The 128,875-nt window shown below is 42.0% G+C and overlaps 2 protein-coding genes across 3 annotated transcripts; one reads left to right on the top strand and one right to left on the bottom strand.

Moving 5' to 3' along the window:
• The first annotated feature begins 19,239 nt into the window (after positions 1-19,239).
• Positions 19,240-55,684, top strand: CNOT10 (CCR4-NOT transcription complex subunit 10). 2 transcript variants are annotated; one of them, XM_055707564.1, is made up of 19 exons: positions 19,240-19,437; positions 25,493-25,584; positions 28,268-28,429; positions 28,947-29,097; positions 30,101-30,246; positions 31,140-31,226; positions 32,526-32,609; positions 33,336-33,453; positions 35,235-35,384; positions 36,679-36,881; positions 40,934-41,055; positions 41,712-41,888; positions 44,517-44,597; positions 49,623-49,736; positions 51,581-51,711; positions 52,380-52,415; positions 52,526-52,653; positions 53,974-54,049; positions 55,386-55,684. In XM_055707564.1, exons 1-19 carry the CDS (start codon positions 19,416-19,418, stop codon positions 55,538-55,540), a joined length of 2,235 nt encoding a protein of 744 aa, XP_055563539.1. In that variant the 5' UTR covers positions 19,240-19,415; the 3' UTR covers positions 55,541-55,684. The 2 variants fall into 2 exon arrangements, with proteins under 2 accessions (XP_055563539.1, XP_027670606.1); XM_027814805.2 differs by lacking the exon at positions 19,240-19,437 and adding an exon at positions 20,204-20,581.
• Positions 55,685-58,040: 2,356 nt separating this feature from the next.
• TRIM71 (tripartite motif containing 71) lies at positions 58,041-119,200 on the bottom strand. The gene is given in 5 exon segments (XM_055709401.1): positions 58,041-65,946; positions 68,218-68,352; positions 78,686-78,853; positions 118,226-118,681; positions 118,683-119,200. Coding segments are annotated over 5 exon segments (2,646 nt in total). The 5' UTR covers positions 119,118-119,200; the 3' UTR covers positions 58,041-64,494.
• Between the last annotated feature and the right edge of the window lie 9,675 nt (positions 119,201-128,875).

Below are 128,875 nucleotides of genomic sequence, written 5' to 3'. Positions count from 1 at the left end.
GATTTATATTGATCTTTGTGTTGGTCTTCCCTTCATGCTTGTGTCAGGATGGAGTCCACTGTCCAAGCAGTTGCTCTCATTCCCATTCCTAAAGCCCTGCCCTTCCTCAGTTCAAAAGAAGTGCTAACTAATATGACAGTGAAGAATTTAGTCGGATAAGTGGTAGATTTCCTGGAACCACATTCTCTGTGCAGTGTCTGTTAGTAAGAGTGACTTGCAGTAACAAATCTGCAGTATGGAACAGAGCCAGAAAAACCACAAAGAATTAAAGATGTCCAGGCTAGCTAGGCAAATTTGGTTGTACAGGGGAAACACTGGAATGTGTGAGAAGTTAAGACAGACTGTTCTTAAAAAGGCAAAAAAGTGCAGAATCATTGTCAAGTGCTCTATCAGTCTTCATGTCCTACTCTTTAAACTGCATTTCTTCCCTTCCAGGTGTCTCTTAGGATCTCTGATGATGATACCAGTTTTCTGCCATTACTATATTAAGGAGATGTTTCTTCCAAAAAGCGATGTCATTCTCATAATAGAGTTGTCACTAAACTTCAGAGTCATTGTGATAACTTTTAGGGCTAGGTACTCCAGCCAAGCTGTCATTGCAAACTCTGGAAATCTTTTCAGTTTGCATGTCAAAGATTATCACAGACTTTGATGTGTATGAAAAAATGGGAGTCTTTTCTATGGAAATTCTGCATTCCACAAAGGCAAACGAGTACAGAGTCTGTTAGGAGAAAAGGTATGGTGATCAATGGGATTAGAATTGTACAGTGTGAGATTAGGAGCATAATTACACTGCACGGTGAAGTATGGTATAGAAATAAATGATCTAATCACCACTAAACTATTTCCAGAAGTGAATTAGTACAGCCATATTAGTTCGGCATCGAATACATATTGAGGAAAGCTGGCCATCTTGGTGACGGGGCACATCGGCTTGAAAGGAATGTGCTAGCATATCTATACAGGTCTTAGAACCAGGGGCATGTGGGTATAGAGTGTTGCAGTGTGCTGCAGTGACTGGCATGGTGTCCCAGTCGGCTTGAACCTCTTCACGTTGCATGCCGTGTTGTGAGATAGACGTGCTGTCAGAGAGCTTGACTTTGTTAGCCAGGCAAAACATGTATTAACAGAAGATAGGATTTCTTTCTCTGAGTGTACCACCAGAGAAGTAAAACTCTGCTTAAACTAATGGACAGTGTTAGTAGGAGAGCATGTGTCATTGACTGGCTAGGGATATATTGAATCTAAAAATCAAAAAGAGTTTCCTGCCAGGGCAGAGAAGCTTTGAGACTGCCATCTACCTGATCAAGTAGTTATAAAAGGGGATTTGATCAGTTTCTGAAAGGGATTAAGTGATACGACTGCGAATGTAAGAGTGGATCATTTGCAGTGATTCATGAGTTCCCTTCTAGTCCTATACTCCTACTCTCACAATTCTGTTGAAGTGACAGAGCCACGAATAAATTCCGCTATTGAATGATCTGGGAAGAGCAAGATCCTAATTACAACCTTGTGGAGTGATAATCTGCTCTTATCTTTGTGCATATATTTCAACTATTGTGTATATATTTCAGTTAGCAGAGTTGAGGGGTGAAAGGAATGGGTTCTCTGGTAGCCAGAGTATATATCCTGAAAAATGTCTAGGGAATTTGGCTTCTCCAGTTGTACAGTTAATGAAACAGTTTTGTTTAATCTTGATTCTTTTTAAATAACGGTGATGGAACCAGGGAGGTCCTGGTCTAATTTCTCATACATTGTTTGGTGTATTTTTGCATCATGATTTCAGTCATTCTTGTCATGAGTATTGAGAACTGTTGAATTCAGCCAGATGAAAAGTCCACCTAACCTCATATCCTGTCTTAATAAGTAGAAACTTTTGGAAAAGCTGTACGGAGGCAGTCGTGCTTACAGGGGTTTTTCCGTCATGCTCTTCTAGCCTTCAGTGGCTAGGAGACTCTTTTGTTTAATAGTTGCTGCTGACCTACTGAACAGAACTGCTTAATTCATTAAGTCATGATTTTTTGGATCCATGTACAGTTTGGGCCTTGCAATATCTAATGAAAATTAGTTTAGTTTATTATTACCAAAAAATGTGCATGCCTTCCAGTATTTATGTTATGAAAACTAGTGAGTAACTGTTTCCAACTCACCTTTTTCATAAAATTCATGACGTAATGCATCTCTATCCTATCCTTCTTCAGATATTTCTCTAATTCTACCACAACCTTTTTGATAATGGAATGACCAAAACTGCATACAGTATTTATAACGTGTCTGTGGCCTGAAGGTATACAGGGCAGACCTTTCACATTTGTTCTTTGTTAATTTTTAAATAATTCCTAAGTTTCTGTTATGTTTTTAAAGCAGCAAGTGTTTTCAGATTGCTTTCCTGGTGATTCTGACTAACACTCTGTGTATGTATGTATATATGTGTGTTTTCCCTTCCTCTCTTGATGTGCATTACACTTACTGACACCGAATAGCCTCTGGCATTTTATCACCCATTCAGTATTGAACTGTCCTCTGAAGCTTTTCATGGCCAGTTTTAATTTCCTCAGCTTTTGTGTCATCTGATTATTTTTTTTTCTTTGTCCTACTACATGTATACTTTTCCACATTGTTTATGAATATATTGAAGGGCCCAGATCTCTCAGTTGAGCCTATGTCAGTGAATCCTGATACTTCCTTAGTGTGAATATTTTTGTTATGAAGCAAAGAATACAAGCAATATAAACTCTGATCTATAAAAATCACTTATCCTTTTTTTCTTCTTCCTAAAATGAATTTTTACCATTTTTGTTTCATTGTTTATTTATTGCATAAGTAGATGCAGTTTTAATCCATTTTCATTATGTAGTTCAGCTTTTCAAAAAGGGTTCATAGGATAATGGGAAAAGGAGACAACAGAAATTCACTACTACTTGATTATTTCATTATTACATGTTGAAGTTTAATGGCTCTAATTAACATTTTTATTTAATTGAAGTATGGGATTCTGACAGGTATCAACAATTGAGAGTGATTGTCAGGAAAAAGAAACTACTCTGTTTATTTTTTGAATGTTAGCACGTAAAGGTTGTCTTTGACTGTCTACAATCTTCTGTTGGCTTAATCCACTATGCTTACTTATTAAGCTATGAATACCTGCAAATCCTTTAAAGGATTAACTGTATCTGCCTGCTGAGCTTTCCAAGGCAGTTAAAAATAACTGCAGACTGATTCTACTGACACACTAAAAATTGGACCTACTCTACATTTCATGTTGGTTTTGCTGCTTTTGACAGATGTGATACAGTCTGGAGGTACTTAAACGTTCTATGAAGATTGGTTGACCAAGTGCTCTTGAAACCCTTGTTATCACTAGCAGCTGTTTTCCCTTACAGCCCATAAAGTGTCAGCATTTGCTTTGTTTTGTGAAAAATGCCAGTGACCAAGGGCACAAGGTGGAAACCCAAGTTCAGCTTAATACCAATGCATGAAATACAGGTATCCTCCTCTGTAGAAAAGGCTGTGACTTACATAAGGTGATCTGACCACTTCCTGCAGTGCAGTTCTTTATGATACGACTTTTGCTAGCTGCAGTTGGAAAATGTGGATCTTTTCCATATTTACAGATTACTGTTATATTCTGTTATATATATAACAGATACTGTTATATTCTAATACAGTATGAGCATGTATGCTTGATGCTGCTGGGTATTATTAGGAAGGAGCCAAACAGATGACATTCATTGTAGTGGAAGCCTTACAAGGAATGTGCAGTTTCTCTTGGTGCTCCAGAGGGTGCATGAGACAGCAGTACATTACAATGTGCATGGACTACCTCTATGCCCTATTATTCCTGCTGCCTATCAGGGAAGAAGGGTTGGCCTTCACCTGCTTCCTTGGTCAAAGAAGTTAAATTGTGGAATATATAAGATGGAAATGTTGAGACAAGGCTTTTCACTTTTCATTGTCTTTTTCCATTCATGGGATCTGATGAGATGTATCTGTGGGTGAAGTGGCTAAGTCACTACCCATCATATTTGAGAAGTCCTGGCAGTCTGGTGAAGTTCCCACAGACTGGAAAAGGAGAAACATAACCCCCATTTTTAAAGGTGTGTGTGTGCAGAAAGACCGGGGTAACTACAGGATGGTCTGTCTAAGCTCTATGTCCAGCAGCTCCACTCTCGTGAGACGCCCACCTGGAGTACTGCGTTCAGCTCTTGGGGCCCCCAACATAAGAAGAACATGGACCTGTTGCAATGAGTCCAGAGGAGGGCCCTGAAGATGATCAGAGGGCTGGAGCATGCCTCCTGTGGAGAGGCTGACAGAGTTGGGGGTTGTTCAGCCTGCAGAAGCAAAGGCTCTGGGGAGACCTTATAGCAGCCCTCCAGCACCTAGAGGGGGCTTACAGGAAAGCTGGAGAAGGACTTTTTACAAAGGTGTGTAGTAAAGGACAACGGGTAATGACTTTAAACTGAAAGGGTAGTTTTAGGTTAGGTATGAGGGAGAAATTCTTCACTGTGAAGTGAGGTGGCGAGACACTGGAACAGGTTGCCCAGAGAAGCTGTGGATGCCTCATCGCTGGAAATGTTCCAGGCCAGGCTGGATGGGGCTTTGAGCAACCTGGTCTAGTGGAAGGTGTCCCTGCCCATGGCAGGGGGGTTGGAACTGGGTGATCTTTCAAGGTCCCTTCCAACCCAAACCGTTCTATGATTCTGTGGTATTTTCTCTCTGAAGTCTTGTACTGATACAACAGAAATTCCAAGTTGCAAAAGGGTGTCGTACATGCTGGTATTTTCTTGTTGGTAAATGACGGAATACTTGATGTGGATCCTTCTTTGTTACAGTGATTCCTACCTTCCTTAACAGATTCTATAGGTTTCTGCAGAAAACCAGAAGTTAGAGTGTACGTAAAAGCTGAAAGTGTTCTAGCAGTTTTAAGAGCTGAAGGAACATGGCATAAAGCTACTTCGCTGCCAAGTGATAGGCCTCAGGCTGAGTAATACTTAGGCAGGTGCATGAATCCTTCGTTTATTCTGAAATGATGAAGGAGGAACATTGAAAACTAAATGCAGTGAGGTGTAGGTACTTACAGGGGGCAACTGTCATCATTGCTTGTAATAAACCCCTGACCGTAAAGCAGTACATACGTGGTACTTGGGTCTTGACTTGCCAGCCACCTCATCCGAGTGTAAAGCATTGACACAAATACAGAAGGAAAATTGGATTCATCAGTGTGGATTCAATCTTCAGTCCCCAAATAGTGTTTTACACAGAAAGGCTGCTAAACTTCTTCAGAGTTTAGCTACTCCAAGAGCTAAGTGGTTGTTACTTAGTTACTTAATTATTATGCTGTTTGGCTGTGGAAGGCCTGTAGATTTTCCTGCTCTTCCAAGTATGTAAGCAAACTCTGCACAATCCAAGCTGAAAGTTCTAGCTGGGATACAATAAGCAATATAACTCCATTAACATTAATATGTACTACTTTGTCTAAAACATTTTTGAACACTAATTAAAGTTGCTGAGGCAACTTCATGCTGAGCTAAATCGGGAGATCACACTATCCTTTTTATTAGATCCAGCTAAGGGAAGTCAACAAAAACTTAGGAGAGTGATAACATTTTAAACTATTTTTATAGTCAATGACTGCCCTATCATGTCCTTAGCCTACTTGAGGAATTGCCACAGTTAAGCAGAGACATTGCTTGTGATATTTCAGCGATGTCTCTTAGAACTAGTTGCGGAATTTTTGCAATGCACTATACAGGCGCTAGATGACACAGACTTACCAGGTAGATTATATGGTTCTACCTATTTCAATGCTAATTTTTCTGATTAGGCATATATTGCTTAATGTGTGTTTTTACCTCAACTTCATGAAAAACTGTCAGGTTAAATTTTACTCAGTGTGTATTTTGGAGGGAGAAAATGAACTTTTACAGGTGCATTTCCTAATAGAAACTATTTAGTACTGTGGTTTGAATAGAAGCTATCATTCTTATGTTTTAAATGAGAAATGTTGTGGAACCCAAGCTTATCAGATTTTTTCCGGAAACTTGCTGGTTTGCTGCCAGCTCATCTACCCATCCACCTGGCAGGCTGCCCAGCCTTCCAAAAGCTGCAGCTGCCTCTGCGTCAAGGATGGCAGCACTTCCAGGCCCGTAGGCTCCAGAGCGGGCAGCCAGATGGACTTCCTCTCAGGTACCACCCAAAGGGTCACCATCATCGTGGGGTGATGTGCTGTGCAGATGGCCTCCCAGCAGGGTGGTAGGCTGAGGAACTTTCAGGTCTGGAGTTGTTTTATCTTGTGCCAGCTTTTAATAGTTTTCTAAGAAACTGTTTTATAAGTGGACATCCTATTTCTGTCACTAAGGAAGACCTTTTGTCTGCAAAAGGAGATGTATGCATTTAACACATCGTAGTAGTGCTGCTTCCAAGGTTCATGTAGAAATGACACAAAATGCAAAAGCATGTCTAGAGGAATGTTGCTTTTTGAGTTGGAATTTGGCTTCTAACAGAGCATTAGGTTTTGTTGGGTTTTGGGGTTTTCTTTTTATCTTGACAGATGTTACTGTTTCTCCTACAAATATCTTATTTTAGATTCAGTCAGACCGCAGCCATATCTTGAGGACTAATGTGCAATTTTTGAATCAGTTAAACATTCATGTTAGTTAATACACCCTCGGTATTAATAATGTATTGTGGAAGGACTGCAATAATAAGTAAAAGCTGATAAATTTTACGTCAATGTGTACATGGGTGTTGACCTTAATGTTTTTTCTCCCATCTTTTTTGTGCTGAGAACAGTACAATTGAATACCATAGAGCAACACCAGTGAAATTTTGGGGATAGTAACTCTTCACATTTGTATAAAAGTAAGTGCTAACCATTACTCAAATGGTTTAATAAATAATAAAAGCACTCAAAGGAATTTCACTTTCTTTTTCTGATAAATCTTGAATAGTTCATGCGTTTTAAATAGCTTGTTAGAAAACTTGTCTTTCCTAATGGAGTTCTACTCCCAACAGTAAATCAATTCTACAGTAGTAGGTATGATTGGAGAAGAACTACTTTTTCTGCTCCAGCTATTGCTTGTAGATTGCTGCTAGATGCCATATAAATAAATAAATGAATCTCTTTTACTGGACTTAAATAATGCTATTGAAAGAGACATGTTAATGTAACAAAGCAACTCTGATACACCAAATATTTTACAAACTGTTGCCTGATGATACTTTTTATATATATATAATTACCTCAAGGAAATGTAATGAAGAATTTTTAATTAACATAATACACTAGAGCATAAGTTAGTTAATATTTCTTATCATTAATTTGTCAAATAGAAACAATGATGCTATAAAGGATGACATTCTGATAGATTTTTCTCCAGCTTAGTAACTTTTTCAGCAACTTTTCTTAGTACCTTTACTTCATATCTTGTCCCACTAAAGTTAGTAAGTCCATTCCTGCAGTTCCTACTCAGGTAGAATAATGGTTTCAGAATCTAGGTGGATAATCTTTTAGTTATGCAGTGTTATCTAGCAGTGCAAGAACTGAAGAAACAAACATTGCTGCCTTTGATTAGACCAATGGCTCATCAAAATCAGTACAAAGGATGGCAGCGCTATTTAAAATTAAAAAATATCCAGAAGGTTGGCCTTGTTGTACATTTAGCAGGTGCTTCCAATGAGCTGTCTGAAATGAAACCAAGCTCAATTGGTTTGTCTCTGTGCTGCTGCAGCTCTATGTGTATTGGAAGCATTGGAGCTATGCTAATAATAAAATCGGAATGAAACAAAGATAAATTATACAGTTTCTTGCTGAAATGGTGACAAGTAGTTTCTCTTTGATTTTATTCTTCTTTTGCACCAGTAATATAAAAATTTTGTTAACATGTTTTTCACAACATTTACAGGTTAAAAGTATTTGCCTAATTCCATTTTTGCTTACAAAGTTAGTAGTAACATGCTTATATAAAATAGCCTATGATGGTTATATCTTCAGCTACATACTGGCATAGTTCCAACTGCATAGCTGTTGACTTCCTGAGGATTAGATACAAACTTAAAGTTAAGCCCATGCTCAACTAACTGCTTTGTCAATCTGTCTATCTTGTTGCTACTAATATAATATAAAATCTATGAAATTTGGTTCATGCCAATATATGAATGATTCTTTAATTGTTTCTATATGTTCCTTGTACCCAAAAAGGTGGTTGATTTACTTTTGTTCCAAGCCCGAAGACTGTATCCTCTGTGACTTCCATAGTGTTACGGGGTGTGAGCATGTGTGTGTATCTGTTCTCAAAAACAATGTATGGGCCTTTTGCCTAACCAAAACTTCTGTAGTCAGATAGCCTGCATTTCAGAATAAATCCTTTGTAGTGAATTTGCTCCCAAATTTATGCTTTTTGCAGTAGATATAAATGAAGTAATCTTCTTTTGTGGCTTTTGATTTAAATCACTTGATGTTTATCACAGTTATTGATACCGATTTTCATTGTTTTTAAAAAGGTTTACAGCAAAATACTGCATTCGTAATATAGTAATACTGTAATAGTAATAGTACCAAAGATTTAGAAAGTGAATTACATAAAAGCTATTTTATAGCCTGAGACTGTCACCTCATATACAAAACATAACAGTTATTACACAAAGGAATTCGTAATAAAATTACGGCTGTAGGCAGTGGCTTTAACAAACAATATAGGTTTTCTAATATTTAAAAAGCTAAGAGATTTTACCAGAAGTGTAACCTCATATTTCTGTGATTTATGTATATTCTTCCACAGAATAGCATTCATCTACAATAAGATTTTAGTTGGGCATTTATGCCTGACCAAACTAATGAGAGTGCTATTAGACTGTCTAGAGAGCTATGGATATATTTAAGTAAAAAGATTTGTAAGTGCTCTAATTATCTTGATAAATCAGGAGCTAAGTGACAATATTGGGATAGAATAGAATAGAATTAAAAAAATAAGTATTAAGCATACATTTCCTTAAGTTAAGTTTTCATTGCTAAAAATTTTGACCAGCATGTCCATGTATCTCTTCATATTTTTAGTATTTGCTAGATGTACTGTAGTTTGCCCTGGCATATGTGTCCTGTAAGGCAGGGGACAACAGAATCAAGAAATAAACATCTGACCATGTCACAAATCCAATTAACTCTGACAAGTCTAGTAAAGTCAAGTGAATAACAAAGCAATGCTGTCTGGAAGCGGCTTTGTATTTTAGATTGTACTGGAGATGGTAGGACACCAGCTGGACAATGCAAAAATACTGTGGGCAGCTGAATTTTCTGCATCCACTGAGACCATCTTATACCCTGACAAGGTCACAGCACTATAGTATTTTCAAGTGTCAGATCTCATCTCTTCACTGTTTCTAAGCAGCAGAGAGGAGGGAAGCATTCCTCTTACAGAATGTAAGAGATGTGCTAATGTCATTAGAAGGTAATGCAGTGAAGCAGAAACCGCAGTTAACATTACGCAGCCTCTCCTCAACCACCACCACAGTTGGTTATGATAATAACCTTCAGTAGATTTCAGGGCAATAATCCTCAGGCAGAAATGCTGGTGATTGCCTAGTCCCAGGACCTATGCGTGTTAAAAGTGGTTTTCCTTTTTCTAGCTCCTGACACATGTAGTTATTCTGGTTCCCATTTAATGAAACCAAACAATTAAATGGTTGCTTCACTGGTCTGCTGCATTCGTTTGTACTTCAGACTCAAAAATATGAGTGAATTTCCCATCTCTAGTATAGCAGTGTAAATCTAATGAAACTCTTCGCAAAATTATTTTGGATTTATCTTGAGCATAGAATCCATTCCCTGACCTTCTGACTAGAAATCTAAGTTCTTCACTGCATGTTTCTGCATAGAAAGGAAATACATACTGCATTTCCTTTACCTATGTAACTCAGACAATGCTATATTACACCTGGAAGTTCTACAGCTTTGTCTCTCTTGTCACTCAAACCTATTTCCCAGTTATGCAGTAACTTCAATTAGAATGCTCGCTTTCCATTTACACTTGAGTAATGCAAGAAATTTTAGACCATCAAGTTTTACACAATATTCAGTATTATCACTGTTAATTGTCAATGTTATTTGCAGCTCATAATAACCTACTTTTCTAGTTGTCAGAATAGTCAAACATACAGTTTATCAGTTCTAGTATGGGCTCTAAAACTGGAACAAACAGCTGTCCTCAATTTTGGAATGGGGGAAGGAATGTTTTCTTGGGAAACAACATGAGAGTTGGGGTTAGCTCATATCTTGCAGCTAGTTTGCAGCTGACTAGCATTGGAAATTTCCCAGCACTTTTCTAATATTTCTATTTCATTGAAACTAAAATTGTATTAACTTCAGTAAAGTTTTCCAAAGGGTGATTTCTCAGGTTTAGAGTGGGATTTCTGTTCTAGAAATAAATACACACAATGACTCAGTGCTTAGGTTATTACATTATTAGATTTGGAGTAGGGAGCTGAAACTGTTTCCTCTCTCCTAATTCCACGTGTTTGCATGCACTGCATCTTTTGAATCTTTTCCCCCTGCAGCTTGAAGAGATTGGAGTTTTGCTCTCACACAGAGGCCAAAAAAAAGTAAAAACTTCCAGAAGTCTGTAGTGCCTGTTTTCTAGTTAATCTTAGTGTTGGTCCCATCTTTCCTGACACTAAAATTTAACATGGGCTAAGGTGAGCAAATTAATTTTAAGTGTCAGAACGGTCTCTGAGGTCAAAGAAAAGATAAGGAAAGAATAAATAATGTGCAAGATGGCTTCTACAGAAAATGAGAAAGTAAACATATTATGCTTCTACATTTTTCTAGCTGCGTTTAAACCTGATCTTGCTACAGCTTTGGACACAAATAGAATTTAGCAAATGGATATATACTGTAGATGCAGCACAGGCATATGCTGACATACGATTACCATATGTCAGTCCACAGTGATTCTCTAGCTCCTGAGACATGTTTAGTTCTTTAAATAGCTTTCCATCTTTTTAACATTTTGGAACATCTGACTATTGTCATTATGCTTTTTTCCTCCTTCCTATGAAGCCACATGTATTTACAACTGAGATTAGGCAGAAAGGACTAATTAAAAGAAGCTTTCATAATAATAATAATAAAATAGCTTTCAGAGATTACTACTATAGTCAAATATATTTGGAACTTGAAGAGCCAACATGAACTATTGAAACAAAATTAAATCTACATTGATCTTTATAAGTAAAGAAAACATTACATGGGTTGGGATTTTTGTCCTGGATTCATCTGGGATCATATACTATATTTTATTCCTGGTATATAACACAGCAAGTTAAACTGTAATCTGAAGAAAGAGAAAACCTTTGTCTTTAATCACGTATCATTAAATTTTGAGATTTTGACTTGAACTGGAGACCACTTGAGTCAAAACCTTTGTCTCTCACACAGAGAACAATGGTAGCTGCCAACAGTGTTTCCTGTTGGTTTTCACAACAAACCAACAAAAAAATGTGAAGTCTTCATATGATCTGCAGATGTGCAGTATGAAAGCATTTAGATGTGAGGTTTACAGAAGCCTACTATTTTAGGCAAATATTAGATAAACAAACCTCCTATCTCAAAAAAACAACTCCATCAGAATGGTCTTAACATCTTTCAGCATTTTGTATGACAGTATATTGATCAGTATTTTGTGTGTCACACAAAATACATTCAATCCTATGTTCTTAAGTTCCTAAAAGTTTTGGAGGAAAAAAGACTTTAAATTTACTTAAATGCCTCTAAGAACTTTTTTTAAAAAGGAAACATAATGAGAACATACGTAAAGATTCTACTGCACTGTGAAGCTAAAAAAACCCTGTACTGAACACATTCTTTGGCTTTAGCACCATCTCATATAGGCTTTATCAGCAAAACACTTAATTTGTATCTTTAGTGAAAAAATAATTGCTTTATACTTCTCAGGAGAGAAACCACCTCTTTCTGAATGCCTGGAGAAATAGTGGAAATAACTACCATAAATAATTAGTAAGAATTTACTTTTTATTTTCTTTTCAGATTTGTAATTCCCACCTGGAGACGTAACAATTTCTCAATAAACTCCAGCTTCCTAACTGTTGCAATACCAAGGACATCAAGCATTAGACTTCCTTACAGTGTATGTATCAGCTTAGGCCAGCACAGGAAGAATTCTTAAGATTGGGTTGAAAGAACCAATGTTTACTCAATGCCTCTGATTTGACACAGGTACATTCGCTTTCAATTTCTGCATCTCAGAAAGGGTCAAAGCACTCTGCAATATAGAAGGGCATAAGGCGGTGCTTGACACGTTAGGCATAAACACATATGTCATGCAGACATCCTACTGTTATGAATAAATCAGTTTCTGCTTGTGCTAAAAGGCACTGATGTAATCACAAAATATTTTAGATACCTGATCCTTTTGCTCTTAACTGTAACACTGGAAATTTTGCCCCTCTGCAAATTAATCATTGGACTTTAGTATATTTCTGTTGAAATAAAGGCCATTCTGTTGAGTGTTTAAATGGAAACCAAAGTTGCATAAACTTTAGGCTAGCCTCTACAGGAAGGTAAACAAACCAAAATGTATGGTGATATGTGTATGTTTTTTCTTCCACAACCACCTTGATTTCCACAGTAATTGTAATTGGGTGCGCAAATTTCTTCTGGATGACACTGGAAATGAAAAATGACAAAGATTATGTAAACCCATTTTTTGTTTCTTATCCTAGGAAAGCCTTACATGGCACAATTTGGGTGATCCCTGAAATTGAACCCATTAACAGAAAAGATAATGGTGCTATTATGAGAGCCAAATGGAGAGAAAATCATAACGGTACCATATACCAGCAAAATCAGTGCAGATCTAGAATGTGGGAAGGGGGAAGTAAGTGATGCCATGAAGGAGTTATTTATCAGGTACTATAATATAAGGAAAAGATGAGCACCTCTTTTCAGGAGGGGAATTGTAGAAATTTATTGAGGATATTGTGGCATCATTCCTCTAAATCCCTTATGCTCCATTGCTCTCTCTCTTTCTCGGTGGTACCATCCTGCACTCAGAAGCTTTGCACCCACTTACTCTCTTTCCACATCCCAATGTTGATGAGGTCTTTTTTTGCCAGTCAAAGCGAATAGACTTGTTTATTATGATAGGCATGTGTTTACAGCATTACTGTATTTTGTGGGATAATTTATATGAAATACTGGAAATTGTGATTTCTCTGTGAATCACACAATTATAGCTGTCGTAAAAGCTGAACTGCATCCTTAGAGCAACTTGCTTAGAATTTAAGTAATTTCAGTCTTTGAACAGGAGGGAGAAAACTGGTGGAAGGCAATGGGTAAAATCCTTTCTTCAGTGAAGTTAATAGCAAAAAAACCCCAAACCCACCAAACTTTCCCCTCAGTTTTAAATTCAGTAAATTCAGTCTGTGATAGGTAGTTTGATTGGGGTTTTTTGATTTATTTTAAGTGAGTGGATTCATTACCAGATTTGGGTTTTTATATCAACACCTCTAAGCTGCTTTATGAAGCATGATATAATGATCTTTGTAGAATGATTTATATAGAAGTTGTAGGCACAATGTCAACAAAACTTACGAGGAGTGGCTGAGGGAACCAGGGTTGTTTAGCCTGGAGAAGAGGAGGCTGAGGGGAGACCTTATCGCTCTATAACTACCTGACAGGAGGCTGTAGCGAGGTGGGGGTTGATCTCTTCTCCCAAGTAACAAGTGTTAGGAAGAGAGGAAATAGCCTCAAGGTGCGCCAGGAGAGGTTGACTTTGCATATTAGGGAAAATTTCTTCACTGAAAGGGTGGTCAAGCATTGGAACAGGCTGCCCCAGGAAGAGTGATAGAGTTACTGGAGGTATTTAACAGACGTGTAGATGTGGTGCTTGTGGCACTTAGGGATTTGGTTTAGTGGTGAGCTTGGCAGTCCTGGGTTACTGGTTGGACTTGATGATCTTAAGGGTCTTTCCCAACTTAAATGCTTCTGTGATTCCAAAGGTCCTGTCTGTCTAGGCATTTCTCCCAGGCTCAGCATCTGTATTTGACTGTGAGCAAAGCTGTCACAGTGGTAAGTGCTGTCAGAAAGATATTCTGCCTCTCTGGTTTTTTTCTGTGAAAGCAAGGTGGAAGAAGGCCTTACTCAAGGTATTTTCCTGGCACTGCTACTGTGGCTGCAGGGTGAAGGCTAATACCTCTCCCCTGCGCCACCAAGCAATGCGCATTCCAGCATCAGAGCGAAGAGCATGATCTGAAACAAGTAAAACAGTGTCATTTGGGAACTGCAAGAGTAAGAAAAATCAGAGGACTTCCTTCCACAGTGGAGGCTGGTGTGAAACGTATTTGTGTGGGACAGGTGAAAGGGGAACTTGCTGCTTTCTAGATGTGGTTAGGTAAGTTTTGTGAGGTAGCTTTACTTCAGGGAGTTTCAGAATGTGTAACAGGGATGTGTGGTACTGGACCAATTCCCACCTGATGCAAAATAACCTCTGTGTGAGAATGTACTGGAGATGTGAGGGACCTCAGCACCAGCCATTTAGAGCTGTCAGTCTGCTGCTGCTCCAAGTGAATTGCCAGAGCAAACAGCCTGTGCTGGTTTATTCACTGCTCACAGAGAGAAAGAAAAATAAAGTAGTTTGTGATGCACCGTAATTTTCCAGGAAAATATATTCCATAGCACTCAGAAAGCAAAAATACTGTATGTAAATGAGATTCACAGCAGTATATTTTATTGACTTTGAGAGACAGATTCAGAAAAAGAGGATTACCAAGCTGAGACTAATAGCTGCATTCAACATACTCCAATTTACACTAGTTTACATTTCAAATAAGAACTCCATCTGTAGGGGGAAAACAGTACTTACACACGCCTCAGTTTGTTGTGTAGTGCCACCTAGGGGTACTTTAAAGTACAAGCTTTTAAACTGTACAGTGGCAAAGAACAGGAAGCCCTATTAATAGCAGAGAAAGTATTTCTTACATTAAATCATTAGTATTTTGAATTTACTAGGCTAACAAAGTGCTACTGAGATTTCCATACTGTTGTGTCTGGAAAAAGAACTATAAATTTCACAGTTCCTTCTGGAGCTGGCCATACTCTTCTCTCTCTTCTGTAGTCTGGCAGTGGTTGGGGATGTCACAAATCCTGATTTTCTCCTCTACCAGCCAGGTCTGCTCATATGACCAGTGGAGAGGTTATCTACGTCTGCTGCTGCAAGACTGGGTATGAGATTGCTGTCTTGCTGGGTTTGTGTCTGCAAGAACATAAAACAGCCTTGAAAAGTTTGCTTTGTGAGGACAAAATCAGAGAGGAAACCCTAGCCTACTTCTGCTTACTCAAGTCTACTAAAGGAAGGTGCTGTATGGGGGAGGAATGAGATGCTGGGAGTACTCTCTGTCTGTGAACAGATACGCTTCATTCCTCCTGAAACTTTCCACCCCCTGCATAGCACAAATCACGGTCGCTCCTTTTGGCTTTTTATTTGGCCTAGGAATGGGCAAAAAGAAACCTAGAAAAATCTGCCCATCTCTGTACCATGTTTGTTTTTTCAAAATGAGTTTTGGGCTAAAAACCTGACTTGTGGTAATTTCTTTCCTGAAAAACTAAAACTCCAGGAGAGGTAATATTTTAGAAGTGTTTTTTTCACACACTTACTCTCTCAAAGGGCATCTGATTTTATTCTGTCTTCCACAGCAGATGGCGTACCTGCCTCACTGTGACCAGAGGCTCTTTCTGTGATCTGCTCACTTGGCAAGATCTACTATGCCTCAGGCAGAAATGTAAATTGTACGTACACTTAGTCCAGAAACTCTCTCCCCTGTCCTTAGAGGAAGGTAGCAATATTATCACAAAATTTTTGAGGGAAAAAGTCAACATTTTTGATTGCATGACTGAATGCTTGAACTGTAATAAAGGGCAGGTGTCTTTTCCCTTTCCTCAGTAAGCAAGATTTTATTATTAACAAGAAGGGGGGCAAGACCTGATTTTGTGTTAAGTTCCTTTTCGAAATCATCCATACTGAAAAAAATTAAAAGGCCAGCTGAGAAAAAAATGCTTTGTTTTTCTCTTAGAAATAGAAAAAAAAATATTTTGGAACCACAAGCCACAAACATGGCAAAATGATGCTGGAAGATATACCAAAGATTGCTGTAAGTACCCCTCAGGTAAACAAGCCCTGAAGTACAATCACAGCACGACATGTGAAGCAGACTCTTATGACTGTCCTCTAGATGTTTTGATGAAGAAGAGTTGAGGAGCTGGATCCAGGGCTGCCATACTTGAAGCTGAATGAGCTTTGACAAGATTGTTAAAGAAAAGATGCAGTAGGGAATAGTAAATTCATTGTGGTGCTCATCTTGATGCCGAATGTGCCAGAACAAGCAGACTCCTGCTTAGGTACTGGCAATAAACACTGTACCAAGCCTGAGAGAGAGGGAGATGTACATTCACATCAGAACTGCATTAGACATTCTTGCTCCATCACTCAGGGTGGATTTTTGGTGACTTTCTTGTTTTGATAAAAGTCAGAGACAATGTGCAGTTACACTAGTAGTACAGTGCTTTTGCCTTTATAGGGTTCAATGGTTTACCAAAGAAGCATGGTTTATATATATGTGTGTGTGTGTGTGTATAAATACACGTGTAAATAAATGAAATGCCAGCATAAATAAAGACACTAGTAAATATATACATATTAGGAGGACTTGATATTACAACTTTATTGGCAAATATTCTTGTCCTGGTTTTGGCTGGGATACAGTTAGTGGTTTTCTCAGTAGCTGGTGCAGTGCTGTGTTTTGGATTTGGTGTGACAATAATGTTGATAGCACACTGATGCTTTCAGTTGTTGCTGGGTGATGTTTATACTAAGTCAAGGACTTTTCAGTTTCTTGGGCCCCTCCAGCAAGCGAGCTGGAGGGAACACAGCCAAGATGTCTGACCTGAACTAGCCAAGGGGATATTCCATACCACGATCAGTATATAAAGCTAGGGGAAGAAGGAGGGGGGAGATACTCCGAGTGATGGCGCTTGTCTTCTCAAGTAACCTTTTTGTGTGACAGAGCCCTGCCTTCTTGGTGATGGCTGAACACCTGCCTGCCCATGGGGAGTGGTGAATGAATTCCTTGTTTTGTTTTGCTTGTGCGTGGCTTTTTCTTTACTTATTAAACTGTCTTTATCTCAGCCCGTGAGTCTTCTCACTTGTACTCTTCTGATTCTCTCCCCCATCCCACTGGGGCAGGGAGTGAGTGAGTGGCTGCGTGGTGCTTAGTTGGTGACTGGGGTTAAACCACAACAATTCTCTGATGCAGATATGGCCTAATGGTCTGGGCCAGCAGCTATTTCTTACAAAAGAAAATACAACAAATTCAGAGACTTGGAATAAGATACTTATTCATAAGGATTGCAGGATTCTCTTATATATGTGTGTGTGTAAAAGGAAGTCTGAAGATCAGAGTTTAGTGAATGGGAATTAGAGAAGTTACGATTAATAGAAGTCATTACACATAATTTGGAATATTCAGAATTTCAATTACAAAATAAAAAAGAATGATCCTGATCTTGAAATTCCTGCAGCAGCGTTTTCAGAATCTTTCATTTTACAGGGCCTGGCTCGTTAAAAGCGGTGGTGGTTTAAAGGTGTTCAGAGCTGGTGTGGCAACAATGTGTTTCTTTCTTTCCAACTGTATCTCTCCATTAAACAAAGTATCAGCTTTCCTCACAAGCCTTACCTCTCCCAGGTGCTGACAGTAGAGTTAGGGAAAACATTGTAGCTGGATTGCACTAGCAGCTGGATCCTACTGCCAGAGGACTAGTAGGAAATCCTGCTTCCACACAATCACTTCTGCCATCGACTTCCCCAAGGACAAATTTTCATCCTCAAATTGTTACCTAATGCACAAGAGGCATGCAACAGCTGCAGTATGCTTGAGATACTCTGGACTTTCTCGACAAACATTGTCCACTGGCAACAAGGTCAAAATCATGTAATGTAAAACCTGTTAATCGGAATTGGGTATATTCACAGTTACTGTCCCAAGCAGAAAAACAAGTCAATGTTTAGCAGAAATAAATGAAGAAGGGGGGAAGTCTTAAGAGAACCACATCTGGAGAAACAATACAAGAAAGTGTTCTCCTATTAACAGATGGCACAACTGTGGAAGCAGTGTCTTACAGGAACCCCGCTGTGACACAGGGGAAGCAGACAGAGAGCACCGATGATGAAAGCTCACATTCACAGAGTGGCAATTAAGGGTAGCTGTCCCTGCGCCTCAGGAGCTTGACTCCGAGGGACAGAAACACAGGGAGCCTGCTGGTGCCCCAGTCGGAACGCCCCAGGGGCCCCTTCTCCTCACCTCATCCCGCCTCCCACTGTATATAACACCGGGGGTTCCAAGGAGAAGGTGGCTCCCCCAGATTCACCCGCAGAATCCCTACCCAACAGTCAGAACAATATATGGCTGCCGAGCCTACAAAGATACGTCTTAGCAAAGGTGAACACTCAAATACTATATATAGGGTATCCAAGTCATTATAAACATTTAAGAATGTTTAATAGGTATGATGCTGCCAATGTCAGTTATCCCATGTCTGGTATTTTAATGACAAAGACGACAACACAACAAGTGCCAGTTGGACTCCTCAGCCTGAGGAGGGTGCCTTTGGCCCCAGCGCACCGGGTCGCCAGGACGGTGCAGACCTCGCGGTGTGAGACCGGGCTGCCCCACCGGCGCTCCAGGGACCCTTAGCGAGGAGCGCGGCCACCAGGCCCCCCGCCGGCGGCTGCTGCTGGGGCGCCGAGCACCGCCCCGCCGCTCCCGCTGGGCTGACAGGCCGTATTCTGCCGGCTGCCGCGGCACCGGCTGGGGAGAGCTGCAGGGAGCCGGCGGGTCACGGCCTCCAGCACGGGCTGCCCCTGGGGTGAAGGCAAAACACACTAGAGACAGCGGCCGACGCCTGCCAGTCCGCTCAGTGCGGCGGAAAACCGGGAAGCATCCACACGGGAACGGCCCGCGCCCTCCCGCAAGCCGCCGCCGCGACCCCAGCCCCTCGACGGGCGGCCGGCGGCAAGATGGCGCCCCCGCCCCGCCGGCCCCGGACAGGTCCCGCCGCGCATGCGCCCCGCCGGGGAGCTCGGCGGCGTCCTGACGTCAGATGCGCGGTCCCCCGGCAACGGCCGGCGGTCGCGAGGCCGCCGGGAACCCGGAAGCGGCGGGCCAATAGGAGCGAGCGGCGCAGTCAGAGGGGCGGGCTCGGCCCGCGGAGGGCGGTGGCGGCGGCGGCAAAGTAGTCCCGGGAGGCAGCGGCCGGTCTGCGGTGGCGCGGCCCGCACTCGGCATAGCGAGGGGAGGCTCGGCCCTAGCGGCGCGCTCGGACTGCGCGGCGGTACCGCGCGGCGGGGGAGATGGCGGCGGACAAGGCAGCGGGTGAGTGCGAGCTAAACCGCCGCGCGCCGCCGTCTACGCCTCAGGCCTGGGCCGCCTGGCGCGGAGGAATACGCTCCCGCGGGGGGCGATGAGTGCCGGCACGTCCCGGGCGGAAGGGGGGAGGCATGGCAGCCTGCTCGGTGCTCTTCCCTTCCGCCAAGGAAGTAGTGCCCCCGCGGCGACAGGGCAGAGCTGCGGGCCGGGGCGGCCGGGGCCGAGGCGCTGGCGGGGCCCGCCGCCCGTGAGCCTGCGTGCTGGCGGGTCACCGGGTGGGCCGTGCGGGGCCGGGGCCTGCTGCGGCCGGGGGCGCTGAGCGGTTACAGCCGCCTGGCCTGCGCGGGCGCTGTTGCGGGGGGGGGTGTCTCCCACCGCCGACGCACCACACCGCAAGTTGAACTTCTGGGTTGATCCGTTAAACCGGGGCTCTCGGAAGGCGCTGGGGAGATCCGAGCGCTTCGCCCGGCTGCTTGCGCGCCAGAGTTCGGTCTGATTCCCGCTGAGCTGCCGCTTTGGTTTCGGGGGATGAGTGGGCCGTCCCTAACCTCGGGCCTGAAAAGACACTGTAGAGAGAAACCGACGAGATTACAAAATAAATCATTTTCTGGTAAACACCCGAAATAAATCTCAAGTGCAGTTGCAGCGTAACTCATTAGCGTTTGTAAGCTGCTGCTGGCCCCTCCCGCAGCCTGCCCGGGGGGCAGAAGCCCTGCGTGCAGGGGTCCCCTCCTCGGGGATGGGGAGCAGGGTGGCCTGAGGGGAAGCCAAGGGGATCTGCCTGTGCTGGTCTCCCTCAGCCCACCTTGTTTTTACATGGTGGGAGCATTATTTAAAACTGCCGTAAGCATTTTTCTCCAGATGCTAAATATGAAACTCATCCGCATCTGGAAAAGATTGTGGGAAAAATTGCTGTAGTGCACTGAATGGCGTGTAGTAAACTATCCTGGGTTTGTTTATAAGCCCTGTGAGCGTCTCCTAAACGATGTGAAAAAAAACGGCATTAAGTTTTTTATAGTTTTTGCTATTGTTCCTGGAAGTGCTGAAGGAACTTTTCAGTTGTACTTTGTTAAAAGAAAAGTATGTGCCCAGATGAAACAAAGATGGGAGCTATGGGAAGATATTCTACATACTGTACTTGTTTGTAGCGGTGAGTTATAAATAACTTTCCCCTGAGAAGTGTTTGCTTTTTATTGTACGGTGTTAAAGAAGTCTAGTGTATTTATACTAGTAGTGGAGTGCTTCATAGAAAAATGTAGTCTTGGTGCCACAAACTGTCATTGTCTTATAAAGGGTGAATACTGACTGGTCTTCATACCCTTCAAGATGCTTTTGGAGCAAGAGTCATGTGATGTGTTCTTCCCCTTCCAAGGAATAGATTATCCCCCTGCCTGCAGAGTTTGGAAATAAAAAATAATTCCAGAGATGCTGTGGTATTCAACAGCACAGTTCATGCATAATGTAATATGGGGCCTAGAAGCAAAAGAGCTCGGGAACAGCAGTCCTTGGAGATACAGAGAACAGGTATGAGAAGGCTAATGATTGCAGTCACTCTCTAGGTATCTTCAGGTATGTGTATGTGAGAGATTTGGCTTCTTGTTGCTTACATGGTATTGTGGCAGCAACCCGATGAGGAGAGCAATCTCCCTTTTCAGGTGGCAGACCCATGCTTTTACTTGTTCTCCTCTCATAGAGCCCGTTTTCCCAAAGTTCTGCTCGTCACCGTGATGTAACTTCTCCAGCAGGAACAACTGCCTGCTTGTGCAAACCAAACAAGCTTCCATGACATTGTGTTTCTGCTGCTCAGCCTCAGGATTGCTAACTAGGAAGATAATTTCCTGCCTTGCTGCTTTAGCTTCAAACTCAGTGCAACAGCTTCCTCCAGATCAAAATCTGAGCAGCTGATTTTTACATCCTTTTCCAGGTTGCCCCTTTTGCCCTTCATCGCTAGCCTGACAAATATTAGTTTTAGAGTTGTTCTGTACTTGTGAAAGTTGGACAAAATGAGAAGTTAAATAAACAGATCCATGTGTAAGTGCAGTTTACAGAGAGAAGTTGAGTCCTGTCATTTGTAAAGCAGAGAATCTGCACCGTTTCAGATATTTCAGCTGATGATGGTAGCTACTGTACGGATAGGAGCACATCGGTAGTGACTGGTGTGCCATGTGTTATCCATACCACATGCTTCTGCCAAGAATGCTGAAGATCACTAGATTTGAGTGAACAAGTGGCACGCTGTATTTTTTGCCAGGAAACAATGCACCTACCTGTTTAATTTTCAAATGCCTCAGGAAATATGGAAATAATACTTTACTTGCAAGCACCTGATGTCTATTTGCAGCCAAGAGAGCAAGAGCACTTTTTTCCTCCCCCCCATTTAAGTGGAATTGGAGGGTCGTTTCAATACCTTGTGCCAGCCAGCTTTTAGATGACTCCTGTCTGTGAAATCTCTTGATAATAAAGATCAGCTGAAGCAGTAGATCCTAGTCGAAACAAGAGTGGCAGAATTGCAGTAGATTAGAAAGACCTTTAGCTCTTCGACAGGTTTCAAGTGTGTTTGAGCAAAAAGGACAGAGTAGCCAAAGCATTTTTTTTTCCCCAAAGGAAAGGGCTATGCTGTGAACTGTCAGCTGAACTTTAGTTTTATTCTTTCTTGATAAACTTCCAGCTCAGGTTTTGCAAATCTGCTTTGTTTGTTGAGTCATAGTAGTTGCAGTTAATCAGGTTGCAGCCCTAAAACTGGCTTTATAGGAGAAGGAACAGCTCTGTTTTCGCCTATCATCCCCAGTTTAATTTTGGGTTTTTTTAATGTACCAGCAGACTTAGAGACAGTGAAATCTGTGGACTTGTCCTGATGTTTCCCTAGAAGTATATCAAACAGCTATGTAAGTAGTGCTTTTATTACACAACTTAGGTAAACCAAAGAGACTGTTGTCCTTCAACTGAAGATGTTTTACTTCAGGAGTCAGGCTTCCATAAGCCCCAGATTCATTGGAGATGCTTGTTTTACAAACTTGCGTACAATGGCAGTCCTCAGTAATGCACTCGGTAGCTGCTGGCACTGAGCTAGGCAAGCCTGTACATGAGGGACTTCTTGACCAGGTTGAGTGTTATCAACTTCAAAAGTTCTAGAGTCTCAAGTCTCTCCACTATGGTTACTTTTACTAACATAATCTGAAAGGCACGCTGAGCAAGTAAGGCAGGTAACGTAACAGTGTCAAAGTTTGAGGGAAGGCGTGTTTGCTTATTTGCTGCTGTTCTAGAGGTGCTTGGAGGGTGATAGCTTGCTGTTCAGCTGTACAACCACAAGATTTAGAGCAGGAATCAGATCTAGTCTATATTTAGCTTGAAGGAGAGATGATGCTTGCTCCTTTCCTCTTGCTGTGGAAAACCTTGGCACATCAAAAATTTTCTGAGCTTTTTTGTGTTTTTATTTTCTCTCCTGGCTTTCCCTTTCGAGGAAAAGGCAGTGCAGGTGGTGTTGATCAATGCCTCATGCGCAGCCAGAGTTTATAGCAGGTGCGTGCTGTTCTGTAGCCCCTGAGTATCCACCCCTCCTGAGTACTAAAATTGCTGAATCCTGAATTTTATCTAAATCACAGTGGGTTACTTTGACTTGTAGGTGTAAGGTGTAAGATTGTTGAGATTGTAAAATCTCGATTTTGTCGGCATCTTGATGCAGGATGATAGTCTTTACAGCTCTTGCTCAAATGTGTTATTGCATAGGGCAATGGAAGGGATCTCGCTGTCTTCCCAGAAACAATCTGTGGTAAAAGCTTATTAGATTGATTACTGCTTATGAAGAAGTCTTTAATTAGGAATTGTTTTAACTTGGACAGGGAGCTCAAGGACAACTGTAGCGAACAGGTGGTGTTTATCCTGAGCCCCCTGAATATGCAAGGTGTGGGCAGGACCATCCAGACAATAAGTACTGTGTGCAGCTCTGTCATGACAGTAACTTCACCATGCTTGGCATCTGGCTGACATCCCTGGCGTGTGTGAAGCTTACAAGTCATGAGACAGTGCATGTCTGCACTTGGCATAAACTTAAAAGTTTGCATACACTAGGTATGTAAACTGGTTTTGTTTCTCACTGAGTATAAAGATGGGCAGGCTGCGGGACTGGGCCAGCAGCCTCACCTATGGGTGGATGCAGCGCACAGGAATCTCCCAGTTACTGAGAGACTCCTGGCACAGGCTTCCCAGCCAGAGTTTGGGCCTGGATGGTGTTATTGAAGCAGTAACTGGTGGTGTGTCCTTTTCCTAGTCTCTGTAACACTTTGCAGTAACGATTTGATGCTTCGCTGCTATTAGTCTTTTATTGTATTGTGCATAATAACTGTTTCTTTTTGTCATACTGCATGCTGTTTTCCCCTTGTTGTAATATAATCAACTGCATTTACTCTTGTATTTGATTTGGAGTCCATTTTTGCTTGGTATCCAGTCAGTCAGCAAAACACAAGCACAAACTATGAATAGATTACTAAGTCTGCTTTATTCTTACTGTGAATGTTAATTGATGAATCTTCTGAGGTTTGGTTGCCCCTTACTGTTGTTGTTTATCTTATACTTGTAAATTTTCCTAGTCATTAGCAGATGATACAGTTATATTGGTGATGATGGGGAATGGTTTTTGCAATGGGGCTCACAGATAAGTGTTTTCATTTGTTCAAAGTGAAAACAAAATTAGCAGAGTTTATGACATCTGTGAATTCTAGGGAAGAGAAAGAAGGCATTGAATTTACAACTATTAAGATAGCAAAAGGTAGGTTAGAGCAAAGTTTCCACTGTGAAATTCAAGAAATAATTTTCTGTAGGAGTGAAAAGCATTGCTAGTATAAAAAAGGCTTTGTTTCAAAAACATTAAATGATTTTTGTATGTTCTGGTACATGAGTTAATGCTTCTAGAAATAAACTCTCTGGTGTTGTGGTTGTGTGGTGTTTTGGATTTTTTTTTTTTTTCCCCTCTAGTAGTTTGTGTTCAGTACAAGGAAGCGTCTTGTGGGATTTTTGTCAGCTGCTTTGACATGCAGTGTCTGTACTGTGGTTTTTAATGCAACTTCACCGAATTCTTAATTACGTGATGACAGAAGGTTTCAGTAGGCTCCTTTCTGAAAAATATGCTCAATAGTGACTGAAAGGTAAAATGTTAGGAATTCTATGTAACAGAAATTGAAGATAATTAAAACCTTATTATACTGCTGTATAAATGCACTGTCGTAATTGCTACATGCTCTTCCTGTCTTAATCTGGAAAAGGACATAGTAGAATTGGAGAAGATTCTGGGGAAAAACATGAGGAAGATGCAGAATAAACTGTGTCTGCTTACCTCAGAAGAGAGATGATTCAAAGAAAGCTCTGTACGATCAGGAGTGAGGCTGAAAAGGTGAATAGGCAGCATTTTTTCATGTCTTGCGGTGTAATCACTAGAGAGCGTTTGATGGAGTATATTGAAGAGTATCAAAGTATAGAGAGCTTTAAAAAAATATATCAGGTCTGTCAGTGATTATTAACAATGATGGTTCGAATGCAGCCTCTTATTTAGGGAGATTTGCTCTCCCAAAGCAGGGAGCGGGGTGGAAGTTCCAGTGTTTATTGTGGGTTTTATGTTGTTCCCTAAAGCATCCCTTGCTTGTTGTTTAGGAAGCAGCATACAGGATGCATGGGTTATTATTTAACGCAGTGTGGTACTTATTTTATGATGTGTGGCCTTCACTGGTAATTTTTGTGCAAATAAAGACAATCCTAGTATGTGATTGCAGCTTCAAAGAGAATTGGCAATGCATTTTAGATTTAACTTGCAGGACTTTGGTTATTGGTTGAGCACAGTAATATACCTAGGGTTATTTGTATTTGTGTGTTATGGAGAGAAATTCACCAGGTGAAATTTAGTAGGTGAAACCTGAGGTGTTTTAGTGTAGTAGGGAGGCAGTGCTGCAGTTGTCTGGAAGGTTACTTGTACTGGCAGGAGGATCTTGAAAATGGGAAGAAACAAAATTTTAAAGCTGAATAGGTGTCATCCATCTGCAAACTTTCTTGTAATCTTCTGTCCACTTTACAGATCAAGGTACTGAGAAACATGAAGGAGCAGGTACTTCTGGGATTACTGATCAGGAAAAGGAATTGTCGAGCAGTGCGTTACAAGCTTTTCTGGTAAGACAAAGCCAAATGTTGAGGCATCTAATTTACCACATAACTGCTAAGTGTGCTAAAACAGGAAAAATAATTGTATAAGCCCAGTTGCAAATGTATTAACAGGATGATACAGCAAAAGTAGTGCTAGTTGTGTTATAAAGCCAGCATGTACATTTTCTATCTGCTCTGATCTGAGAAAACTGAAAGGGGTACTTAAATATAGCATGCAAGAGTGAGTGTGTTTAATCTTGATTCTCAAAACTTCACAGCCTTAAAAGCTGTATAATGAGTTAATTAGAAGAAGCAGGCTGCTTTTCTGTGTCAGCATTGGAAATGCGTGATCTCTCTGAAGAATTAATCTCTTGAAGGTAAAAATGTGTTAAAGGGTTTAAAAGAACAACATGTATTTAAAAAGCACCAGCCAAACAAACTTTATTTTAGCATCTTGCTGTGTTCTTTCACGAAAAGCATTGTATACTGTTCTGTCACATTGCATTAAAATATATTCTTCAATGCATAAAACCTACAGGCATTATTTATTACCTGTTTTGAGTTTCTTGGAAGATTTTTGTAAATTTTTTTTGTCTGTGTGTTAGAATTCAGGTACCAGTGTTTCTGTTTACTTCTGTCTTTGTAGTGTCTCCTAATTTTATTTAGTGCAGCAAGTGACAGGAATGATAATTGCTTTTCCTTTCAGTTGTTGTATCTCTGTCTCCACAATGCCTTACATAATTCAGTTTTGGATGTGCCTTTTGAGATACCTGCTTGTATGTTTCCCTCATTACTTTTGTTTTGTCTGGAGTGTTGTTACAAGAAGTGCATGTAGTTGGTCCTTAAGCTGACAGCAGCTGATGATGTTCACTGATGGCATCTTCAGTGCTTTCTGGCTCACTCTTTTTCAATAACTTTTTTGCTCATTGGCATTTGATCCTGAGAACTGAAGGCACATGAAAGGGTCATCTGATTTCTGCTTTGCCCGAAGATCTACATGCCAAAAATACTTTTGATCTGCTGACGACTTCATCTTTTAGTTTTATACTGGTCCAGTGTATCTTGTTTTTTCTTGCTTTAAGAGCTCCCTAAATTCACAGAGTTGTGAGGTGGTGACATATGTGAGCAGAATTAATTTGGTACCTTGTTTGCCAATTTTGCTTGCTGTTGAGCTGCTGTAAATAGCTTTGTGGACTGCCTTGCACACTGCTTTATTATACTGCACTTTCAATTTCAGTCTTGATAGAATTACTGTAAAATTGTATATTATATTCTAGATCTTGTCTAGTAGAGTGGTGTAAAGGACTTTCAGCTGAGGAAAAACATCACAAAATAAGCTGAGCATTTAAGGGGGTTGAAGGCTTTTACTCCAGCTGTGGTCAGAAGCCTTGTGGCTGTGATCTGAAAGCTACTCCTGTTAGAAGAGAAGCTCTGAGTGTGAATGCATGAAGAAAATCATTGGGAGATGAAGTGTCTCAGTTAAAGAGTATGCCAACAGTTGAGCTGCAAGACCCTGTGTTTATGATCACTAGGCGATCCATGCTGTTGTTACACGTTGATGATTTATGGAAATATGCGTGTCAATGTCCTGCTACCTCCCTCTGTAAACTGTGTAACTGTGCTTACACGGGAGACTGAAGGAACTGGGATAGTTCTGTTGAAAGTATCTGCAGAATGGTAGCTTTCTGGGGAAGAACAGAAGGACTACAGAAGCTTTCTCTGTTTTAATTCTTCCCTTAATAAAGGAAGTTAGAAATTAATATGCTTACATGACTGACCGGATAGGAAGTAACCCTGGTATGAAAGTGGTGAAGGTGATTATTTCTGTATGGGAATTGAACAGTAGAAAATGAAGGATCATTTAGGCTTAACATAGCTGAAAGAGCCTGGAGTTCTCTTTCGTTCCTTGATGCCACTAAATTCCTCCTGCACAAACACAGAAAAGACTAAAACTGAAAGCAGAAAGAGGTGAGCCATTCTGAAGTCCTTGCTTATTCCTGGGGTCAAAGAAAGGGATTTGATGATTAAATCGCATCTCAGAGGAGCATCATGTTTGGATCCTAGTTTCTATTTAGGCATGCCTAGGTGATTGAATACTTCATTCAACAGGTAAAGCTCGTAAAAGGTACTATTTAAAGCCGTGCTGGGAAAATGACACCTTCTTTTTCCAACTTGTCTTAAGCTGACTTCCACAGGCTAAATTGCAACTCATAGTCTCTCCAGATGAAGAATAAATATAAAATGATGGGCTGGGACTTATGTGAGCAACCACTCCAGATGAAGAATAAATATAAAATGATGGGCTGGGACTTACGCGAGCAACCGCAGCCACTCAGTGTACATGTGATGGGGAAAGATTACAAAAACGGAGGAAGTAAAGAATCTTGAAACTCAAAATAATATGATGAAGAGAAATCAGATTAACACTTCATGGGATTTCATCACCTACTTCATTTGTCCTTCCTCCACAAAATGCTTTTTGAAGTTTGGATATGACTGCAACTTTTAGAGTTAACATCTCATACATATTAATCGCCATAAACAGTGAAGTATGGGTGTAGACATTTAGTTTGCTTCACTTGCTGCTGGTAAAGGGAGTACTACTTTGCTCTCTAAACTTAAAGAGGATACAGGCTTTAAAACTTAGTAGCCTGCTAGTTTAAACCTTTTATCTTCTAATGCATGTTTTTGGTATGTGTGCGATTTCCAGGCTGGGAACTATGATACTTGTTTACAACACCTAAATACCCTTCAAGACATAAACAAAGATGACTACAAAATAACTTTGAATACTGCTGTTGCCGAGTTCTGTAAAAGTAACCAGACTACAACAGATAATTTGAGGCAAACCCTTAACCAGCTGAAGAACCAGGTAATGCAAACATATCAGCATGGTATTTTTGAGTACTGTGAACGGTGGCGAGATCTTCCAGTGAAACAGGTTCTGCCCCTTGTCCCCTAGATTTAATAAAGGAATAAGATAAGTAGCATTGCTTTTAAACCTCTGAGTCTGTTTAATCATTTAGGGTGCTGATTTTATAGTTACGTTTGTAGTTATTGTTGAAATTGAGCTGAAGCTGAAATGTTTCAGAGATTATAACTGTAGAAAGACCTGTTACATTTCTTCAATAGAAGGTTCCTTAACCTGAAATAGTTTGTGAAATGATAAAAAAGTGAAAATGTTACTTTACTACTCAATTTCAGAGCGATTTCATTGTCTTTTTTTCTTTTCTGGATTTATGTGGAACAACAATGAAGTTTATTAGCTTATAACTCTTACTGACCTATCTTTAGACAGATTAATACCTTTGGATTAAAAAAACCAAACTGGACACTGTTTAAAATCATAGGTATTGAAAGTTTAATGAAACAAGTGGGTTTTCTTTCAGGTTCACTCTGTTGTTGAAGAAATGGATGGTCTAGATGACGTTGAGAATAGTATGCTGTACTACAATCAAGCTGTTATTTTGTATCATCTGCGTCAGTATACTGAGGCTATATCAGTTGGGGAGAAGTTGTACCAGTTCATAGAGCCTTTTGGTATGTAGACAAAAAGAAGAGTTTTGCTCATGCAATAACTACAGAAAGATCATTCAGTCTTTCTCACTGTCAGACAAGTGATTCGTAATTTGCCTAATACGGTTCTGAAAAAGTGAGTTTTCAGTAAGTAAAATGCTTTTATTTGTATTAAGACCAATAATTGAATTTGGGGGGAAGGTATTTCAGAGACATTTAGCAGACAAGTGTAATAAAACAAATGGGTTTTTAACAACTTTAAAAGGTATTTCTGTAAATAATATGTACAAGCTAATGAAATTATTTAAAATCTAGTATTTTGAGCCATCATACAATTTCATAGGTGGGTATGTATTTGTCAGGGCACTCACATTTTTAAATACCTTCATTAGGTCATATGTAATGATATGTGCTCATATCTGAATATAAAGTCTGCAGCTTTTATGAGCTATGGCAGCCCATGTAGTGGAATTGCCATACCTGTATGAAATAAAATTCGACAAAGCTTACAAAGTTAGAAGTGGTAAGGCTGAAAGATGTATGTGTCTCAATAAATTAAATAAATGCTACTGTATTTCTCCTTCAATTCCTCTTGGTTTTCAGTATGCCTATTTGGAGCTTATTCTGTGAAGCCAGCCAAGCAGAGATGTGTTTATATGGAATCCTTTCAAGTTCTATGGGATTCTACTTATGCATATGGCTCTGTCTGTTTAGATGCTGAATCTTGGGTGCTGATCTGCTTAGACCAACTTTCGAAGTCTATAAACATAAAATACATGTTAAGCTGGTTTTAGTCTATGCTTTTATGCTGGTGCTGTTTGAATTAATTACCTTTTTTTTAAAGTATATGTACTTATCTATGTTGTGTAGATGTCTGTGTTTTTTTCTTATGAAATATATTATTTTTTCTCATAATGTTGCGTAGATGCACTTCACAGTCAATTTTTTTTTTTTTTTTCCTTCGGTCATGTTTGGAAAGACTGGTACTAGAGCTGTAAAACCACTTTTACTTCTTTGCTTTATACAGAAGAGAAGTTTGCCCAGGCTGTGTGCTTCTTGCTTGTAGACTTATACCTTCTAACTTACCAAGCTGAGAAAGCCTTGCATCTGCTTGCTGTTCTGGAAAAAATGATTTCACAGGGCAATAATAACAGCAAGAATGGAAAAAATGAGGTAAGCTTCAAATCATATGAATGCCACTAAGTCTTCACCAGAAGTATGCTTTCACTGAATCCAAATTTACTCTTTTAAAATACTCTTGAATTATAGAACTATGTTATATCACCTGTAACTTCAGACGGCAACTTATACATGTTAGTAACTGAGGTAATTGTATACAGCAGCAGTTTATTCCCGCTCTTTCACACTTTTCTCTTACTCCCAGGGAGCTAAGAAGTGTTTCTTGAGTCAGAGACTTGCATTGGAAAAACAGTTGTCTTCAGAGTCAAATATATTTTATTTTTTTTTAACTTGTTTGCCTTGGTTTATGACCATATGTGACCCTAAATTTGAAAGGGAAGTTGATGTCAGAGAGGGATTGCAATTGCATACCATAGTATAGGAAATCAAGCATCTTTTTTACATAGTATACGAAAGTATGAGGCATTCTTTCAAATTATATTTTTTTTCTACGTGTCTTCTGTAAAAATCAGTAGAACAAGTAGTGGCTTGGAAGTGGGGGAAAAAGACACTTCAGTCTTTTCCTGTTGATGGGATGTCACACTTCCGATGAAACATTTTATCTTTAAGTATATCATAATTCTACTGGAAAAAATATTAGTGTCTCTAGAAAGCACATATCATCCTTCTGGATGAGAGAATTCTTAAAATACCTCAACTGCAGAGCAACACAGCATAACACTAATGTTAATATAAAATGCTCTTCATAGGCTGGTATGGTTGTTAATGGATTTTGATTGTTACAAGTTACAGTATTTGGTGGGATGTGTATTTTTTGACTATTAAATACTTCTTTATGTGAGATTGATAAAAATAGCTTATGAAGGAATGTGTAAACTGAATTTAAGAGGTGACTACTAATAACACTTCCTTTTTTTGTTTGACAGTCAGGTAATAATACAAATAAAGATTCCTCAAATCAAAAAGCTGAAAGTGGAGCTTTGATAGAAGTTGCTAAATCTAAGATACATCAGGTAGGTGTCTGCATATTATTTATGTAAGAACAGTAGTTCAAGTTTTTCTTAAAACTGAGTACCGTCTCCTTCAAATTTAGTTTGGCATGAATTGTCATACCGTGTCTCTCCTTGAATTTCATGTTGCAAAGCAAGAGAGGGAATTTATTTAACTCTTCCTTTTTGTACAGCAAAAACTGACCTAACAGAACCCCCCCCCCCACCTGTTTCAGTCTCTGCAGTTCATCATAATTTTTTTAAACTGCAATTAGCTGCATTGACCTTTTATCTGTTAGACCTCCAACAGTCTAAATGAGCCGAGGTTTTATTTCACTGTTGTGGTTTAACCCCAGCCAGCAACTAAGCACCATGCAGCCACTCACTTGCTCCCCTGTCAGGATGGGGGAGAGAATCGGAAGAGTGAAAGTGAGAAGACTCATGAGTTAGATAAAGACAGTTTAGGAAGTAAAGCAAAAGTTATGCATGCAAGCAAAGCAAAACAAGGAATTCATTCGCTGCTTCCCATCAGCAGGCCAGTATTCAGCCGTCGCCAGGAAGGCAGGACTTCATCACGTGTAACGGTTACTTAGGAAGACAAGTGCCATCACTCTGAATGTCCCTCCCCTTCCTCCTTCTTCTCCCAGCTTATATACTCAGCGTCACGTTCCATGGTATGGAATATCCCTTTGGCTAGTTCAGGTCAGCTGTCCTGGCTGTGTCCCATCTTAATTTCTTGTGCCCCTCCAGCCCTTTCACTGGCAGGGCATAAGAAACTGAGAAGTCCTTGACTTAGTATAAACATAACCTAGCAACAGCTAAAAATGTCAGTGTGTTATCATCGTTATTCTCACACCAAATCTAAAACACAGCGCTGCACCAGCTGCTAAGAAGAAAATTAACTGTATCCCAGCTGAAACCAGGGCAACTGTACTGTTCTGTGGAAGAATATGTGAAGAAACGAAGTGCTTCTCTATCAGCATTCACTTACTGGCATTTTCAGTTTAGTAGGTAAATGTCTGGGATTAAGAGGTTAGGTTATTTTAATTGTCATTTTAATTGCTAGTATCTGTTTAAATATAGAGTAGCTGTTGACCACTGAACAAAATGTGCATCTGCTTGCTGTAAATACGAAGCCTATAGATTTGCTGTTGCAAGTCTGAATAGAATTTCTTTCTTGGGAAGGCTTTTTGAACAGCTTTTTACTACCTATTTTTAAGATGTATATAAAATATTCTGTAATAAATCTCTAGATGTATGGTTCATCTTGCAAACCTGCACAAGTTACTGTTTTTTAATTTAAGCAATTTAATTTTTTAACAGTATAAGGTGAGAGCCTATATCCAGATGAAGTCACTAAAAGCTTGCAAAAGGGAGATCAAGTCTGTTATGAATACAGCTGGGAATGTAAGTATTCTAAAGGCTGTTGTTTTTCTAGTCCAGATATGTTCTCTATTAAAATTTCTGATGTCATTGGTGGTTTAAATGGGTTCATAAAAGATTAATTCTGGGATATGCAGGTTTTTTGGGTTTTCCTTTTTGCTGAAGTTTTTTGGAGGCTTACCTCTTGCTAGAAAGCAGTTTCTTTTTTTATATATAGGAGTACTCAACTCAGAATTGTGTCTAACATCCCAGATAATTTTTACATTAACTGAGGAGCAGGGGGAATGGGAGGAGAGCACTTCCCTTTTTGTTGCCAGTCTTGACAGCCACTAGTTTGGCAGAAATCCTTCTGGATCATGAGCTGTCTTGGCAGACCGGAAGATCGCAGCCCAGGAGGCAGTTGTTGAACTCCACAGGGAGGGAAGCTTGGGGAGGAGTGTAATAGAAGACAGGTTGGAGAAAGATCCTCTTAAACGCAAAGGAGATCCTCTGCACTTAGCCATTGCCATGACAGAGTTCTCTAGAAGAACGCTGGGGGTTTGAGCGGTAACGAAGTATGTGTAGTTTTGTAGTTCAGAGGAGGTGAATGTTAATCACGTGCTCACCAAAGAAATGCTGCTTCTTGAAAGTATTAGGGCCTAGCCCATGTATTTTTAAAATGACAGCAGAGGCAAGCTGTTTGAGTGATTTAACACTAGCGGTAGAAATCGTAAAACAAGAGATTATTAACTATTATTTTCTCCTTCACAGTCAGCTCCTTCTCTCTTTCTTAAGAGCAATTTTGAATATTTGAGGGGCAATTACCGTAAAGCGGTCAAACTTTTAAACAGTGCAAACATTGCTGAACATCCAGGCTTCATGAAAACAGGTAAAATAGAAAAAAAAACCTTTATCCTGCAAGTGCTTAAATGTATAGTATAATAGGACTACTTGTTGATCTTAATTTTAAGCATTTTAATGATTACTTGATGGAGGAGACCCTGAATGTCATGGTTTATATGCTGAATACGTCGTTCTTGTTGTGCTTCTTCACATAACACTGTTGAGTTTTTCATTTAATGTTGTTCTAGACAATGCAGCACTTGTCTGAAAGCGGATTTGTGAAAGTGTAAATGTAATGTTTGCAAGGCTCATATTTGGGTCTGTAAATCGAGACATGAAACAAAAGGCAACATACTAGATCTAGGAATGAGATTTCAGGCTGTACTCAGAGGAGACTACAGCAGTTGTAACGATGTTTGTAGGAGAAATGTGAATGTTTCATGAAGTGTTAAAGTGTGACTTGTATGCCATTTTAAGTTACTTTTATGTCTTGAAGGTATATGTGTGTAGACATGCACAGAAATGTAACAGCACAAAAGTGTGTATAACTTTTTAGATACATTAATATACTATAAATATATATGCTGTGTATATATACACTGTATATGGTGTTATTTAAATATATTTGAGATTTTAGTTGACTGTTTAAAACATTAGCTGAAAAGTACAGAGAGAACCTGTACACAAGAACCCTTTGTCTTGTGTCAGTAGGGAGTTAGGATTTCAAAAAATACTTGTACTGTAAAACTACAGAATTTCTTTACTACTTTGTTCAATGTTGGGGTTTTTTTTGATAGTATTCCTAATTTCTTGTGCTGTAAGATCTTTTACCTAGTAGATATTGCAGCATAGATTGGAATTAGAAGTCATAGAGTTGGCCCTCTGAGTAAATTTTTTAAACTTCTGTGTTTACAGGTAAGTTTCATAGAAAACATTCAGAATACTTGCCATAATACCTATTCTGGCATATTCTCACACTTCTTTTAGAATTTACTGTAACTTCTATATCTGACAGCTTATATGCCTAAAGTTCTCTTTATAACTTAAATTATTCTGGGAAGTTTTACTTTCATGTAACTTTTTTGCACAGTAGAATGTTCACTTGACAGACATCCTAGGTTACAATTAAAATAATGTCTGGCTAATTTGTTAATGGTCTGTTTCTTGGTGGTTTGGACTTTTAGGGTGGGGGGTTTTTTCTTTTTTTTTTTTTTTTTTTTATCAATAGTAACCCTGTAAAGCTTCAGTTACCAGCAGATAAGTCAAAAGTTTAATTTTCTGTCCTTTATTTTTTAGAAGGAACTTCTTACAGTGTTACCTGAACATGATATGTTTAGGAAGGAGGGTGTATTTCCTGCTTGTATGATTAGGTTGACATATTTGTTTATTTTATAAAACGTAGGCAGGTAAAATCATTTGAGAATTTCCTTTTTACAAGAGCCATCTGTTAGGAAACTTGGAGTGCCTGCATGCTCAGTTCTATGAAATCCTCCAGGTGAACTTACTTCAACTCGCAGTCTGTCGAAATTGGCTTTACCACTGGCTCTTCTATAATATGGTGCACAAAACCTGGAAATCTGTGGCTGTTTATATATAGGGCATTTCAGGTCAACTGTCCAAGAGAAATAGAATGGTATGCAGAAATGTAAGTTATTAAAATGCTTGTGAGGCAGGGACATAACTGCATAATCCATGAACATCTCACTGAAGAACATGTTTAATAATAGACTACCATAGTATGCTGACCCATGAGAGAGTGGTAGGAGTATTTAATGGGTTCAGTAACATTTTTCAGTTTATGAAAATGGTCATTTGCTCTTCTCTCAGGTGAATGCTTAAGGTGTATGTTCTGGAATAATCTTGGCTGCATCCACTTTGCAATGGGAAAGCACAATTTAGGAATTTTTTACTTTAAAAAAGCCTTGCAAGAAAACGATAATGCATGCGCACAGCTAGGAACGGGCAGCACAGATCCAGGTAAGACTTTTAAGAGATCAAAATAGTTGGTGGAAGAGGGGTGAGTGAATCAAGAAAATAGAGGATAGAAACTTTCAGTAATTATCAGCAAAACTCATGTTCCGTCTCTTTGCAGAGGAGCATAAGGAGGGTGAGAATTTTGATTGTAGCTTGATTTCAAAGTATAGTTGCAGTTGCCAGAAATAATGATGATGAAATATGTTCTCTTTTTTGTGGTTTTCTTTGACGTGCTATGGGGCTTGGGCAATTACTTCTCTCTTGTTTATATAGTCTTTGGCCATCAGTCAGGGAGATATGACAAAATAAAGTCTGTGACCTATTATGCATCGTTAAAGGTATTATTTATAGTCCTGCTGACAGTGGGTGCAATCATCAGAACTTGAAGGATGTGGATGTTTTTGTTTTGGGGTTTTTTTAACTTCAAAGACATAGAAAATGTGGAGTGAAATACTGTTAAATTAACATTTGGAAGATGGTGTTTTTCTCAAACTTTCTTACTGAACAATTCCCAGACTTGTAGGAGAAATGTTCATTGTTTCATTTTATGTTTAGTTTTACTCATCTGTTTTTGTAGTAAGTATACAAAAGACAGAAAATAAACATTATAGTAAGTTTTCTTGCTTTGATTAATAATACCTAAGGGTTTTTTCTCTTCCAAGTAAATGATTTCATGATGAAGTGATAATTTTTTTCATTTCTTGTTTTCTTTAAAATCTAGTTATGATCACACGTTTTATTGTTTTCCCTATCCCTCCCCTGGCCCTGTACCTCAGTGCAGTCTTAGGTACCAGCGTGAAAACAGAAAATGTTTTACGCTTGTTAACAGCAAGGTGGTTTTCTTCTAGAATTTATATGTGTACAAAGATGTGTATTCTCACAAACTTGAGATTCGATATTATTATTTAACATTTAGCTTGAGTAACAAGGAGCTTAAGTGGTTAGCATTTAATGTACTTGAATCTTTATGAAGAATATAGAATAAAGGTAATAAGAATATTGAACAACCTGGTCTAGTAGAAGGTGTCCCTGCCCACGGGAGAGGGGTTGGAACTAGATATCTTTAAGGCCCCTTCCAACCCAACCCATTCTATGGTTCTAACACAGTTAATTTGTCTTTATCGTCAGCTTTCATGTGGAAGGAATTTATTTACATGGGGAGGCTAGTGAATTTCTGCCATGAAAGGGATTTGTGGTAGTTCTTGGGTGTGTCCCACAGCTTGCTTCCTCTTCCCAGTTATATTTTCTGCTTTCCTGAGCTGAACATCCAGTACAATGTAATCTTTTTTTTCTGCAGGTAAAAAATTTTCAGGGAGACCCATGTGTACGCTACTGACTAACAAAAGGTATGAGTTGCTCTACAATTGTGGAATTCAGCTCTTGCATATTGGGAGGCCCTTAGCTGCCTTTGAATGCCTGATTGAGGCAGTCCAGGTTTATCACTCAAACCCTCGTCTTTGGCTGAGAATAGCAGAATGCTGCATTGCTGCCAATAAAGGGGTAAGTAGATTTGCAAATTCCTTATTTTGATTGTAGTTATGAAATACATGTGATCACAGGAAGGAAGAAATATAGCCCTGAGTTAAACTATGCGTTTTTAAGGCCTAATGTTGAACACCTCTGTGTAAGTCCAAAATAATTGTTTTTCTGTATATGTGTGTTTGTGCGGTTAATCTGAAACTGCAACAGGTGGAAGAAAACCACCATAGAAACAATGTCTTGAGACCTAGTATTTAATTGGCTTTTCTAAGATCAGAAGAATTTGTGTAAACAATTCAAAAAATTGGCGTGAGATGAAGCAAAACCACGCAAGTGTCTGTTGGAGCTGCTCTTCTATGAAGTTACAAGTTTTTTGCTGGAGAGACTGGTTAAGCATGATTTTGTTTTGGCAATTCACCATCGCACACCCCTTTGGTGTTCCAGCTCATAATGGGTAATCCTGAGTTGATTTGAAGCATGTTAGTTTTCTCCAAGTCATCTGATGGTTTACCTTCCTTTGTCTTGAAATAATTGAGAAATAAACGTGAAGATATTATTTGGAAAGAAACTTGTATTACTCTTGGAGGCATCACTTTATAACAGGAAGCAGTATGTTCTTTCTGTGGTGAATGCTCTCTGCTTAAAAGGTAGATACTGACAAATAGTTTAACTTGCTATTTATGGATATCTTATGATGCCTCAGCTTTCCACACTCATTTCACATTGGTTGCAAAATCTTGGGGTGTGTGTATGTTTATGTATACATAAACCCCATATAAAATAATACATGGTATATATATTGAAAACAAAACCAAAAAAACCCCAACCCCACAGCTAATTCTGTCTCTTTTTGTGTGTGAATGGAAGAATTAAACTTGCTCAAGATCTTCTCTCTGTACCAAGTTCTGTACCTCCCAAGGATTTCTGTTCCTGGGTGGCAGAAATAACAAGGTGAGACTGGAGTCAGTGACCATTTCTGGTATCCGAGGAAGGAAAATTTTTGTAGCTGCTCTTGGAGATTTGATATTAACTTGGAGGCTTGATGCACAGAAAAAACTTTGATAACTTTTATTGCTGATACTTTGAGGTGGAAGGGTGGTTGTTCTTTTTGGAAAATTTTTGTCTGAAACATCTTGGATTTTTACGTTTAGACTCTAGGAATTGCATTACGCTTCTGAAACAGTGAGGTTCTAGCTTAAATTGTAGCTGGAGAAGTAGAAGAAAATAGAGATCCTTTGTCTCTATTTCAAGGCTACATACTGTGGTGTAAAAGGTATGACTGAAAGTATGTTACTACAGTTTTAGTAGGCTATAAGGTTGTTATTTTGATGTTTTTAATGAATATGGTTATTGGATGAGACTGGTGAATAATCTTACTTAAAACCGAAATGTAGCACTGTGTCCTAGAACTTTATTGGAAGATGCGAAGACTCTTGTAGAGGACTACTAAAGGTATTTGGTTAAAGAGAAGCTTCCTTCCTTCCTGGGATGTTATTAATTATGCCTTTGTGTAAAAGTAATATAAAGTCCTTAAACTTCTTGTTTAAATTCTGTCTACTGTAAATCCATTATGCAAATTCAGACATGGCTTCATTTTGTAGGACTAAAGTGGATGAAGGTAACAAGATGTGCTCTGATTTCCACTGAAATCTTTGCATGTGATCTTCCTTGTCATCATACAGCCAGAACTCATCTAAAGTTTCATTATTTCCTCGCTCAGATGCCGCTAGAGGCCGAGAGGGGTGAGAGTGTAGTGTGGCTAGCCCGGAGGGGGCAGAGGCTGAGGAAGCAGAGATCAGCCTTCTCCATCCTGAAGCTATGGTGATCATAGCCAAAGTCTGTGGAAGCGTACTGACAGCAGATGGTATTGAATGTCCTCTGGGGCTTCTTGGTTTCAACCTGTTGATTCATGTCTGTTTAGGATAAGCCCGTTATTGTTAAACATGAATATGTTAAAATACAGAGGGGTGGGGACAGGATTGTTTTTTCTTTGAACAGAAAACTGCACTAAAATCGTATGTTTGTGAAATTAAGAGACGCTGTACTTGTTTCCTTGTGAAACTGTAATTCACCCCTCGTGTGTGTGGGCGTGACGATGCGATCTATGATTGCATGATCCTGTGCAGTAGTTTCCACAGTGTGCCCATTTCGCTCGGTGCATGGGATGGGTGGGATCAATTGAACAAATGGCTATATTCACTTTATCCCACTGCCCCCCAAATTCTCATTGTTTTCCCTCTCGGAGTGGCCTCTGCACTTTTATTTACTACACCCTAGCCAAATCCTTCACAATACAATATTCATAAATTTTACCTTGTGAATTTCAATGGTGCTCGTTATTTTGGTATCTCTACTTCAGAACTTTTAAGAAAGATATTAATGGCTTTATAGCTTTATAGGAGAGGTTTGCTAGTATCCCCATTTCGTAGGCACAGCATAGAGGTTTCAAGAGTCTTCGGTCCAAGATGGACTGACTTATATTGTGTATGATAGCTGTTGTCAGATAGTTCTGAGTACTTACTTTTATAAAGCAGAGAAAATGCAGGAAGAACAGCTTTCTTCATACTAAGTTTGCAGTTTTCTGTGTCTATACTACTTGTTTCAAGTCACACGTAGATAAAGAAGACACAGCTGATCATCTCTAGTGGAAAGCTGGGTATGAGAGACTGGGTTAGAATAGGTTTTCTGGCAAAAACCAAAGCTAATTCTGTTTATGAGGATGGTGTTTTGCAGTCTAGAAAAGGGAAATACAGACCCTTATCGGGCAATTCCTTGTTTACTGCAGACAAGCCAAAGCAGGAGGTTATGCCAGGCTCCTGAAGCCTGGCTTTCTTCCTGCTACGGTTGTTATGTTGTGTGGTGTACCAGACAGCTTGATTTCTTGTCACAAAAACAGTCTGCTGTTTCCTAAATTTGTAATCTTACAAGAAGAAAATTAGCTTTGGATGTTGTTAATGTTAAAGGTAAGGTGGAAGTGTCTATAAATTATGCAAGGGATTTGAAACATAACAAGTGAGGCCCTAAAATCAAGTGTGTTTAATTTGACATTGTAACTCTATTTGCAATAATATTCCTTGATATCTAAGTATGGGTTCACATTTATGCTCTGAACACCATATAGAAAAGTAAAACAATTTTTAAAAAGCTATTTTCACCCATTTTAGTATTTTAATTTATAAAATATAGAAGGAAGATGATTCCCTTTCTACAGTTCTTTTCACACCTTTGCAGAAACATGTTTCGTATCCAAACTCACAGTATGTATTTTTTTATTTGACAGTAAATGCTATTATAATGTCAATATCCTTCTTCATGATAGATTCTGATACATTTTCTGAAAATTGATAGCTATTCAAAATACAGATTTAGGATAATTTTTCCTTACAAGTGCGACTCTTCATCACTAACTTCACTTACCAACAAAATTGTTAAGATGACTCATGGTAAAACAGCTAAATAAACCCCATTAAATGTTGTAGAGGTAATTCTTGGGGCTGACAATTAGGGTGCTTTGAGTTTGTTTGACCTCCTTAATGCCTGTATACTCAACAGTCTGTTAAACAAGTTAATGTAATGTAGCTTTGCATGTGTTGTGGTTCTGCTTCATGCTCCCCATGGAACAGTTTGAGAGCAGCTATTTCAGAGAGCGCTTTGAATGCTGTGTAAGCAGGGAGAGAAGATGGCAAGCGTTAAGAGTGCCAACTCTGAATATTATTTGGCAGATCATATGATTTCTTTTTAGGTATCCTAGCAGTTCTTCTAATACGACTTGGTTCATTGTTCTTTTGCTCTCAAAACAGAGGAGAAACTAGGTCAGTAGGCTATCAGACAAGCTGTCAGAACTAATCTGTGGTTACACTGCAGTAAAATCCCTCTGCAACAAAAGACAATAGAAGGTGCCTGATCCTTCATGGTACTTAAGATTTAAAATTGTACCCATATAAACTATTAATTCTGACATTTTAGCAGGGTTCAAAGTCGTCTTCCAGCTTTCACTTATTTTGTCAAGCTCTCATTTAACAGCCTTGATATTTCAGTTTTGGCTGCTTTTTTTTTTTTCTTTCTCCTTTTAGACATCAGAACAAGAGACTAAAGGTCTTCCCAGCAAAAAGGGAATTGTGCAATCTATAGTAGGTCAAGGCTATCACCGTAAGATAGTCCTAGCGTCCCAGTCAATACAGAATGTTGTTTATAAGTAAGTATGTTTTCCATGGGCTATTCATTTATTTTTTTTTATCGTAGCTTTGTTAAGGATAGTATCTTTTCATCAGGAGTCTTTAAAACTGTAGTGGGATTGCTGTTTATTTTGGCATTACTAATGCAGTGAAAAGAGAGACATGCTAAAGTGCTTGAGGAGTCCTACTTAATCATTTGGATGTCTCATCTATGGTGTCCGGCAGAGGGCTTAACTGTGTATTCATTGTAACTAAGAAGGGCATTAAAGCTCAAAACTGATTTATCTGAAATTTATATTTCCAGTTAGCTACATCTGTCCTTATTTTTCTCACTTAAAAGTATGTATTTTCAGTAATCTGCTTCAGAAAAGTGCAGGAAGAACCTAGTTGGTCTGCCATAAAACTTCAAGAAGTGAAGTCAAGAAGAACAAGAGAACTTCTTGTAATTATGTGGTTGAATCTGTCCACTCTATTTGGGCATTGTGGTGTGCTTTCCATAGATAAGAACAGCAAGCTTGATACATATATTTTCTTAAATTAAATGTGTTGTATTAAACACAATTCAACTTTTTTAGGATAATTTTTTCTCTGCATTCAGATCTTTGTAGAGCTCTGCTTTTATTTTTTTAATTTAGTGGGATTGCTACTCACTAGTTAACTTCTGTGTCTCTTTAAGTGATGGGCAGTCCTCAGCAATACCTGTAGCCAGTATGGAATTTGCAGCAATTTGTCTAAGAAATGCCTTGCTGCTACTGCCAGAAGATCAGCAGGAGCCAAAGCAGGAAAATGGATCTAAAACTAGTAATCAGCTGGGGGGAAATACAGAAAACAGCGAAAGCAGTGAAGCATGCAGGTAAACGGAATTGCATATAAACCTTTTGTCCACAGTAAGTCTGGGCTGACAGTCTGTGTCTGCTACCTGTCCTGTTTGGCCAGCAGAGAAAAATAACACATTTGTAAATTCTTTTAGCAGTGGTGGGATATCTAAGGAAATTGTTTGACAGCTCATTACACTAATTGCTAGTATGCTAATTTAAGAATAAAATACTGAGTTGATTCCTACCATTCCTAACAACTTTAAGCTAGACACTGAAATTCTTCTTTTCACTGGCCATCTTTCTTTTGGTGCTGCAAATGTTATCTTTTCCCACACCCTCCCACCATGCATATTGGTATTTCTCTAATTGTAAGTGAAGTTTCACGTTACAGTGATTTTGTGTGTGTGCGCACGTGTGCCATATACTTGATCCAATATATAAACGCCCAGCAACTCAGTTGTAAACTTTTCCCCGTAATCAGATTTGACATTCATCAGCCTTAGTACGCTTTGTTGTGTTAGTTTCCCATTTCAAGTCTAAAACAAGATTTAGAAGAGAAGTAGGAAAGCAGCATGGGGCTATTGCTTAATAAATCACACTTTAAAAAAAAAAAAAGTTTAAGAAAAATCATCTTTTTTCTCCTTAAAGCTTCAGAAAAAGTAACTTGTATACAATGTATGTTAAACGTTAAATAGCAGGAAGGTGTTTTAATTTTTTTGTGTTGATCCTGATACGTTCTAAGCTTTGTTGGCCATAGCCTCTGCTTTCATTTAATGACCATTTTGAGAAGGGAAGAGTTACAATAACTGTTCTGGAAAAAGTGGCTATGTTAGAACTTGAACTACTTGAAGAGTAATGAAAAAATATGTTTTTGTCAGACCCAAGTATAGATAAATTTTAAGAAGGTAAGATTCATTTGTCACATGGCAGGATTTACTGCACGTGTGCTGTGTTGCATGGGCACAAGGTGCATCCTCACATATTCTGAGGTTGCCTGGAGATAGACTAGGGCTGGGGGTCTGTGGCTGTTACTGCTACAGCCATATTTGAAGGCTTTTCTCTGCAACCCTTTTTACCCAATGACAATCTTTCATGTCAAGTGACCAAATGATTTATAAAAGTCATGTGCGTGCATGTGTGTGTGTGCATGCGCTTTTTTTCTTTTTACCTTTCTGAAGTCAGAGGTTGTGAACTAACTTCCCCTGGTAAGCTGTAAGCAGCCCATTGAGACGAAACTCCTCTGGTTTAAATGTGACTTCAGTTTTAAGCTTATGAGACCCATGAAAGGGCAGTGATGAAAACAAAATGATAGGTCTTACTCAGACAAGACCTCCTTTTTTGTTTTGGTTGGGGGGGGTGGGGGCGTGGTGGGCGTTTTTGTAGGAGTGAGGAAAGGAAAACATGCCCTGTATGGGAAGATCCTTTAATACCTTCTGTTTTCGAAACCAGATGCTTCTTCAGGTTAAAAAAAAAAAATTTTTTTAGAAGACCCCCTTGTGTCTCCCAGTGGTCATTGCCAATTTCAAAATATCTGGCAACAAGGCAGGCTGTTCATGAATTTGTGTGTCACGTTCTGAAAGGTTCTCTAAGGATTTGTTCCTTCTGATAAGGGACCCTCTGTGAGAGAACAGTAAAACATATAAGGCATTTGAAGAAAATCACACTAATTGAACAGGATGGTTTTGAAGCAAATCCCACTAATTGAGCAGGCTGACTGTGAAGCAGATTCTTCTCTTGTTGACAAGAAAACACTGAATACTTTCAGTGGTTAAGGGTATTTTTTTAATCTAATTTTTGGCAAAGGCATGAAGTATATATGCTGCAACAGTATTGAATACAGGTTTCCTTGGAGTCTGTTGCTATCTGTTTTGAAGGTCTAAGTCAGAGTTACCTTCCCTGTTTCTAATAAACAGATTCAAAAATACATCAATTCAAAAGTCCTTGTTAAGCAGGCAGACTCAGTTTCAATTCTGGGTTTTTTAATCTATTTCTAAACCTTAGTGTCTCTCTCTGCCAAGGTGCAGCTGTCAGCCGTCTCTTCAGTTCTCGTTCCAGAAGAAGATTCTTTCAGCTGACTGGAGAGCAAAGTTGCATACTTTTTAAATAGAGTGAATACTTGCTCCCCGAAAAAAAGCCAAATGTAATCTTAAAGTGGAATTTTAGTGAAAAAAAAAAAAAAAAAAAAAAAAGAAATAAATAAAAGTAAGAAGTAGCTAGAAGTCTAAAGGAAGCTGTAGCACTTTGGGTTATTTTTCTAGAATATTTTTGTAATATTTATGTTTCTAAATTGTCTAAGGAGAGAACTAGTTTACTGATTTTCTTACAGGCTAAAAGAAGAGAAGCTACAAATGCAGTGAGGTTTGTGTATCTCCAATTGAAAGTTCTTGTCCTACACCAAACTTCAAAAATAACTCAAGGCTGTGGAGAGTGGTGTGGGTTGTTTGGTCTATCAGTCACAAATGTCCTCATTCTTCCTTCTCAAATAGACAGTTAGGATAAGAGCATGTGCCTCAGTTTCTGCATAGCACCATTTCCCTGGTATTTAGGCTATAGAATTTTTGCTGTCCTTTTAAATGGAGTGAGTAAATGTCAATGATTATTACACTAATAACTTAAATTATTTATAGTAGCTCCTTATAATTAATACACTTTTTTTATTCTAGCAATAAAAGTCATGAAGGGGATAAATTCATTGCAGCTCCACCTTCTTCACCTTTGAAGAAACAGGAATTAGAAAATTTAAGGCAAGTAAATAATACAAAATATTCACCACTAAATGAGCCCCCTCTTAAACTGTGCTATGATGCTGGTGTCATTCCTAGTTCTTTTTTTTTAGGCGCTTGCAACATTGAATTGTAGCTGTTAATCTAAGGATGCCTTTTTTCAAATATGTGTGCTTCCTTTCTTCTGGGCTTTGATTCAGAACAAATAGAAACAATCCAGAATTTCAGTTCAGAAGGTAGATCAGTCTGTTTGATCCCATTATTAATATCTTGGGCAAAACTAAAAAAATCAAGCCCCATAAATGACAAAGCAAAAAACCTGATTGTTGTGATTGGGGAAGGGGTGGAAACTACTGTGTGGTACCTTTGCCCTTTAAGGCCTTGATTCAGCTCCCACAACATTATATGCTTGTTGGATGGGGAAAAAATACGAAAGCTGTAAAAGCAGCTATGCTGCTTTCAAATGAGAACGGTCCTCCTTTCAGCAGGAATAAATCTGTAGTTCGCTTAAAATAGAAAGAAAAATTGCCTTTGTCCAGGCATTTGACTTCCTCCCCATGGAAGAACACAGGTGAAATGTGACTGTAGATTTTTTTCCTGTTCTCAAAGATCCTTAAACTACTTGTTCAGCAGTCTGAGTGCTTTCCAAACAGAATAACTCACATGTGTCTAAGTAAGTATCACGTTATCTGGAATCTCTTTACTTTTCCCCAACAAGGTTATCATTTGCTGGCAATGTTAATTATTTCAGGTGGCTGCCAGCCTGTTGAAAATCTCCCTTACTGTAAAGCTTGCACCTGCTCAGAAAAAAGAGATCTGTTTTAAGTTTCCATTATGGACAAAGCATACAGTAATTTCCCACTTAAACTCTTGGGTAAATACTCTGTTCCAGCCTAACCCCAGGTAACCTGTGTTTTATAATGACCAGTTTAACCTTTACTTTGCTCCACTATGTGTAGCAAATGTACTTGTATTCATTTAAAAGCTGTTTAGCAGGAATCTGTTAGGAGATGTTACTGAGACCTTGATTATTTATTCTCAAGTGGTACAAGAGTATGCTACTCAAAAATAGAAAGCACTGAATTAAAAGCAGTGATCTGGCTTGGTTGGGTTTTTGGGTTTTGCTGGTGGGTTTATTTTTTCCCCCTAACTGTTGAAAATGTGGTTGCCACATGTCAAAAGTATGTGGTGTCACTTTGTGATTTTTTTTTTTAAATTTTTTTTAAAAAAAAAATGTAGTCTTTCACAATCAGTTGTTGTTATCTGCTGATGAAGCCTGACAACATGTCAGGAAAAACTTAGCAGTTTAGCAAGAATTACACTGCTTCTGGTAAAGAACACAATATAAGGAAAGGAAAAGCATTGGTTTATTTTTTTGCAGTACTTGATTTGGTGGTTAAATCCAGAGGACGAAACACCCCTAGGGAGTGGTCCTGCTAAAACTTCTTCAAAGTTTCTGCACATAGCTGTGAAAAGCAAAGTACATCGCACTCAAGTGTTAGTATATTTCAGTAGTCTTGCTCACTAAGGAGCTAAGTGAGGAAACTAAAATTCTTGTCTATTCAGGGAAAATTTAGAAAAAAGTTGTGAATATTGGCAAGGACTATTCTGAGGAATAGGCCTCAGTTCAATTCAGTATTGTATTCAGTAACTTTCCCTGTTAAGTCACTGGATTACTTCTAGACCTGAAATGGGCAATTTAAATGCTTTTTTTGCATGCTTTTGTACAGTTGCACATCCTAATACAAGTTTAAAATAACTGATCAACTGTGCCCCTAAATAGTTCTTAAAATAAGCCTTTTCTAGACGGTATTTTTAATCATACGTATAGTTTGGTACTTGTGCACAAATTAGTTGAGCAGACTGTTCTCACAATAAGCAGTAATTCAATTGCAAGGTTTTAAAAACGACAAGCAGAAGTCTGAGGACACCAAATATTGCTAAGAATTTATGCATAGGTAGTGGAAACTCCAGTTTTTTCTTCTGAGTTTCTTCTAAACAATTCTGCTCCTCACTTCTCGTCCTCTGAGAAGCCGCATCCCTTACCGTGCGCTTCAGCCTGTGGTATGTTTCAGTGTGCCGGAACGACCCAACACTGTTAGGATACATCAAAAGTAAAGGAGTTCTGGTAGACCACAGTACTACGTTGGGAAAATTGTGTGGATTTTATTGTAAAAGTTGAGATGGATAGCCACAGATCTTGTTGTAGCTTTTTTCTCCCTATATTGAACAATTTTGTGTGGGAATGTAAATTTTTCCCTTCAAAGCAGCTAGAAATAAAGGAATAGATGGATCACCTGCTTTGTCCTGAACAGATTTAAACTGCAAGGCTTTGCTATAAGGCATGTGAACCAATTTTACTTTTTTTTTCCTTTCATTTGACTTTTCTGTTGGCCATCTCTAGTCCCTTATTAGGCTGGCTTTATTCTATTTACTTACATATTTTTGAAGTGTGCATATCCTAGTATTGTATATGGTATTCCAAGAGCATTGCTGATAATTTCACAGTACTGTAAGGACCACCATTGCCCACCAATATACCTTGCCTCTTCTCCACACCTACCCAGTTTTGCCTCGTTTATCCACTTAAAGGTTTCGGCGGTCTGTTTGGCCCTGTGCTGATAATGGAAGCTTGCAGTGATTATCCCCCAAGCAGTTTCTTCTTCCTCACTCTCAGCCACTGCATAGTTAGTCCCCATCTCCCCTTTGCTGGTGCTGAATTTCCCCACAGGGTAAGCACCATTTGCGTTCTGTATTTTTTAATGTTTTGGATTGTTTTGCATGCGTTGAAAGTTAAAAAGTAGATGGTTTATCTCCACTGTTGTGCTTAGTTAGCTATTTGAAATTATTTGAGATTGGTGATGTTCTCTAAATGATTTAGAAGTGCCATTTTTGGTGCCTTCATCTTAAGTGTTGAAGAACTGGATTTGCCCTGGCTCACCCTTTGCCTGAGAAATAAGCCAAGTCAGATGTGCAGTTTGGGTTCTGTAAACTTGCAGTCTGTGTGGGCTGACAAATCTTGTTGCCTGAACCTATGCAAGAGGCTGTTTGACATAATCTGGCAGTTTAAAAAAACATTTTTCTTTTTCCTAGTGCAAAGGCAGTTTTATTTAGGGCATGCGGAGGCTCAGTGATGCTGGAAGTCTGCCGTGCTCAAAGGCGACCTGTGGAGTTTTGTCAGAATCCTGACCGGGGTGAAAAACTAGTTTGTCTTTTCCCTTGTGGTGCAATTCTTCTGCTCCGGTTAGCTGTCAGGTCTCCTGAGCGTTTGGTTTAGCCAGCTCAACAATGGATCCAAATGTGCGAGAACAGTACTGCAGGGAAGAAAACCTGAATATTTTCCTCTTTAGGTGGCTGTGGCTGAGGAATCTTCCCAGCTCTTACATGGCTTAAACAGTGACGAGTCCTGAGAGCAGAGCAGGTTTCCGTTTTTGCTGGACTTACCTATTGTGTGATCAGAGTGCATCTTGTGTTTGAACATTCAGAAATAAAAATAGGCTTTATAGAAGTTGTGGGAAATAGAAGCCTCCTATTATTGTAAGGGGCAGTAGCAGCCAGCTCTGCAGGCCTTGACTTTTGTCTAAGGGTGTTTAGCTGGTGATGCTGAGCATCTCTGCTTACTTTGAGGCAGAGATGAGAAGAGACTGGTTAGAAGCAGGCTGTTATTACGGGGGGGGGGGCTGTTTTTTCTTGGGTTTTTTTTTTTTTTTACCCCTGTTCCCTCCCCCTCCCCAGCCGTAACCTTTCAGAAATATTTTAGGTTTGGGACTTGAGCTGGGGAAGCTTTCCTCTCCCTCTCTCAAGCTTTTGTATGTGTTCAGATTTGATGTGACATCTGGGCACGGTGGAGAGGAAGTGGGGGGTAGGGAGAAACACTGGAGGAGTTTCTTATCCTTCTTGCGCATAATTAAGGAGCATGCCTCCTGGGAAAGGGGAATAAAGGCACCCCAGGTCCTGCCATGAATTACATGACTTACTGCTGGACTGAAAGTGGGCTTGACAGTTGCCAGAAGGTTGGCATGGTAATAGCCCACCTACTGTCGGGAGAGTCGGAGGCTTTCCTCCCGTCGCTCCCAACCAAGAGGATCTGCTCTTCCTCCCTGGAGAAGGACAGACTCCGTGCTTACAGCAAGGCATGGTGGGCAGAGGCTTGTGCCCCGAGGACAAGGCAGCCTGCACTGACTAATGTCTTGTGAAGTGGAAAATATCCCCTCCCCGAGTGCCGTGTTTGGGGAGGGGTGGGGAGTTATTACAAAGTATAAAGCCGGGCCTAATGATGCCATCCTGACGTGGGGTTATTGTTTGAAGATGGAAAATCCGAGTAGTTCAGATTTCATTACAGGAACTGTCAGAGATTTTGTGGGTTTGGAAAGATAAGAAAGCCTGTGACAGCAACAAAATGCCACAGATCAGTCGGAGTCTCTGGCAGCGGGTTACAGCTCTCTGTTGAACACAAAACTGGAAGCACCAAATTCTCCAGTGTTTATTGTCTCCCTGTGTGCAAACGTTGTACAGTACGAGAGTGAAACATGTTACAACTTAACTGATTGCTACTGTGTGTCTGTAGATTTCTGTAAGGTACAATCCACAAATCTGCTGCCCTTTGCTGCAGCAGAAGCGGGGGAAGGCAGGGAAGTACAGATGAGAGTCCAAGGCAAAATGCATAACAAGAGGGGGAGAAAGGGAAACTGTCCATGAGAAAAATGAAACGTGGCGACATCCATCTTTTTTTCATCTGTTATTTGTGGTCAAAATTGCAAAATCTTGCTGAGCATGCCATGGTCATCCTTGGTTTACACTTGTAGAGCACAATGTGTATATTTCCTAATTCAGTGAATAGGATTGAGGCCATAGATTATGAAACACTAGCTCCTTTACTTCGTGCCTTGATGCAAAGATATTATTGAAAGTTTATGATTTGTTTCTTCAGCACTTGAAAGAAATTTAACAGCTGCATTTGGAATCACGGAATTCTCTGTTTAACATTGGCTTTCCCCCTTCCCTTTTGTTTTTCTTTTTTTTTTTTTTTTTCTCCCCTTCCTCCAGGTGCTCAATACTTGCGTGTAGTGCTTACGTGGCTCTGGCTTTGGGTGATAACCTTATGGCGTTGAATCATGCAGATAAACTTCTTCAGCAACCAAAGCTGTCAGGGTCTCTTAAGTAAGTCTGATACGGTCATTTCTTCTTTCTCAGCCCTGCTTTTTGCTGGAGAGTTCTGAGTTGAAGCTTCCAATGTCTGTAGCTGCTTGCCAATTCTGTATCTGATGCAAAGAATTGCTTGGCCCGCTCCTGTTCTTGTCGAAGCCCTACCTAAATGTTCATTGACACGCAGGAACGTGAGTCCCCTCCTTTGTGTGTGACTTCCATGTAATCTGGAACCTATTGCTGCTTTTTGTTGCTATTTGTTAACCTCCAGCTACGGGTTGCCATGCAGTGGCATGGCTGTCAGGTCTCTGTCCTGATTCACTGTGGGGCTGCACGTGCTTGTGTTGGCACAGCACAGAGGGCAGGAACGAGCAGCTGGGGGTAGCCGGTGGCCCAAACCAACGTGCTGCTGAAAGTTCACTTAGGAAACTACAGCCCTGGAGGGGAAGGTTTGCTCAGTCAGTAGGGTTCCAGGTCTTGGGTGTGCAGGACTGTCACTTCACCTGCTACTGTAGCTTATATAGGTTCCATTCTTCAGTTTCTCTTTTCCAGGTCTCATTTGGCACTGTATTTTTTGGAAGGATATTTAAAGCTCATTCCATTTTTACCCACCAATTCTCATACAGCTGTGCAAATTCAAAAAACCCAGCTTAGCTTCATCCTTCTGACCTTGTTTGTGCATTTAATTCCTATGTCATATACAGGATAAAATACAGCAGACTTTTAAAGCAGTAATATTTTTCAAAACTGGTAATGTCCTTGTGGGAAGTAAGCTAACTTGTGCTTATTTTATATGCTGGCAGTATACTCCGTAATAGCCCATGCCAATGAAATTCTTTGGCTCCCACGCTGCAGACTACTGCAGAAGCTCATCTTTTTACGCAGTCATTGTATAAGCAAGATTTTAGAGGAGTTTACAAGGTAACACATAATTTTATGAGGGCAGTGTTACCATTATGTAATGCAAGAAATGCCAGAAGACAGGTTTTTACAAAGATAAGGAGCCATGGTCCTCAGTCCCAGGAAACTAGGCTTTTGCGCAGATCAGCAATATTGAACTGCTCCTGTTAAGTGAAATAAATTGCATGTAGAAAGTTAAGTTTGCTGTATTGGATCTGAATTGCAGAAATTATTTTGGATAACCGACTGATCCTTTACCTGATGTTTTGTAATCTGTTGCAAACTGTACAGTCAGTTTGAAGTGTACTGTATACAGCTGCACAGAACAAGCATGAACTCTTTTTGCTCAACTTTTGTTTCAGAATAAATATTTGTGACCTAACTACACACTCTGGATCAACAGGATTCCTTCTGTTCCAGAGTTGAAAAGGAAAGCTGCTGATTAGCTGAGCTGAACTACCAGTGCCAAACATCAGACTTGCTTAATTCTTTTGCAAAATCTGCAGTTGGGAACGTGTTTGTGCCCCATGGACAGGCCTCTAGAGTTGCTGTCCTTAGAAATGCAGCTACCTTACAGAATTAGCTTTTGAGCATAAAGTCACTTAACACCGCAAATTGTAGATGTATCTGTATCCTGCGGTGTTTTTGTAAGGATTCCTTTTTGAAGTCTCCAAGATAAAAGCCATACCAAGGTACTGTCTTTCTGGAACAGCAATTCCTGTGTATGAATGAATTGTCATTACTCGGATGCATATTTTTTGACAACATTAGTGCCTAAAAGCAGCAAATGGCAGAACCGGGTATTAGGACAGTACTTCATAAGCAAGCTAACTTCCATGCAAGTATTTCAAGTAATAGTTTCCAAGTGTTTGCATTAAAAACTACATTTGGTTTGTCATGTATAAGAAATTGTGGGGGTTGTTAGGCTGACATTTGTACCTAACTCTTTGCTGTTGTAGGTTTCTTGGGCATTTGTATGCAGCGGAGGCTCTCATCTCTCTAGACAGAATATCTGATGCCATCACTCACTTGAACCCCGAGAACGTCACTGATGTTTCCCTCGGGATCTCTTCAAATGAGCAGGATCAAGGTTAATGAATCTACACTTCATTACAACTGGTTGTGCTTTCAGCTGCCTTCCTGCTGTAACTTTCTATATACAAATATAATGATGATGAAGACATCTTGTTTTAACACCATCGGTTGTTCGGGGCTTTTTTGTTTGTGTTTCTGTTGCCGTGTTTTTGTTTTCCTTGCCTTCGTTCCTACTTTGTGTTTGGTTTGTCTTTTGTGTGTTTGTGTTCCTTTGAAGTGGCTAATTCTGTAACATAAATGGAATTGAATATTCTAGCCTTCTGGTTTGTTTGAAGATAAAATTGCATTTAGTGAGAGATAAGAGTGGGAAGAATTTAGTTAATCTGTATCTTAATCTTCTTGCAGTGCTTCCAATTGGGAGTGTTATTCTGTAACAGAAAAATACTTCAGAGCCCATCTGTATAGTCAAGTCTACAGCAGCTCTGATGTCAGTTATGTCTGCAATTTAAACTTCACTGCATTCATCCACAAATGTAAAAGCAAAACATTAGAGATAGGAAGTCTTAAGTGATGTTAACTCTTGAGCAAACTGTTATGGTTTTCCTCTTTAATGTCAGACTGTGAAGAAAGAAGTGAGTTTGTATCTTTGTATTATTTTTGTAACAAGCTTTTAAAAAGCTCACAGAACATGATGGGTTTTGTGTTTGTTTTTTTTCTTTGCAGGGTCTGACAAAGGAGAGAATGAGGCAATGGAATCTTGTAAGTACCAGCCGTTGTACTCAGCAGAGTACAGGAACTTACTCGGCCAGTTCGGAATAAAAGTGTAAGAAGAAAAAGAGACTTTTTTTATTATTATTATTTTATTTCAGCTGGCAAGCAGACCCCACAGTGTTACCCCAGTTCAGTCACATCTGCACGGACAATGATGTTATTTAACCTTGGAAGTGCTTACTGTTTGAGGAGTGAATATGACAAAGCTCGAAAATGTCTTCATCAGGTATGAAAAACAAAACTCAAGACAGCTTTAGGGACAAACGTACTTCTTTCAGAGTGTCATTTGTACCACAGCAAATCCTGGTGATTTCATAGGCAGGTTTATTTGCAGACTTTGCTCAGAAGGCAGCTCTCTTCCCTTTATGAACCAATCTCTATTAGTAACGTAAAATGAAGAATTCCATATTTCTTGTGTAAATAGTTCAGTACCACTATGGGAAGCATTATTGGTTTTTTTCCTTAGATCATACCAAAACAATGGAATATGATTAGGAAGCCTTTTCAGTTTTTCTAAGTTGTTTTGGTGGGGGGTTTATTGCTTTGTTTGTGTTTGTATTTTTAAATGGTCCACTAGTAATGGTTCTATTTCAGAGGAAAAAGTTCTTGAGGACCTTGAGTTTACTTCCCTCTTATCAGTTAATAACTCACCATCTAAGCTATTAACTTTAGGTTCATGAGAACAAACCGCACTTCTGCTGGTGGTAGGGTCCTTACCTGCTTCTTGTCCCAAGAATTCTCAAGTACTGCTTTTGAAACTCTGTCTTCGCTTAGCCTGTGTCATTTGCTATTTCTTATGGCTGGGACCAAAGTCTTTCCATGATGATGTTAGTCTCTTTTTCGCAGCCATTCCTATCTGTCAGAAAAACTACTCGGATGCGTTTTTGTTGAGCTGCAAACTGAAACAGCAGTCTTCCAAATTACTTCATAGTAGTTGTGTAGGTGAACAAGTTCAAATTCTGTGAGGTTCTTAACCGCTTCAGGCACTTGTTTTGCTTATTTTCCTCCCAAGGCCTCTTAGGAGTGGGTAGGTGCCTGTGCATGGGCTCCGCAGCACATGTGTAAAGCCCAAAGGAGTGGAAGGCCATCTGTGGATGTAACGTATAGCAGGTCTCCTGCATCTACACTAAATTAATTGACTTCATAGCTGAAAAATGTTTGTATATGGAAAGCTAATAAATGATACTTGTCAACTTTGTATTCTGAACTTTGGAACAGTGGAAGTTACCTTCTTCACCTGTCATCTCACTAGGAAACCACAGTAGACTGGCCCAAGAATTTCAGATTTATATTAACATAAACAGAGCAGATGGTCCTGCTAATTAGTGTGAAACAAGATGCAGATAATCATTTAGTCTCTCCTTGCATGCATAAACCTGATGGAATGTATTAGTTTGAAAAAAGTCTTCTTAATTTGTGAATTACTTGTTTTTGTTAGCTAAGATGGCGGTAACAATCTTGTCAAGCTGGATTGGAACTAATCTTTCTTTGAGCTGGATGTTTCTCTTAAGCACTTTTTTCCCCCACCCTCTTCTTTTTCAATAAGGCTGCTTCACTGATCCACCCCAAAGAGATCCCTCCAGAGGCTATTCTGCTGGCTGTGTATCTTGAATTACAGAATGGTAAGTTTTGAAATGTTCTGTCAACCTAGATTTGGGATAGAAGGGGGAGAGGGTGGTAGTCATCCTTCCTGGTCTTTAGAGTCGTGCCAGTATTTTGGATGGTACTTCATTTTACACTGCTATGGATCTGTGTATCCACACCTTCATTTCTGTAGTTTATTGCCATCCTGTCTGAGCTGCAATCTTCTATACTTTGTGCAGAAGTCGGCAGTCTTGGACAGGCTCAGTAAAACCCTTGCTGAGGTTTATATTCTGAAGAGGGTTTGAAAGGCTTTTCCTTACAAGACAACTGCAATCCCAGTTTCCCAGAGAAGCCATGTCAAGGCCTATGTAGCAAGTACTGCAACAAAACTTGTAATATTGATAACTCTGTCTTCCAAAATCCTTCCCTTTGAAGGTTCACTGTGTTTGCTTGGGAACAAAACTCTACATAATGGGAAACAGGAAGGATTACACTTGAATTCTGCAGCGTGAGCAGCCTGCAGCTGTCATGGTTGTGGACCTGTGCCCTTCAGGACTGACTTAATACCCCAGTGTTGTGAAACGGTCCATGTGCTTGTTGCCCTTCAGTTGTCTTGCACTGCAGGCAGGCCAAGGACTTGAGCGTCGGTATTCAGAATTGAGACTTCTACAATGCTTTTCTTACAAAAACGTTTCTAGGTTGGAATTTTGGAAACCTTTCTTTCTGCAACACAGTAGCACGGAGCAGAAGAGAGGGGAAAGTTGGATTTACATCTCTCACACCCTTCAAAATACATAACCAAAAGGACTAGAGACATTTTTTTGTTCTATAAATGGCAACAAACCAATGCATCTCTTTTAAAACTAAAACTTCAGTGGAAGAGAAGTATTTGATAAGAGGGAGAGATGTTAAGTTTTCCATTTATATTGTTTATTTGATAGGCCATTAAATGATGGGCCGTCAGTTGAAAAATCAGATTTCTTCTTTTACAAATGTTATACGCACCCTTGACATTTGCATTACTGTCTGTAATGTCAGTGTGAGCGCATTTGGTGTGAAAGCTAGAGCCTCACTGTGCAGACAGGAGAGAGAAGAGGTGCCCTTCAGAAATGTAGAAGGTGCTCTGGCATCTTCCAGCTCTGAGGTAAAAGCCTGATGTCTTCAGCTCAGAGTAGGTAGAATCAAGCAATACTATTTTCTGAAACTAACTTTTGTCTAATGCTTTTCATGTCCGTGTCAGCATTTCACTGAATCGGGGAACCGTTGGGTGTACATGGCCTGGGCCCAGGGTTGGCTTGGCAGTTCTGTGCTGAGAACAGTGATTTGTAAGTTAAAAAAGAAAGTACCTTTGTCTAATCGAAAGTTGTCTTGTAGGTAACACGCAGCTGGCACTGCAGATCATCAAGAGAAACCAGCTTCTCCCTTCTGTGAAAACACTCTCCGACATGCGGAAGAAGCCTGTTTTTCAGCCAGTCCACTCAATCCAGCCCATTCAGATGCCAGCTTTCACCACTGTTCAAAGGAAGTGAGGTTGTGCTTCAGCCTGCTGCTGCCCTGCCCGTGAGGGCTTGGGCTTTTGTATATTTTTTTTTTAACCTAGGACACCTGCATACCCCATTTGCTGGAGTGTGTTCATTTATGTAAATTTTTAATAAAACAGATAAACAAAGGCATGCTTAGAGGTGTCTGTAAAGGTTATTTCTTAAAGGAAGAGAGGTTGGTATCCATTTTGAATACGAGCAGCAGTTTACTTACCAAAAAGAAGTGCAGTGGTGGGACTGAGCTTAGTAAGCAGCCTCTTGTGCTGCTTGCAGGCTGCAGTTGTTCCCTACCATAAACCAGAGGGGCTCTGCCCGCTTCTTCAGCTTGAGCAGTGGTAGGCGCCAAAAGGCAGTTTGCCAAAAAGGAAAAGGTGGTCAGCAAAGACAAAACCCAGTACAGCTGCTGGGTGGGAGGACAATGGCTGCAGCAGGTACTGGGTGCACTGGAGGGACCAGCACTGGTGCCCACTCTTGCTTTTCAGCTGGGAGTAGTTGTACAAGCATGTGTCCTTTCAGCGGGAAGCTGGGTATCATGAAGCAGTACAGCAGAAAGCTTGAGCCCTGCTGCTCTCCCTCTTGTCAGGTAACTGGCTTTGCCACTTCTCAAGGCTTTCAGAGTAGCAGTGAAGTAGCTGACTTCCCCAGTAACTTCTCTATTGCTGTAGGTGACACCCACCCTGTCCTTATGCAGGGGGACAAGCAGTTAAGAAGTACTAGGAATAAAAAAAATTTAAAAAAAATCGGGGAAAACTTATACAGTGATCACCTTTCTGAAAGAAGGGAGAAAGGGAGCTGATACATCCCTGAGGTCAAAGTAGATTGACTGATTAAATACAAAAAGGTTAAAGATGCTCGCTGTGTGGTCCCAGGCCCTGAATAGAGAAGATTCTTCTCTGCCCTTCCCCACCCCCCCAGGAATGCAGAGTATTCAGATGCAAAGGATGCTAATGCCTTGCTTCAGCAGTGCCCAGCTCCACCCGGGGGCACCCAGCACTCCCCTCGGGGCTCCATGAAGGATGCAGTTGTTGTTCCCCAGATACTGCACATCTTATCACGGCTGCATTTGCATGTGAGCAGCAGCATTCAGGCGCAGCTAGCCCCTAACAATGACTGCTCTTCTACCCCAGGGTGCCTGCACTGGCCAAAGGAGCTCTGGGTTTTTTTTCCCCCGTGCCTGTAGCACTGCTGCTTGAAGACAGGGGTGAGCAGTGGTGACTTCCAGCTGTTGGGTTTCATAGTTTTACCATTAACAGGAAAAATAAATATCAAAACACATCACGGAAGCAAATTGTCAAAGACCTGTCTCCTCTCTGGCATTGCTGTAGAGTCACAGTCCACTTACTTGTCCCCCCAGGTGCTTTTAGGCTCTGATAGCAAAAGAAGTGACAGTTGGGTAAAAAAGTGCAAGCTGTGCTGTAGTAAAGGCAGTGTGCCTGCCCCTTTTTCCTGCCCTCTCCTTGCCTTCAGGATCTCACCCGCAGCAGGAGGAAGGGGTTGCACTGCCAGTCCCCCCGAAGCACTACAACCCCCGTTGCTATCTCAGCCTCCTTGGCCACATGCTGGTGCGGGCCCAAAGCTAAAGGTGTCGGCAAGAAAGTGAAGAAGAGGACCACAGCCATGGTACAAGAACTGTGCAGCACTTGTTCAGCAGTGTCCAGAGCCACCTCACATGCTCAATAAGCTTCCAGGTTCTGGTTGTCTACAGGGAGAGGCACAGAGAAGCAAAGCAAATACAGAGCACTACACACAGCTGGCCAAGTTAGTAGTCTTGAAACTCACCTCAACAGCCTTTTCCTGCTCCTTCACAGGGTCTTCTCCCCCCTTTCAATGTGAAGTGATCTCTACTGTTGACATGTTGCCAGCTGCTCCAGCACAAAGGAAGAATGACATCTGCTCAAGGATTTTGATGGATAGCACACAGCATGGTGCTGAGTAGTCCTATGGTTGTACACAGCTGGGGCCAGAGAGTATCTCAGCTTGAAATCACCTCTGCTGCTACCCATGCAGTCGGTGGCCTTAATTCTCAAACCTCACTTGAAGAGCATCTTCCCATGCTCACCACTTCTTTTCAAACCTTTTCCAAAGTAGTGAGGGAAAGAGACCACCTTTTCTGCTTACCCAACTTGGGCTGGCAGTCCGCTCGGCGAGATGCCAGGTCATTATTAAATGCTCTCGTGGCTTTGCTTTACATTGCCACTCAGAACAAGCATTACTTTGACAGCTGCAAAGGTGAAGAAATTGAAACCTGGAAATGGACCAAGGTTAAACCAGGAACTCTTGACAAAATACTGGAAAAACTGCATGGAGTACAGGTGGAGAGTTCAGTATCAAAGCCATTTCCTCCAGTCATGACAGTGAGGCTGTTTTAATAGACCAGAGAACTAGAAGTCTGACACTGCATCAAAACTTAAAAAAAAACCCACCAAAACAAAAACACACAAACAACAAAAAAAACCCCACCAACAAACAACACTTCTCTCCATAGCAGCCCAGCATTTCTCCTCTCCTTTCAAAGCAGGTGCCTCTAGCTAAAGTTGTCAGTAGTCGTCATCTGGAGGCAACCAGGTTCAAATTCAGACCTTTTTCTTTTTTGCATTCTGACAGAGGAGAAGGCTTTGTCTGGGTAATAACAGAAACACACATACACAGATTTGCCATGAAAAAAACCTCACATTTATTCGATTAAACAAAAATAAAATAAACTGCATAGGAACATTTTAAAGTCCAGAGAGACACTGACTTTGTTTTAAGGCTGCCAGTAGCTGATACATCGTCTCCTTGCTACATCCTTCAGCCTTCCCTATGGACCACAAAGATACATTCAGAAGCCTCCATTAACACAAGGGTTCTAACATTTTGCTCACTTATTCTACGTAAAAGTTTGCACATAACCTGTCATGCTTTCTTCTCTGCAGTACTCAACATCTGACATCTAAAAGTTATGTCACTTCTTGTTCAAGTAGAAATGTGATGTCCTTTTTGGAGCATGGAAGTTCTTGTCACAGCCTGTCTCATTATGAATTAGATAGAAAAGCTCTGAGCAGCTCATTATAAGTAGAATACTGTCTGTCCTGCTGAGACATTTTTATTATTATTATTAGGAGAACAGCATGATTAATCACTAAAGTAGAAAAGAAACAGCTGCAACAGAAGAGGAAACTACAAAACCAAATTGACTCAAGATGCCCAACATCCAAAGACTGACAAAATCATTCTAGACCCTGATGCAAACCTGCACCGAGGCAACACTACTTAATACACCAGTAATGAAGTTTTATAGGACAAGGCCATACATCTACAGTCAATTAAATGAGGGGAGGAAAAACGCATGTTTGACAATGGTTTCATGTGGCTGACCTCCACTTTCTTCAAGGCTTCCAGTTTCTATCCGACTTAAATTGCAGGCACGTTCAACACCCTCACTACTCCAACAAATTGTGCACGAACCAAGCAGTGCATGACAGGTAATGCACAGTATAAACAAGAGTCACATACAGTAAGAAACCCCCACCAACTCAGGTGACTAAGCACACCTTACAAACTAGTTAAAAACTTTTTAGTCATTTTAGAAAAGAAACTAAAAACAAAACCCAAAAACAGACATCTCTCCCTCTGAAGGAAAAACTACTACATTGTCCGAAAAGTACTCTACAAACCTATAAAAGGACTTTTTTTTTTTTTTTAAACTAGTCTGGTCGTTCAAAAGGAAGTTACTTAACTACATCACTACACGGACACTTAACATTCAGTCAGTAAGGCTCTACGAGAAGAGCTTAAAAAATTATCTACCTGAGTTTGTACGTTGATACAATCATTAATAGAAGGTCTAAGACCATGCAGGTACACAAAGCATTTTTAGAACCATTATTGGTTAAACAATGATGGAAAAAGATGCCAGTCTGGCTCGTTAACCCGTAAGATCACTTAGAGACATCAATGTACGTTTTTCCACCATAACATTTACCAAACCCAATACAGCCTATCATTATTAGGGGTCTCCTGTACCCACTTGTGTCACCCCCTAATATGAGCAGGAGAGGAAAAAAGATTTTTTTCAATATAGTAATCTGAAAATGTGCTTCTGCAACTGTACTCCACAGGTAAAACAAGGGGCATGTTGCATGTCGCTATAAAGTTGCATAAACCCCCCAACAAACTGGTTTTAAACTGCCTCTCCTGAGAATGTCTGAACCTAAACTGCCCTCCAGGAATAGGAACACGGTTGCTTTGTCATGGTGGAAAAAATCCCATTGAGTCAAGAAAGCTAACCAATACAATCACCAAGTCAAAAAAAATCAGGATCTTATTCCCTTCAAGCATTTGGTATAGCATTGTGTTTACAGCAATCGTAACTTTAGTCTTCCCAAACAGGATATATTTGTAGGCATGCATAAAAGTTTTTCTCTTGTAGAGAAAAGACCTAAAGGCCTTACAGACATAAGAACACTGCAAATGAACATGAAGTATGTCATGTCAGCTAGTAGTGTCATAATACTGAGAAAAGTTTACATCTCCATACTTCTGAAAACAGAACAAAGTGTTTCAGGTATCAGTCCAGTTTGCCTGAATATTCAGGTTTATTTACAGATTCTCTAGTAAGGGCAGCTTAGCATTTCCATGGGCAGGCAGCAAAAAAGCAAACAAAAACAAGCAGTCACCACATTGTACACACTTACTATCTCCCCTTTCGGTTAAAATGCTTGTCCAACAGGCAGGATGAATCCTTCCCCCAGGCAGATTCTCAATTATTTCTCAAACCTGTCTGATGCTAAAATTGAGGTAGATGATTTACTTCTGCAAAGTGAGGTAGAACTTCAAGAAAAAGATAGTGGCATCTCTAGTTGTGCATTTTGTACCACAGCAAACTGGGTTTCAAACTCCCAAGGACTCAAAGACCAAAGGTACAATATTTGTCTAACGCAAGTACCAGTGTTTGTTTTTTATACAGCTCCAAACTGTTTCTCTAAATCTCTACTTTTAAATACCCTATTACCTTTTGGCACCATTTGGCTTACACTCCTTTAAAAAAATAAACAAAACACTTTGGCACAATTTTTATTTATTTTTTTTAAACCAGAACTGAACAAAGAAATCTTACGATCAAAGTCATGGCAAGATAAGCCTACAAGCCTGCTCTCTTCAAAAATTAATTTAACTGTAACGTAACAGACTGTGCCCATTTTCCTGCAGCTCCAAGGGAATGCCACATCCAAGTGCCTTGGTTCTTTCTCCCAACTTGGTTACATCTGGCCCCAAAATACACTACTTTTCAGGTGTTGTCTTCCTTCCTTCACTTTCTTCACACATTTAAGGTTTATGGGCTTCCTTAAGTAAGTTATATTTAAAAGGTTACTAAATAAAAAGGACTGAATTATCTGAAGGACCTGCATTATTAAGTACTGAGTCTGCTTCAGTTTGCTACTGAAGTTCCTGCTTAAAGAGGTATGAGAAAGGACAAGATTGCTTCACAGGCTAAACTCAAACTAGCCATACTGACTGCTGATATGTTTTGTCACGCAAAAAGTTTACGGAGAGCCACTGGTTTAAGCTGGCACAGCGAAATTCCTTTGGGAGTTCTAGTAGACAGGTCTGCCACCTGCATTCCGTTGTTCCCCAATGTCAGAGCTAAGAGGCACCGCTCACCTCACCCTTCTCCAGGCCATTTCCACTAGTTAAAACTAGTCTGAATGTTCAGTTTGCAATCCAGCTTCAAAGCCTTGCTTTTTCTCTCTGCACGCGTGTACGTTATGATGCTGGGGCATTAACCTGAGAACATGCATAGCCTGAGAACATGCATGGAAAAACCGAGCGAGGTTTGAATCTCATTTAAGTATTACTTTTATAAAAGCCCCTACTGAGGCATCTGATGTTGGCATTGTGTATTACCGCTACTTAATTTCATTGCATATGAAACACTCCATTTTATAAGCTACACTACCACTTTTCAATGAGACCAAGCGTGCTTAGCACTATCTATGACAAAGATAAGGAATTATTTCGGGTAGCTAAACAGTAGTGTTTTTAAAACGAAAAAGCTCCCCAACACATTGAGGTCAAACACTCGAGAGGTTTGGTTTGTAAGCAAATCCCACTGAATTAAGTAGACAGCAACCGAAAAAGAGTTACAGTCAGTCCTCCTGACAGAGCTGGACTGGGGGTTTGTGCAACGGCTCCACACAAAACAGCAAAGGGCAGCTCCAGCGTCTGTCACCTTCAACACGGTGCCCCTGGAGAGGGGCAAAAAGGTTTCTGCAGTTCAACACAATCCTGAAAGCACACAACTTTGTTTTTTTAATGCCTGGAGAACAACTCCCTTTCAGCCCCAGAGAAAGGGAGAACCCAACAAGCATTGAAGCACAGGAGCGTCTCTAGCACGCTCCAACACTGTCAGCAACTCTGGTCAAGGTATCAAGAGACCTGGCATTTTCATTAAGACATGATAGGATAAATGCAAGGACACTGCAAACTAAACGTTAAAGCTTTTTAAACCAGTTTTCTTTGGTATCTAGATCTTGCAGGCTATTAGTTTCCACAGCCCAAGTTGCAAATAATTCTTGGATTGAATAATACAAGACACACATAGACATCTGTCACAACTGTAGGCCGCCCAAGAAGGGAGGCATGTACACAAGCAGAACTTGAAAAAGTCGAAGGTAAAACTAGCTTTCTCTCATATCCATGTTTTGAGTGGCCACAGAAATTTAATGACAGATATCCATATAAAAGATTATCCTTTAAAGACTATTTTTAAACCATGCTATCCTAAAGATTAAGCCTAACCGAAACACACTGCTTTGAAGAGTTTGCTTCCTTGAGGCTTAGGCTGAAAGGCAGCACAGTTATTTCATCCTGTTTAATTTAGGTGGTTTTTTCTCACCCTTCTTTAAAAAGAGGTTTTGCCATCTCATGAATCTGTGTCTTTCTGGTCCTTTAGTTTAAAGCCTCCTCTGAAGTGGTAGCTATCTGTCTGCACACATCATCAGGATTTCTACAAAACCCAGAAAGTTAACGCTCCTTGGGGAAAAGCAGCAAGAAGGAAAGTGCACCTTGTGATTTCTCACAAACTTGTAAAGAGCCTTTCAATCTCAGGTCACTTTTGTGCATGGTAGATGGCATAGAGATGAACCCTTTCCTTGGAGGATGGTTAAGGCTCTTCAGACTTTTTGATAACCATGTTTATGTTTCAGAGACCTTCTCTTGCAAACAGTAAGGTAAATCAAATCCCATGGCATTTTCAAGCCTACTACATTAATTTTTCCATTGCAAAAGAGACAGAAAAGCCCTCTGCTCCCTATCTTAACCACTCATTTGCCACCAAAGGCCTTATTCAGAGGGTGAAGCAACAGCTCTGTAGAGACTGTATCTATCTGCATTAACAGCTAAAATGGAATGCAAGAAGTTGAAGAACAAAACAAAATACTTCCAGGGACTCAAAGTCACATTTTGCTAAAGAGATCTATCTCTAGTCTCCCAAAAAGTTTCTGCTTCTCAGAAAAGCTGTTTTTTATATCCCCTGAAAGAGCTAACTTCTCCCTGCCTCCAAGCTTTTAGGAATCATATACATTTTACTTTTACGAAGAATTCTTTGGTACTGCCCTGGAAAAAAAGCAGCAAAGTTTCAACTTGATGCAGTTTGCCTTATGCTGGTACTGGTAACGTTTCACTTGGATCTGTCGCAAGAGATACACGGTGCTACAGGCCCACCCCGCCCTAAAAACTACAGTAGACCTGCCTAAATTTTTCAGTCCAGCTCTTTGGGGAAGCCAGATGATGAAAAAAAACCCCATAAATACATTTTTGTCACTGATAGGGTTATTGCAATCCTCTTTAAACACAAAAAACTGTTGAATTCTCCAAAACGCACCCTGAATCTCCAAAGCTGTGCTTATTTCTTACTTTTGGAAAAAGGTACCACTTCTGTTCTAACAAATCCATCAAACATTATTCCCTTAAAGTCTCTCTATGGGGAGGGGCAAAAAAAGCTAGTCATTTCACAAGAAAGTAAATCAAAAGGGATTGATTTTCCCTGTTTCAATGCTCCTTGTAACCTCTTCTGTTATCCAGATTAGGTGCACTGATAAAAGAAACAGTAACTTTTAAAAAACTAATTTAGCTTTTAGGTGAAAAGGGTAAAAAATACTCAATGACAGGATACATTAAAGGAAGCCTTGCTTTTCTCATCTAAACTTTACAACAATCCCACTAAACCACTAAACTGAACAATTTGGTTTAAACTTAAAGAGTTTTTGTGCATTTTCATCAGCTTCACTTTGTGCTGTTGGATTACTGTGTTTCAGAAAAAAATACACAGAAATGCCAAAAAGATGCAAACTTGCTCTTCCCGGCGAGTGAATCCCACTCACTTTCACAAAACGTTCAAAGCCGTCTGGGAACAAGACGCTGTGCTCACCAGTAAATCAAACACACTGAGGTATAAAAAGGAGAACAGGAAAAAGTTCTCTGCTGCAGCAGCAATTCAAAAAACAAAAGTCCCCCCTCCCATGTCCCCACCCACAGAACTGCAGTACGGTCAAGAACACAAATTTCTCTACAAACACCTACTACCATTTTCTCTGTTTAAAAAAGTTACATAGAGCCTTTTTTTTTCTTTTTTTGCTTAGTCTACAGAACTCATCACACAAACCACCTAATGTGCACAGCAACACTTGTTTGTGCATGAAACCCCATGCGGGGGGGAGAGGTAAAACGTTCTGAACTGTGAGTGTGTGGGGATGGGGAGGAGGGCGAGAAACTGGGGAGGGAAGGGAGGACAATGAGGTAGATAGAATTTAACTTTACAGGCTCACTCCCTGCGGAAAAGATAAGTACATTCATCTGTAAAAAAATTAAAGATGAGGTAGGTTTGAATTAACGTTGTATTTTTTTTCATTTTCTCTTAGAAGAATTTCCCTGAGACAGTTTCTTCCTAATTCAAACACAGATTAGAAGACGAGAATTCGATTGTTTCCAAAGTCGACCACAACAATCATGCCATCAGGGGTGACAGCTATACCTGAAGGACGGTCCATCTGACCAAAGCTGCTTCCCTGAGTGCCAAACTTGCATAAAAAGCTACCATTTGACTCGAATATCTGCACCCGGTGGTTCCTGGAATCGGCCACGATGATGCGCCCCTCCTGATCCACTGCCACTCCCTGCGGGCGCAGGAACTGGCCGTTGCCGGTGCCCTCCGAGCCCAGAAAGCGTGCTGACTGGCAGTCTGGATGGATGACCAGAAGGCGATGGTTGTTGAAGTCTGTCACTACCAAGTGGCCCTCGTGATTGAAAGTCACACCTCTGGGGGAATCAAAGTGCTTCCAGAGTGCCCCTTCGAAGCCATACTTGTTAAGGAACACGCCGTCAGGCCCGAACAGCTGAACACGATGGTTCCTTGTGTCAGAGACCAGGATCTTGCCCTCTGCGTTGACGGCCACATCCCATGGGTAATTGAATTGCCCGTTCTTTGTTCCTTTCTCTCCAAACTTCAGAATGAACTGCCCCTCGAACGTGAAGATCTGGATGCGATGATTGTCCTTGTCAGCCACAACAATCCTACGCGAGATGTCACAGGCCACACCAGCAGGGCGGTCGAACTGGCCCGGCCGGGAGCCCAGCGTGCCGAACTTGTGATGGAAGGTCCCGCATGGCTTGAACACCTGGATGCGGTTATTACTGCGGTCAGCAACAATGATGTAGCCTTCTTTGTCTACGCTAACCCCCCAGGGGCGGCAGAGTTTGCCATCGCTGTCTCCCTCGCTGCCAAAGGAGAGCCCCGGCAGCCCAATGCCTATGTAGCTGCGCCCAGATTTCACCACAACTTTGAAGGGGCTGTTCTCAATGTGTTGGTTGCACATCATCACGGACACCAGGTGCTCTCCCTCTAGCTGTGGACGGTAGCTGACCAGGTAGGTCCCATTCTGCTGATCGCTGACATCTGCCCCGAAAAGGTTTCCATCTGGGCCCATCACTACTGCAGAGATCATGTCACCTCCTGAGAGGCGAGGCTCACCGTCATGGTCATAGCCTATCACTGTGAACGAGGCCACCTTGCCTTGCAGCGCACGCTTGAGGCCTTCCCCAGTGGCTTTGGTCAGAGGAGCGAAAGCCCCGCTGCTGACAAAGCCCATTGATTTAATGGCCATATACAATGCCTGGTCAGGGGGGGTGAACATGATCCTGTCGTCTTCCTGTGGCTGGAGAAGGCCTCTCACATTCTTCAGCTCCTGCACCTGAGCCAGCATGCGGTCCCGAGCCAAAAGAATATCCATGGTACGACCCTCCTCCAGGACCTGCTGAACAGCACTGATGGTGTTGTCCAGCTTATTTAGGTTCTGACGTAACTTTTCAACTTGCAAGTAGAGCGACTTAGCCTTGACTTGACGAATCTTTTCCACCTTGTGGGGGACAGGGCGGAGAGAGAAAGCACATTTACGTGAGGGAAGACAATGCATAACACAAACATTTCCTAATGTCACCCTTCTACATAAAAACTGCCGTGCAGTTGTTGCAGCCCGTTAACACACAACTGCAGAACAAGCCTCTAAAAGCCGTGATGCAGACAGAAGTGAGGAAAAGTTAATTATTTATCCAAATTCAGGATTATTATTCTCTCCCACCCCCCAGCCAAAATCATACATTCTTGCTCTGCAGGCCTGCTGCATCAGCGCCATTTGAAAGGAAGAGTCGCCTCCTCACTAATAATGATTTGCTTCCTCAAATGCTGTTCTGTGTTCTAGTCGCAAGGTACTTGACGGATCATCCAAATCTATGCCTTACTTAGACTCCAGGGAGGACAGAGATTACTGCAGGCCCGAGAGAGAGAAGAGGCTTCTCTAGCCAGACTCAAAACCAATTTCAGAAGTAGGCTGTTATCACACAAAGCTAAGGCTAGCAGTCTGCATCAGCTCACACACATGGGTTCTTCTTGTTCCCCTGCCTGCCAGAACTGTTTTCATGTGACTGGGTAATACCAGATGCCTATCTCCAGGGATTTTTAAGGTCCAATTATCTTAATATTTTCTTGCAAACGCTGGCAGTCACGCTGAGCTAGTGCTTTACAACAGGATGCTTTATCATGTCACTTCAAATGACACAGAAGGTTGCTGCCAGTCCTTCCTTGGGGGACTGAAGCTCAAGCAAAAATGGTTTGTTCGTAACTATTTTAAACAAGCCTATGCTTATCTTTACTTGTGAAAAAACACTTTAGACCATCTGGCAAAGACACCTGTCTTGTAAAACTAATGAAACATGTAATTGCTTTATTGTTGTAAAAATACATTTCCTTAAGTCTTAATACCTGCTTGGCTGCAGAACAATACCAGCAATGTATTTTAATGATGGACAACTCTGTCTGAAGGCTCCCTGGTTATACACCGACTAGATAACAGATGTACAAACACGCTATTTCAGCTATTATTTGAGGCATGCAGGTTTTTCCAGACTTAAAAAAAAAAGTCAGAGATGCTTCTTCCAGTAGATTTCCAAAAGACTACTCATCTTCGGTCTCAGCTTAATCCTTGGCCTCAGCTTTTTTTGCCAAAATGATTTACCATCATTGCCTAGTTTCCTTCTTAAAATAATGTTTTGTAACCTGACGAGAACGCGCTCACAGTGCAGACATTCCAATCAAATGCATTTATACAGCCTCTTGGGATACAAATAGCTTAGTGGCAGCTTTTATTTCTCCTGTACTAGGAATACCTCAAAAGCTGCCAAGCTTCTTGGGGAAGGCTAACAGTACAAGGGGAACTCATTTCCCTCAATCCAAATACCTCAGAAAAAGCAGCATTAGAAGTACAGTAACCATATAAAGTACATTTTTAATCTTGCCACTGACACTTATAAAAGAACTATAGAAAAAATAACTTCTCTTCCAGGGGATTAGTTTCACGGTAGCTAGAATAGTTCCAAACAATAAACTCTTACCACTGGCCACTTTGCTGGCAACATATATTAGTTACCTTTCTACAATAAGAAACTTTGCTCCTTCTTCCTTTCCTCTCTCAAAATACCACACAAGGATCACAGCTGAAGTGAGTGCAGGAGTTTGGGATTGTACAGATACTCTTGCTGGAGAGTATTCTTTTTTACTGGTAAAAAACCCCCATAATAAATCCGAGGGACATTAACTTGAGAGTCAAGTAAAGTTTTTTAGGCGTGGGGATGATTAAAAGTCTCACACAATTGCGACTAGCCTTTCTAGAAAAGGACAGAGCGTATATAGCTTTGCTCCTTCCCTTTGTTTATGAGCAGTGGATTGTGTAAGGAAACCCACACACTACATACCTAATTCTACAGCAATATATTACAGAGGTTTTGAAGACGCTCCTTAAAGCCGGCGCCTGGAGGCCATGTGCTCCGCGCTCAGCACTGGGACGCGCGGTGCCGCGGCCGCTGGCCAGCAGGGGGCGTGCCCGCCCCACCGGCGGGGTACAGCACACCCCGGAGCCCCACCGCCGCCTCGGGTGAGAGGTGAGGTACCACCTCCTGCGCAAACCCCGCCAGCATCCAGCATCCTGCTACCTACAGAAAACAGTAACCTAGCGTTTCGATTCAGTGTTCCTTGGGAGGACATCTAAAACTGGCCACGGGCTAATTAAAAAAGCCCGTTCTCAGTTCGGAAAGGCACTTGCCAGCAGTTCAAACCACAGATGTAAGGTGCATACCTTCCACAGCAGCTCACACTCGCGCTCTTCCAAGGCCTTCTTATGTCTAGTAGTCACTACTTTGACTTCAGATTGTACCACCTTCGCCTTCATCTCAACCTGCTCTGCCACAGCCTGGGCTTGTTCAATACTCAGCTGGGGAGGAGAAAAAAAGAGGAAAAAAAAAAGACAACACACTTAAGGCTCAACCAAAACAATTAGAAACACATCAGAGCACCAGAGGACCGCAGCTTACATTTCACTACACCTTCAGGTGAAGGCACAAAATGACAGTTCTTGGGTTTTTAACAGGCCTTTGCCCATTTCATACATCAGAGCCTGAAAACAGACCTCTTTTTTTTTTAAATACATCCATTACACGGAATTTAATGCCTTCACTGCACCAACACCACATGACTGATTCCCTGTGCAATTCCAGCAAGCAGCTAGTATGAACTTAAACCAGAGACTTGCACAGCGATTCGTACTTGTGTTTTCCTAGATACAGAAAACCCAGTTTGTCTTGTCCCTCAAAATGTTTCAAAACTGTTCTTGTGTGATGGCTCTGCCCTTAGTAAGAAAGGCTGCTGTAGGAAACACTGGTGTATCTATGCATCTGAGCTGTGCAGGAACACCCTAGCAGAATATGAAGTTAATCAATTTAAAAAAAAAAAAAAAACACAAAGATTAGATTGTTATCATTAAACAGCATTCATGTAGTTATTCACTCCTTGGATAGACACCAAATTCTTTCTAATATAGCCTTGTAACACTAGTATTTTAAAAACATTCTGCAACGGTATTCTGCAAATATGCAGAATGCATCTGGAAGAAACACTTCTCTTCTCCCCTCAAAGAAAAAAAAAATGTTTCCTTGAAAAATCCTCCCCAAACTGCTCCCAGTTTCACAAGATATTACAGAAAAGGGCATAAAAACCAAATACGATTAAAAGCAGCCAAATCTGAAGGATCACAGCTCCCAATGGAAAAGGTTCATTAACATCAGTTAACAGAATCTTTTCAGCACCTTTGTCATACAGTGAACCAGCATTAACATGCAGATGACATCATGAACCTTTAAGATATTAAAAAGATACTAGTTTGGTAGTTACAAAATTCTAGAACAAAATGACAATATTTGAAGGTATTTCAGCCTAGAAAAATGAAAGCTATGGGGGAATCTTGCCAATGTATACAAATACCTGAAGGGAGGGTGCAAAGGGGATGGAGCCAGGCTCCTTCCAGTGGTGCCCAGTGACAGGCCCAGAGGCAATGGGGGGTTCCCTCTGAACATCAGGAAAACTTTTTTTTTTTCCCACTGTGAATGTGACTGAGCACTGGCACAGGTTGCTCAGAGGCTGTGGAGTCTCCATCTTTGGGAGTACTCAAATCACCTGAACATAGTCCTGGGCAACTGGCTCTAGGTGGCCCTGCTTCAGCAGGGGGTTGGACAAGACCTCCAGCAGCCCCTTGCAACCTCAACCATCTTGTGATTCTGTGACTGTACCATCAAGCAGTTACTTTTTTCTCTTTTCATAAGCTTGGTACATCACAGTATTTTATTTATAAGATTTTAATACTAAACAACATACAGAAAACATCTAAATCCCTACCAACACACTACACATGGCTGTAGTAGCTCAACAAGCTGCTGACAGCTGAGAACAGTTATTCAAACTCACCTTTGTTTTCCACATTACATACTGAAAGCCATGGAAATAGCTATGGGTATTTGCTTTTAAATACAGCATTTTAGATAGATTTTACACCATCTTTCCCTCACTCTGCTCTGAGCAACTGATCCACTTCAAAAGTTGAGCTGTTTCAGACAGGGTAGCCAGGAATGCTCTGGCAGAAAACATCTTCAGAAACGCAGACCTGATAGAAGTGGGTACCAATGTAATTTAAAGGCTTTACTGTACATTCAGGGCCGTATGGAAGATATCCTTAGTTTAATTCTGTATGTGTGTACCAATCTAAGAACCATCTGGATGCAACAATCTATGAACTACCCAATGTGATCCAGCTTTGTCTAGAAAGTCAGACAGGGCCTTTTTGTTATCTTTCATGGAATTAGTATTTTCAAACTCTGATCTAGCAAGTTCAACAGCATCTAGTTTATGCCAACAATGGGAAAGCTACACCATGAAAACACAAGTGTACTGTTACTTGGGACATTTTTATTCCAGGTAGTTCAAGACAACTAGTTTGAATTAGATGTATTCTTCCAGGTCACCCAGGAATAGAGAACTGCAAGGAAAAGGAAGACTAACTTGGTCAGGTGGTCAGTCTCCAGAGACAAGATGAAGACAACCCTGAGGAAATACGGCAATGTTTCTGATCTTTAATCCGGAGAACTCTTGCAAACTGGCAGGGGAAAACAGGAGTGCTACTTGGCAGCCCTGCAGCACAGGGCTCAGTAAGATCAAGCATGCCTTTCAGCTATCCCTTCTTCATGCAACTCCCAGGCCAGAGTCACCTTCACTACGTTTTTAACAGGGAATGTCTTCAGACTCGTGGACAGCCCAAATACCCCAGCCCCACTGGAGGCAGACCTCACCTGCCTTCACACAAAGCTTCTGGCAGATGAGTTTCACTCAACACTTCAAGTTGACAGAAAGTGAAAAGTTTCACCGCAACAATTGGCAAAGCAGACATGAAGTCACAAGTGGCCACAGATTAAGGCTTCATAAATGCCAGTAAGTCTCAGTCCTAGCTGGAAGGATTCACGCGTAAGAATACTGTGCCTCTGCCACCTCTACATCATCATTCAAATACACAAGCAGCTTCCACTGCAGGGAAAAGGTAGCATTTCCTCAAAAACAGATTCTTGTCAAGAACAGCAAAACACCCTCCTCTTGCAAGAGAAATGGGTATCTCCTTGAGAAGTGTTAGGGAAACAACACTATCCACTCATATTCCAATTCTAGCAAGCATGTCTGAGAAAGCAGGGAAGTCTTTGTTTTACTTGTTTGAGCTTTTGGTACAGCAGTACCCATTAGGACAACGACATGATCTGTGTGTATGCTTTCCTCATACTCCACAGCTAAAAGCAATCCAAACTTCCCTCACGATTCTTCACTAAAAACAGTCTACCTTTCAAGAACTCTGTCATAGCAGGAGAGGTGTTAACTCCCTGTGGATGCTGTGATCTTTCATCTGTAGGAACCAGTTATGGTAGGGCAAGTAGCCATACTGAATAGCACAAGGTTGTCTACCAACAACTCCTGTCATCAACTGGACTTATTTCTACTTGCCTGAGCCTGAACAGATCAGATTAGTGTAAAGGATGCCCAAAACACTAAGGGGCTCTGATATTGTCCAGGATATTGGTAAGGTTTTGGTAAAATTCACATGATCCTGCAGTCTGCCAACACAGGCTAGAACAGCCTGGGAGGCCAACCAGCATCAAACACACAGCAGCAGGCAGAGGTATGGTGGGGGGTGAAACAGCAACAGGCAAGTTATCTACCCAAAGCAAAAGCCAAAAGCTTAAAGTACAACTTCTGGAAGCCTTCTTGACATGGAAATCCCTTGTTCTCTTTGATTACTGTAAGATACCACAGCTCTGCCATGATAACTCCCTCCTGCTGTTCTGCAGGCATTTCCTGTGCAGAACTTGTCTCAGAGAGGTCAACATTTTAGGAAACATGTTAAGCGGCAGCATTTCTTGTTCTGGTCAGACACCACACAATCTTTTTAACAACAAATCCTTTTAAAGGAAAGCAGCTTTTATGATGCACTCTCCTTATGGTATGCCATAATTATTCCAGTGCTAGTGAACGAGACGGTCAGCCAGTTCACATGCTTGGAAAACAGAAGACAAGACCCTGTGTTTAGCAAAGAATCGCATTGGGTTACTGAATTTGAGATGGAGAACTACTTCGTCTCCTGCTGTTGGCTGATACAGTAAATCACTTATTTGCAGCTGTACCTATTCACTCGTGGCTTCTCAGGGTTCCAAAGATGGCCAGTACCACTCCCCATACTTATAGAGGTGTCATCAGTGTCTTGTGTTTAGAAAAAAAAGGGACTTTGCAATGTATCTTGTAAACTTTAGGGTTGAAAGTACTCCAATTCCTCAGAGTAAAATTTAAAGTAACAACAGTGTTTGTGTAGGTGTTATGTTCCAAAAGTCTCCAACAAAAGAAAACCTGCCACATAGAGCTTCCAGTGGTGCAGACAAGCATGCTTTCGTGAAGGAAAGCAATGCAGACATCCATCATTAACTAGGCTACTGCTACCAGCACATTTCAGAATTTCTTGCTACTGTCTGTAAGCCTATCTAAATAGCAACAAACAACATTCAAAACACACTTCAGCAGAAGATAATGGCATGCAGTATTACTTCTACTTTGAGATTTCAAAGTATTTAACGAGGATTATTAAATGTGCAGGTCTCAGTTTTTGTTCTCTGCATATTTTGTACAAACAGAAAAGGCTACTTTGTTAATACATCTGCTATTCCTGTGATTCATACAGTGCTTTACATCTTACTAGACCTGGCACCCAGGGTGCCAGCGCCTACGTACGACAAGCCAAACCAAACACTCCTCTCCAGGACAAGACAGCAGAGCCAGGCATGCCTGGCCAGTCGCTAACATGCTCCAGCCAGTTTTGAGTAAAAGGCGACGGTTGTATTGGACCCCCGGAGTCCTTTGTGAGCCCCCTTTTAGGTGGGCACCTCTCTGAGCTCCCCTTTAGCTACATTTAACCACTTGAGGTGAAAAGTAGTAACATGCTATTGCTACAGTGGCTCTGACACAGCCACTGATGCTACAACACAAAGCTATGAAGAAACAGACTGCAAGAGCCAGAAGTAACAAAGCAGTACCTTTGGCTGCGCTTCTGGGTATCTGGGCTGACTACAGGGGGGACCAAATCATATTTGCCATTTTGCAGAATGGTGGTTTTCAGCCATTTTTCACATTTCCTGTCTTCCACTGGACATTAAGAACTGAAGCCTCAAGTTAACAAAAAACCTTTTTACCGTTTTATCTTTACTTAACTATTCCTACGGAGTAATTAAATGTTGTGTTCTAGAAATACCACTACTCCAAAGTTTTCACTAGTGCTGCTTTTTTAAATGAAAAATTATGATCAGAAGCACATAATGACTCCAGGAGAAAGAAAAAACATTGCAAAGTATGTGTTCTGATGGACTACTAACAAGAACCGCAGAGCTACTGTAAAGGTGCTGATGCCCTCACTGCATGGTTTCTGCAGTCTGATACTGAAATTAAATCAGTATGTCCAGATATATCCACGCTGCACACAGTTATTTAAAGAGGCTAACTTAGATCTCTGAAACAGCAGAGCCTGTTAAATCCAAATGCTGAGCCACAATGTTAGATTCTATCAATTCCGTTCAGAAAGTTACCCATTTGAACAAACTGCAGCACAGCTCACCACTGAGGCAACACCATGAGACACATAAAAGCTGCTTATGCTAGCTATACTGCAACTCATCAACACTACCTTGCATAAGCATTTTTTAAAAGGTCCTTGGGATTTTTAATTCCATCCATCCAAAGATAGAAGGGAGGTCTCATTTTTCAGACATTTATTCCCGTATTTCAGTGTGCTAGTTTAAGTTCTCCAGTGAAGGTGCAAAGTTTGAAATTCCTCTCCAGAGGTTAAGAGAAGAAAAAAAAAAAAAGCTTTGAGATGCACACTCTCTAGCAAACCCGTCTCTAGCTTTTAAAAGCACATTAAATACAAAAATCTTAAGGAATCCCTTCCATGTATCTCAAGTTAGCCCTCTTCCACCAAGTGGAAGGTGTGCCATCCATAGCTTGTTTTCAGTTCTGTATGGTAACTAAGATACAGAGAGTTTGTTTCACATAAATTTTCCAGTTATCACTATTTCAGATGAGGATATAACAACCAGGACATATAACAACCAGCTTTTTCCAGCAACAAGAACTGGATATAAACTTTCTAATGTTCTTATACTAGAAAAATTAACTGGAAGTTCCTATAAAGTATAGTTGCAGTAAAGAGACCAAGATTAACAGGTTTAGCAGTGGCTTTGCAGTAATACTAGAGTACAGCTATAGCACAAATCACTGTAATTGGACCAATTTAAGGCTTCAGCCTAGAAAGTGTAACACTAAAAAAATTCTCACTTAAAAGAAAAATTCTGACGTAAAGAGAATTTTAAAGTAACTTTTGATGGAGGGAGAGCTAAGAAGCCATGTTAACTCATGTCAGAAACCAACACTCACTCACTCTGGTTTGTACTGCAAGAACAGACTTTTTGCTTACAGTTCTAGGCAGAACAGTAGCTTGGACAGTGACACATGTCAAATCCTTCTTCTCCAATAACCATCTGCTCATGTGTTACACTAAGGAACCCACTAAAACACAACACAAAACAATATCTAGAAGTACAAAGAAATTCAGTCTCTTGATATAAATCCTAGACTTCAAAAAAGCACAATTAACTCCATTTCGTTTATAAAGCTTCATTTCAGATTCTCAAAAACCTGCCAGCCCGACTTCAAAGCCACACACAAGGGTGCCTGAGCTAACTCAACGTGACAAGCCCAGAATGATCCCCTGCAGCACAGCGGTGCCATCCTTCTCAGGTATCGACCTCCCGGGCAGCACAGATCCACATGGCAACCCACCGGGAAGCCTCCACTGAAGGGCAGAGGCTCAAGGCAAGAGATCAGCTTCTTCCTCTGGCTGGCCAAGTTTCCTACAGTACCTCCCTCCCCCACTTCTCTAGAACAAAGGTGTTGGTCTACTTCATTCCACCTCCCCCACAATTTGGGAGAAGAGGCATTGCCTTTAAGGGCTGACCTGCCCCACCGCCCCACCATCACCCCCCCCAAGCCTTTCATGCTTGTAGGCGAGTGGCTCCCTCTATGAGCTGGGCATGACCAGTCTCACTGCATTAATTTACATGCAGAAGCCTGCGCTGTCAAACATCCCAAAAACAACTATAGGTTTGGCTGGGAAAGAATGTTTGTTTTCCAATAAAATCACTTTTAAGACAACTGACACGAACAGATCAAACTGTATTTTAACATGTTCACCTGGAAATCGACCCTAAATGGGAATGAGCGCTCAATGCTTTACTGTTATGCAAGTGCATTAGATTACACACACACATACATACATATATACAATTACACATGTATAGATGTATTTTAAGAACATGACATTTTGAAGAAGCCATCTATCTTTCATCATAAGAGATTTATGTTCAGTTTGTGGCCAGTCCTTGGAAAAAATTCTGAAAGAAGACAGCTAAATGTGCACTTTTATGAGGTAAAACATGGCAGCAGGACAAGCTCCCCATATAGGAAGGTATCAGGTCCCGCGTCCCCTTACCCCATTAATCCCATGTCAACTTTGGCGTTCATATCATCCTGTGAACCAATTCAAGTCCCTGGGAAAGGCTAAAAAAGTATTCCAGCAAGGAAGATACCTTTCCACTGAGACAAGAAAGAGGTCCTATAAGCAACAGTGTTGGGCATTTCTGCTCCATTCCCTGGCATCATTAATAATCCTTGTAGCACTGCAGTGAACCAGCCAGGGGACTGACCCAGCCAAAAAGTAATCCCACAAAAAGATTACCCTTTCAGCTGGATCAGCTCACTCTGGCACACAAGCACAAGTTCTTGTGTTAGGGTCAGGCTTAGAAACACATGATCCAGGCCAGGACCAGCACAGCACAGGGAAGCTTTCCATTGCTGCAGGACCCCACTGAGGGCAGAGGGGGGGATAATAATAATAAAAAATAATTTAAAAAAAAAAAAATCAATCCTCTTGCTGCCAGGATTATTATTTTTTACAGAGGACTTCAAGTCCTTTTGAAAAGTGAGGTTTGGACTTTTCAGGAGTGACAATGTCAGGCTTCAGTGGATCAAGAGGCTGAAATGTATCCCAACTCACAGCATTTTTTTTTATTTTTTTTTTTTTTTAAAGTCTGAAAAACAATCTTTCCTCCAAAGCTGCAGGAAGAGTTTAAATAAACATTTCTTCCTAAAAGCCTTCAACTTTGGTTAACCAGATACTCTCCAGCCAGTTGATTCATGGCTTGATTTCCCCTCTCCTGCAACACCCTTCAAATTCCACCTTTTCCCCTTTATTCTCAACTACCCGTCCTCATCCACCTCAACATCTCATGTCAGAGAGCTATCACTTTGCCAGCCTATTAAGAGTTACTAGTACTGCAGCACGAATCAGTCCCACTTGTGTTACTACACCATATTACTTTTCAAGCCTCTTAGAGCTCCAGTCTACTTTCCTCATATTGCAGCTTGTAACAGCATTTAATTCTCTGTTGACCATTTCCAAACTTTAAGAAAAGCACTCAAGCCAATTGCTTTTAATTTAGAGTCTAGTTACTTTACAGTTTGTTTTAAATTCATGCTGACATGCTGTCTCCTCCCTAGGATAAATATATAGCTTCACAGCCCTGTCACCCCAAGAACAAGGAAAGCTCTGCTCTGTGAAAACTTTCTTATGCAGCAGGCTCACTGCATCAACTTTTCCACTGCACCACACGCTCTTCCAGTTGTTGCTGATATTGCTCAGGTAGTAGAGCTGTCTTGAGTTGTATAGTCTTCCCGTTTTCTTCCCCCAGATTACCACCTCCTCAACTTCATCACTGATCTGCTCATTTACTACCCTCTTTCTATACAGTGGTCCAGATTAAAAAGCCCACTAAACCAATAAAACTACTTGATTCTTGAAAAACATAGCTCATTTTACAGAAACTTTACACAAGCTGCCCCCCAGTTAACACTTCCAAGATAGTCTCTTAACCTGGATGGGCTGTAGTTAGACGAGGGCAAAACTACACAAACTAAGTTCAGTTGAGCTGCTTGTTCCAAGTTACATGAGCATAGCCAGGACCACCCACCTTTAACCTGTACCATCATAAAGCAGTCGGCTCACCACAATGGCAGGAGCCTCCAACATAAAAGCCAGGAGAAAGTGGGGGAGGAATCAGCAAACTAAACCCAGTAGGAAGCAACCAGGCACAAAAGCATTCATGCAATAGTAGCAGAGTGGTACTCAATGATATTCTGCTAGATTCTACCCCAAGAGACAGCCCCTTCTTAGATGATTTATCCGCACCAGTTAGATGATTTAGAGCCCTAGAGGTCAAAAGCAGTAATTGAATTACTAACAGACAAGCCCTTGTCTAGGACAGCCTGGAGAAATTCATAATACTGCACCAGTGAGGTTCTTTAAACTAGTATAATCCTTTCCTTCTTGCTCATTTTGGGGATGTGAAATGTTTCAGTATGGATGCTGAAGCGCCTTATGATCCAATTTAAAACAAATCTTGGAAGAAGCTATGGTTTGCAGGATTCTGTCTTAAGAAGCAGTTTTAAATTAGCTATTCAGCTCCAAAAGCTTGGCGTTTGTGGTTCTGTTTTAACAAGTTACAGAGAAAGTTAGCTGCTGCTGTCCCACTGAACAAGCTTACTTCCTCATCTACTAAAAACAAGCAATGATGGGTGGACAAAAGGTTTGTTTGTTTGGGGTTTTTTTTAATTATTATTGTTTGCACCATGCATGTGCCAGGAAAGCACACCCAATTCAGAAAGTAAGTTTACTTCCTATCTATGGCATTCTACCAATGTTTACTCAAAAAAATCCTGTTAGTTAAATCCTAAGTGTTGAGTTTTAGAATATCCAGCTCACATCTAGAGCATTTGAGGCTAACAAAGCTACAAGATAGCAGTGTGAAGCTTCCCAATATGCTTTCCCCATTCAAAGTCTCTTTATACAGGCAAAACTACTGCTAATATCATACAATAGTTACTACTAGGTATTACTCAGCAAAAGTTAACTATCTACATATCCCTGCAGGTTATTGCCCTATGTAAGTTCCTTCTGTGGTTTGTTTGAAGCACCATACTACTACCTGCCTTTCAGTCCTCACCAGGTATTTATATTTGCATTATAAAACATAGCTGAGGTTAGGCAGCTAATATTATGCATCTGTGTGTGTAGAGTAATCTTTGTATGCAGATAACTTCAGATCCTCTGCACAGGCAGGGTAGAAATTTCATACAAATCCAACAGCTGATTAATATTTTACATTTGGTGACAACACCGAAGACATAACAAGAGTCATGGGTAGTTAAGAGTCTTGACTGTACAGCTTCTAGCAGACATCTGAAACTAAGTCTCAGTTGTAAAAACAAAGCCAGGCTTGACACTGCTATACAAGACCAGAACTTTCTTCAAAATGCTTCATGCTCAAGTGCATTTGTAAAGAGCTTCATATATATTGTGATTTACATGACAGCATTATGCTGCAAGAATGCAAAACTCATAACAGCACTTTGTTTGCAACTTCACAGCCACTTCTGTCAGAGATCTGAGAGAACAGAAGGGGTGAGAAGACTGACAGCAGAAGCAGAGAGCTTTTTGCCTTGACACCTTGCCCTGTAACAGACAAGCTGCGGGGAGGAAGGGGGGCAGTAGAAATAAAGTACTCGAGTTGGGAGTATCTTACTTGAATAGCTTGTCGTCCTTGCTGAGCATCTGCCAGGAGCTGAATGGTGAGTGTCCTGGAATCCTGTAGGGCATCTTGGAGGTAGATAAAGCTGTGACCCACATGTCGCCCCATGGTACATTCCCGACATATGGGGACAGAACAAGTATCACAGTAGAAATGCAGTACCTAGAAAAGAGGGGGAAAAAAATATCTATATCACTATCTAATGAAGAATTGAAGACAAAACAGAGCCAGGATGTAAAAAAAAAAAAAGGTAAATAAAAATTTAACAGCTCAACTATAAAGATTGTTACAAGCAGTAGCAATAGGCAAAAACTTCACAATTGTTTCTCCACAGAGGAAGAACTATCCTTACCAGTAAGCTCCAAATCATACTCTAACGGTTAGATGGAAGTGTCATTGTTTTCTTTGCAATACAATACTAGGAAGAGTGTCCACATCGCCTCTCTTAAGAGCGGAAGCCATCTGCCAACGCTTGCAGACTGGAGATGCCATCTATGGCAAGCTTCAGGTGAAGACTTTTCCTGCATACACAAATCCTGCATTCTCTTAAGTGGGTCATTTAATAATCAATGCACTGGAGAGCTGCAGCACCAGCACACCCACCCCCCAGAAGGGGAAAACACATTATGCGTGCTGAGAAGCAACCTCTGTGTTCTCAACATATGCAAGCCTCTTGTGTTCAGGGTAGTAACAGTATCAGGCAAGACTAAGACTCCCTCCTGCCACTCCCAACAGCAAAGCAAAAAACCTTTGCTATGACATAGTGTTTCGAGGCTAGTGATACTTAGAGATGCTCGAGTTGGAAAACAAGACTGGAACATTAGCATGCCCATCAGAGTATTTGAATGCTACAGTGACCTGGGGATAACCAATAAAACTCCATTTATTCACAAAGTACCCTAAAACCCCTATATTCAAATCATAGTGAAGTCTTACAGCAAGATGTTAGCCTAGGAAGTGGGATCTATTCATCAGCCATAACTGCTCCCATTCCACCCAGTAGAGGGAAGCAGCACATAGAAATAGCGTCTTCCATGGAAGCCTGCTTTCTTAGATGCAGAATCAGCTGTTTTGTTTTCAAAGATGCAAGTGAAGTGCAACACTTGAACACAAGTTCTGTATTCAAAGTCTTGCCCTTAGCTGCATACACTATTTTTGTTAAGAGCGTGATGTTAGAAAATCTAGATTACCACAGAAGAGCCAACAATCCACTATACAATGGCAAACAAGGTTTCAAACCACAAACAATTTCTCCATCGTCAGCTATTTGAAATCTACCTCACAGAAAGCAGCAAGAACAGAACAAAGATTAGACAAATGTTTGATATGCCTGTCTTCTCACAGCTGTCATACAGCCACTCCCAATTCCAGCTAACGGTTCACGATATGGTGCATAACATCCCCCTTTCCCTTCTCCCTGAAAAGGAAAGGGGGAGGACAGGACAGGTGATTCCCTCAGATTGCCTGTGCTGCATGAAGTGACGTTTTAAGCTCCTATAAGCACAACAGCTGAAATGGTAGATGGATTAAGTTCTCAAAAGGCCTGTGTGGTGTGTTTGTGCACACGTGTCAGATTGTACTAACACTGCCCCCCTCCCCCCCCCCCTTTTTTTTTTTTTAAGAAGTGAAGTTTTGCTGTAGAGAAACTGGAACACTTACGTTTTGCTTCTGTTCAAATATTAAAACTCTCAAGCAGTATCTCTCATGCTCTGTCTTTTCTAAGTAAAAAGCTGCCTTGGCTCTGAAACTCATTGTTCAAATGCATCATCTTCCTCAGCTAGACTAGGGTTCCTTGTCTTTATGCTGCGGTTGTCTAAATCTGTATACAATGTTCACTTACTCATGCAGTTCTGTAATTTTGCTGTTGAAATTACAGGGAATGTTTACTACATGTTGCTGAATGACTCCACTTAAACAACTGAGAAGTTGAGAGTGAATGAAAACCAAGACAGGGTATCAAGTTAAGTCATATGAATCAGCTACACTTTTAAAACATACAGCAGGGATTTGGGGCCTCAATCAAGCACAGCAGCTGAAAGGAAAATGGTGACCATATGAACAGAAGTCCAGAAGCAAGTTAAATCTGTTATTAGTCCTCCAAAATAGTCAACACTAGAAGCAAAAGCTCAGTAAAACACCACAGATCATCAGTCCTATCACCCAAGCACTCCTGCTGCAAGTCAGCATCCAGTGATAAAAAGTCATCCAGCCATTCAAACCGAAGAGAAACTAAGTTTAAGCTGTCCAGTTGGCCTCTTGCCACCCACCACAATGTGGTGGAAAACATCACTCCTGAATTTAGAATGGAGAAAAGAGCCATAATCTCATTTCAGAAATATGCAAGTTACGTAGGACATGTAGGGCACCGGAAAGTCTTGGGTGAATACTACAGAGCCATTGATAAAGCCTCGTATTTGTTTCTTAATAGACAAAATGGCAAAAACAACCTAGATTTAAATCTGAGAGCAAAAGAGTTACCAGGCTTGGGTGAAAAGTAGAAAGCAGTGGACTTATCTCCATCATTGCACTGTCATTTACTACACACACAGGAGAACACACAAATGTGTAACCCCTACTGCTCTCGGTGGGGGAGCTAGCCACCAGATGACAACTGCAAGAGTCAGCCAGCTTCAAGATGAACTAGCAACTCCCCAGAAACTCCCTTCTGGACGCAAACTACAATAAACCCCCCCCAAACTTTAAAGAGGTACAAGGGCAATTCCCCTCCTGTGGTCAATCTCACATACTCACCGTCAGGAGCACCCAAGAGGCTGTACATCAGCTCTACCCAGCAGTGGGGCCATGCTCCCAGAGAACTGAACTGGAAAGCACTCGGCTGCGCAGGGTGCCACAGCAAGGGGGATTTGTGCCAGCCCAGCTAACCCAGCTTGCAGCACAGCATCCAGCTTGCCTGTGCTTGTAACCACAACCAGGCATTCGTTGTTAAGCTCAAGCCTGCTCACATCCCAGTCCCTAGGTCATGGCCACAAAGGTCACGTACTGCTACGTTTTAAGTTTCTATGCCTATTTCTAAGTAGAAAGGAGAGAAAATAAGCCAAACCTGCACCCCACCCCCATCAGCAGGCTACCGCCTGCAAAAACACATACAGACAAAAGTAGTACAATGCACAAGTGTGTTCTCAGTTCAGATCTGATGCACTTGTAGTGTACCTAAAAGGCTGGCAGAGCTTCCAATTTCAGCAATGTGAAAAGGCTGTCCCACATTTCAGTTGCACTGTTAGAATAGTCACATATTGCTCCTTCTGTGATCATTATATGACAAATAACAAGACTGGTCTTGAACCACGGATAAGCAGGGGCAGTGGGAAGGAAGGCAACAGTAATACTAAGTCTTCCATAACAGAGATCAGCTTACGATACTTGACTAAAAAACCCCACACACTAACACACCCCACAGTACTTAGAGAAGAGTCCTAAAATTTGCCCCCCTCTACCTTACCTGAAGAGGCAGAGATGATACAGTCAAGAGATCCATCAAGCTGTGCAGTAACTATTGTCCTGTTAATTTCACTGTTTCCCCAAGTGTATCAAAACCTGGTTTATACGCAAAAACCTTCAAACCTGCTGTTTTTTCCAAGCCACACAAACATTCTGATAGGCAGGAAGAAAGAAATTAGAAAGCAGAGACAGATTTCTCCTTTCAAAGAAATTCAGTGTTGTGTAAATTGCATTTAATTAATTCTTTCTTTCTGTAGTAATTAAAAACAATTGCATTTTTATGTAAGTAAATATACAATTGTTTAAGATAAAAACTGGTGCCTTTCCAACTCCCATTTTGTTAATCTAGTAAGGGAAAATAGATTCATAAGCAAGTTTAGTAATGTGGGGGGTTTTGGTTTTGTGGTTTTTTTTAAGAACTGCTTCTTAATTAATTAGTATTTTAGAATTTCCACCAAAAATAAAGGAAGAAGTCAGAAGCAAGAGGGGAACAGTTTTAGAGAGATAGTTAAAAGTGATTTATTTTAAAATAAATCAGCTATGGGTTGATTATTTCCCAAACAGGAAATATTTCCTGAATTGGTGGCATACAATTTTAGACACAAAACAATAAAGGGAGCCTACTTCAATTTAAACAGAATCAGTGAACCATATTACAGGGCTATTCATCTTTTACAGCCACAGCAGCCCAAGAAATACAACAGCAAGGCCATAAATGTGATTGCTTCAGGAAAGGCTGTACAGTGCACCGTAAAAACATTTTACAACAGCAGGAATTCCTGGGTGTCGCTCTCCCCATTTTTTGGTCCATCTGCTTTCAAAGGGGGCAGGGGGATGGGCGGAGATGTTGTTAAATGTCCCCTGGGACTGCACAGCAATCAATCATCATCTGATGAATGGCCACTAAAGTTAAACCCTGACCCCACTCCACAATTCCCACACCAGCTCTCCTCTCCTTACTGCTGACCAGCTTCCAGCATGCCCCCCCTCCCCCCCCCCCTCCACCTTCCAGCCCTCACCAAAATTTCCCAAATACCAAGCCCAGACAAAAGCAATGGAATGTAGTAGGCACCATGACAGAGGAGAACTCAGCAGAAACAGCATCTGAGGAGGCTTGTCCTTAACCTGTGTTTAAATAAGTGTTCTTCCAGCAATACTCACAGTGCCCTTTTCCTCTCAGCTTGCAAACACTCGATTTCTCTCATTTCAGAGCACATTTAAGAGCAAACATGCATGCCGTTGCCAATAAAGCTCGTGGAATCTAGCCACGTTTAAGCATTTGTTTTCTGTCGTGACATTTCAGTGTCTTTTAATGATACCATTTAAGCCTAGAGTGTTAACAGTTTGTACAAGGCAGCCACACATAAGGTCACATTATTTTAAAATATAAGCCTGATGCTCTAAAAGCTACCTTGTAACCTTAACAATAAAAAAGCTTATGAACAGTAGCCTTTTGGTTTCCACCTTTTGGAGAAGTTTCAGAACAATATTTGAAAGTTAACTTAGTTTGAGTTTATGACCAAAAAAAAAGAAAATACTTCCCATAGTCAGTTTTAAAATTTTCCATTACTGAAGGTGTTTTATTATCTAGTTCCCTTGACAATAACTCAAACACCAGGGGCTTTGTTAGGTAGTGTGTAAAGCTTAGATGACTATGAATTTAGTATAAACTAATTTTCCAAGGAATTTTGGTCCTCCTTCCTCAGCAATGTGGTTTGCTTTTTTGCTTTCCATGGCCGCCCCCAAACTGGAGAAAAAGCTGCCTCCCTGCATCATGCATGCAGCAATTATTTTTTTTTTAACAGCATATAAATACACCACCCAGGATGGCTGATTCAGATAATTGTTGCAAATTTAAGTGGAAACAGGTAATATTTTTTACTTTGTAGGAAGCTGGTCCTTAGTTTCCATTTTAATAGCAATTTGTGACAATTAACTTCTTCATACCATCATCAGAGTAATATTTTCAGGAACCTTTATTTCTGCACCAATATAACATTAAATTTAAATACTAAATATAAACACCGAAGATACCAGCAAGCCATGTGATACACATCAGAACTACAGGCTATTTCCCAGTATACCAGAAACATTTTGCTTTCAGAGATACTTAAAAACTTCATGTTTCTCTGTACCAGTTAATGATCAAATTACTCTTCAAATCTGTATTTTGACCTAATGTTCTGGCATAGGAGAGACTGGCTTAAGACCAATTTTCCTTGCTGCATCCAGTGGTAACGGGAAATGGTACACCAACTCCACAAGGTCTCCACAGCAGAAGAGTTAATTCAAGTTCAGGCCAATATTTGAACAAAACTTCTGTAAAAATATGGGCATCTTGAAGCATTACAGCCCTACACTAGACAGGGCATACAGCACACAAAGAAAGTTGTACCAAGTATGATTAGTGAAATCAGTTTACTATTTATTGCCGTCTTTTGCCACTTGGATGAACAGAGATCAGTTCTGGTCCATTTACAAGTTCATCAAGTGCAAGAGGATGATTCAGCCCTTCTGTTAAATTCAGCTTTATTTCCTTACCCCACCTGGAATAATAAAAGCCCAGCTAACAGATGACTTTCAGACTCATGCAAGTCTGTTTGTAGGAAATAAAGCTGTAATTGCACATGCAATTTTTCCAGCGCTACTGTCAATACCCTTCCTTGCCCTGATGCCCCCAGTGGGTTTGGTTCCTTGTCCCAGCTTCTCAGCCAACACAGGTATCTTCCAGCCCAGCACGTGAGGGGGAAGGAAGCTCACTAATGAAAAGCCCAATCTAACCAGCACTGCTCCCTCTGTGAAACCACACACAGCTCCAGGCTGCCATTTCACCTCACAGAAACTGCCATCTGTGCTACAAGGGAGCCCTGTACCTCCTGCCTCCCTCCTTTCTTCCCCTCTTCACTACCCCTCCAATCTTAGTGAAGATATTTGGGGATCCTCTTCCAGAACAAACAGAAACAGCAGAAAGTTAGTTTTTGAATAAACTACTTTCTATCAACTGACCCTGGGATCAGAATAGCAGTAGGGCCCGCACAAGGGAAGAAAAAGAACCCACAACTAAGAACACTGAGACCTCTGACGACAACTATCTATTAAATATCAGCTGATCCATAATACTAAGCTGCATGGTTCAGCGCTGGTAATTCACCAACCTCACAGCTGGAAATCTGTGTAAATCTTCTCATCGACAGTGTTCATCTCAAGTTTTAACTGGAGATGAACTGGAGTATCCAACCCAAATCAAGTCAGATAAGCTGTTAAACCAAACAGACTACCATACTCCTTAAAATTCTTAATGTTTATGTTCTTTGATCCTGCTGTGATGTCATGAAGCCATTAAAAACAGCTGCATATTTAAGAGAGTGGTGATGTGACAACACTGGGTCAGTCAAATCATCTAGGTTAAAAGCAAAGGTTTTTTGAAAGACACATAGCTCCATTAATCGAGTTTAGAAAACCCAGTGGGTATTAACAACTGAGTGGAACAGAGACCATTTGCAAACAGCATTTGCCAATTCAGAAGGATGGGTTAGAAGTGACAATCAAGGTCCACTTCACTCAAGGCCACATCATCACATGGCCAACAGGCTACACAAACTAGAGGTAGGAGACAGGAAGTCACACCTTTGACAAAGCTGGTTTAAGGACCTGCTGGCTCCAGCATGCTATAAAATTGTATCCTGAGTTAAAATCTTATAAACAAAACTTCACGTGATGACTGTAGCTCCTGGTTACAGCCACCCACCTGGAACCGCAGCATCCAAAACACTTCTCTCAGCAGCATCTCTGCCAGCTCCAGTACCCCCACCCCACCCACCCCGTTCATCCACTCTAAATATGGAGGGAGCACTACAACACTCACCTGGATTTCACCCATCTCATCAGCTAGCTTTCTAAAAGCACTTGGGTGCAAAGTAACTTGGCCAGGTGATCTAACGCATTACTTCAACATTTCAGTCACCAATGGACTGGAAAGAACATCTCACACCCACCTTAACTTACCGCTCCAGTTCTTCCTAAATAGGCATAAGCAGGGCATAATAGTCTTCTTTAACATTAATATTGAGGTGGCACAGGTATAGTTATCCCACAGTGGTCTATCCTTTAACTACTGCATAATGGTACGTCTACAAACTGCAATTTTTAACAGGAATTGTTTAGGTTAAGAAACATCTGAATTTCTTTTGTTTTTTTAAAAAAGTCACAGCATCTGCTTCAGCACTAAAGCAGGTAAAGCAGCCCGTCTATGGAAAGATGCAACAGTATCAGCAGCTAGTAGACTGCTCAGCCAGTGCTAAGTCAGCTCTTTTACAGATGTCAATAGGGGAGGACCAGCCTGTGCTTCAACACACAACTCATTAGCCGTTTAAATGCAGCTTTCTGTGCCAAATCTACATGACACGAGTAGCAGCAGGGTGGTCTTGGCACAGGGGACAGTGGGTGGATCTAAATATTCAACAGTTCAAGCTAGCAAATAGCCTGCTGTGGAAGCAGACATTAGAGCAGACCCAGTTCTACTTTCAGGCCCATCTGTCCAAGTCACTGCTGTAAGTCCCTGCAAATCCTTCAGTGCACCTCCCTAACTCTTCAGCTCTCTGAAAGCTAGTGTCCTGAAGCTCTCAGCCAAAGCTTGGCCAAGACTTCAGTGATGCTGTAAACTGTAATGAGTTGACAACTGCTTTGCTACTGCACATGGTATTTTGTTTTTTAGAGAGAACCAAACTTCAATGTCTTTACAAACCAGTACATTTTCCCCTTTCCTGCACAGCTCAGCGCTAGAGCTCTTGAATTTTTTCCTTCTGTGCACAGGAGGGGTTAGGCTAGGAATCAGCATACGCACAAGGCTCCTGCATCCAGCTCTGTGACTAACATCAGTACAGGCCTCAGCTCTCAAAGTCTATGTTCCTCAACTCCATGCTGTCCCTACACCACTACAGAGAACACTACCTCCATTCAGGTCCTTGGCACCCGTTGACCTTCACAAGAAAAGCTGATGGCAAGGATGCTATTATATGCCTCACTAATAGCTAGGAAACATTTTTGTCTTTTAATATACTGGAAACAAACCTTATTCTTTTTTATTTGATGGGGGAAGGGAGTGGGAAGAGAAAACAACCCTAAAATTCTCAGATTCTACTCAAGGGCCAGCTAGTCCCCGTGCTGAAGACAAGGTAATTGTGAAACAATTGAAGCAGATGGGCCTCGTGCAGCTTGCCAGAGAGGTTTCCTGATCCCAGCACAAACAGGTCTTTTGTAAGATTAATTTTCTTCTAGAGCTAGGCTGCAGTTAAACCACCACTACTGAAGAATATTTACTTTGGTGCAACAGGTTCCCATTACTGTTTTTAGAGGGCTTCTCTAGGTGGATCAGAAAGCCTACCAGACTAGCTAGACATTTTAAATGCAAAATGCTCAATTGTTAGGGGAAAACTGAGTATAAGGAGAAAGAACATGTCTACCCAAAGAAACTGTGCCTTTGCCTATTTTAACTTCGTGATAGGTTCTTCTGTAGTTTTTTTCCATGTGGGGTTTTTTTTGATTGGTAGGTTTTTGCATTTTGCTTCTTCGTCTTTTATTTTAAACAGTACTAGAAATCTTGGCTTAGAAAAGTATTCTTTAGAACATGAGTTTGCACTTATTCTTTCACCAGTGTTAATGCTTAATTACATCATCTAGTACGTATTTGCTACAAAAGATTGAAAGTGCAATTTGAAAACTCCCAGTTGAACCACCACGTGAATTTAAACTGTAATTCTGACCGCAGTAACTAGAGAACACTAGAAAGCTAAATACTAGAAAACTAAGCAATTATGAATTCTGAACCTACTTTGCACCTTGATTGTCTAGTTGTTCCCCCTTGCTTGTATGGCCTTACTGCCAATAATGGGGGAAGAGCGCAAAACCCAACCAGAGTCAAAACAACTAGTAGCTCAATGAGCAACAACAGTGTTCAAAAAGCAGTAAGTTTCAGATAAAGCCATTTTTATATGGAAGTACCATCCACAGGATATCACAAGTCTGAGGCAGCTCAACATCTTCAGTTTCTATCTTCAAGTGCATAATCTATTTGGGGAAGATTTGTCTCTACCATTCATTTAAAGTAATTTTAATTACATATTCTCTATGAAATTTAAAAAAGCATCTCTTCATACCTTTTTTTTAAAAAAAAAGAATTATTTGTGTTAGGATGAAGGAAAAAATACATCAACTTTTAGACTAAGGAATTCAAAGTCCTTTTAACAAAGAGGGTCGTTAACATACACTTAACAAAATGAAGTGATTCAGATACCTAACACCACAATCACTAGACTCAGGTAATTCCAGTTTGAGTAACAGCCTGGTAGGCAAAATCAGTCCACATACTTGTACAAGATACTGCCCCTCCCCCCGTTTCCAGTATCAGCTTTTCAACAGAGATTTACCTAGTGTTAGGCAAGCTAATATTACTACAGAGATAGCAATTACTGAAGGGATTAGGCTGCTTGCATGACTCCTTGTGGTAAGGCTCAGACTCTTATGTACACAAAAAATTAAATACTTTTATTAGTTTAAATTTAGAAACAGAACCATAGTGATCCTACGGTAATTTGAACTACGGAGTGGAACAAATAACAGCAACACGAATTTATGCATTTAGGGCATAAGCTGGTCACCTGTGATATCAAGAGGAAGGAATTCCTCCCTCACACATTTTCTCAGTGGGAAACAGCCCAGTTGGCCAAGCATGAGACAGACATGGAAGGGGGAAGAAAGCACCATCCTTCTCTCCTCCCTCCACCACCCCAGCATTAGGTATTGGCTACTACAACAGCCTGGGTGTCTGATGAACAACGTGGTTCTGCTGTTCCTCCCCTTTCTGCTTTGCACCGCTTCTGCTTTCAGAGGAAAGCTGTAACAGCAGCAGCCATGGTACTGAATCACAGCAGGAGCTGTTAATTTTTTTTTCTTCTTTAATTGTGAAACAATCCATGCCTATTAAACAAGCCCAGTTACCACCAATGCCATGTGCACATCAAGCTCAGGTCAAAGTGAATGTGACCAACTATAGCCTTTATTAGGAAATACAGGCAAGACTGTTGTCTGGGAAAACTGACATATAAACCCATACCAAGTGTTTTATACTGCAATGTTTTTAGTTACTGCTTATGTGGAACAGGTTTTCTGGAAAGCACAAAGGCTGCACTGAATTGGCCCACTCTGTTCTTTGCTTTACTCAGCCTCAAACACTATTTTTACAATTACTATATACCCACACAACAAGTCCTTACAAAATAAGGCCTTCGAAGGAACTTCTCATCACCGAAATTAAAAAAATGGCCAACATGAACATTTGGAAGGTATCTTTTCAAAAAGCATTCAAGCTCTCCCTCTATACCATCATCCTCTCAAGTGCTCACACACTAAAAATATGCAAGTGTAAAATTTTTACTAGCTTAAAGTACACATGTTTCAGAGCAGGAAGAAAAATTACAACATGTTGAGGTTTCAGTTGGGATTCCTCATAAATGAGAAATCTTAATTAAGCAAAAACAAATTTGGATTGCACTGAAAGAAAAAAATTGGTTTGCTCCAGACGCAGGCAGTAGTCTCTAAAAGTATATTATATGTACACACTGTATCAGGGTTCCTCAGCTAACACCATCAAATTGTACCATCCATGTCAAAAATAATCATTATCTGTTCCCAGCACAGGACTTGGCACATACCCTGAAGTATCTTATTCAGAGAAACAATGTTGTCCTTGAGGATCAAAGCTTTGCTGCTTGTAGTAGATTGCCAGACCAAATTTGTCAGATTAATACGCTTGTTACAATTCCTCTTAATTTTAAGGAGGATTAAACAATCACATTTTGTGAAAGACTCCTCATGACAGTGTTATCCTATGGGTGCTAGTGCACTATTACTTCCAACTGAACTCTAGTATTTAATGTTTGTTTTGGAAGACCTAGCTGTCTTAACAGCCACAGGGCATTTCAATAATCATATAACAAACACTACTGCAGGTTACTCTTTAATCCCTTGCGAGTGAATGAGTAAATTCTTGTCCATCTATCATATAATGACACAGCGCTGCAGTTACTGCCAAAAAGGTACTGTAAATCATAAAAGAAAAACATCTAAGAATAAGGATATCTGTTCCAGGAAGTCAGAAGTATTTACTCAGAATAATTTTTTCTCCATCACTATAGCATAGTAAGAACAGATAAGCCTTTGTTTACAAGCCATTAACACGAAATAAGAGACATTTTTATTTCTGAAGATTTAAGACAAGTCCTGATGGACAATTTAAGTATGTCTTCATATTTCTCTAGCTGTTTGCCTCTCCAGCAACAGAGCAGAAGCAAGACTTCATAAGCTTCAGAACTCCTAAAGTAATCACTTACCTGCCTCACCCTTATCTCCATATGGGTGAAACACAGGTACAAGCAAGTTTAAAGCCTATGTGTCTCCCTGCTCTTCCCCACCGCCCCGCACCCCGCACCCCCCCCCCCCCCCCCCCTCCAATAAAGTGGCCTTTTTTGTTGGTTTTTGGTTTTGGCCTGAATAGAAGTATTTTCTGCCTTTCCATCATAGATTTAAGTGCTGCACAGCATCCTACTATAATAACCCTTTCCTCATGGACACTACTACTCATGAAAGCTACTTAAGATAGCTTTCCTTTGGAACTTGGGAGAGGTGGGAAGATAATTGAATATTCATTCAGGAATGCTTAAGTGAAAACTGAAGGAGAGTAGAATTACTACTCCTTCAAACTGCAGGGTAGATTTGAGGTGCTTACAGTCAATAAGAAATACTAGTAGTTGTACTTAGTCATCATGCCAAAGACACCATTTATTAAGCAGCAGGTTCAGTTTTCGGAGAATTAGGACAATATTCCATCCCAGTCAAGGTTTAAGTCACAATTGATACACACACTCTATTTTTAACCGGCTCCAAGAGGCTCCCATGCGTGAAGTATATGACGGTATGTATTCATAAAATAAATTCTGATTTGGAGCATTACAGTTTTGGTCTAACCAAACTGTAGTGGTTTGGTGCCACCCTGTTATGGTTCACTTCAAGGGCCTTTTAATAACTGGAAAGCATTTAGAGTTTTTAAAATTCTTAAATACTTTGAATCATTCAGTGAAAGCACCATCCTTTTCAACAGCAGCATCAACTGTTCCATGTAACACTAGCTTTACGTCACTTTGTACTGTGCAGGCAAGTTAATCTTACCCTAAGCTTTAACCGTAGCCTTGTTTGAGCTTTAAGTCAGGATAAATACAAATATAAGGCGTGCTCAATCATCAGTGAAAGGAAGAAAGGCTAACCAGGCTGAACTAAAGGGGAAGTGTCAAATGTGACTCACTTTACCAAACGAAGGAGACAGGGTGGCTAAGAAAGTTAAACCATTGCCGAATTCTTCAAGAGAAAAACATGCACTAGCCTTAATACAAAAAAGCTATTTTATGATAAAATCTACACTGTCTTCTGTCTGGTTTTATATAATACAAGTCTTTATATATATATATATATATATATATTCTAAGGAAGAGACCATTCTTACAGTGAAAGTATGTGAAGGTGCACCAAGAACACTGTCATTAGAAATACACTGTTTCTGGCAAGCACCAGCAGGAATCTGACTGCAGTTTAGGTACACCAAGTCACCAAAAAGCTTGAGTTTGCACAAGGATAGTTCCTCAACACACACACACACACCCCTGAGGGAGGAAGCAGGTAGGCAAGGCAGAAGAAATGTTTATTATCTCTGCACAATCAGGAGGAAGTGTTTATGAACATTCTTGTGTACACTCAAGTCTTGCATGTTAAGCCATGATCATTAATTTTTTTTAGGTATTGCCAAACTAGTCCTACACGTCCCCTGCCTGCTAAGAAGTTTGAGGCCATAGATTAGATTTATTCTCTCTTTAAAAAAAATATATATATATTCAGCAATCCAGGCAGAAGAACAAAACACGATTAACCAGACTGCCAAGCTCAAGACAATTAAACCTATTGAGTCAAGCCTGCTTGGCCAAAAGACTTTTATTTCAAGGAAGCTACTTGCCTGTCTCTAGCATATTCTTCTAGTGTTTTCTAGCGCAGGAACTCCTCAAAACATTTATGCTGAAATAAAAAGGCCAGGTATTTGGACAGTGTCATCATGCAGTTCTTTCAGCAACTGCGTGCACCGTGCTAAGCACACTGCTAAGTTTCCTAAATAGATTATTAGGTTAATTTATTCTATGACACGAATGGCTTACTGGGACAGTGTAATGGGCACGTGTGATCAAGAGTGCAAGGAAGAATTAAAACTCCTTAAGTTCACACAGTAAGTATTTCAGGAAAAACTACATCTCTACCACCTAACCTTAACCAAAAGGTTAACTTGCTGCACCCCGCATACCACCTTTGCTATCAAAGTAACAGAGCAGCTTTAAGAGCCACACACAGGCAAGTACCTCTGGTAGCTTACAACCAAGACAGACCTACTGCATCAGGACCATCGCTTCCTGTAACACTGCTTTCAAGTTATAACCAGACCCACTGATTCACTTAAGATTTAATGAGATTACAGCTTGAGGTGATTTGACTGGAGACCATAAAAGTTTTAGGAGCCCATCTGCTCTGCAAAACTAACCTCTTGCACACAAGCCCGGGTAGGAGCTGACCTTTGAGAGCTGCAGTGTAGTTCAGGCAGGAATCAAGCCTGATTGGTACTTGTGATGGGCAGATAGACCAGACAAAACAAGCTATTTGCACTTTCAGGCAAAGAGGGGTTTCCATATGCATCAGTACTCAAGGGGAATCTTTCCAAACAATCACTGAGAAAAGGCTGGCTACCTTAGGGTGCTTTCCCCACCATTATCATACCATTACTAGCAAATCCAAACTGTATTGGCAACGGCTGCAAGATTACCGGTACTGCAAAATCCTAATGCAATATTCACCTTTTGGTGAATAGACACACCAAAAGTCCATGACAAAGTACTCTTGATCAAATGTTGCAGTGGTTTAAAAAAAAAAAAACACAACAGGAACTTCCTAATCATGCTGAAAGCCCAGGTCACAACTGCTTTCCATCTCAATTTAGCCTTCTATGCCCCCACCAACAGCAAGCACATACATTTTCAGGAACCAACTGGTTATTTTTCTGATGCTTCCCAGTATCAGATCAAACACTGACTTTTCTTCCAAGACAAAAAAAAAAACCCCAAACAATGATTTGGAGAGGTTTAGGGCAGAAGGGGAGAAGAGCTACCGTTTTCACTCTGTTACGTTTTCACTGTTACTTCTTCCAGACCTGTAAAAAAAGCAGCATTTCAGCAAAAGACTGCCACTAAAACACTTCAAGTCTAGATGTAAACACTGGACAAATATTCACATTTTGTTATTCTAAACCTGACCTTGTTAGCTGTGTAAGAGTCAATCTCACTAGACAGCTGATTTTTGTAGCATGAAAACATTTAGGTGCTGTTGTTTTTCCTTCCCCTTGTAGGCCAAGATGTTTTGTTGTTTTGTTCTCACTTCAGTAACAGGCCTCAATATGCAAGTTACATCTGGAAACAGACAAAAGCCAACTGCCCAGCAGTATTGGAAAATTAAAACATTGGGTCAGACTCAAACGGACTAGGAAGCCAAAGGTCAGAGCAGCATTAAATCATTAGTTTCCCAGCTGCCACCAAGGCATGGAGGTGACCTTTGATTTTGTAAGAAGTGGTCCAAGCAATTTTCTGGTGGCAATATGGGCAATCTGGCACAGTGGAATATTATCCTTGAAAGGGATGGGTGGGAAGGCAAGAGGAGTTTAAGCTCTTGCAGGCAAAGATTAAACTAACTCTTTAATCTCCCCAGACCAAATTTGCACTGTGAAGCTGTAAACGCAAATTATGAAGTTATTCAAACTTTAAAGCAAAGACCCTCAAGCATTTGAATCACTCAAGTAGCTTTTATTCATCTAGCTGGGAGAGCAAGTAGAATTTAAGAACCTAGTGAATGCACTTTAGAGAATATTAGAATATTGTACATGTTTCCTGTAAGGATTTAAGTTTTCAGAAATTAGTTGAAAGCCATTTACTTAGTTGCATGTTTTTAAAACAATGTATCTGAGAGAGATCATGCTTCTTCAGACTGAGAAGGACCAGAACACTGCATTTTGTCTACTTGTATCTCCATTAATGATCACGGGGTGTTTTGGGGTTTTGTTGGTTTTGTTTGTTTGTTTTTAAACATAGCTGAGGTAGCAAAGATCGAAAGCAAAGGCCAGTTTCTTGTTTTGTCTTTCCCTTAACTTCCACGATCTTAAATTTCATCTGGGACTGCCCTCTCTGGTAATAGTTCCCAACTGGTCCTTATAAACTGCCCTGCTGAATGTCTGCGTTGTACATGCAGAGTTCTCTGGCCTGGCTGCTTCAAGTTCCTAGAAAGGAGTTGGTTTTACTGCTGCTTGGCACGGAGCAGCACAGGTATCAAAGGGCTTTCCGACACAACCAAGGTACATTTGAAGAGCATGTTTGATCCTCCATTAGCAGCTGAGCACGTGCACACACATGCAAAACCAGTTTTCATGCAATCAGCTGTTAAGAGATGTCTATGTTTAAGAAATTTAAGACATGCATATTTTAAGCAATTTCAAGCCATTTTCTCAGTATAAAAAAAAAACGGTCAGCCAGCCAACACTTTATTTTAAGAGTGATAAAATGTAAAGCTATTACTTTCCTTTGCATTTTAGGGAGCACCAAGTTGTCTGAACAGAACACAAAGAGCGCCCCCCCCCCCCCTCCATCCTATGCCCAGTTCCAGGATGAGCCACTGAGTCACTACAAGCTCTTTACAAGAGAAACTAAGTCACAGTAGCACCTTTAGGTATGGAATACGAGTCATAGCTCCACAAACCCTAATGCACAAGTGGGAAGCAGGTGTATTTTCAGAAAATTGCAATTAAGGACTAGCCACCCAGATATGTTGGATTTTTTTTTTAAAAAAAAAATACAACCAGTATTTTCACTGGCAAGGTGAAAAGCTCACCACCCTTAACGAGTACCTTACCAAGGATGAGCAGAACAGCCTCTTCCCACACCCTTTCTTTCTAGGAAAGGTTTCATGATCACACAGCCAATACGAACATAACACATTCTGAACATACAGACTGTTATATACAGGTCACAGAGCTAACAGGAAGCAAGACCTCTCAAAAGAACCTTATGCTATAAGGCTCAAACCAGTGAAATATTATCTAAGTCTGCTTTAATAGCAAATACTACACCAAAGCAGAACACTGAAAGACCACACTGGTAATTTTCTTAGAGGAAGCAGCTTCAAAGTACATCCGGCTGGCAAATTAAGGGGTACAGATGGTCAGCTGATCTTAATCCCTTCTGCAGGTACCCAGTTTGGGTAACACTGAAGGAGCAAAACAAGTAGCCAGAACCTTTCTATTACAGAGACTTGGACATACACACACGCTATTCATCAAAATCTTTCAGAGAGAAAAAAAACCACCAAACTGATTAGCTAACATTCTGGTTTATTCACATTAGCAGCAGCTCAAATTTGCTACTGAACCACTATGGAAGTGTTACCCTCACTTTGTGCAGCCTGCGTGTATCCTGTTTCCTAGATAGAGAGTATGTTCTACCACTGCAAACTTCCCTCCAAGAGAGAGAAAGGCCAAAGCTTTCATCAAGTCTGCAAGCTACAACTTGAGTTAACTCTTATGGCTGTTGTTACACTACATTCAATGGTCCTGAGACAGGTGGTGTAAGATGTATAGAAATAGCTATTCCTCACTTTTTTTGTTTTAAAAAATAGTTCTCAAAAAGGCCAGTCACTAAATTACATAGGTTTTCGACTGGATAATAAGCCTATTTCCAGAACTGGTATTCTGGAATTGGATACTGCAGTGACACAGCTTCTGCCACAAAAAACTTATATCAGTACCTGGATTTCATCTTTTTTTCAGAAAAGACAGTTCTGTTTATTGCTTGAGCTACAACTATGCCCTAGAGCTCTTCAGAGGCTCTAAATATACTCTCTGGACCATAACCTGCAGCCAAATGCTGGACCAGCCTTACAGGTAGTCATTTGCTCTTCAAGGTAAGACAGCATGGAAGGGAAACAAGATGGGAATCATCCAGTTGACTGACTAGCCCTGGGGTCTTGACTCAGCCCTATTCTGGCTGCCATGCGTAACTGAAAAATACTTTCTCTGCTAAAAAAAAAAAAGTTACATTAGACCTCTGTTCTCATCTCTGTAAATGGACTAGAGCCAGGACTTCAAGCTTACAGTATTAAAAAAAAAAAAAACACACTCTAGACCTAGAAACCATTCACAATAAACTCCTAAAGTATCATTAACAATTATTTTTGCAAGCATCTGGTCAATAGGCCTTTTTATTGAATAGGGTAATAATTGCCACAATCAATATAACACACGAACAGGGTAAAATGTCACGCAACTATCCCCTTCTGCACCCCAACTGAAGGGGTCCATTTGATATCACCTAACGACAGCAAGGGATCTTGCAGCCTTCTACAATGAAGGTTAGGGAGAAGGAAGACAGGCTTTTGGGAGTTAGACTAGGGGCAACCAAGAGGCCCCCTTCTGGACTGCATGTTCCTCCTCATCTTTGCTATTAAGTCTCTTATCACTACAGCCAGATGCTAGTGGAGCCAGTGGAGAGCACAACAGCCAGCAAGTAGAAGCCAGGGTCAATAGCCTGGGTGTTCGGGTGTGGTGGCCAACAGCAGCTAAAAACAACCACTTAATGTAAAGTCTTGGGCATGGCTGAAAACACCCCCACCCCATAGTACTTTGAGAGGAGAAGCACGAAAGATTAATTGATCCTCTCACCTACCCCCAGGCCTGCTATGCATAGTGCCAGAACCCTCCTTCAGGTCCGTGCAGGTGGTCTGTTTACTTTGTCTATTACCAGCAGGCAACAGGCCCACTTCCATCTCCACAGAGGTGTTCTGGTTAAAAGGTCCTCTTTACTTCCAAATCTTTGTGATGCACACAAAGCAACAAAAGGGGATGGGGGTGGGGGGGTTGTGATGTGGTCTTTTTGCTTGGTCCTAACATGCTGCTCTGGGAAATGAGAAGATATTACCAGCCATCAGTTTTCTTACTGGGAGGATGATCCCATAACCCTACCTCAGGGCAGGAAACAAAATGTAATTTGGAGATTCCTCCAAAACCAGTAGTTAACAAAAGCTAACCCAAACAGTTCCAAGAACAAAGGGCTATTGTGCCTCCCAATCCATGGACTTAGTGGATGGGCTTTCTAGTCAGGGCTCTCACTCCATGGGACTATGAGTTTCACTAGAGGCAGAGCTTCTAATCCATTTGCTTCCGATATGAGAACTTCATCGATTTTTACTTTCCAGCTCATGGTCTACTTCCAGCTTTGCCATTTCTGCTATTCAGAAGCGTGTGGTTCAGGTCTGTGCTTTGTCAGTCACATGGTTCAGTCCCCTCTGGAGCCATTCCAAGCCTAAACTGGGGTGCAACAATGAATCCCCAGGTAGCCTGGAGTAGCACAAAGTGCTCCTGGGAACAGGCGCAAACATGCAGCATTCCCCTGATCTGAGCAAGGTGATCACTCTGTTCAGACACAAGGCAGGTTAAATGATCACTTCCAGGGGCTGTTAAGTCCTCCCACTGGTTTCCTTCTTGCTTGGAGAAAAGCAAGGGCCAAGAGTGGAAGACTACCTCTGACATGCAGCCTTACAGAAAGAGGTTCTATGAGAAGAGGAAACAGACTTTTGTTTTTATGCTGTTGGCTTTCTTCAGCTTAACTCTCCCTTGGAGCTGCCATTAACACCTTAGAAAAGGAAGTGCAAAGCCACAGCAGCCTTCTCAAAAGCCAGATTCATGCTTAGACATGGTGGGTCAGGACAACTATCTCAGAAGAGAAATTTGAAGTGTAGGGAGGTCTGCTTGTGGAAGTTTGGGTCAGCTGCCAGCCAGAGGCAGTAGGGAACACAAGGACCGCTGGGTGCTTTGAACAGAACAAGTATTCCTTTCTGCTACTGATATAATCTAAGACTGGCTGGCAGCAGGACCTTGTACCTTAAAGTCAACAGCTCCCTTAAAGGCATAACAAAGATGTCAGCAAAGACAAACACCGAGTTTTTTCTATTAGGAAGCACCCTGTAAGATCTCACAAATACCTTCCTCTGCTGGCAGAGAAGAAAGAGGGAAATTAAGACTCCCATACAGTATTCTTGACACTGCCTTACCTATGACAGAAACAGTGCAGACTGAGAAGATTAATATAGTGCTCTAATCTGGTAGATAGATCAGTAGCTGAAAGCCTCAGCTAGGTAAAGCGTTAAATATGACCTTTATAAGCAAAGCTGATCTTGCAGGAAGTTGCACGCTCAAAAAAAAGTAACTCCAGTGAAAAAGAGGCACTCAAGATGCTCGAGATCTGGAGCTAATACATACCAGGAAGGGATTCCTTTTCTTGGGAGAAGGGAGGAGTCGAGAAGGAAAAAGGGGAAAAAGCTTACTAAAAATGTTAACAGCAGACATTATATCTAATTTCTTTGCATTCCTTCCCCCCTCCTTTTCCTCCCATTTTTAAAAAACAGGAGCAAACTTGCAAGTTAAGGATTCTGATCAATGCAACATGTTAGGAAAAGAGAGCAGGAGGTCAAGAGGAAATGATTAATCCTGTGCAGAAGACTGGCAGGATGGGTCCTGGAATGGCTTACCAGAACAATGCCCCCACTAATAAGCAGGTCAAAAGACCCTTACAGTGAACAGAAGCCCCAGTTACACTGTATATTAATATTCTTCCCTTAACCCAAAGTTACATTTGCTCACTAAAGCCAGATTCAAAAAACAAGTGTTGAATTAGAAGACAGGTGAAAAGTTGTGGTGCCAGACACAAACAGCACATCTGAAAGATCACAATTTAACAGCTCTGAAAGTGTCAAGAGCTCCATTCTAAGACGGTATTTGCAGAAGGCTTCAGTAAACTGAGGAACAAGGGAAGAACCCACTACTACAGATTTCAGTTCTAACACTGACTTTGTGTTCAGCTCATGCAGTGGAGCCAACGCCTCTTCTAGATAAAGACTGCTCTTCTGTTAGCAGCATAGTTTAACGTGCTGAACAAAAAAAGAGCAAGCGAATTCACTGCAGGCAATACTTTGGACTTGAAGGCACATGTGGTTCACAGTTTACTGCAAGAGATAGCTGTTCAGTACTGTGGTTTCACAGTGTTAAACAGAAGCAATGCCATCCTGAGAGATTCTCAGCTTCAGGCAATTACCCCGACCCCACACCATTTCTTCCCTCTAGTTTCGTCCGCATTACAAGTCTCCGGGGCTGCACTGTGGAAGCAGTCAGGGAAAGTCAGTTCTACTTCCAAAAAAGATTATGAATTTATAAAAAGCATTTTATCAATTCCATGATGCAACCTGTAATATGACATTACAGATTTACGTTTGCAAATATGCAGCAACAACTGCTTTAAAGCTGACTCAGGCAAACTCTCCTGTTAGAGAGCCGTCACCCCATCTGCATCCCCCCAGTTTAGTCAGCTCCCTCGTGCAAGCGTTAGCACTTTGCAGTGCCATCAGAGAACTGATCTGGCTGAAGACTATGCTGAACTTGTCCATAATCTATAAAGAATGAAGTTGCTCTCAAGTCAGCTTGGTTCCCCAATACGGCTCGTTGTACCAATGGTGGGGAAGTGATAGGCATACTACTACAGGTGTAAAAGCTGATGCAAAAGCAAGTGGTAGAAGCAGTCAGCTGGAGAGCAAGAGGGGTCAGCCTGCCCCTCCTCCCTGCAGCAGCATGCACTTCGCTCGCTGGGGCCACTGCAGAACCACAGCCTGAAGGAGCAAAGTGGTGGGGAGGGAACGCCCTCCGGCAGCATTGCGATTGCCTTTGTATCAGCAAACAGCCTCCATTTTGAGGAGCTGGAGGTGTTCAGGGCAGCCTGGAGCGGCCAAACATCAGCTTCCAATGACCAGGAATTTAAAAAAAAAAAAAAAGGCAGATTTGTATTAGCACATTCCAACACAAGGTATTGTTAATGCCTGCAGCGTTCCCCCCCGTCCATCCCATGCTGCTTCTGTGTATAGTGAGTATTTATCCTTCAGGTCCACCTCGCCAGCAACCTGGGCATTGAGCACCTCCTCCCACCCCACGCCGGAGGAAGAGGGAGAGGGCTGCACACAGAGCTATGGCCCAAGTGCAGGATTTTGGCAGCAAGACCAATCCTCACAGCACGCCAAGTCAGAAACTCGAAGTCTCTCAACTTTTACTAAATTGCAAGTTATGGGCCCTTGATTTCTTTTTAATATATTGATCTGCACTCCCCTCCCCCACCCCTCATTTTTCTGCAGGGGAAAGGCACAGACTGTAAAACAGTACACAGGTTTTAAAACAGGGACGTCTTTGGCATTAGGAAGTCATTTCAGCCAGGAAAATCCACACCTCAAGGGCAGTCTGAAGACAAAGCTAGTTTATTTACAAGCGTGTTTGGACTCGGGGGGCTCCACAGCTCTTTGCGTTAAGACAAAATCCAGCTAGCGTACATGTCAGTTTATGCCAGCACTTAAAATCCCATCAGTATAGGCACAGTTTAGCAGGCACAGCCTACTCTAGTTTGTGACCTCTTTCAGGTCTGCTGAGAATCAACAGATGTCAGGCCACTAATTTTTATTAAATCAGTGAACAAAACTGAAATTTACCCCTTCAAGTCTGGAAGACAGAGAGTCAGTTACTGAATTCACTTTTTGCAAGTCCATTTCCCTATTCAATCCAAAGGAAACACATTTTAAAAGCATTCCTTACGTTTTAGGCCAGGCCTAAGCTACCCATTCTACAACATATTCTGCAACATGTATCGGGAAAGAGAGACTGCCCTTTTAACACATCCTAGACACACGCTTCAGAATCTTTGTTCCCCAACACAAGCCAAAGCAGCCTCAGAGCGGGGTTAGAGTATACATCTCTGCACAGAATCACAAGCCAATCTTCAGCAACACGTGGTTTAATGAAAACTAAGGCTCTTGCAAGCTGACCAGGTTAATTTCTGCACCTTGTGCGTGAATATGTAGGACAACCCTGTGTGGCTGGTTCAACATGCCAAATGTAAGGATGTTAAAAAGCCAAATAATTGTTATCTGAAGCTCAGTGCACGTGCCCAGTTCAGTGCAAACATCCATTTTGCTCTGCCTCCCCACACAAAAGCCAGGAAAGTGGATTCCAAAGTTCAAGCACTGTTACTACAGAGGAAATGCTGAAATGAAACCCAGAGTCACACTCTAGCAGGGCTTCCACAAAATTTAACAGACACCTCTCACATCAGTAACATGCAAACTATTTAGGCTGCATCTCCTAAGCCTACATATTTATTTTGTCCTTATGATGCTGAAATAACACAATGAACAACAGAATAGAGCCCACGCACCTATTCACTGCGATATAAGTATATTAAAAATGAAATGGCTAATAAGCTCTTGAACAGATAAAGGTAGCAGTAACTATTAAAACATGGGTTAACATGAGCTCTTACAAGAGCTATTTCTTCTGCTGCTAATTTTTTCTCCTCTGTTCCCTACAGTTCATTATAATACACATTATCCAGGGTGGGGGGTGGTGAAGGGACTGCTAACCAAAAGCTAGCACCTCCAGCCACACACACACAGGTTGCGATGCAAATGCATGAGAACATGCTGATGTTTTAAGACAGTCTCCTCCTATTTTGTGCGTAACAAGATACTGTCACAAGGGCAAAACCATTTCAACTATAGCTAAATTTCATGAACAGGATCAGGTTGCATTGCTCCCCCCAAGCTGTTAAACCTTTAAAAAACAGAACCACCACCCCACAAGTTTACAACCCCATTCTTGACTGGCATAGATTGTCATTGTTCCAGCCTTCATCCTGCATTTTAAAAAACATCAGAAAATCCCCCCCCCAAAATAGGAACTACACTGTCCTTTATCTGCCCCGCATAATTACTCTTTCCTTGACAGTCACCATCTTTTGCACCACAATCCCCACAAAACACCAAGCACTGCTCAGACCCAGAATCAGTTTTTAATGCCGTCCCTTTTAATGTGAATACAAAAGCCCAGTCTGCTGTCAGTCCAAGCATTTTTATGGAGTTGCAAACCTCCAAATTCCACCCAGAGCAACACTATCCTCTTTGAAAGGTTTCCCAATGGCTGTCTCAAAGCAAGAGCCCATAAAAGAGTTTATTTCATCAAACTCGAAGTTGTACAAGGGGAAACACTCCTGTGAACACCACCATATTTAACTCGTTAGCCTGTTCAAATGTTTTGGATTTTGACCATTTCAGGGAGGGAGGGAAAAGAAGGCATTTACCAGCCCTAGCCATGATTGATTTAAAAAGTTTAGGGAAACAGGCAGAAGCAAGTGCAGTGCTTCCTTTCAAATTTGAAAAGAAACATATCTTGTTGTTGGCCCTCCGGTCACATTCTGTGCTGTTTTTCCTTAGGACCATCTAAACAAGACAGATGTAGCCAGTATCCAGGCAGCAGCTGAAGCCTGAGCACTAGAAATGCACTCTGGGGTGGGGGATGGAAGGGAAAAGAGGGAGAAGAGGAGGAGGAAGCCATTTGGCTATAAAAAGGATCTTTCTTTCCTGTTGAAATGCAATGGTAAAGTGTGTCAAAATGGCTTAAGGGTGGGGAGGTCAAACATGTTTTGAGATGTTAAAAACTCTTAAGCTTTGTCAAAGAGACTGAAAAAAATCTTAAGGTAGTGTTTTGTTCTTCCATTTAAAATACTTAACCATCATAATAGCTGCAAGCAATTTTGAAATTTCCATTATCTGTTCACTTTTATCACAAATTAGCCAGAACTATTCAGTTAAAACATTTTATCTTAATAAATCTTGCCACTACAAAAACACTTCTGAAAATTAGTTTTCCAGTAATTTTCAGATGCACTGTATTTGCCAATTCTTCCTCCCTCCAGCAAGTCTCCATTTTAAAAATCAGTCACTACTGCTCATACAGTACGACTGACTCCACAGTAATAAGGATGCTGGAAAATAGACACTAAGCAGCAGTTTTATTAGTGATGGTGCATCAGCACAATGCAACTTTAACCTGTGCCATCAAAACTAAACACGACGTGGGGGGGGTGGGGGGTGGTGGTGGTGATTGAACAAAAGCATTTTAGAAACCACTGGGACTGTCATATTACTTGCCATTTAAATCCAAGAATGGTATTTCAGAGCTCTTCTATACCTTACCATTGTACACAGCTAGACAACTAATGGTGCTTACAAAAAGCCAAGATGCAAGCGAAGGCTTAGTAAAGCTTATGTAGTATCTTTCATCCTTTCTTATTTCCTCACTCCAAAATCCGCAAAAAAAAGGAAGCATATAGCTTGCACAGTAAAACCTTATTTACTATGGCTACAGTATGTCATTAAGCAACACCAGCTTATTTGCCAGCTTGTACTGCTGTAACACAAAAGTCTAAGTCCTCTGTTGGTTTTTTTTAACTCAATATAAAGAATTTAGTAATATTAAGAGCCACTGGAGCAAAAACTCCCACCCCACCACCATCCCACCCAAGGAGGGAAACCAGGCTCATCCGTGCTCTCTTTAGCAAGCCACTCAGGTTCTGCTCTATGAAGTTGAACAGCTCCCCACAAGAGACTCCAAACCATCATCCCAGAAGTTAGACTCCAAAGTTCATTCACAGAAAACTGGATTTACACCTGCCTCATCTTTGAGAGGTGCATACAATGGGGATATACAAGAGAGCAAAGCCGCTTCTCCACCATGACCTCCCAGCCCCACGCTTGAAGGGGCTGGGATAGAGGGTGTAGGGAAGAGCCTACCTTTAGTAAAGGGGTTTGAGCTGCAACTTCTGAACAGATGATGGAAACCTGGACCCTCTACCTCCATCATGGAGCTTAAGTTACACATCTAGAAATTAATTTGCTGCTAATATAGAAGTCAGGATGTTGTTAGCATCCTGACAATCCCACTCAACCACTGAAGTCCTCTCATGTTCCCTAAGCACCTTGTCTCTGTCTCAAGTTTCTTTATTCCACTAAAACTTGCTGCTTGGGGTAGGGATCATGCTAAATGGTATTACAGCCCTTTTGTGATATGGATGTTGCTGCTTTGCACCAGAATTATTCTAAAGGAAAAATCCTCTGAGGGAGAAGTGTCAGGTCCAACTTCTCTCACACAGGCAGGTTTTAAGGAGGAAGCCTTCCCAGAACCCTTGGATTGGCTTGTTAGAGTAAGAGCCAGCATCGGGGGTGTTCTTCAAGGCTGGTTTCGTATTTGGCAAGTTGGACTGGGCTAAAGAAGTCACCCTTCTCTATGCATTGTCAGGAGTAAGGTTCACCACACAACCAGACGAATGGCCAGTGCAACACTGGGTGCTTATAGGAAAAGACAAGGCTGCTTACAGCAAGAAAAGGCATTTGGATAGAAGCATAACTGCCCTCTCAACTGGGAAGTATTCCCCAAATTAAGGGTTAATTATTACAACCCCACACAATATAGGAAATACTGAAACTGCAGTATTTTAAACAATTCCTCAAGCCAGCTTCACCAAAACTGCCATCAGAAACATGGTCAGAATCTAACATAACCTTCTTTCCCCAACTCCATAGAATTCAGGATCTGATCAGCATTGTTTATTCGAATTTGGTCAAAACTCAGATCAGTAGGAAATATTATATCAATCCCTTTTTAGGGCATAAAGGCTGAATCCCCTTGTGCCGGATACTACTTTCAGATGCTGGCATTGTCTGCTAATCTAGCAAGGACAGAAGCCCAACTTAGCCTAGTATATTTTTACAGGAGGTAATACAGAGAGATGGGTCAGAAAGTTGATTGTCACTGAACCAAGCAGTACCCTCTCTTCCTTTTGTTCCAGGGTAGAATCAGTAAATTGTTACAGTTGCCATACAAAATTGCAAGTCGTTTCACCACACCATCACCTGATTATTCAGAAAAACACCACAAGAAACTAGAAAAAGTATTCTTAAAAAAGCCAGAACAACAAATAGCCAAGAGGTGGCAGTGTTTCTATCTGGTAAACAAGAAACATACTGATGTTTATAGCATTCTAGTAGGCTAGGAAGTCCAGTGGCATCCTGCAAGAGACACAGGTTTTAAAATGCTCCTTTCTCCCTTTCAGCTGCAGCCCAGTTAAACGGAATAGCCTCTTCAGGTGCTACATCCAGCTGTTATTTAAAGCAACTGCTTTAAGTAGTAGTAGTAGTATACTACTACAAACATCCAGATTAATAGTAATTGGATGCTTCTAGACAAGAAGGCAGCAATATTTTAGTGGTTTAGTAGGCTCCAACAAAGGTAAGCATTATAAGAGATGGTCTGTACAGTTTTTTTTTAACCTGACAAAGAAGTCTCAGCTTTAAAATAAAGATTTTAGGTTTTTTTCAATTTGACTTATGATTTACAAAACAGGAAGAGTAACTGTATAAACCAGTACTTAAATTTCACTTGGCATTTAAGCTAGCCTAAGGAAATCCCAAGACTGCCTCACCTCTGAATTTTTAACATGGTTATTGAACACTGGAAGATGAAGTTTCAGTTCACATGTTCAGTGCAAAGGTCACAAGCTCTGCAAGACCATGATCAGAAACATTCCAGGGCAGTGTTGCTTAATTCATGGCAACAGCTTTATTTAACAAAAGCACTCAAGGAATGGTTTCCCTCCGTAACTCCATATGGGATCAAACATGAAACGAGTCAGTCAGCTTACTCCAAGAAGTGGCTTCTTTGACCACATGAGAGCTGGGTGTTTTGAGAATTTGTTTTGGCTGGTTTTGTTTTGTTTGTTTAAACTTTAATTTATAAAGATCTTTCATTCTGAAAACATTTCTACCTAGTCGTAGCAGAAAAAGAGCCATGGCATACGTATTTGGCAGGAATGTCTCCCCTGCTTAGATAAAAACAAGATACATGAAATGGGGAAAAAACAACCCACATACCACGATGTTCTGACTCTCACTGATTTAGGCAGTATCTTTCAACAACAGCCATTTGTTCCTAGTGAACTGCTGGCAGCAGTCTGCCTGGGTCAGACAGGGGTGTCTGAAGAGTAGTTTCCTTTCTTAGATCACAAGTATAGTAATCGGTATCTTTTCACATCATGCTGCTCAAAAACGTGCTGCTTCATTAGAATATGTGCATACAAGAAAAAGTTCCTAGATTCACAGCTGAGGATGTCACCTTGAATTATTTCCCTCTACTCCTCTCCTTAGAGGAACAGACTATATAGCTGTCCGTCAAAGTATCTCTGCCACAGAAGCCAAATGGAAAACTGCCAATCTATTTCCAAAATGAGAATCCCCTAATACAGGTGGCAACTATGTCTTTACACATACCTTCAGAAAACTCATCCCAGCAAGCTTTGTAGTAAAACTAAGCCACAACTTAGAATGACATGATTGTTCTCAAAAACAAGGAATAAACCAAACTGTCAGTCACCCAAGAACAGACAACTGGAAAAAGGTTATAAGAATATATTTGTTATCATGAGTAGTTCAGCAGATGGCCATCCCAAGGTAAGCCATATCCAAATGCACTTGAATTCTGCAAGGAGAACACTGTTCTTTCATATGCTGACAAATACCTCGAAGAGTAAACAAGATTGACAGCATACCACTTCAGTAAGTCTCTCATCTGCTGAAAGCATATTTGGTTAGCACACAGTGATCTCAGCTGGGAGGTATCACTGTTCTATTTTTTATTTTGGTGTTTGTTTTAACAAGCAACATTTCCTCTTTCCAATCTATCCCCTAGCTTATGAGAAGTGTTTCCTTTTTGTGTCCTCCTTGGATGGCATTAAGATGAATTTAAACCTCAAACAATAAAGACTGATGGAAATACAGTCTTCTCCTCCAGCCAAAATATTGTTTCATGCATTATATGGTGTTTTCAGTTGAGACTAGGGTTTTTTTTCTGTTGCTCATTAGAAAACTAATGTTTAAGAACAAGACAGGACATCAAGGCTTCCACATTAGAATTTTAGATATAAATTTAAATGGCAGGACACCTTGTGGACCAGTTAACATAGAACTATACACTATACCACTTCCCATATTTTTTCTGAAATAGCTGTATTGAACATCGGTGAAGACAAAACAGCAGTTCTGACAGAATACTGGTTCAATACATTACTCCTTGATTGATCAACTGTCAAGACTTATCTTTCATTTAGGAAAAAATAAGTCGGTCTTACTATGCTAGCCAAACCCTCATAAATAGTATTTTAAAATGTTTATATAGGTATACTGACAATATATAATGAAGACAAATGAACAGCAACAGAAAAGGCATTCATTGAAAGCATCCAAATTATTTAATTCCTTTTCAAAGTTTGGGTGGTTAGATTCAAGGTGGAGCTGGGGAAGGACAGGAGGTCAACAGGTTTGGATAAGAGAAGAGGAACTTCAGTACATGTTCTTCCTTCTTCCCTACAGAGTCTTCAGCTGCAGGGTTTTGCTGCCTCCATTGTCCAACGATTTCAGCCAGCTTGGCACTGGCTTTCATCTTCTTACATGTGAGCCAGTTCACCCTGCTACTTCTTGCTAAACAATGCGTGAACGGATCAGATACAGAACACTGACTGTCTGAAAGAGGCTGAAGCAGAAGGGACATGCAGATTTAGATGACAAGGGATACCTGTGCCAAGGCTAGCATGGCAACTAGCCGGGTTGTGTAAGCCACCTTGCTTTGCCTGTGTATCAAACACTATGTCACTTCCCCTGCAATGAATGCAGCTTTCTGTGCCTGGACCCTGCTTGGGAGTCCACGCAGCTGAGGGGTTTCATCACCTTGAGCTCCTTAGCAGCCCTGTTCTTTGCTGAACGGTGTAGGCTGGCATTAAGAATAGGTTTCAGAAGCAACAGCATACAGAATGAAAATGCTAACCTTCGGTTGTATTTACAAGGATGTTACTTGAAAGGCATGACTTCTGTGAGAAGCTGGTTGCCAGATGAGCCAGCTGAGCTAAGTCCTCCAAATGAAGTTTTTTGTGGCTAGATGAGCAAATCAGAAACCAATCAAAATAAAGCTAGTGAATAGTTTAACACCCTAAATTATTTCTAGAACCATACAAATTGTGGTCCTTCCTGTAGAAAAATAAGATTCAATTGCTTGCAGCATCTAATGATTGACATGAAAATGAAACCATGAATTGAAAGAAAGGTTCAAGGTGATTTTTCTGTTCCAGTTTGTAAAAGCAAGCTTCATGTTAACACCTGCACTTTTACATTGAGAGTAGAAATGGGAGAACCTTAATTTAGAGAGTTTTTTGTCATTGTTGCCCAGAGACCAAGATAGGAACACTAGTAAAAACTGGCAGTAATCACATACTAGAATTCACTTCACTGACTCAGAGGCATAGGAAGAATAATGGAAGAACTGACAAGGTGTTCAGGTGAAAGAAGGCCTTTGGATTTAATCCAAGCCAGAGTGTATAGTAATGCCACTACAAGCTTAAGTGGCCAAAGAACCAACTACTCCAGTCTTTGCAAAGACATGCTGACCATACTTATATCCAGCCAATGCCGAAGGCTCATGCAAGGGGAAGTGAATGTACATGCCATGTTAATTTTAATTGCAGTGCTTCAGAATTTCCAGCCGAATTTCTCTAGCAGTTCTCCAGGAGGCCATTTTCCTAGATAATACTTTTTAATTGTAACTAGCAGCATCACATGCAATCAAAGCATACAATTAATTGCTCCCTGAAAATATTATTTCAAGAGTAAGCCACTGTGAACAGAAGCCCCACCACCACCACCCCTTCAGGCTCACATGACACTGCCTTAGAGGATTTCCACTTGGGTTTGGTACCAAAGTTAGGCTGGCTTGACACAGCTGCTACTGTTTAGAGAGTAACAGTTCAGAGGTGCTTCCCAAGTTACTTTTTGATAAGATGCAAAGATGGGACAACACCACCTTTGCCAGAAAGGCAATATCATGAAGATAAAATCATGCTCATTTTGACAAGTCAATCATCTAAAACTTAGGCCATCAAGTACATCAGATTTGCATGCATATGTATGCAGCCTGTCATTGTGAAGAGTACCTCTCCAGAGCAGCTAGACGTTTGGAGCAGACAGCCCTCCAGCAGCACACCAGCTCAAGACCCTCCAAGGCTTGCTTCCACTCACACCAGCCTGCTTAGACTGCCCACTAACGTCCATGCTAACCACCATACAGGGTAACTCAAGTAAAGGCGCCATGCTTCAGCAACAGAAAGCTCAAGGCTCGTACACTGGTTCTCTCTGCTCTAGTAGTAACAGGTTCAGAGTCCTTGAAAAAAAATAAGTAATGCTAGAAAAGAGAGTGTGCTACCACGGAATGGTACTGTCGGTTAAAATATATGTTGTCTAGAATGGAGAAAGCAGACAATATTTTCACTCCAAGGAAGGGCAATGCTGTTACCTTTTGGGACACTGTCACAGCCACCATTTATAACCCCAATCTAATTCCTAATTCTCATTTTATCAGTAATCATCTTATCTTACATATTGGGGGGGGGGGGGGAACAGGCGCGGGGTGAGTATTACATCCACCCCCTCACAATTGTGTTAAGCACAAGAGGGGACAAACAAGAAGAGTTATTACATCTTTCCCCTATTACCATTTTATTAAGTACAAGAGCATCACTGGGAAGAATGGGACCTCAGTGTTTATAATTCTTTTGTGCTTCACCCTCTTTAATTCTCTAATGTTTTGTTATTAGTTTGATGGTTGTTTCTTTCAGGGTAGAATCCACTCCAGACCACTGTCTAACATTTCCAGTTCCAAATTTTGTTTTTACTTCTTCACAAACTGGCCCTCTTCCCAAAATATTTGCCCATCCATTTAAAAGCCTTTACCAGAAGCTGACACCAAATGCATTGTGTTGGGACACCATTGTGATATTACAGCTGCTTCTACAGTAACTTGGAGAGGGAGTTATATTTGCCATTTGTTCAGTCAATTCAATATGACAATTGATAATTTAGTTATCTGCACAATAGTTTCTATGACTTGCAAACACTTCAACGGCAGAGTCACAATTTTAATTTTCCCCTACAAATAACCATTGTTCTCTGGAGGGAGATGGTTCTCACAACTTTAGCTGGCTTGCTTATCAGTCATCAATTAAAGAAAATCTGGTTTCCAATTTGCTCATCTAGTCAAAAAAACCTGTGTTTAGGACACACTCAGCCAGCTCGTTTGGCAACCAGTTTCTTACAGAGAAGTCATGCCTTTCTCAAGTAACATCCTTGTATGGATCAAGTATTCTTGAAATTTGAGTGACTTTGTCTAGCAGGCTGCAGACCCCCTTCACGCTCCAACTTCAATGTATTAAATCTCCAGCGCCTTTGGGCACACCGTATATAGCAGTGGGGGCGGGGTGTGCTGCAGGGGGGTGAAATTTAACTCTTTACCAGCATGGCTTCTAAAGGAAAAAGGCGACTTGGAAGCATGATCATAGAATCGGATTCTTTCCATTCTCTAACAAGATTTTCCTCAAAGTAACAGGCTCGCTCTGCCTTCCATATTCATACACTTAAAAATCTTAGAAATACAGAGCTGACTTTCAAACCACTGACAGACACAGCAACAGCAAGCCCCTAGAAGCTACTTGATCATTATCTCTCACACTCTCAATCACCTGATGTGGTATTACTCAATGTTACAGAAGATCAGGAATAGTAACCTTGTCAGATGACAGGGACCAGTACCGACCAGTTCACTGGCAACTCACAGACCACAGCCCCCACACAAGGCAGCAGCACTCTCTAGTCCCTTGATGCAGGACTAGGTTGGATCGCAAAGCTTAAAAAGGCACCTATAATGCAGACAGCTTTCAAGCTTGCACCAAATCTTGCACCAAAGATTTAAGCTAAGGGATTTTTATATTGTACACCTGACAGCATGAATGGCATGAGCAGCAAGAACCACTGAAGTGAAGGGGGAGGGAAAGGAGAGGATTTGAAGTTCGATAGTGACATTTCCCCCCTAAATAATAGTTTGTCTTTTGTTAACCAAGAGCAGCCGAACAAAAGGCTGTATAAAATTAGCCTTCTAGCATATGCCTGCCACTCTGGACAGCAAGTACCTAAACATGCAAGCAGAACCTGCAAAACCCAAGGCAACATGGGACAAGGGGAAGAGAGCACAACAAGCTCTAACATTTCAGCGGGATACTCGGATGTAGTTTTGATTTCTGGATCTCAGGTCCCTGCCAGCCTTTTAATTCAGCCAAACACAGCATTTGGTATTTCTGTACCTTTACTACACCTTAACTAGGGAAATAAAATATTTCCAGTAGGTAAGTTTATAACAACACTGACTATCCTCAAAATGTATGGGGTGGGCATGTAATACAAGCAAGCAACTAGAAAAGATAAAGTTTCGCAAACTTGACAAAATACCTTTAAATACTTTTTATGCATGGAGACCAACATTAAAGGGAAAGTGATGCAACGCAAGTTTAGCTATTACCTATTACCGTTAGCTCACTAAAGGGCCCTTATTCTACCCCAAAACACTGAGATCCATGGGCAGGCAGTCACTATTTTGACAGTCTTGGAAAGTACTGGTACTGAGAGCAGCCTTAGTCATTACTTGTCTGATCTTAGTAAAATTATACCATAGTAACAAACAGGACCCTGTAAGACATAACTACCAAGGTAAGACGACAACAGCTGCCTTTGGCTGGATTAATCTGTCCATTTCAGAAATAAAGTTTGAGATATTTCACAGTTCCTTGTTCAGTAGGGACCACTTCCACTATAGCACTGAAGACATAGCTCACAGTCCCCTAAATTTTAAAGTATTTATAACTCTGAAAAGTGACTTGCACCCACTGCTAGTGAGACAAGTTTAGAGATTGCCTCAAGTTGCCTACCTACTGGCTGAAAGGTAAGCCATTTCCTCCCCAAGTCTTCACTAGTGCAGAGAAACATAGCACAAGGTATGCAGAATAATAAAACAATAAGCTTCTCATTTAAAGTTTCCAGTTCAAGTCTTAAGTCACTTCACAAATATTTCACCTACATGTGTAGGAAAACTGCTGATCAGACATCATCCTATCCAACAAGCTCACCACCTGAGGTTTTAGAAATGCATGTTATACACTCAAGTGAAATAGCAGGAATGGAGCTCTTATTTCTTACAGCTGAACATGTAACCATGAATTAATTCTTGTGAGGAAGTGTCAGTATTGCATACATATCCAAGAAGCAGCACAGTAGGACAACATAGAACGTGTATTTGTGAGCCTCATCTGTGGCTGAGTTTTACACCAGCTAAAAAAAGCTGGTCAGCATTTTTAGTTCCTCAACTATAGGCTTCATAGTTGAAAAATGTGCTGTTTTGTTGAGGGTTGATAAAGAAGAGGAAAGTAGCAGCTTAGAGTCAAAAGAACTTTAGGAAAGAAGTACTACTCCTGTATTAGCTACATACAAATTTCTCTTCCTTAAGATGGGAGGGGGAAGGGGAAAGAGGGAGAGATAAAATTGTCCAAAATGACACTACATAGTAAAGCTTTTGAAATAAAGTTTAAAACCAGCAGACAGTATTGCTCCAATTCTTTTGCATGTTTTTGTTCTATCCTGTGACTTTCAGAATTTATTTGGATGCACAAGCATAATTTGTTAGGTAAGAGGACCAAACCCATCCCACCCACAGAGCCCTTCCACAAGCACAGCCAGGGAAGGCAGAAAACAACCCGTGGAAGTTGCTGCAGCTAAGCCCATGAGAACAGCTAAAACAAGGACATATGTTTAATATATTTTAGGATCAGGGACATCCATTCATTACATTAGCCAATACTCACATTGCCAAGCAACAGTCCCATTCCCATCCAGTATTTCTACACTTTTAATTAAGACTTGGAATGATAGGGTAACAGCAGCACTAAAAATTATGTACTACATAATTATGAACCATGGTTATATTTTTAACTGCTCTATTGATAGTGGATTACAGCTAAAGACAATAAACCCCTTCTGTGAAATCTTATCTGTGGTAACATTAGTCTTAACATTTGGTGCATTGTTCGTACAGCTTAAGATCTGTGCTCTCAACACATCATGATTCTTTGTCTGATGGAAAGACACCAACAGCTTTGCAGGAAGGAAGGGAGTATGGGAGGAGAACTAGGAAGGGACAGGGTCAAGTCAGTATCGAGAGAGGAATGATACCTTCTTAGCTTTAAAACAGAGGAACTAGGTAGTTTTCCTCTAAGGAAGCATGATATAGCAAGCATGTTCACGTGCTCTGAAGGTTTAGCTGAAAGCAGAAACTCCTACACAAGATGCAAGATTTCATCACTTAAACTGAAGCAAAAATTCAGTCAGACCCTCTCTCCAGCTTACGAGATACACTTCAAGGCATCGGTTTTAGCAAAACCGAAGCTTAAGAAAATTAAGGTCAGTATACAGTAGACTAGTTTCATGCTTATTTCATGGAGATTGCATGCAGATCTCCAGTCCTATCTATCTTCTCAAGAAAGTTGTCTAACCTCACAGGTCTATGCTGCAGCCTGCAAGTTTCTCCTGTATTGATACCCTTGTTTTTTTCAAAGATTTCTCAAAGTAAAAACAATTCATTACAGTTGCTTGAGCAGACAAGGCATTTCAGTTTCTTCCAGTTTTTACTCACTGAAAACTATCTGAAGTCACATTTGATTAGGACAGTAGCATAATGATATCGGATTATTACCCGGGGGGGAAAAAAAGCATACAACTGTGCTGTATTTACCCTAAAATGTTGAGAGTATTTCAACATTAGTCGGGGCAAAGCAGGGGAAGGAAAGGACATCTAGATTCTGTCCAGTATGGTATTAAAGCTAGTTTTAAGCCCGGCAAAGCTTTTATTCTCTTATAAAAAATAAGCAGTTAAATAAAGTACTTTTATGTATAGGGAAGAGCCAGGAGCTGAAAGTATGCTGGGGAAGGGACAACTAAAAGGAAAGTAAGGCACAGTAAATCAAGAGGTAACCTGTTTAGCACCAGATATCTTAACATTATTTGTAAACAAAAAAAAGAAGTGTGAAATTAAGAGATTATTAAAACCCTTCATCATTCTAAAGATGTTAAATCCACATTACACAGACCACATATGAACAAAATAACTTGCTGCCCTGCTTTCTTCACCAGGAAAAAACTGAAAAGACACAGGTGTCAGTAACTGAATCCAAAGTACTGTCTTCAGATTGGGCATCTGCATGCATGTTTGCTATAAAAGAAAAGACACAGAAAGTACGATAAAATGGAGGGTGGATGCATCAGTATAAAGCAGCATATGCAGTTTCTTACATATACTGCAAGTATGGATTTCTCTAGCTCATGTGCACATTCTCCTCTAAAGCTGAAGCTATAGCAGCCACAACAGCAGCAGCAAAATGAAGTACACATACTAAGACCACTGCCTCCAGGATGCACTCCGAAAAAGTTTTAATCATTGTAATCATTGTGTTAGGAGGGAAAAACCCTAACCACTCGTTCGAAAAAGTAATGGCAAGAACCTGCATCACATACTGCATATGTGCATATTCATATAAATAGCCCTTGCACAAGAGACACAGAAAGCCATATTCCCTTTGTGTTAGCCAACTGTTCTGCTGAAACATGTGGGTGGACAGCATTTAAGACCACCGTGGAGTAAAGCTCAGTGTTTGGCAGTGATGGCAAGCCGTGACACAAAAGAGACTATCTAACCTACCCTTCCTTCCTAGCCACACTATTCCTCCTTTTCCCTCATACTAGTTCAGTTTAGGCCAGACTCCTCTGCAATTCAAATAAACTTTGAATAAACAAAGAAAGATTGGCTTTTGCCTTCCCAACCCCCCCAAGGAATAGTCTACTTGCTTTCCTTTCATGCATCATTGTAGTATTTGCAGACACTAGCCACCCTGAAAGCAAGTGTTCAGAGTCCCATTTTCTTTAGTGTTTGCTACTACAGTAACAGTCAATATTCTCTGCTGTCAGTGACTGTATGTACTCATAGCACACAACAGGTTACTGTTCTTTTAGACGAGTAAACAGCTCAACCGAGACTAGTTGCATTGGTTCTAGAGATACTGCTCCAGACATCCCCGTAAAGAGCAGAAGCCTGCACTCCTCTATTGAAAGGATAAGCAACTATGTTGATCTTGCCTTGCAAATGTGTATCTGTAGTCTTGTTTTGAGACTTGGAACACCTAGTAAGTAACCACCCACAATGCTACTCCCCTCCTCACTCCAGGGAGTCTCGAAGTGGGGATGGAAGAAAGGAAAATTACAGGGAACAGAATGTTTCTGGAATGGACAGTGCTTCCTTCCCAGGAAGAAGGGCGGTAAGACCAGAGAGGAACAGAACCAAGAGGTAAGAAGTGAAGCAGTGATGTTGGAAGGACAGGATTATCAGGCTCTATGCAAGGAGGCAAAAAATAAGGTAGCCAGCTGCTTTGGCCCAGAAAAGCCTCAGGAACAGGGTCAGTCAAACGCCTTATTAACTGATCTCAAACAAGGTGAGGAAGATACATCCTGGAGAAGGAGAACTCCACATCTGAAAGAACTCCTAGCAGCTTACAGATTGTGATCTACCTGTGCTCAAACTTACACGCACGACATTATTCTGAGGGAATATCCTGCTCCGTCACCAGCTTTTCCCACTTACACACTGAGCAGAACCAAAGTTTATAACTAATATTAAGGTTTCAAGCTACCATTCCTGCTATGTGTTTTAGGTTTGTTTTTACACTATTAGACAACCGAAGTCCTCAGTGCATCATTTAAGTACTCTCTTGGAAGGCTGCCTTTCTATTATTGTTCCTTTTATGAGGCTGTAAATAGCATTCTTAGAATTAAACAAGCAATAACCCTCCAGCTTTGCAGCCACCCTTTCTCAAAAAAATTGTACACCTTGCCCACATTTTCAGCCGAAGTGAGAAAGATTTACAGTATAAACTGTTCCAAACAGTCAGTCTCCCCCCCCCCCCCCCCCCCAAAGGTCTCCCCTTGAGTGAATAATAAATACTTGCAAATACTCATCAGGCACACCCACATTAAGGAACCACCAAAACTCACTAATCAAGAACAGTAGTAGATCATTAATTTGCAGAATAAAAGCCTTTCTCAACAGGAGCTGGAGGCTTGAAAACGCTCACTTGTTTTAAAACAATTCCTAGGTCTACAGGACACACAAGGACACCCAAAACCAATCCTAAGACACACACAATCTTTTCAAAGCAGTGTCGAAAATAAAAATCAGTTATAAAATTAGTTATGTAAAATAAATTAACGGGGTTTTTTGGGTTTGTTTTTTACAAGCTACTTCTAAAAAAGCTGTACAGCCTACAAAATACCTCGAAGCTCCTGTCCCAGCTACTCTTCACCAAATGGTGGAAAATAAATCTGTTTTAGAAGTTGGATGCTCTACGCTGTGGCCAAAAGCTCTCCATTGTTTCATTTGACACACAGAATTTTGTCATACTGAGAACACAAGAACTAGACAGCTTTTTAGCCCATACTGCAAGTCCAAAGTTATACTCCAGAATGAATGCAGAAACATGGGGGGGGGGTTAGCATATTAAGAACACCGTGTTTCATTTCATTCTGGCATTCAGTATTATATATGTTCTTTGGGAAGCCCACTAGCAGGAAGATACCACAAAAAGGTGCAAGCAGCCCAACTGCCATAAGGTTGCTGGGTTGGGGTTTTTTGGTTGGTTGGGTTTTGGTTTTTTTTCGTTTCGATTTGGATTTTTTTTTTTTTTTTAAACTTCCTGGCCCCTTAAGTACACCCCACCACTCCCAAAACGTCATTTTAATTTTATTTTTTTTTGTTTTCCCACGAAATTCATACTCTTGTTCCCTGACACCAGCAGCTTTAAGAAACAAGAAAAGCTCTTCCAGAGCTTTCTAGAAAATTATTTCAGAGGTACAGCAGTGGGATAGGAGTAAGTGTCCTTGCAAACTGGAGACAAAGGCATCACCACATTTTGCTAGTCTAAACGCCTTCACCTATCAGTTAAGCAAGCATCCCACGAAAAGCATGGGTACTCTCCCTGTTCTCAGGCAGGTTTTTCCCCTGAAGCTGCTTGTTGTGCTGTCCGATTTCATACTGGGAGGAAACCACCTCCAACACTGAAGTTACTGGAAAATTCCAGCAAAATCCCCCGCGTTGACCCCCAGAGCAGAAGGGGGGGACAGCAGACCGCCATTTTCCAGTTTCAGATGGAAATCAAGTTTCAAACTATCACAGCAAGAAACTATGTCCCAATGAAACTCAAGACACCTTCAAGCACATTTTGAAGAAGCCGCAGCCTCTGTGAAACAACGCTTAGGATCATCAGAAACAAAATCTTGCAAGCAAAGCGTTGTAAGCAAAACACACATAAAACGAGTTCTCGTTTTTGCATCCGTAAAGTTCCCGTTTGCACCAACGTTGCCCCGGAGCAGGAGATGCAGCTGCTGTGGCAAGGATGCCCATCTCTGCTAATTTCTGACTGCCTTAAAAAAAAAAAATACAGTCCTTCCCTCGTCACGGCCACCCTCCTTCCCTACGTATTCGGTTTATTTCCTCGGTATCTCACACGCCGAACGCGGCACAAAGCCGACCCCACGAAGCAGCTGAACCTCGCATCAGAAACGGCAGGGGCTTGGGGGGCTTTCCCCGCCCGCGGCCTCGCCGCCCAGGCTACGCGCCCCACATACCGACTCCCTCAGAGACCGCGGCAGCGGCTTCCCGCCGCGCACCGGCGGCCCGAGGCCCCGACGGCCGCCGCCCGCACCGAGCCGCGGGCTCCACGCCTCACCTCCTCCTCCCGGGAGCGAGCGGCCGCCCGGGACCGCCGCCGCCTCGCCGCCCGCCCGTTGGAAGGGCGGCCCTACCCCCCACCCCCCCCGGCGGAGCTGAGCCCACCTCCGGCCCCCGAGCCCCGCGGGGCGGCGGGACCCGGTGGGACGAAGCGCCGCGGCCGGTCGCGCCCGGCCCCTCAGGCCCGCCCGCCGCGAGGGTGCGGGGGCCCTCTGGCGCCGGCGAGGGGCGGGAGCGCGGCCGCCCCCTCCCGCGTTGCGTCGCGCCGCGCACTCGCTCACCTCGTCGTCGTGGTGCTGGCAGTAGCTGGCCCGGTCGGGGAAGACGGAGAGGATGTTGTAGGGCGAGGCGGGGTACGGCGGGCTGAGGGCGAGCGGCGCGGCGGGGCCGGCGGCGGCGGCGGGGCCGGCGGCGGCGGCGAAGCGCTCGATGAAGTGGTCCTTGGTCAGGCGCACGCGCTGGTGCGCCCGCACGCAGTTGTCGCACAGGTGCTCCTGGCAGTCGAGGCAGCGGGAGCTGGCGGCGTTGCCCTCGTCGCAGGAGCTGCAGCGGGGCTCGCCCTGCCGGCTGTGGGGCCGCCGCAGCAGGAGCGCCGCCGAGCCGCCGCCCGAGGAGGAGGAGGAGGACGTCGAGGAGGGCGCGGCCGAGGCGGCGGCGGCGGGCGAGGAGCCGGCGGCGCGGTGCGGCGGCGGCGGGCGTCCGTGGTGGCGGTTGTTGCCGCCGCCGCCGCCCCCCCCCCGCGCCGGAGCCGGCGGCGGGGCCGGCCCCGGCGGCGCGGCCGTTCTTCTGCTCGTCGGCGGCGGCGGCCACGACCACGACGTCCAGCAGGTTGCTGAGGAGGAAGTTGGAGGAGGGCAGCGCGTCCATGCCCGAGGGCTCCGAGATCACCACCTTCTGGTCGCAGATGGGGCAGCGCAGCTTGAGCGCGTCCCCCGCGCCGGGGTGCCGCTGCGCCTCCAGGCACTGGCGGCAGAAGGCGTGCAGGCAGGGCAGGACGTGGAGCCGCCGCGGCGGGCCCCCGCAGGAGGAGCCGCCGCCGCCGCCCCCGGAGGAGCTGGAGGTCTGCGAGGAGGACGAGGAGGTGGAGGAGTTGGAGGAGAGGGGAGCCGGCGAGCCGCACATCTCCTTGCACAGCGGGCAGATCTGGAAGTCGGACTCGGGAAACGAAGCCATTTGCGATGGGCCCGGCTCCCCGATGGGGGGTGAAAACGCGCCTCCCCTCCCTCACAGAACAGAAGCGTGGGCGGAAAAAAAAAAAAAGACGGGGGGTGTCTGTAAAGGCGTGGGGAGAAGAAGGTAGTTCTGCAAGCGGCTTACGAGCAAGCTGGCATCGATCAGTCGTTTTGCCAAGTGGGATCGATTGGCCGGTTTTGCAAATACGGTGTCATCGATCCGGCGTCTGCAGGGAGCTGGATCCTCGCCTCGTACCTCGCCGCTGCCGGGCTTGCTGCTGGCGAGAGGGTATTTTTGGTATCAAGGTGTAGCTGTCCCGCTCTCCCTCGGCAAATGGAGCCTCTCTTCCCTCACATGTACTCAGCCCCCGATCCCCCGTTGCATTAGACAAATTGTATCGATTCCCAGAGCGGTCAATACCTCACACAGTCTTCTCATTTCCCCCTTGGGTCAGCAGTTTGACAACGTGGTTTGGTTACTTGTCTTCCTAAACAGAAAGTGCATGGGCGCCGACCGCCCGATCCCCGCCGCGTCCAGCGGGGACCGGACCTCTGTCCGCCGGGGCTCGGCTCCGGTTCCCACGGCCGCAGGACGGGGTCGGGGCGGCAGTGCAAGTCCCTCCGGCTGGGCGGGGAGGACGCGGGTGAGGGGCTGCAGGGGCTTAACTCAAGTTTCGCGCTTTCTTCTTGGGGCGTGGGGTTTTTTCCTCTTTTCCTTTAAACCTGTGCTTGTCGGGGGGGAAGGGGAAATTTCGTTTCAGTTCCCCCCTCCACTTTTGCAATCCAGAGCAGCTCTAGGAGAGAGAGAGGCACTGAAACACAGTGGCCAGGCAGACTTCTCCGGCTCCAGTCCTCCCCCGCCGACGCCTGCTCCACCACCGCATGACTGGGGGGTGGGGATGGAGGGCGGCGTTGGTGCCCACCCCACCGGCAGAGACTCACGCTGGCGGGACACAGAGGAGAGGGAGGAGATGGGAAGAAGAAAAGGGCTCCGCGGACGGTTAAAAGCAGCGGTCCCCTCTCGCCTCTCAAAAATCCCGGCTCGCCGTCCGCCTTCCTCTAAGCGGGGTCCCCGCGGAGGGCAGCGCCGAGCCCGCAGCGGCCCCGCCACACGCGGTGCCCGGCGGCGGGACCGGGCGCTCAGCGCCGCGGGCTCGGCGCGACTCGCACACGCTGCGGCGGCCGCGGCCGGGCAGAGGAGCAGCGGCAGGTCCCCGCCGGCCGCCCTGAATTATTCATGGGGGGTGTATTATATTCGCTCGCACAAATTGGAGCCGCTGTGCAATGCTATCCGAGCGCGCTACGCTCGCCCCCTCCTCCTCCTCTCCGGTTCTCGCTCGCTCTGAGCCCCTGCAGCGCCTGGGATCACATTTCCTTTGTCATCTCGCCTCTTCGCGTGGTGTTTTATTGAGAAAACAAAAATAATATAAAACCCGAAGAGGGGGAGCGAGGAGGGGATGGGGTGGGGTAGGGGGGTGGCAGCAAAAAACAAAACGCCCGCCTCCCCCGCGATCTGCCGAGCCGGAGCCCACCGGCCCCGGGGGGTGAATTAGCAGGAATTACTCACTGATGCGGCAGCACCGTCCCGGGCGGCGTGGGATCCGGGGAGAGCCATCGCGCCGGGCGCCTTCCCCCGGCCCGGCGGGGTGCGGAGGGGCAGAGCTGGGCGGCCCCGGCCCTCGGGCGGCGGGGGATGGGGGAAAGGGGGGGAAGGGAGCTCAGGGCGCGGGGCAGCGCGGGGCCCGCAGGGCTGGCGGCGGCGCTGGCTCCGGCCCCGCTGCGGCCGCCGGCACTGGGGCGGCGCGGCGTGCGGGAGCCTTTTAAGCTCCGACGGCGCGGGCTGACTTCCGCCCGGCTGCGGGGGGCGGCCGGGGGGCGGCGGCGGCGGGCAGGAAACATTAGCCCTCCTCCTGCCCGACCTGCCCCCATCCGTCCGCATCCAGCCCCGCCGCCCTCGCCCGCGATTTTTTAATATCGCCGTTTTCGGCGCCGCGGGCACCCCCACCACACACACACAGGCCCCCGCCCCTCCAGGTTTGCTTTTACGCGGCTCAGGCGGTCGCCGGCCCCCCTCGCCCTTCTCCGGTTTGAGACGCGAGCGGAGAAGGAGCGGGGCCCGGGGGGCCGCGCTTTGCGAGCACCGGGGCGTTAACGCAGCTCTCTGCGTGCAGTCGCTGGGTGAATGGTTTCCTCACGCCCAGCCTGGAGCGAGCGGCTCCTTCCGCGCCGCTGCGGTCGCCCCGGCTCTGCCGTGCCCGGGAGGGCGAGCCCGAGCCCGAGGGTTGCTGCTGGCCAGGGGCAGGCGCTTCCTCTCCCTTAAACTGACGCGATGAAGTTAGCAAAAAACGAGCGGCGACGACGTTTGCAGTGCTGCGAGACCCAACGGAAACAAACACGCAACAATTACCTCGGTTTAATCGAAGGCCTGGCGACCAGCGACTGCTGCGGGGCAAGCTCCAGCCGCGGCGTGGCTGAGTGGCCACCCTCTTGTTTCGGTGGGGCTCCTGCTAGCCGGCCCGAACGCGTTGCATCGCACCCTTAATGAGTAAAACTGGGCGTGCTGAAAAGTTTTAACACGTGAAACTGGCTTAGGGATGGGAAAGCAAAAATTAAAAAAAAAATAACAATAGGAACAAACAGAGATTTGCGAGTGAAAGCATCTGTAAATATGCGAAATAAACTTGAACCAAATTGGTGTTAAGTAATGATAACAAATTTGCAAAAATGCCACAGAAAAGGAAAGCTGTCTATTAAAATATATTGATTTATGTTCCTCTGTTTAGGCCTTAGACATACAAATAGCTAATACTATTTAGGCCTTAAACACAAATAACACTCAGTTAAATTGTCTGCTTAAAAATAAAAGTCTTTTGCTGACAGGACTAAACACAGCAGCAATGAGCTGTGCCTGTGAGGATCTCTCTCCAAAAGCCCTTCAGCAAACTGAGACAAACTCAGGAGCGCTAATGTCCTTCAGCAAGACCAAGCAATGGGAATCACTGATGAAGTCCGTGGGGCAACTAACGTGTGTTAAGGTGTAAACAAGCATGAATATTTATTATGCCCCTCAGTAGTATATTCAGCTGAGAACTTGCCTTATGTATCACTAAAGGATTTGGCTCGGGGGCTGTGTTCTTTACATTGCATATCCATATGTTCACATTTGAGCATGCAGGTGAAACCCATCACAGATTTGGCTAGCAGAGGTTAAAAAAAATCGTCAGGCTTTGCCTCAGCTCTGTTTGTTTGTCCTGTGGTTGCTGCAGAGGGTTATGATGCTGTGGAGCTTGTCCTTTTCCAGATGAAGCTAGTTAGTTGTGGAGAACGGTAACTCCCCGAACAACAAATGCATGGTTGATCTGTTTAGGTTTCCTAGATGATGCTTTCCACTAGCTGCCTCAGTAAAAACCATCATCTTTTGCTTTCAGAAATATTTTAATTGGGCAGAAATTCCCAGATGCATGTCTCCAGGCATATCTGACACCCCTGCCTTCCTCAGTGACAGCTGTTTGCTTTCCAGCTAACCAGCTAAAGAGGAGAATTCTGCACGTCCATGCTTCAGATGGCTCTAATGGGTGCATGAGGCTACCTATATGCTATGGAAGGTTCTTTTCACTGACAGGATCCACTGTATTTGTGCCAAAGCTCTCGAACCTTGTTTACAGCTTACACCCTCCCTGAGCTTGTAAAGGCTATAAGCAATTCACTGTCCCTGAACAGTGGGTCCTTATTCCCCAGCTGTCATCCTCGTATTTGAGCACCTCTGTCTTTCTAAAGCAAAGTCTTCCCTTTCTTCTCCCTCCACTGCTGCCAAAGGAATGGAACATTTTGAGGCTTCCTCTGATTTTGGGTGGCTTTCTGTCTTCATTATGAAAACCACTGAAACAAAGCTAAAGGGGATATGCCAATATTATACTCAGTTCTGAAACATTAGCTGCTGGAGCACTTGTATGCTTGACTACACAGCAGATAGCACCGTGTGTTTTTCTGCTTAGCGCATTGACTCAATGTTTTTCGATCCAATTAACGTGTTCTGCTCTAAAGAAATCCTTGGCTCTCCTCAGATAGAGCAAGGCCTCAATATATTTCATTTGTTTTCTGAGCTGACAAACACGTGGGTGAACAACAGCATGAGGGCGATAGGTGAAGTACGAGAGGCTTCTGGTTCCTTGGTAGACAGCAGGATGAGAACTTATTTTTATGATTTTTCCCTGGGAAGCTAGTGCTTCACATTTACCCTTTTTGTTTCTCAAAAACAAAAGAACAATAGCTATCCTGGTTAGCGGGGCTATTGTCCGTCTGTGCCAAATAAATGAAATCTCACTGCTTACGTGAGCCTCTGAGGCATTTCTCTGCATTCTGCTCGCTCTCCTTTGTGTTGCTCTGCTGAGGTTTCTTGCATTTATTCCTGTCTCTCCAGTACTTTTCACACCCGTTTCTTCTCATCTTTCTTTTGTTCCCCATTCATACACTGTTGCTGGTCTGAATTTGAAACAGTGTAGTTTGTACTAAAGGTAAGCCCATTATTTAAACTGTGTTGAAATCATAACTGTGTCAAGAAGGCATCAGAACTGTGTTAAAACATTAACCGTTAAAACATTCTAACAATGCTAAAATCTGGGCACAACCGGCCACATCTTCAGAGACACCTAATGAGCACAAAAATAGCTCCGAAGATACTGGCCAACTTCCATCTAGTTGGAAAATCTCTATTTGGCAACATTTATCTGTCCTTGACTAACTGCCCAGCCACTGCAGCTAAAGTACGCATTAAAAATACGTGGCTTTTTTTTTTTTTTTTTCTCCTCCTTTTCCTTTTATATTTCTCTGGAAAATAGGACATCGGGGCTGAAGACTGCACCTGAGTCATTCTCTAGCATCTGCTTCCAATGTCGGGATGTGCTTTCCACTGTCCATACTTGGAAGCTTCATTTACTTGAAGAAAAGCATCTGCTTTCCGCCAGCAACACTACAGGACAAACAGAACGGTGTTCCTGCCAAAAGCAATACAGCTGGAAAAGCCGGGGGTCTGGAGGTTAAAAGCTTTGTTAAATAGAACCAGGTACAGTAATTGTGGGTTTGGGGATATTTTACTGTAATTTTAGAGGCAAACATTCACATAAGGAGCTCTCCCCTATACCACCTGCGTGAAATGGTCCAGCAGCCAGATACTGTTTGCCCTGCTGTACTGAGCGCTGAGGCAGCGTGCAAGCTCAAAGCTCAGCAGGGCTTGTGAACAGAAGCCGCTAAGTAGCTGGCGCAAGTCCCTGAACGTGCACAGGTAACAATGAACATATAGGACTGAACTTCTGTTGTCATTGTTGCTGTTTCACACCTAAGGACCCCGAAAACATTTCCATCTTCAGTATTGCTATACCACAGAGGTCTGAGTACATAAAAAGCCAAGACAGTGGTTCATCACTTCAAGTTCTGCATATTATTTTCTAGGGATTATAAAAACCCAAAACTCCCTGTCCTGGTGCACCTGAGAATCCCCTTCTTACTTTGTTAACAAAGAGGCAAGAGGCACAGCACTGCATCCAGCTTGGATCTCTGCCTCCCACGCTCAAGAACGTGACTAGTAAATCAATGTACAAAGGGAGCAGTTCCAACAGGTCTATCCATAGAGAAAGGCTACAGCAAGACCTTGATGCTGGTGTAGTCTTTGGGGATTTTACATTTGTCAAATAGTGCAGATAAATGAAAGAGAAAGGTTTTGCTGTTGTTTTTTTAGCTCACTCTTAGCAATTTATTCATTACACTCAGAGGAATAGCCATCTTTTTTTTGGCTTTCACCACAACTGTACTTCATGGACAACTGCGCCACTTAAGTCCAACCACTTTAGCCCTGATTTGTGCTTTTTTTTTTTCTTCCTTTCCTCATTTTTCCTCTTGCAAACACAAACTTCTAAATTTGCCTCAGATTCCAAATTTGCCATGCCTGCTCTTGCATACTGCCTCTTGTTCAACCATATATCTGTCATTGGATCCATTAGTAAGTACAGTAGTAAGTTCAACTTTCTGCATGTGTTGCTGAGCTTCCTGTATGGTATGCTGGATCTTGAGCAGGGTGGAGGGCTGGGGAGCAAAGAAGCAGTAATTATTGTCCCCATAGACATTGGGAACTGGCTTGCTCAGCATATTAATTCAAGCTCTTGACATCCCCTCCTCCACCCATCCATATCCCCTACAGCAGGGTCACCTTGAGTTTAAATTAAAGACGTGCTTGTTAGGATGTGATGGGATCCAGGAGAGCAGAGGTAGCCTCCCCTATACACATGTGCAAGTGAAATCTGTAGATCTTGGTGTGCATCTTCACATCTCTACAGCCTTCAAGGGCTGGCTTTGGGAAGAAAAGATCTTGCACTCAAACAGCTGACATAACTTCTAAGCCTGGAGACACAACCAGGTTTAGGGATCGATCCTCTACTCTCCATTCCCAGAGAGAAAAAAACCCCTAGTGTCTTGCCTTACAACACTGAGCTCTGCAGACAACTGATGGAAAGGTGCAATTTCTACATGTGCTAAAGGTTTTCTTACTTCTATTGACAGAGTCTCCCAGCACACCTTTATGCTTAAGCCTTGCTCTAGCTGTCCTACTGCTTGCTATGCATCTGAGAGGAAACTGAATGACCTCCCCCCCGCCCTCCGTGCGTTCTGATTAATGCCTTCTTCCTTTCAGAAATTCTGTCCAAAAATCACCCATTTCTAACCACGTAGTGAGATTTAGCATCACAAGGACATTTAGCACCTTTACCTTCTAAAGACTGCATCTCTAAAACCAGTTTCCTTTTCCAGACATCTCAAATCTCCCTCTATTCACCATCTGTTCAATCAGATTTCTTGTTAAACTAAGTACCTGTGTTGGCTTTAATCTTTGATGATGACAGTGCAGCTATTGCCCCCCAAGGATGGGCTCAAGGCCAGAAGACGCAAATGTCTGTTCTTCTCACCCTGGTTCTGCTCTGACCCTGTTGCAGCTTTCAAATGTGATGCCTACCATTAAGAATGGTCTAGATCCAGGCTTTGGCCCACAAGGAGTGACTTCACTGACTGGATGTTGGCCTCATGCAAAAACTGATGCTGAAGTAAGTATTAAAGGCTCTCAAACTCACCTTCAACAAAATGTCCCATCAGATCACTTCGCCCTTCAGGAAGAGCTTGGCAGAGTAGGTATGGTTTTTAAACATGATCTGCAGGTCAAGAAACACAAACTCTGAGCAGCTGGAGGTAGAAAGCAGGTGCCAACATTATGGGCTAATAATTGCAAATGTTTTGTTATTAGCCTCCCATTTCCTGACACTGCTGCTGCTCCCATACCTCACTCCACATTCATCCTCTCCGCACAGTTAACTCGGCTGTAACTCAGAAATCCGCCCTACCTTGTTTCTTGTTCACATCCACGAGATCCTTTTACTCAGCTGGGGGAGTGCTGTTAACTGCAAGAGGTGGTATATGCTACGGCTTAAGGGAGAATGGCTTGTCAGCTGTTAATGCTTCTCCACAGCTGTGTAAACTCCGGGTGCAGGCAGCTGTTCCCCTCCAGATCTGGCTGCAGGAGCTGGGAAGCCTGGCACCCTCAGCTATTCATTACCCGGTTCAGCCCGTAAACTGGGACATGTGAGTGTCCCCTAACACGCTGCAGCATCACTACAGTTGACCTTGTGCCAGGAAAGATGAAGCGCTTGTGCAGCCTGTTCAGAGGGACACTAGTATCTTCCATCTCTTCAGCTGGTTGCAAAGAGACATCATCTACATCTTAGGGTTATCTGCATCCAAGTGCTGCCGGTCCCCTTCTGCCTCCTCCTCACTCCCTGGGGGACAGTCTGCTCCTCCCTCAGGGCCATGCAATGTAATTCCCTGAGCATCATCGGCAAACCAGGACTCTCATTTGCAGCATGTGCCCTCAGGTGATTTTGTGTTACATGCAGCACTAATCCTGACCCACATTCAGGTGTGGCTCTCTCCCACAGCTGCTCTCATCAAGGCAGGGCTGTTCCAAAGGTATCGATTGAATGCTGAGAGAGAAAAGTGGAGGCAGGAAGGAAACAGGCTTTGGGCTAACCTGGACCTGAAATGTCATGAGTTTTATATGTTGAAACCAACACGGGTCAGTGACAGTACATGCAAAGGTAATACGCTTCTTTAAGAAAGCGAACGAACAAGCAAGTAGCCATGCAGGGCGATAATCAGAGTTCCTGGTTCATGTGGGTGTTTATCATGGTTATAATTACGTTTCCTGTAGGGAAAGCTGTAAGATGGACCCGGAGGAAGCTTTTGCTACCTTGCATCGTGTGGTTCCTCCAGACTCAGGTTACAGGATGAGGCTGTTGTGCGCTTGTGGTACGTGCACAAAGTTAGAGTCTCAGATCCCGGCTTCCCTGCAAAGTCTTCGGAAACTTGAAGTGACCCATGAAAAGGCCTTTCCTCTCCTCATTGCTCCACCAGGGAGCCGAGAAGGGAGAAGCTCTTGCCTGGGCAAAGTAGGAGCCATCTTCTTTCCTATGCGGGACCCCAGTGGCATCCCTACATCCATAAAAGTGGACTTACGAAAGCAGCCTGTCACTCACATCCCATCCCAAAGCCTCTCTCACGTGCCGCTGGGAAAACAGGCAGCTGAAACCCTTTCGGTGAGAGCCTCCTCCCAGAGATTTAGCCCCAAAGAGCTGCACGTTTCTTGAAGGCTGTTAAATGTCCCTTTGCAGCATGCCTCCTCTCTGTGTGCAGACGGGCCCTGCGCCTGCTGGTGTAAATCCTTCCCAGGATACCTCCACCACGGAAGTTATAAATAGGCCGGGGGATAAGACAAAGGGAAGCTTTCTTAAAATGGAGGATACCATGAGTCCTGTTTGCTGGAGCAGGAACTTTAAAGGGAAGGCAGGCGTTCAGGGGAATTTTAAAGCCGTTGATTTGGCTGATGCTGTAGGTCTCGGAGGGGGGAACGCTGTCACTCTGAGGATCTTTCCCCTTTTTCGCTTTACTAAAGCAGGGTGTTGTGTCTCCTTTCAAATAAAACCCATGTGCATTTATGATGACGGACAGCTGCTGGGAAGAGAAGTTTGTATATCTTCTGTTTGCTAGCCGCAGAGCGGTGGAGTTGCGTTGAGCCTGACAGCCCCTTTTGTGAACCGCTGCCTGGCAGTACAGATGCTCATTTGTTTAAATAAAAGCAGCCGAGGGGCTTGTGGTCTCTGCAGTGCAGACCCTACCCTTCCGCGGTGTTTCACAGCTACCGGCCTTGGGGTGCTACTGCAAGCTGGAGAAGTAAAAATAAGGAAGGAGGGAGCGAGCCTCAGGAAGCCAAATCAAATGGCGGTAGCAGCATCTCAGGAAGCTCGCCCAAGGTGGTGGGGTGCAGGGCAGGTGAAGAAGATCAGAAGTGTAGGAAATCAGGGAAACAGATGTGGCCATGCCAGGCTTCGGGGAGGGAGCTCCTGAGATGCGGGGCCAGCATTCCCATGCATTTCCATCTGGCAGTGAAGGAAATTATGTAAAGTGGAGGGGCCAGGGGCCCCCTTTCTTTTTTTTTTTTTTTTTTTTTTCTTCCAATTCTTTTCTCCCCTCACTTCCCATGATGCAATTAAACAGCCATTGCTGACATCATCATGTATGCACGCTGAATGCAGCCATTGTGTCTCGGCTGCAGTGCTGTACTATATATAGATTAGTTGCCAATCTCTGCTATGTATCAGCAGGGAAGACACCCAAGGAATTAACTGAGCAGTTGCACTGTAGGACTCCTGGCTTTTGTCCCATGGC

This window comes from Falco cherrug, chromosome 4 (assembly GCF_023634085.1).
Source record: "Falco cherrug isolate bFalChe1 chromosome 4, bFalChe1.pri, whole genome shotgun sequence".
Classification (NCBI taxonomy): Eukaryota; Metazoa; Chordata; class Aves; order Falconiformes; family Falconidae; genus Falco; species Falco cherrug.
Note: the sequence above shows the minus strand (reverse complement) of the source record. Positions and strands in the feature narration are given on the sequence as shown.

Coding starts and splice junctions, on each gene's coding strand:
- CNOT10 (XM_027814805.2), top strand. CDS start 20,524: ATGAAACAAAGATGGGAGCTATGGGAAGATATTCTACATACTGTACTT. Junction 41,056..41,711: donor ATACAGAATGTTGTTTATAA/GTAAGTATGTTT, acceptor TGTCTCTTTAAG/TGATGGGCAGTCCTCAGCAA. Junction 41,889..44,516: donor GAAAGCAGTGAAGCATGCAG/GTAAACGGAATT, acceptor TTTTTATTCTAG/CAATAAAAGTCATGAAGGGG.